The sequence below is a fragment of the Tauraco erythrolophus genome, chromosome 27, assembly GCF_009769465.1.
Source record: "Tauraco erythrolophus isolate bTauEry1 chromosome 27, bTauEry1.pri, whole genome shotgun sequence".
NCBI lineage: Eukaryota > Metazoa > Chordata > Aves > Musophagiformes > Musophagidae > Tauraco > Tauraco erythrolophus.
Window position 1 is genome coordinate 3,240,439 of NC_141491.1, and position 126,737 is coordinate 3,367,175.

Here is a 126,737-nt window from a genome sequence, read left to right on the forward strand (position 1 = left end):
AGGCTGAGGCTGGGGAGGGGGCTGGGGCTCAGCAAAGCGGCGCTGGAAGCTCAGTTGGGAGAAGGGGATGCCCACCCTGTGGAAACTCAATCAACCTGGGAGAGCCTCGCTGCCATGCCCCACCACCGTGCAGGGAGCTGGGCTCAGACCCAGTGCAGCCCCCTCCCCCGGGGTCCGACCACCCTCCCGGGTAACCCACAGAGAGGTCCCGGACAAGCTGGAGGAGCTGGCTTGCCAAGCCCAGCCCCCCACTGCTCCCCCCCACTCCCTGGACCGCAGCCCTCTCGCCGGAGGGCTCAGAGGCCACACGAGGTCTGGGCTCAGATCAGCTGCCACCCAGCATCTTTCCCCACTGCCCAAATGCACCCTGGTGCTGCCTGGGTGCCAGCCGACCCCCTGGTCTTGTCACCCTTGGAGGGGGAAAAGCCCAGCCCAGGTGGTTGGTAGCCCCAGACCAAACTCAGCTTCACAAGAACAAGTAACAGGGTTTGGGTTTTTCAAAGAGAGAGAAGCAGCAACTGCAGCCCATAAAGGTACAAATCCAACCTGGCTTTTTTTGTGTTTTAGTCCTGAGAATTCCCACTGCTTCTAATTGGAAGATGAGGGTGGACTTTGCCTCTTACATGCCTCTGAGATTAACTTCTGGAAAAAGCATGGAGGGATTTATTTGGGGATCAACAGAAGCTATTTGGGAAAAACAGGTGAGGTGTGATAGGAGATGCTGGATCTTGGCACTGCTGCACTGTCTGTCTCTAACCAAATCCCTCCGCTCTCCGGGGCCTCACGTCTCTGCTGCGCAGAAAGGGGATGTTTCCTTCCAGCTGCAGCCTGCAGAGGTCAAGCACGCTGGGTACCATGGGTACCCATCCCCTGGGACTGCACCCTGCAGCTCTGGGAGCTCTGACGCTGCTTTGGCTGCTTCTGCAGCGATCCCTGGGTCTCCCGGAGACTTGTTCTCATCCGCTCGAGCCTCCAGCCCAGGGAGGTGGCAGTGACTGGCTCCCCATTGGGGCTGGACCGATGCCAGCCTAGGTGCCCCCGGATCAGCCTGTGTTTACAACATGCCAACCCGACCCCAGGTGCTGGCAGGAGGTGGCAGTGAGCCAGTCCTGCTCTGGGGGCTCTGTCGTGCTCCTGGCAAGTGTTATTGACACAAATGTGTGCGCACACACGTGTAGACACACACACGCACACGCTCTCTCCCCCCTGAATAGTGCCATTTCCTCTCAGATAAAGAGCTCCCACCGCAGCCCCCCTTTCCCTCTCCCCTCAAACTTGTGCATGTCTCACGCACCCACTTCGGAGCCCACCTTGGGCTCTGATATTATCTCACTTCCTCGATATGAATATTAGCTCTGTTGTTGATTTACGATAAAGGGATGGGCTCCAAAACACTGTACTCCGGGGAGGAGGCAGTGGTGCAATCCGGTCTGCCGTGCCCCAGCGGAGAACAAAGCCTTTTCAAGAGCGGATGCTGGTACCTGCCGCGCCGCTAACTCGACAGCCCATCTCCGCCGAAGCGCGGCTCCCGTTGGCGCTGCCCGCCTGTCCCCCCCCAACACCTGCACGGGGGAGGGTGGAGGGGACCCCGAGAGCAGCTCGGGGCTGCCCGTGCCCCACAGCGTGACAAGCACTCGAGGGGCAGAGAGCAGCTGGGTCCCCTGGGTGCCCCTGTGCGGTGGAGGAGCTGGTGTCTGGGTCAAACGCTCGGGGTACGGCGGCTGGTCAAACCTCCCTTCTGTTTCGTAGGGTTGTACACAATGCAGGTGAGGTCTGGCAGCGATCTCTCATCAGCTGGACCCGGCCCACTTCTGCCTCAGTTTACAAGGTGAAAAATGACCGCTTGAATCATCTCCTTAACTCTTGACCCACCCAACAGGGAGCAGAGGGAGGGAGAGAAGCGTCCCTGGAAAACTCAGATTTATTTACGAACCAGATTGCCTGGCAGCAGGAGAGGCACAGAGACAGCAGGTCGGTGCGCAGCACTGTTCCACTCAGCTGAGGACATCACACCACTCCATCAGCCATCACCCCCTCAGGGGACTACTCGATATTGCTCCTATTTCACAGACAAGAGGCTGAAGAATGGCAGATCCAGGAAAATTCTGAAAAGCAGCAGCCAGAATCAGGGTCGGACCCGCAGGAAAGCTCGGGCTGCTTCTGAAGCTCTGGCCCCCGCAGCAAGGCCAGCCCTTCTGCAAACCTCACCCCCTACGACTGTTCTGGCGAGACGGGTAAAACTTGGAAAAAATACTCACATGTGAGTAAAATAAACTGTCCAAACCTGAAGGTATCTCGTGGTGTTGTTTTACCACGACTAAACCCCAAATCCTGCGGTTAGATGACAGCCTGCCCCACAGAGCAGCGCGGTAAACAACAACCTCTACCTCTGCCGCAGACAAACCAGCATCGTTGCGGGAGAAGCCAAGAAAACACCATCCACCGTGACGCTGTGCTGGGTAGGAAGGCGGCCAAAGACAAGTGTAGGAAAATCGGGCATAAATATTGCAGCTCAAGGCACGGGAGGGAAGGAGACCCACGGGAACAGGGTCGTCTTTTGGGCGACAACACCTTGGGCTGAACAGCATCCCGGCTTTTTTGCGTGGGCAATCAGGGAACACCACCCTCCCCGAAGCCCAGGTTACTGCTGGCAAGAAAAGCAGCAACATGGACCAAACTTCAGCCAAGCAAGTCCAGCGCCTTGCACGAAGGGGCCTGCTGGTATGCGAGGCAGCGGCGCGGGGGGCGGGCGTTGCTGCTGCTAATGTGGCAGAGTTTCCCTGCTGAGGGCAGGCAAAATGCCCATGACTCATTTTTCCAAGAGATGTTACAAACAATAGTAATGATGCCCCTGGTGGGTATGAATGTGAAGAGGCACGACGGGGGGGCAGCCATGCTGGGCACCTTGTGTGTGGGCTGCCAACGGAGGGTACTGCCACGAACAAAACCTGCTGGAGCCAGTTCTTGGCATTGTGTGCGACGAGAGCCCTTCTGCACGCCCTTCGGGGGGGGGGAAGAAAGGCAAAATGACAGCAAACTCCTCTCCCCACGGCACCCTGTCTGCTTGTGATGGGTACCAACCCCGTCTGCAGCCAAAGAGGGGACGAGTTTTATTGCCCACGGAGAAAAACGGCAAAAACAATCCCAAACGGTTCCATCCCCATGCGGGACTGGAACAAGAACAGGCAGGGAATTTAGGGAAGCAGTTCAGTGCTCCAAGGCTGCTCTCCCCCAGCTCCTGCCTCTGCCCTCCACACAAGTTTTCCATATTCAGATGCTGCCCTAAGGGGACAGATTCTAAGCCCTTTGAGTCCTTGACCTTCCACTGCTGTCTGTTTGATACTATTATTTTTAGGCACACGATCCTTAAAACATACCAGCACTTGAAATAAGTTCCCAGACAACGTCTACTAAAGCATGAGATGGTGAGGCTTCGGGAGAAGGGAGCTCTGTGGGACCAAGGACGGTACTGGAGCACGATGGAGGGAAAGGCCATTTTCCCCTTGGACAGCCTACACAGCTATACGTCCCCTCTCCCCGTTCACATATTTTACAGCCACTCAGAGGGTCACAGGCCTGAAAAGACACTAGGTGTTCAGGGTAGCCCAAGCTCAGCAAGCAGCCATGGGCTACACAAGGTGTTCGCTCCTGAGGTGCTCCTGCCAACACTGACCCATGTCCTGCCCGAGGACGGAGTCACTGCATCCCACAAAGCCTGAGCAAAAGTGCAATGATGCTTTTCGAGAGTCAGGAAGGGCACCAACCTGCAAGAGATTTAGGTTCAAGCATATGTAAAATTGTCCTACAAATCATTGCATCCTACCAAAGAAACACAGAGAAACTGCTCCCCTCTGGAAAGGCAAACCCACTCTGCCTCCCTCCTTGGGAGGCTCTTTCACAAGCGCAGAGAATCTCATCCCGCAAAAGGACTGGGCTGGGCCAGGACAAGCAATTCCCAAGTGCAAAAGGGAAGAAATGCAGCCTTCTTCTCAGAATCCCAAAGCCACAGGCAGAGAAAAAGCGACAAATATTTACTCAAAGCACCTTCCAGTGCTGTTAAAGGTGCTAACACTTTTAAGAAAGACAAAAAAATCAAACACTGCGGAGCCCCCCCGGATGCGGGCGGGCTCTCATCTGTCTGCCACCATCAGCACAACGGTCACAAACTGCAACGCTGCATGGTAGAGAGCTGGGTCTCACCTCACTTGTGCCATCACCAGTGCAGAAGCAGGTCTCAACCGCTCGCTTTTCAAGAAAGAGCGAGCTCTGTTTCTACAAAACAGACATTTGGGTACGGTGAGACGGTGTCTAAAACCACTGCCAGCTCGATTTTTGCTTGTGACAGACACCCGAGTGCTGGTAGCGGTAAGAAAACCTCTGGCAAACGCTGCCGGAGGCACTTTGTTTCCTTGAGATGCTGAACATCCATCGCACATGGCATTTCCACCACAGTCCGACAGCCCACAGTACCAACCCAGCGCTGGGGCACTCCTAACGATGCCACCTCAAGGCATCTGCTTCAAAAGGAGCCTTTACATCCCGCTCCTCCCCGAGCCACCCTGCTCCCCTCCACCCCCGTGCTGGAGGGAAGGGAATTTGTGCGTTACGGAAAAGTACAATTTGGAAAAGCAAACACAACAGGCTTCGAGGCAGCAGAAAGCCAAGCGACGGGAGTTTCCGAAACACAGAGCGCCATTGTAAGCCTTCACTCTACCTTGCTCCTCCTCACTGCCTCTTGCTCGGCCAAAACCAGAACCTTCTACTCCTCATCCCCTTCTGGAGCAGGACGAGCCGGGGAAGGTGCTGGCGCCCAGGAGATCCAGGCACCCTGTCCGGCTTGAGAGCAGCCCCGCATCAGCCAGCCCAGTTTGCTTCCTTCCAGGTTGTTTGGGAGCCAGTAAAGCTGCCTGAGCGCTGGGGAACTCTGTGTTCCTGGAGGCTCCCGACACTTGGCTGGAGGGGCAGGGGGAGCTGGCCGGGCCCGCAGCACCCCCTCCTGTCTACCGCACTCTTTTGCAGCCAGTCTGAGTCCCAGTTCCGGCACCGCACGGATCAAGCGGCTCAGAAGTTACCTTCTTGCTGCCTGCAGCGTGGAAACGCTCAGGAAGCTGGAAGGATTCGGGGTTAAAAAAGTCAGCAAGCACTCAGATGAGTCAGTCGTGTGGTTTTTATGAGGGCAGGCAAGTGCTTCTTGGGAAGCCAGTTTCGGCAAAGCCAGAATTGTTTTTGTGCCCTGTCTGTGTGCTGGTCATGCCTAGAAGCTCTGTTCGTGGACCACAACGCTCCGCTGCCAGGCGCTCCTCGAACAATGGGGCTGTGTTTCCTCCTGGACGTTCACAGAGCCTGGACTCTCCTGCAGGCTTTCTGCAGGCTTCATGGCTTCCTGCTGGGAAGCTTCTCCTTTTCTTCTGCAGCTCCCCCACGCACACAATTACTGCCTATTTTGGTACCTTATCATGAGATGCTTCAGAGCTGATTAGCCTGGACTTCCTTCCTCCCATCGTCAACCTCCTCCAATATTGATGTTCGTTCGCGCTAATTCGATAATATCAAGGAGAAGAGGAGCTTCAGGAGGCATTACGGTGTCTCGAGGCACACAATTTGCAGTTGGCAGCAGCGCTGCTGATAAGAACGAGCTACTTCTCCTAATGTCCCACTCTTCTCCAACAGCAGCCGCCCGCCAGACACGTGCAAAGTGGGAGCAGGACGGACCCTTGCAGGCTCCCAGTCAGTTTTATCTCAGTGGCCCTGCATAAACTGGAGACCAGCAACGTGATGCAACACATCCCATTAAACAACCTCTTTTTAAGACACGCTATTAGCAAGAAGTTACAAACACTTGGAAAGAGAAATGATGAGTCTGTCTGTACCAACGAAGAGACGCGGGCAGGTTTTGGAGCACTGCACCATGAACACCCCTCACTGCAACGGAGACAACCCATTCCTGCCTTCCCTGAAAGCCTCCCTTGGTACACCAAGGATAAAACAGAAAGCAGGTGCAGGTTACCTCTGAAAATACTTCAATTTATACTTAAAATACTTAAATTTCATTGCTTACATGCTAGCTTGAGGTGACAAACTGTTACTAAACGAGGCTGGCAGGTGATTTCTGTTAACTCTGCGTTGAAAGGACCTTGCAGCTTGTGAGCACACATACAAAACGACTGACCCCGTTGGCAGGCTGCACAGCTGGAGCTGTTTCAGTCGCTGTTGTGTCATGTTGCCTCTCAAAAGCTTCTCACCACAAATATCTGCTACGATACTCCTGATGCACGGCTTCTTGGAATGGGAGAAGCATGCTGGATGATCTCCGCCAGAGGACTCCTGTATCTCTATCCTCTGAGGTGGAAATCTTCCATCTCAAATTTATTAATTTTCATGCTTAAGATGATACACAAATTCAAGTTTTGAAATCCTGAAAGCTTATTCAATGATTTCTAGTGCAGCCTGTGCATCAAGATTCATTTCTCTCCATCCAGGTCATCTTAGTCTCTGAGCTACAATTACAGCCAAAACCTTTTTTTTTTTTTTCTCCCGTTTCTTTACATCAGAAAAGCAGCAAAGGGGACTGATGGTCCCAAGTCAGTTAGGGGACTTATCTTTTGTCGACGTGATAAGCAACTCAGCTCTAATACGGAACCTTAAATAGAACAGTCAGATCCTTAAACGGATAATAATAAAAACCCAACATGATAAAAACCCAACTAATGTATCTGATATCCCAATTTAACAGTGCCATGGTTTAATCTAGAGATTCTGCCCAAGGAAGCAAGAAATTACAGAGATTTAAGCCAAACCAACTGCCCCCTCTGCTTCTTTGACCTGAAAATAAAAGTTATTTTACAAGTACGCCTACCAGTACAGTCTGTAAATGCTGGATTCCCACACCCCAGCCCCAAGTGCCTCACTTGCAAGCTCGAGGACTGTCACTCCACGAGCCCACCCTGTCCACCTTATGCAGATGTAACACCCCAGAGCACACAGATGTTTATCAGACTACACATATTCATGGTGAAAATCACTCTGAACATGTTTCTCCCCTTTCTCTGCTCACAGAAGGGCACGAGATTGAAAGTAAGCAGCTCCCGTTGACAGCTAACGTGAAAAAGGTTTATTTGCGAAACACGCTGTGCATCGTTTCAAACTACACAATAAAAAAATCACTCGCACAAAGGAACACGCAGTTTCCAACTCTGCATGCCACCCCGGTCACATACAACCTCCTGTCTACCAGCTGGTTCTGCTCCGACTGGCATTGCGTTCCCTCGGAAGCAGCGCAGCCCCTGCTCCGAGTGAAGAACAACAAACCCTAGTTAGAAACGCTCTGTAGGAGGGTGATGTTGTCCCCTTTCAGCATGATCCGACCTGCAACACAGAGAAAGGAAACGGAGGATTAAAGATCCCAGACTCTGATGATAACCTCATGTTTTCAGAAAACATTTCACGATCATAGAATCATGGAATGGTTTGGGTTGGAAGGGACCTCAAAGGTCATCCAGTTCCAACCCCCCTGCCATGGGCAGGGACACCCTCCACTACACCAGGTTGCTCAAAGCCTCATCCAAGTTGGCCTGGAACACTTCCAGGAATGGGGCAGCCACAACTTCTCTGGGAAACCTGGCCCAGTGCCTCACCACCCTCAGAGGGAAGAATTTCTTCCTTAGATCTAATCTAAAACTCCCCTCTTTCAGTTTAAAGCCATTGCCCCGTGTCCTGTCACTACACGCCCTTGTAAAAAGCCCCTCAAAACGATGACACAGCAAGTGACCACCTGTGTCAGATGTAGTTAGCAGGAGTTTGGCTGGAGCCCCCCCAGCCACCCCGGCAGTGCAGCGCCGTCCACACGTTACACACGTTTGAAGACACAAACCAGTCTCAGGCAGAGGCAGATTTGCCCCCACAGTCAACAAAAGCACCAGCTGAAGAAGCAGCAGGAACTGAGATCAGGCCAGTGTCTGCTCACGGTCCTTCAAACACAACACCCTTCACGTTTTCTGCATGTTACAGGGACGCTGTTTGGACACAACCAGGTTTCAGGCATCACTCAGGTCACACGGACACACTGACGTACCCAGCTGTTTCCTCGATTTTGTTTTGGAGTGAATCTCCTCCGCGTCATCCAGCACCAAGTTCATGTACTCGTCAAAGCCCTACAAATCAGCAACAAAAGCGGTCAGTGAGCTCAGCCCCTGGGTCTCAACTTCAGCAGCAACACTACAAACGATCACTGGCTGTGCCGATGTTGGACAATTAAGATCAATTCACTGGAGAGGCATGAAATGTTTCCACCCACCACGCCAGCTGTACTTGACAGAAAGAAATGGTTTCATGAATCTGGAAAAAAAAACCCAAATCAGAAGAATAAGAAGGGGATATCCTGCTACTCACGATGATGCAGCCTTCTATCCGCATGTTCACTTGCTCGTAGAGCCACACCTGGATCCTGGACCTCTGCAAAACCATGGAGAAGGAAAGCAGCACAGGAACATGAACCCCACAAGCCATTCTGTGTTACCCTCGCTCCCAACACCCGCCCCAGCTCTGTGGCACTCAGAGGAGCAGCTCTCACACACGCTTTCGGTTGTGTCCTCAGTTTTCATGGGATGATGCTATTTTGTAAATAATTTACGCGTGCACCGATGAACGGGGGCCTACAAGAAACCTGGAGAGGGACTTTTTCCAAGGGTGTGTAGTGACATGACAAGGGGCAATGGCTTTAAACTGAAAGAGGGGAGATTTAGATTGGATATAAGGAAGAAATTCTTCCCTCTGAGGATGATGAGGCACTGGAACAGGTTGCCCAGAGAAGCTGTGGCTGCCCCATCCCTGGAAGTGTTCAAGGCCAGGTTGGATGGGGCTTTGAGCAACCTGGTGTAGTGGAGGGTGTCCCTGCCCATGGCAGAGGGGTTGGAACTGGATGGTCTGTGAGGTCCCTTCCAACCCAAACCATTCCATGATTCTGTGATTCTACGAATGTGCTACAGCACAGAAGTTAAAAGCCACAGAACAACATCCCTGCGCACCTGACTGTGAGATCGAACAGCTGTTAAAACCCTAATTCCCTAATAATAATAGTTAAAACCCTAACTCCTTAACGTGAGAAGGAAACGCCACGCTCGGAACGAGCCGTTCTTCCCACATATCCGACCGGCAGCGAGCGCTCCAGCCCAGCCGAAACCACCTTCCAAAACGGAATCACGAACCGCGAAACGCCGGCCCGGCGCGGCGCCCCGGCCCCCCCGCGGGCACAGCCCCCCCCGCCGGTACTCACGTTCTGCAGGTAGCGGAAGATGAGGTTCTGGCGCGGAGCGTTAAGGACGCAGCACGGCACGGCGCGGGCCCGCCCGCCCCTTCCCGCCCGCCCGCGGCTCCCGGCCGAGCCCGCCCCGCCTCAGGAAGGATACGATGGGCTGCACCATCACCTTCTGCACCTTCTGGCCCTGCCCGCGGTACGCCATGGCTGCCGCCGCCACACGCTGCCGCCGCCGGAACCCGCGAAGCGCGGCGGGAGCGCGCGCAAGGAGCGATGGGATAGCGGCGGACGCGGCCGCTCTAGGCGGCTGGGCGGACCGCCGTCTCTACTGCTCCGCGCCCATCGCCGCCGCACAGAGCACGCACCGACACCGTTCCGAGGGCAGGTTTATTAAAAACAATTAACTGCTGGGCTAGCGGCGAAGGTGGAGGCCAGGCTACACGGAATACAATCGCTTAAATAGAATACAAATATAAAACGGAAGAATAAAATATTTACAGAAACACCCGCAGCCCGGCTCCGCGGGCACAGCCTGGGCCAAGGGTGGTGAAGGCTGGTGCCAGGGCAGGAGGAGGGGGAACCGACACTGGCACAAGTCTCACGGCGAGAACGTCCTTCAGCAGGATAACGGTGGGCAGCTCGGGGCTGGGGGACCTTTCCGGAGCCACAACAGCAGTTTTCTAACTTTTGGGTTCCAACCTTTCCTCCAGGAACTGAGACATCCCCGTGGATGATGGAAGCACGGGGGTGTTTTCTTCCAAAGAGAAAATATTTACAACCAACTCAAACCAACTGACTTTTCCTCTGCCAGCAGCAAACGCCTGAGGGCCCCGACAGCTTCACAAATCATAGCAGGAAGAGACTAAAATTCCTCAACAAATCAACAAAATAATTCAAAAAGATATGGGCTAGGGAAAATGATGACAGGTGGCAGGGCACACAATACACCCCAGTCCCAGCTATTTTCTGCAGGGTCACGACTTCAGATGGCACACAGACACTGGAAGCAGACCAGTCACCTCCAGTTCTGCCTCCAGTGCCCACACAGAGCTCCAGCCTCAGTGGTGCAAGGAGGACACCCCCAGGGCATGCCCAAAAAGGAGGGCATGGCTAGTCCTGCAGCAGTACCAGGTTCCAGGATCGCCAGCCCGGGCACACGCTCCCCCTCGGGTTGGTGCCAAGGATGGTGCCGCGCAGCCGGCAAGAGGTCAGACAAAGCCGACAGTGTTCCAACACAATGTGTCCCAACAGCCGCCGCTTCCTGGCAGAAGATGAGCCAGCAGCTCGGGGGAGCGATTCTTGGAACCAAGAGGCACTTAAATCAATTCTCAGTTGGCCAATTCACTGCAGACTACAAGGGGAATCCTGACTGCCCCCCCCTGAATCCTACTCACATCAGGAAAAAGCACCAACACCCCCCCCCCCCCCCTCAAGCTTTGGTACAGTTCAACAAAACAGGAAGGGGGTGTTCCAGCTGTGCTGCAGAGCTCCTGCTTTTCATACTGGTTTTGTGTCGTCCCTAATAACTCAACGTAAGGCTGGACGGACTGACCCCCACCACCACCCTTGGCAGCACGTTTGGTCCAAAATACTAGAGAGTAAGTGCTCTGCTCCCTCCCACCCTGACATTTGCATTAAGTTACCCTAAAAGATGAAAGTCAAAACGGCAGCATACATAAATAAAACTCAAGAGTTGACATAGTAACTCCAAGCTTTAGATATAAACTGTCCAAGAAATCAGAATATCAAAGCTTTGAAACACACTGAACATTGAGTTTTTCCAAGGGGGAAGGAAGAAGCTTTAAGTTTAAGCCTTCGGAGCATCACGGAATCAGCAGATCCGTTCACAGCCACCACAGTTTGCAGATGGGCACGTCTCTGTCCCAAAATAAACAAGTGCTTTGTCCTCTTAACGCCGAAAGTAGCCAACGATGTTACAGAACGGGTGCACAGGACCTTGACTCTGACCAGCAGGGAAATTTAGGAACAACCAAGGAAAACTGAGTGCAGATACTGCCAATTTCCATCAGTTCAACTGTGCTTTAAGACTCATTGCAAAGCCTCAACTAGAAAAAGGATCACTTCCAGGTATCCAACAAAATATAGAGTTTGTATTTTTTCTGTGGTTTTTTTTTTTTTTTCTTCTTTTCTTTTTTAAACTTTAAGACCATGCAGTTCAGCTGTCAATCATTTCAGAAAGTTCCAGGAGGAGATCATCCTCATCCTTCCCTGGGTCCAGGTCAATTTCTGCTTCCAGTTTGCCACCTGAGATTTCCCAAATAAGCTTCTCAAAGTCATCTTCTACAGACAAGGGTGCTTTCCCAGCCCCTGTGGAGCTCAACCGGCGCGTCTTTACTGCTACTTGTGAAGAAGCTGAAGTTGAGCTTGAGACCTCTGACTGTGCCACAGAGTCTGCCTGGCTTCCAACATGCAGTTCAGGACTTGGAAGAACAAGAAAAAGAGCAAATCAGTGTATGACATTCCTTAACCAGAGAGATGTTTTCTGCAAACCAGTTCTTAAAACTGTCGTTAATCTCTCCTACTCCTCAACCTTCACAGGGATTGTTATTCAGTTAACCTGGGGCTACTTTTAGACGCCAGCGTATCAGCAGGTATATTTTTTCAGTTTGGGGATTTATCCATGAAGACAGAGCATGTGCGGTCTGGCAAAGACAATTCCATTTTTGTAGCCAGAGACACTGTGTTACCTTTACCAATTTGACTGTAAAAAAGGTTAAGTCTTCAACCTCTGCAGGCGTTCAGAAAACCCAAGAATGCCCTGAAATGCTGTACCAACTTGCAGCATTTTAAGGAAACAATCTAAATAAGCATTCCTGCTAGCTGCTAGGAAATTATTTCAGATGAATTGCTCATTTGTTGGATTTTGGCATTAATTATCCCAAAACCTTTAATTTTTCCACATGTGAAAAAACCCTTATGTTTCACATGAAAGACACACTGATCAAGAAAAAGAGTAAGTTGTGGTTGTACCTGGTTTTGGGTTTTTCTCTCCCAGATATGGACACCAGGTTGTCCTCTGGCAAAGCAGGAACAACAGCCTAGGAAGAAGACAGACAATTTTTATGATACACAGGTAAAAAAAACTTCTAAGTAGATTCTTCCTTTGCTGCTTCTCCTCTGGCATTACTGAGCCTTAACCAAAACATAGAACCAGGGCACTCCTGTTCATATTCCCTTCTTCCAAGTTGACTAACATGTCTGCCTTGTGTCTTTTTTAAGACCACAGCATTAGTGGACAAAATCCTTCACACCACAGAGAAGTCACAGCAGAGCATTACGTAAATGTTGCCATTCATCTAATAAAAAGCAGAAAAAGGTACCACAACCATCCTGTAGACCACTTCTGCATTTAAAAGGGAACGTAGACCTAGAGAACATTTCAGTTTTCTCTCTTTTCTCCAAGAGGAGGGTAAAGCTTGGGCATAAACTCTACTAGGAACCCACTATTGCATCAGCCACCGTCCTTACCACAGCTGCTTTTTTAGCTGAAGGCTCCTTCGTGTCACCACCAGCAGCACTCAATGGTTTCACAGCCGCCACAGCGGAGGGATGGCTCTCAGCTGCCTTACGTTTCAGTGTCTGCTTTGTGGGGGAGGTGGTTTTCCCATCCAAAGGCTTCAGGCACACCTTGGATTTGGCTAGAGTGAACAGAAGACAGAACTGAATTACACTGCCATTTCCCAGATTCTCAGCAGTATTTTCCACATAGTAAACTCCTGTTTGCCAACAAGCCATAAAAAGGAGCAAAGAAGTTAGGAGCCAGAGTTACAATGCGAAAATTGCCATCTTCTTTCTTTCAAAACACGACCTAAAGCAACTCAAACTTACAGTCAACACTCACTTTTAGCTTTCCGTTCCAGAAGCTGAGCTGCCTGTTTCCCTGGTGATAGAGCAGCATCTTTCCCTGGGCTTTCAACCCCATCCTCCCGAGGTTTCACCAATATCCTCTTCGCAAGTTGACAGGCTGACCCTGAAACCACACTGGATTCCGGGCTCCCTGATGCTGGAGTTTTATCCTTGATTGCTTTTTCAATGGGAGATGGCACAGCAGCTGCTTCCTTCTGAAGCTTCTCTTCTTGGCGTTGTTTCAGCTGCCGCTTCTCTCTCATTATCTCTTCAAGGCTCTTCACTTGAACTTTAGAATTAGTTGCACTGTGATCAGAGGGCTAGGAAGAAACAAAAGAGGACTAATAAGACAAAAATCTCCACTAGAGATTTCATGAAGAAAATCTGAGTGGCAATCCCTCCGAAATAGCTCCATGTGGAACAGAGCATGTTAATGCCATTCAGATCCGATGTTTTTTCCATAAAGTGTTGCCTGTAACAAAATCCATGTTTTGCTATGGAAATACTGTTTCAAAAGCCTGCAATTCCCAAGCTTCAATAGAGCAGGAGCTCTAGCTGTAATCTATTCCCAGCTCCCCAATACAGCATTCACTGACAGACTGACTTCCTCTAACACAGAGCTTCAGCCTTTTCCATTAAAATACTTACCTCGGGATCTTAAGGTATCATTCAAGCCTGACAGATAAAGTCGCTGAGAACAAAAACACTCACTCCACATTAACCCCACAGATTTTTATCTGGCACTAATAGGGTCTCTTATTCATTGCCAGGTATAATCAGATTAATTCAAAACGTGAGGATTACAACGGTGTACAGAACTGCTATTGAAAGTGACACAACTTACAACTTCACTGCAGCACTTACCAAATGCAGAAAGGCAGAAGCATGCTCAGACTTGGAGCATGCAGCGAGTTAGCATAACAAAATCTATCAGAAATTGTATGAACTCACCTCTGCAGATGCAGAGACAGCTTTGGGAGAAGTCTTGCTCAATTCCACTATCTTCTTTTCTTCTCTTCCAGGTGCTTTAAAACAAGAAAAAAAAATCATTTTTTCAACAGCAGAAATAAAAAAAAAGCTGGCTACCTGTTTCCTTGGTGTGTTCATTTCTTCATGTCTAATAATGAGACAGAGGGAACTGCTACAGTAAGCAATCCATGCAGCACTCAAGCTCTTTCCCTCAATCACACTATCTCTCTTTTTACATGCTTATATAATCTTAACAATGAGATCTTTAATGCTCTGTCATTTTTGACAAAACTTGGCCCTCACATTAAGAAGCTGACACACGCTTTGCAAACACAGACACATCAATAATTAGTAAATTAAACAATACATATGCCAAAGGGGAAGGTAAACTTGGACTTGGCACAGGGAAGATACCATATCACAAAGAGATGGCAGAAAAAAGAAGAGAGAGAGAGAAATTAACCTACAAAGCTCCTCAATGAATGACTTTTCCAGTAGGAAATGCAGAAAACTATCCTGCAATTCATGGAAAAGAATACGGTTGCATATTCTGGCACTTCCTTGCCTTTTGACTTTTGCCTTGACCTTAAACTCTTTTATCCTCTAACCTACGTAGAAGGAGAAAGCAAAGTGAATCCTGAGCAAACTGGATTTGCTTGATAGGGGAAGCACTTCACCACAGCAGGTACCAAACCAGCATATTACCTATTAGCTTTGTGATCCGTAACAACCTCCTCCCTGGTGGGGCAGGTTCAGGTTGTGCTGGTGGTGCTGGCACATTTTCTCCACTCTGCTGCATCCGCAGAGCTTTCTCCTGCTTGATTTCTTCCAAGGTTTTAATATGCACTTCTCCTGCTGGCTTGGCTTTACTTGTCAGCTCTGCCAGCTGCACTTTGCTGGGCACAGATGGAGCAAGTATGCTTTGCTTCTTGGGCTCACTCTCAACTTTTGTCTTGGTAGGAAACTCTTCTGGTTTTTGCTTCTCTTCGTCCAATCGCTTATGGTTTTTTTCAGCCAGGGCTCCTGAGAAAGTTTTGATGCGAACTGGAGGTGAAGGTCTTGCACCGGAGCTGGGATCTTCTGTTTTACAACGTCCTTCAGTCTGGGGTTTTGCTTGAGGTTCTCCTCGTCTCTGAGTAGCTCTCTCAAGACGAATTTCCTCCAGTGTTTTCACATGGATCTCCCCTGTTGGCTTAGCAGCCTTCTCTGCCGTCATCAAAAAAAGGGAAGCACCAACATTTAAAGAGTCCAACAATGTTTAAAGTCTCCAAAATTTGTCACAGTACTAAGGAAAACTAAGTCTCAGTGTTCCCAAGAACACATCTTAGGACAGTATCATTCTACATAACATTCTCCTCCTCCTCCTTTAAGCCACTCGTATTTTGAAAACCAGTGCTACCCAGAGAGAGACGGGACGAAAAAAAAAAACAGTCTGTTTAATTTTGTTACTTTCTCAGACTGTGTCTCTCTGTTAGTGTCTCAAACTCCTGCTCCTGGCAGTAGTTCTAGTCCACTTGTGCATAAGCAGATTGCAGCTTCTGATGGTTCTCAGCAGGAGCATGAAATCTTGACGAGGCACAAGTGGAAAACACAGAAACACATAAAGCCACATCTCTGACAGCAGCTATGAGGGCAGCTTCAGCATTTGAGCAAGGGGAATCAGGTAGGTTTTTTAAATTAACTTTTAGGGCTGTATGGAAGTTCATGAGGGAAAAAAAAAAAAAGGAAGGCATACCTAAGGTCCAGTTATTACCTGTCTCTGTACTGGTCTGTTCAGAGGACAATCCCAGCCTCTCCTTCAGAGACTTGGGGACTTGGACTACAAGACAGAACAGAAAAAAGTTAGGGAGACTGCATAAATCTCAATTTTGTGTTGACATTTCAAAATGAGACAAAGATCACTCCACTGGAATTCCAAGTTACCTTGAGCCCTCAACCAACATGCAAAAAAGAACCATTAGAAGAAAGGACAAACAGAAAACCTAACAGAGAATCTGTGCATGGAATCCAGGTGTCCGTTTAGAAGCTGTACCTCTCTTTGGTGCTTTGTCAGCATTCTCCAGAACCTCCATCTTCTTCCCTAGCCTTTCAGTAAGGCTGCGCTTTAGTGGAACGACACTTTTACCAGCTGGTTTCAGAAAGAGAGAAAACAAGAAATACTTTAAGAACATTTCTCTGGAGAAGGATTTTAGAAGTCAGCCACAAAACTTCAGTTCTTCCAGATGTTTTCTTATATTTGCCTTTCAGTTACTAACAAAATTTGCCATTTCTGCAGTCAACACAGATTTCTGCCCAAATGTATTTTCCTCCCGCACACAGCAAAAATACCCTTAAATATAGTGATGTTTAAATGAGGGGACCCAAACAACAGCTCACAGAAAGCTCTTACCTGTGGATGCTTTTCGTTTTCCCAGTCTCTCAGCAAGATTCAGTTGAATCACAGGCTCCTCCCCTAAACCAAAGATCATCTCTTTAGTGCACAGAAACCAGTAGCCAGTAAAAGCACTGTCCTTCTAGCCCATGTCCCCCAAAAAAGTCACTCTTTTGGTAGTCAAACCACATAAAAAAAAAAACCAAGTAGAAGTAGTTCTACACAGGGTTTTTTTTCCTTTAAAAGGCAACTTCAGGAAGATGAAAGTCAAATTAAGCAGAGCTGAGAGTCTGTAGAATGGTGATAATGTATCATTAGCTGTGACTTAATGTCAGGCTGATGAAAACCAGTTCTTGATCTTTTATTGCAATACAACAAACTGAGCACCTACAAATGCCAAATCATTCCGATACAACCAGGAACTCTAAGCATAAAAGCATGGTTTTAATTGGAAAAGGCAGCACCAGACTTAACATGTCTGAATTTTGGGTTTAGGAGCCATGAAAGGGGAACAGTAGTATTCACTATTACCTTGCTTTGTAGACAGAGTCACAGTTCTCACTACTGTCCGAACATTTTCCTTTTCTGGCACAGGAATAGTCCGAGACTGAAGTGGGTGAAGAGAAACTCCTGAAGGACCTTCTGATCAGAGCAAGCAAAACAAAGTATGTTTAGGAAAAAACTCAACTAAACAAAACAAAAGAATTATCATGAAGACTAAAACATTATTCATTACTGCCAAATATACCACGACCAGTGCACATACACGAGAGAAATGAGCAGTTTCCCTCCAATTTGCCCTTGGAATTCCAATCTAAAATATCAGCTGTTTGAGGTTAAGAAAACAAGTTGCATGCCAAAGTAGCTCAAGGGTCCCAGCTAAATATGGAAGTCTGTCCCTCAAGCAGCTCTCAGCTGCAATCAGAATGGTTTGGGCTGGAAGGGACCATCTAAATTCCAAGCCCCTGCCATGGGCAGGGACACCTTTCCCTAAATCAGGTTGCTCAAAGCCTTATCCAACCTGGAATTGAAGACTTTCACTCTGAACCAGATAGCACAAAAAAATTTCCTTTTTTTTGCAAGTAATTGCATTCACCAAAGCATAGCCAGCTATCCACGTAATATTTCTAAATATTTCTAATAATAAAAAAAAAAAGACAAAGGTGAGCAGAAGGCAGAAGGATAAGTAGAGTATAAAACTCACCACCTTGTTTTTTTGTTTTTTCCTTTAGTTTCTTCAATTTGATTTCTTCAAGTGTTTTTATTCCAAAATTTAAATTGTCGTCTGAAAACACAAAACGGTTCATGAAACTAAGGCTTAAAGGCAGATGCTGAAGAACGCAGATCCTCAAGCTTCTTGCAGCTCAGAACTTTCCCAAAGTATTTTGAATAAGCCCTGTTGACGCTCCCCATAAGTCAAAAAAGTCATGGCACAGATGGTATTTCGGTAAGCAACTGGCACCTCTCTTCACACCCTCCTCCCACTCTTCACGGTAAAACCTAGAGTTTTAAGCATTTTAATCCATCTACACGACATTAGAGTCCTACATCATCAGACATGGCTTTCCACAATGTCTGAAAGGACACATTTGCAGGCATTTAAACTCCACTCTGTGGTTTTATTTGGTTCTTACAAAAGTAAAAAGAAGGAGTTTATCTGTCTGACCTAAGGCACACATGACACTATCAGGCAGGAATGAGCTCATGGAATTAACTGACTCCATCTAGCTACCCTGTGTTCTACTCTATTTTAAAATATAATAGGTTTTGAGTTAATTGTCAAATTCTCCTTCCAATTCACCCCACTACAGCTGTTATAATACCTTGCTTTGTATTAGCACTGGATTTCCTAGTCGAAATTATCCGCAATCCATTATGGGCTTCTGTAGTTGGTTGCTGGGCAGGTGTTTTAGTTTCGTCTCCTTCTTCAGAAAGCTGGTCTGAAAGGCAAAAATAAACCTATTCAGTTGCTCAGTAGGGATTAGACAAGATGTTTCATGTTTCTGGAGCTCATACAATTACATTTCAGTCCATGGCTCACACTGTGTTCGTACTCTTAACTACAAACATAAACAATTGTTTATAGAAGTATTTTTTTTAAACAGCTATATTGACAAACTCATAAAAGGGCTATACTGGGAAACAACTATTCAGCACTCCAGACTCTCACCTGTAGCTTTAACCACTACACAATTCAGGTATTCTGTGACTTATACATTCACTTACAGTAGAAATGCCTTCAATAAGTAAAGAATGCTCACCATCATCATCTTCATCATCATCTGCAGCATTGATTACAACTGGAGGATGTGTAGGACTTGGGACATTTTCAGAGTTTTCCACTTTCATCACCCCCCTCAGCTGTGGAGAGGGATTTGACTGAACAGAAAGTTTGTTTTGCTGCAGTGACATCTGAGCCAATTTCACATCGTCTTCTGCAGACTCAGGTGGACTTGGAAGCGTAGCTAGAGGAAGAGGAGGATCATCTGTAATTTGGTCATTTAAAACTTTGACCCCAGTGTTGTACATGGTAGATAACCCACCTGGCTACTGAACTTAGAGCTTCCTACTCCCCACCTTTGGTTACACTACAAACAACATTCACAAATTTCCCCGCCCTACCACCCAGAAAGGATTAAATGAGGGGAAAGCAACCTGAAAGGTAAAGATCACACAAAGCACAGAGAAGCTGAGCATGAAAGAAAAAAATTCAATACCAGAACTACCAGTATTGAAACGATTCTGTTTAGCTGAGAGTCTGTGACTGCGGATTTCTCCCTGTGCTCATAAATGAGCAGTTACTTGATGTCTTCGACAGTTTTGTACCCACTTGTAAGTAATATCCAAAACTAATTATTTAATATTTAAAAAGGACCTAAGAAACTCACTTTTGCTCGGCGGTAAGAAGAGTCCATCAACGTAACGTCCTTTCGTGTGATGAAAAGCACAGTTGGATTTTTGACAGCCTACTGGTTGATTCTCCCAGTAGCAAGGAATCTCGCTGCGTTTTTTCTGGCGACAGAAATGAAAGAAATGAAAGCTCATGGTAACACTCGCCTCAGGTTTGCACAGAAACACAGTTTCACACCATGCCAGAGACAGGGCTATTGCAGCACAGTGCTGAAACATCATTTCAAAGGTTGATTTATTACTGAAAGTATTTCAGGGCATATACACAGAGTTTGCATAAGCTGTAACAACTACACATCATTTAGCTTTCCTATCATTCAGTTGGAGAAGACAGGCACTCTCACAGATCAAAACCAAATAAAACGTGCCAAATACTGGGATTATTCAGAGGGAAAAGCGTCTTAACTTGGCTAGGTTAAATCTATCTGAATCTATCTTAGTTCCTCCCCATCGTTTTCTCCCCACCCTGTACCACCCCAGGAGGCCAGAACAACGTTATCTGAAGAAATCCAGGACAGAAGAGACCCAACAGACCATTATCAAGCCTAGCCCTCAGGAGGCTCGTGCAGGCTGTTTACTATCACCTTGCTCCAGCACAGTTAAGAAGGCTGATCAACATGGTTCCTTTTACCTCATAAGAAAATAATGTCAGCACCTAACACAAAAATTTCTTGCTGAGATATACCTAAGAAACTGATTTTTCTTCCCCCAACTTCCTCCCGCTCCCCTCCTAGTAACAAAAACCAGTCTCATTTCAAAGCAAGTACGTCTATTGCGTGGAAGCACACGCAGTCCACCCACAGGAATGAAAAACGTGTTCAGAGATTTAGTTTGAGGACACATCTTTAGGCAAACACTCACATCGATTTCCATGTGTCTGAATCTGCAGATGTTCCTGAAACAGCGACCCTCCTGCCAGAGCGTGCAGACTGTTTCGTTCCCCAGAGCAGCTTCACAGTGGCGAAAGGAACAGCTGTCTCCCTGTAGCCAAAAGGACATCAACAAAAAGGAAAATAAAACAGTACAGCCTAAAAAACGTCCGAGCTAGGAGAAATGGAAGCACAATCTAACTGCTTATTTAAGTTACCAGAAATCTGTATGTCTCCTCCCACTCTTCCCTCTCCTCTCAAAAGCTAAAAAGGGAAAAAAAAGGCAAAAGAAACCCAAACATACCTTGTTACACGTGGAATAGAAATAGAAGTAGCAGTCATCTCCTTGGTTAGACATAATGAACAAATTCCTAGAACAAGCTCAGGTTCTAAGGGCTCGATCAGCAGGGACTTCCTCCACTCTTGGCAAGAGCTGGCTTCACTCTTTCTTGGACTGAAAGTCTTCTACTGGCTTGATCAGTGAAATCTTCTTTTTAAAAGTAACCCTAAAGAAAGGCATCAATAAGTGAAATAATTAAGTAATAAGCATTTTTACAGCCACTTTCTGTTAACTAAATTAGTCTCTTGAGGGGGGGAAATGTTTTGAAATCAACTGGTTGCAAAAACAATCCCAATACTAAGTGAAACTTCTGTAAAACTGCACAGGTTTTGTCAACAAATGCTCTCTTCTGTGCCTTCAGTAACAGCCGTGTGCCTTGGAGCACAGAAGAAACTACAGCATGTTGCTGCAAGCCCAACCATAGAGCCACTTCTTAAAACACTGGTTGTACACGTGAGTTATCAGTCAACAATTAATCCCAGGTATTAATAACTTCTATAGGATACAACAGACACATTAAACATTATTTTCCAATCACTGAGAGTCCTCAAGTTCACATACCTGGGCAACTTCAGCAAAGATATCGATCTTCAAAGACTTCCAGTTAACTTCTCCTGTAGGCCGAACCAACACTGAATCCGTGAATTAATAATAAAGGGGTAGGAAGAATTTTCCTCCTCACATTGCCAAGGGAACCTCTCATCCACAATTCAAATACAGGATGTGCTTTTAAACATCTTACAACTAATGGAGGAAGCAAGTCCGTTTGGATACTGTCAGACTGGAGACAGCCAGGGTTAATTAGCTCTTCAAAAAAAAACAAAAAAAAAAACAAAAAAAAGGAAAAAACAACAAAAAACCCAGTGCATTTAAAGATGAACTTGTGATTCAAAGTGGCTGCAAAAATGAGGATCCATCTTCCACAGCCGGACAAATTTAATTTTTTTTTTTTTTTTTTTAATTTAAAATTCAGTAAGTTGCAATTTCTGGTCTTCAAGATTTCTTCACCTATTAAGAAAACACAAAAATCTTCCCCCATCTTTATTACCTGTACAGCAAAAACACACTTATGCGTATAAAAACACAAATATGTATATACATACACATATGTGCTCATACACACACCAAGAGTGAGTGATAAAGTCAGCAGGAGCAACAGTAAAAATTAAGAATTTTGGGCTATTTGCCACACAAGACTGCATAAAAAGTATCTCATTTTGAGGGAACTGGCAAAAACGAAAGATCTACATAATATTTTGGGGAATATGCCTTCAAGGTTGATGCTTTGGAGCATGAGGGATTTTGGGGCCAACACACAAATCTGCACCCATATGAACATGCACAGGGGATAAACATCCCTACACACACGCGTGTGCACTGTGTGTGTTGCAGATGTGCCCGAGACCAACTTCCAGCCCTGATCAGACCTGGGCTGCAGTCCACAGATAGCAGGAGGACAGCAGATCGAGGTGCAGCAAGCTTGGAGGGGCAGGGAAACGCTCACTTGGCAAGTGGCATGGCTGCATGAGACCAAGAATTTGGAATTATTTTGATTTTAGGACTTTTTTTTTTTTTTTTTTTTACATCAGAGCAAACGCTAAGTTTTCCATCACATGCTGCTCTCTAATCCATATATCCATCATTATCCATTGCTGCAAGATCACAGAAGGTTTGAAAAGATGGCTTAGGTCCAATTTAACAGCTGATGATTTTTTGGTGCCACCAGAGCTGAATCTGATTTTATTCAGCCACAAACAGTTTGGTTGGTTTTTTTGTTTGTTTGTTGTTTTTTTTTTTTTTTTTTTAATGTGAAGTCAGATACTTTGATTCTTAATTTATAAAGACACCAAATGCCATAAAACCTGCAACCAGACCAGATAAAGTTCAAATTAAAAGTGATTCTGACCCCTTTCATTAAAAGGCTGCACGTTTCTGTGCAAAGTATTTCTGACTTTTTTGTACAAAAATAAATGAAATAGTTCTTATAAATTAATAATAAAAGGTTGGAACCTTTTACTCACACAAACACTAGTGAATTTTCCAGGATATTTTAATTTGGCAGGGAATTTTCCCAAATCTAAAACAAAGAGAGGAAAAGTTGGGTTCTCGTGTTAGTTACTGTTTTTCCAACTGCTTGACAAAGGGAACAAAACCAGTAAAGTGCAAGGTTTTCCTCCCTCTCCAGTACCAACATGACTCCTCACTTTTGACCTTTAGCACCTTCCAAACAGCCTGCGTGTCACCCAGATTCCCCAGCACCTACTTCTAAAAGCTACTGGTGCTCCTTCACGTGGAAGTTTGACAAGAACCATTTTTCCAAACGTGTCACTAACACTCTTGACAGTTAAATTTAATTTAAACACGATTGCTTCAGTTTGCACAAGCCAACGCTTGAACGGGTGGCAATTATGGACCACTGCTTCGCTGAGCAGAGGCATCAAATACAAACCAGGAGGAATTAATGGTCTAGGAGGTGACACTGCTCCCTAGGAAGTGAGAGAAATCCCTATAATGCAATATTACTATATCCACCACCACGGGGAAGAAAAGAAATCAGATTTAGCTCTTTTGAATGCCCCAGCAGCTCAGCATTTTGCTTGTTGCCTTCCACATTCCCTAGCAGACTTCAAGAGCAGTTTGGAATTTGAATGGATCTTGTTTAAGGAATGGGAAAAAAAAAAAAAGCAAAACTTTGGAAAAAAAACCCACAAAAACTCCTGAAAAAAAAAAATCAAAATTCTAAACTCCACAAAAGTCTTTTCATTTTAAAAAAGGTTAACTCAAAAACTGTTTTGTTTTTTTTTTTTTTCAAACTGGTATCAGTTAAGATGGCAATCTGAGTGCTAAGCAGAAATCAACTGAACTAACCCCTGAAAGTCTGAATAAAAATGAGTAACTCTGGTGCACTCAGCAGATCTCTAATGGAAGTTTAAAACCAATTTTAAACACTTCTTTTTTCTCCAGAACTTTAGCTTGGTTTTTGCACTAGGATATTTTAAATTAATTTTGTTAAAAAAGAAAAAGAAAAAATAATTACAGATGCAGTAGCTAGAGATCAGGATAAATATGCCAACAAGTGCCATGAACTTTTCCCCTGCTAGAGGAAGATAAATAGTGCAATGAAAGTCTGTCTAGTTTGTTTTACAAGCTAATCTTTCCTGGTACTGAAGAACCAGTCCTAGTCCCTGGTCTAACTCTCCACCTTCCTGGCCCGCCTTTGTCCGGAATCAAAGAGCAAGAGAGGAAGAAAATTATTTCTGCATTTCAACAAATACATAAAGTCAGTATTACTGCATCTGCCTATAGGTACTTGTTGGTTATAAACCACAAAGTATTTCGCTTGGACAGGCTCTCTTGCTGGCCTACTCTGTGCCTTTTGTTTCTTACAAAGACACGATGCACACATAAACCGGATGCACAGACCACCTCTTGCCAACACATCTCGTTTTCTGTACTAAAACCTAAAGCTCAGTTCTCCAAAGCTGAAGCAGAAGAGTTTTAATTTCTACTCTTTAGATCTCAGCTGATTCTAGCTGTTAAATACTGTCTAAACACAGACTGGGGGCATGTTCTCAGATGGGTAAATCACTCCAGACCCTCTTGGAGCAAAGACTGGAAGGCTGCCAGCCAAGCAGGCACAGGTTAAAGCAGATGATCATCTCAGCTTCCTCCACCACTGAGCTGGGGTCACCTTTCATCGTGATGAAGCAGCTGATCATCTCAGCTTCCTCTACCACTGAGTTGGGGTCACCTTTCATCATGATCTGAGAGCCAAAGCTGGGAGTTACTACAACCATGAGGCACAGCTGCCCCTGGCTGGCTGGAGCAACCCCATTTGAAGATGAGCCACTTCAGGGACCTGAATGAGGACATCCTGCCTTAAGACATGGATGAGGCAAATCCATTTGTTCCTGAAGGGGCCGACTGGCCTGGTGCTTCCGTAACTGTCAAAGAATAACCCTGAACTGGAGCACTCATCAGATCAGACACTGCTTCAGTAAAGAATTATTTGTCTTTAGCTTGACACATCAAGACTCAGGAGAAGGAATTCTTCAAAGCAACCTTTAAAGCAGGGATCTAGTGAAGTGGCCAAGACAAAGCATTCAGATCGAGCACACCACTCTGTAGGAAATCAGTTTCAAGCCTAAGATATTTCACCCATCTCCAAGCCCAAGAGTGACACTGGAAGTCTTTCCACACGCTCTGCAAAGCCAGAAGGAGGTGAGCGATGATAGCACCTAAGAACTGCAATTCCTCACTGGCATCCACCTGCAGGCCAAGGATCTTCCACCCATCAGACATTGGGACCACTGGAATGAGCTGAGAAGAGCCCCATTCTCCCTCCCAGGAGGATGCCACTCCACCTCCTGCTGTTCAAAAGCCATTTTAGCAGATATAAATTAGAGAGAGGTGCAGTGAGTAGCTATTTCCTGTTTTGAGTGATCCTGTGGAAGACCGTTTGAATGCTGAAGCTCCTGAAGAATTTGATGGGCCTCAGCAGAACGAGCAAGCAAATCTCCTAAGCACCTGCTAACCTGTTCCCAGTGCTCCTCTTCTCAAACTCCTGACTCATTAACTTCAAAATACACGTAAAATTTGGCAGCTGGCAGCACCAGCAGCACTGTCAGAAGCTGGAAAGCCAAGGGTGAGGGGATTAAGAGAAAGCCACGCATTCATTTGGTGACTTGGTTCTGGTAGGACACTTCCCACTGCAGAAGTTTTAGCAAAACCAGTGGGAGGGAACTGCCCGTTTTCCAAAAGGAGACTTCTAAAGATATCCAGTGGGTCATCGCTGCCAAGTAGTCCGTGGTTGGCTCAGGGTCCAGGTACCAACAGTGAAATCCCGATTTCTGTGTTGTGCTTTCTCCAGAGCCACAAAAAACGTTTCTTCTCCAAGGCTGTACAGACACACGTTATAGCTGGCTGTCTAGCACCACAATCTGTATGAACTTCTAAACGAGGCAGTTGAGAGTCACCGAGTCCCATAGTTAAGATTAATGTCCTTTCTTCTAACAAGCACATGCTCAGTAGGCAAAGATGGAATGGGAACACCCATACCTGGAGATGTTAAAGGCTATCTGCTGAAAAGAAATAGCTCAATACATCACCTTCACGGGGCAAAAATTCACGTGGAACAGTAGAAAAATCCAGAAACGTTGCAAGGAGTGTACCGGGTGTACTGAGGGTCAACTGAGAAGTTCCAGACAACAGACGTGTTTGTCTTAATTTCTGACATCAAAAGGCTTTTGTTGGTATTGCTGTCATCTCCCTCTTACCTTCTCCAGATGCTCCAGGATCTACAGCTGCAAAGGCTGCTCCAGTACACCCAAGGTCTACAGCAAACCTCTGACAGCTTTTACCCAGGCACACCTGCAGTCCACTCCTTCTTCTCTTCCAGCTGAAAAGCCAGGCTGCTGGCTCTGCCACACCGTCACTGCCAACACGAGAACTGGGAACACGTCACATTCCCATTGCTAAAACTGCAGTCCGGGAAGACGGCTGCCACAGGGACATCCACCCTCCCTTACAGCCGAGATCCCTGGCTACTAGCCACAGCCCAACGCACACAATGCTCTGCTGGGTGGTGTCACCAAACAGTCAGTGCCCCCTAGATGAGTACCTGGCTTGCCACGGCTGATTTCTTGGTTTGCTTGTTCTGGCTGTGGCACACCAGGTGAACCACAGATCCAAAGTTCCATACAATGGAAGTCTTTGCTCTTCTTCCAGGGAAGGGTGCAAGCTTTAACATCCCGCATCCAATAAGGAAGTTCTCTCCATCCTGCTCGGCGGCAACAGGCACGACTGCAGCACACACAGGTGTAGCAGCACCCGCAGGTCCCAAATCCTTAACAAATTTTTAAATAGCACCTATTTTTAATGCAGTGGCTTTCCCTTAATGCGTAACCCCTTCTTTCCTATGTTTTGAGTTGGTGGCTCTCCTGTATCGTTCTATCTACCAGCTTTTCCTCCTCAGTGTCCAAATGGGCATCAGGAATCAATTCCAAACGAAGGCGACTGCTAAAGCTGCTACATCTACTCCTGGGTGAGACAGGCATACTTAAATAAAAGACACTAATTCTTTTCCTATTTCTGAAATCAACGCCGAGGCCTGGCAGCATTTACTATGATGATTCATCTTCCTCAATTAAATGTTTCATTAAATCTCAAAAAAAAGTCAATTTCCCCTGGAAGCAGCCATTTGGAAGGGTGCCATTTTAGGTGAGAAGTGACAGCAAGAGGAAGTTTTCCCTAGACTAGCTTTCCTCCTGAAACACCTGTCCATCCAGCAACAAATTCAGGCTATCTATTCAGTCTGATCAGTTTAACGTGTGTTCAATTCAGTGACGTGCCACGTTCTGATATAATTTCAGAATTCCCTATGCCCAAGAGATCTCCTTTTTTACAATCAAATAACAGAGTGTTTTATTTCCAAACTACAGCTCAGAGCTCAATCTCCGAGTGCAGCGTGCACTCCAAAGCACCAGCTCTGAGAACAATCTGCAGGCTCCACATACTGATCCCTGCAACAGTAAAAAAAAAAATAAAATCGCTTTTTCATTCTCATTATAAACACCAACGTAAGAAAACAGAAACTCCTTCGATCCAGTTCTTCGGAAACAAAAACAAACGCCACCCAATCGGGTTGTTTTAAACAACCTCAAGGAGAAACGAAGATGACAACCGGGTGCATCCAGAGTTAGTCAGATCCTGCAGGCAGCTCCTTCGGGGAGCGGAGGAGCAATCTGGCAGGTGACTACATCACAGCACGTCCCCTACACGCATTGCTACGACAGGAAAGCATAAGGTTTTACCCGAAAATAACGCGCACTGACACGGCACCTCGCTGGGATCTTCAACCGGCCCAGCCGGACCTCTCCAGAACCCGCCCGGGACCGCCGGGACACGGGATGGAACGCCGAACCCCTACAGAAGGGCTACCGGCCGGGGGAAGGGCAGGGGCAGGAAACGGCGGAGCTGCGGCCCGGTAACCGGCGGAAGAGGGGACCTGGGCCCACTGCGGGCAGCGGGGACGCCGCTCCCCCTCCCTAAAGCCCCGGGGAGCAGAGGCCGGAGAACACCTCACCCCCACCGCCGTCCCCGGGGCCCCGGCAGCCTCCCCGCTCCCATCCAAGCGGCTACGGACACCCCGGGGCGAAGGGCTCGGGGCCGCGGCCTGGGCCGCCCGCCCCGCCGGGGACGCGGCCTGCTTCCCCCGAGGGCAGCGGGGGGGACCCGGGCCTGGCAAGAGGCCATCCCCCCGCCCCTGCGGTCTCCGAACGGCTCTAGTTACCGGCGAGCAGGGACTTTACCGAACCCCACGGGATCGTCGCTGCCGCCGCCGTAACACCTCGATCCGCCGGGACCGCAGCTCGAGCCGTCTCCGTCCCCGCTGCCAGCCTCAAAGATGGCGCCTAACATACGGGCAACTTCAGCTCGCCCGCTGCCAACATGGCGGGCGGAACGGCTTCACCAGCGCCCACTTCCGCCCGTTGGTAAACGGCGGGGGCGGGGCTCCGTGCGGGCGCGGCGGGCGGGCGGCACCGCCCACCGGGGCGAGGAAAATGGGGCGGGCGGGGCCCGAAAACAAAGCGGGCGGGCGGGTTTTCTGCCCTTCCGTCCTCGGAGGCGTCCCGCCGGCGCCAGTAACCCCAGTCAAGGTCTGTCACTGGGGGCACGCGGGGGTGTTCCCCTCCGCCCCCTCTGCGGTCCATCCGCCGGCAGACGGTGCCTGGGGCAGCCCCGCTCCTGCAGAGGGGGTTGTGATTTGTTTGTTTCTCTGCATCCAGCCTGGACTATGTTTGAAAATAAGCCGCAATTGTGGCTGTTCTGTTTAATTAAGAACTGGAGGACGCTGTTGGCACAGACGCCTCCCTAAGAAAGCAGGAAAGAAGGCAACGCTGCACAGTAAAGCTTCTGCACCCTGTTCTATCGCTTGGCATCCTCCGAGGGTCGCCCAGCTGAGAAGTTTTAGATGGAACTTTCTCACCGACATCCTGCCCAGCTCAGTCGTCTCATCGTGGCTTGGCCCTGCTGTGATTAGAGACACAAGCGACTGCCTCTCCACAGAAGCCAGGGAGTTAAACAGCTCCGGCACAATCAACCTGCTCGGGAATGGGAGTATTTCAGAGGCCAGCTGCTTTTATCTCCCGTTGTCCTTCTCGTCTGGGCAAAGTGCCTCTATGGAGGCAAAATAGTCTCCGTACAGAGGCAGAACACAGCTCAAAGTCCTCCAGAAACGGAGATCACAGCCTCCACCATGCATCACCTTAGAGGCACTGCGGACACGGCATCGGGGACACGAGAGGATCTTTGCTCAAGGGCAGTTTGACATACAGCCCAGGAGCACTGGTTTGGGTGGCATTTGACAGCCAGTTCTGGCCTTTGCTTGGAAATGGAAGAAGCCATGCTTGAGACAAAGCGCTGGGTGCCAGCAGCCAGCCCCTGCCTCTCGGTAGCGAGCTTACAGGGAGAGAAAACCCACGCTGGCTAAGAGGGGGCTTTTGAGCCCCATCCCTCTTTCCACCCCGCAGGCCCCCCTTCCGCGCTCCGGCTTGCTCCAACGGGAAGCCCAGCCTTTCATCCAGTGCTAGGAGAGGATGCAGGATCGATTTCACAAGCTGGTGGACACACTGAGGACATCACAGTTACATGTGGGCACATTTTATTCTCTGGATGCACTCGCGCATTGTTTCTGCTCAACAGCCAAAGCTTTATTGATTCAAAACCATGACCCTTTTCCCCCACCCCCAGCACACTTTATTTTTTTTTTTGCTATGTACCCCCTTTCTCACCCCTCAACCACTCATCCGCTTCCACTTTGAGTATTATCTCTGCTTGGAGTCTGTTTTCTCAGAAGAAGCCAACTGACAATCCATTCAAAATTTTTTTCTCCCAAGAACCATATAAATTACATGCAAAACATTGTACATAGAGATTAATATCAAAATGCAATACAGATCAGGTGCACTTTAAGCTGGACTCTAGGATATGGCAAACACACCAGGGTACATATTGCTTTGAAACCACCATTTTTTTTTTTTAATGTCATGCATACCACATAATATTCAGTCTTTTGTTTTGTATTTTTCTGTTTTTATACAAAAATACCAGTGCTTATTATACTTAGTTACTGGAAAAGAAAAACTCAGATCTGCGTGCCCTCTTCAAAAGAAAGTTTTGTTGTGAGAGCATTGGATAAATATATATACACACACAAATGTTGATTTAATACTGTATATATATATATTTATTTAAGGGGAGGAAATAAACTAAAGGCAGTTTTAGCCATGGGCTTTGCTGAATGAAAACTGTATTTTTTGTTGAGCAGGAGGATATCAGAGGCGGGACAGCCAGCGATCAGCCAGTCTTGGTGGCAGGGAACAGCCTTGGCAGAGAGATGCTGGAGAAGAAAGCCAGGTGCCCAGAAACACACTGGCGTTGCCCCACAGCCTCGCTGTTTGGGGCAGGACCAGGAGAGCAGCACCCCCACGTCGCCGTGCCTCGCCGGGGAGAGCTGGGTTTGCAGGAGGGCGTTTTACAGGTTGCATGCTCCACGGGTTGATGAACTTGTAGGGGAGCTGGACCCAGCGGTGAGGAGCGATGGCAGGCAGGTACATGTGTCCTTCCCTCGAGAGGTACAAAAGCCTGCAGGGACTCTTCTTGGAGGTGCTTGGTCCCTGCAGTCATAGAGGGCAACAGATGGTGGCAATGGCATCTCGGAGATGTCCTCCCTGGATGTGAGATGGGGCTTTTCCATTCACCCCAACGTTGCATCACCCCGAGAAGCATTTCTAAAGGGGCTGAGCACTACAGGACATCTACTTCTTGGCTGAGGAAAGCCAAAGGCTGCCCATGCTAAAATTTGGTTTAGTTTTTTTCCTTCTTGAGATTGTTTCAAAATTTTCCTCAAAGCTTATTGCACAAAACCTTTGAAAATTAAGTATTACCCCTGTGCAAATCAAAGGAAACCTTATCACATAATGCAAATATGCCTAAAAATGCCTGTTCAGCAATGCACACAGGACGTGGTGTAATGTCTTTGGTACCAATCTGCCAATTTATTTAACAGAAAACCACCACCAGAGACCCTACTGTTATTAAGAACTGGATGCAAAATTATGTTCAGAGTGTTTTAATAACAAAGCATTCCAAGGCAAGTTAACACATATCACAGGGTATGACTTCAGTTCCTGTCTGGTATGGCACTCTCCCCCGTGCACACTCGTGGCAGTTCAAACAAAGCAAAAAAAATTAAAAAATATATATATCTCCCCCTCTTTCAAGGCATGTTGCAGAGAGTCCCCAGAAGTTCATGCTGCCGACCATGCCTTTCAGCGTAGAGCACCAATCTCCCCCAACTCTTTTGTAATGTCCTCAATAACTTAACCCAATAAGTCATCTGCTGCCAGTATATCACTGAAACTAAATAGAAAAAAAAAAATACGTATGCACAATAAACATTTATACTTTAAGCAACCAGCCATACCGACATAATTTATATAAAAAAACCCCATTTGTGTCATCCAACTAACACCTAGTATAAAGATGGCTGCTCAGAGAAAAGGAAGCTGACTGGCATCCGACCGCCGACACGCTGAATTCATCACCTGTCGCTTTGACCTGCCGTCACGCGCCGTTGCAGACGCGGGACTCCAGATTTATTTTATTATTTTTTTTTCTTTAAACAAAATACATATGGCTGACGTAAAAATATCAGTTTCTGATCTAAAGAAAACTATATTTTTTTTTTGCATAATATTTATATATAATTATTTCTCCCCCTCCTAATATGGAAACTAGAACAACGAAAATACAGCCGCTAAGGAACAACCAGACCCTTGTGGCAACCTGCTGGTCACAGATTTCTGGGAGTGACTTTGAGAGCCTCCAAAGTTGGCTTTTTGTTGGTTTAAGTCTTTGTTTTTTATTTTTTTTTTTTAAACAGGTCTGAGGTAATAAAAAAAATATCAAAACAAAACAAAACAATATTAGTGTGTGTCCCCCCCAAAGTATTTAATAAATATTTACGTAAGGTTGTAAGAACACCATATTTTCATCCTTTTTTTTTTCTTTTTTTTTTTTTGCAAGTATTTAAAATAGAAAAAGTGATCTTTTAAGCAATGTCACCTTTAGCACAGAACCAAACCCCACAACCACTCCTTTTGTCTTTCCTGTCACCACTTGTGCACAATCCAAGACAGCACCCCCCCCCTCCCACCCCCCGGTCCTGCCCAAGGTGTTTTTTTCAGCTCGAGTGAAGAAGGAACGGGGAGGGCAGCGATGGGTTTGTCTGCGCGGGCAGGGGGCTTGACACTGAACTTGCAATTGAGATGGGCAGTGGTGGCAATTTCTTCTTGCTGTTGGCAGTGTACGGAGCCCAGCCTGCACCCCCTTGGCCAGCACCGAGGCAGGAGACCTGGGAGAAGGACCTTTCCTGGGGCAGGAACGGGGTGAGCTCGTCCTTCCCTGCTCCCACCCCGAGGAAGGGACGAGTCGGTGCTGGGCTGGAAAGGGAACAAAGACACTTGGTTTGCGTTGTCGATTAAGGAACACTTATTTCTTGGCAAAGAACTGGGCCCTCGCGTGGCAGGCGGTGCTGCAGGCAGTGCTCGGAGAAGGCACGGGAGATTCTGCTGTGCGTTCTTAAAGGAAAGAAAAGAAGAAACCAGCCAGCCCACTGGGGTAGTTTGATGGGGAGGGTGGGGGGTGTTCTGGTGGCTGGAGAGGGGATTTGCTCCCTGTGCCGCCAGATCGGACTCCCATCCCCCTCGGGGGAGTTGAGCCAAATCGGCGCCTCTGCCAATTGCCCTGTTTAAGTTGGGACAAGGGGATGGGAAAAGGAGGGCTCTGCCCTCGCTCCCTGGCCGGCGCCACGTGCTCAAGATGGCGGCGGCAGAGCCGCTTGGGGAACTTGGGGAGAACCCCGTTCCCAGGGTGCCCGCTGGGCACCCACCCTCTCGCTAAAACCTCTCTGCTTCCAGGGATGGAGGCTGGCAAAGACGATGGTGGTGTATAGCCAGTTACAACCAGGTTCTCTCTGCTTCCAACCAAGCCCAACGGGATGAAGGAGAGAAGGCAGCAGAGCTTCCTCCAGCCCTCCCTGCCTGGAGCCAGTGACCAGGGGTGCACCAGCAAGAGCCCATGAGGAAGAAACTAAGTCCAAGCAAATCAAACTCCTGCCTCCCGCTCTGTCCCATGGCTTCACAAGAGGGTCAGTTCAGAGCAAACCTGCCCAGGACACTTGGGGCCTCTGCTCCAAAAAAACAGGACTCTCACCACAGGGTTACAAGAGACCGAGGTGAGGCAGGACGCAGGGTGAAGAGATGACCTTCAAAAAAAGCAGCAAGTGAGGCAAAGCCTCCATGCAGCACCTTCTCTGGAAGACCTGCAGCCAACCAACCTGCCACTTCTGCGAGGAAGTGCCTCTGCTGGCATATCAGCTACAGAGGTGCAATGGAAATCGAGCGTCCTCCCACGGGCCATAGAGCCTCCCCTCTCTTCCACCAGCTAAAGAGACAACCTGACTCATCCCTTCCATGATCCAGGAGTTGACCCACTGTACTGTCAATAACTCAATGCTTGTTCTCCGTTCAGCCTGCTAACGCTTCGGCAGCGACGTGCAGAGCCGGTGGGCATGGCTGGAGCATTCTCGGGAGTTCCTCAGCAGTTAACCGCAGCTCGTACTCCAAGGCTGAAGGATTACTGAGTCCAACAGTACAGACAAGCCAGAAAGGGCAAAAGTCCTTCTGCTCCTGATGGCAGGAGCCGTTCAACCTCTGCAAGGCTCTGGCCTAAAGTTTCACAGCTCTTCAAGAGCAGAAAAGATGCATCCCTTAAGACTCTCCAGGAAGGAGCCCCGTTTCTCAAAACCATGGGGTTCTTCTTCACCACCCTTCCACTGCCAGTTTACCTCTTCCTTGCTTTGTAGAAAAATCAGAATCTTTTACATCCAGCAAGGTTACAGCCAAGTCACTTTTGTTCCTTGTCTACCAATTACTGCTTTAGAAACAGAGAGAAAAAAGTGTGTGCACACACAGAGGAGGAACTGTAAAGGCTAGGTACCATTTTTCAAGGTGGAAGACTGGTTTACATCCCTGTATCTATCAATCGGCGAGTAAACACCTTCCCCCTGGCTGGGCTGTGGTTTTTTTTTTGTTTATTTTTAAATTTTCGCACTAGAGTGCTAACTCCCCCACTGTGAAGTTACTGGGGGCAAATCCCACAAGCAAAGAACAAGCCTCAACGTTAGAAGAAAAACCCTAAAAACCACAAGTGGAAAAAAAAAATAAAATAAAGTCACAAGTGCACCCCAGCCCTCGGGCTGAGAGCGTGCATGTAAGACTACGACAATTTGAACTTTCTTTGAACATGCATTTTTCAAAGTGAAAACCCCCTACAGACGCATGGAGCCCAACTCTCGGAGAGGAAATAACCTGGCTGCTTCACTTGGGCGAGTACCACTGAAAATTAGGGATGGAGATGCACAATTTTGGCTTAGCCTCTCTCCCAACACCCAGCATCGTGGTACTCTGGTGCCCACTGCTAAATAATGGTAAAAAAACCCAACAAAAAACCCCAAAAACAAAACACCAAAATGATATATGTATGAGCAGTTTGACACGAAGTGACCGCAGTGTGTGATCAGTTACTGGTGCCAATATCACACAGGGCGAGGGACGAAGGTGGAGGAGGAGGGGGGGTTCAAAGTTCTAAGGTCAAACTGATGTCTCCAAGCTGTGTAAGGGGCTTTCGGGCTCCGGGATGGTGCCCTCAGCTTGGTCGCTGTCCACTGCATTGTTATTTCTGTTGAGGGATGTAGGTCCACCCAGGCTACCCCCACCTCGCTTTGTGAGTCCGTCAGTCTCGGAGTCGTCTTCAGCGCCGTCAAGGAATGGTGTTCGAGGCTCGTCTTCCTCCAGGATGAACTCTGGGTGAGTCATGAAGTTATGGATGGAGCTTCTGGATTCTGGTTTCTCGAGGCCTTCGTACAAGGAGCTACGGAACGCATTCACCACTTTGATCTGCCGGGAGGTGAGGAGCATGGGGAATAAATAAAAGAGGGGTTAGTAGCTGCTACGAGAGCCCAGAGCTCCCAGGAGAAAGTAAAAATTAAATAAAGACACAATAAAACAAAAAGCACAACAACAACAACAGTCACCACCACTGAACAGACAGCTAAGTCGAAATGAGAGATCTATGGTGAACTAGGAGGGCCAACATGGATCAGACTCAGGCACTAGGTGTGTGATGGGGAATCAACCGACTATGGGGCGACTTCAGAAGCTGCAAGAAAAGACACAAAAAACCTCAAAAAAACAGATCACTTCGAATGAATGGAAGCCAAAATGCATTAGTTGTCATTACGTGTGCGCACGCGTCTCTGTGTGTATAAACGAGGACAAAAAAGTGGAACTACAACTCAGAGAAGATGTGGGTTAGACAAACAGTGGGTTCGCTTCAAGACAAAAAAACCTCTACTGTGGGAGCGATGTGTGCGTGTGTTCTATTTCATTTTTAGATCTCTAGAAAGGAATGGGCTTTAAAAAGGTGTCGCAAACTTTTCAAGCCCATGTGAAGCAGTAGGTCCAAGCGGATGCCATGACCAGTAAAACTGGACCCAGTTCAACATGCAAGAAGGAAGCCAGATCTGCACAAGTTTCCTCACGTGGCTGCCACCAGGATCACAGGGTGGAGCTCTGGATCCTTCCCTACCCCGACATGCTGAATAAGACCCAGTGGTTTTCGAAGGCAGCTAATTCTTTTGGATGCTCTGCACGCCAAACGGTCACAAACTTTGCTAGGAAGCCTGGCCACACACCTCTCCTGCGAAACCCACAGGCTCCCAGCACTGCCAAAAGCCAGGCTCGACGTGTTATAAGCAGGAGATCCAGAGCCTGCTTTGGACAACCAGGGCAGGGCTCTGCAACCTCCATTGCACTGGAAGGGAGAGGTCTGGAAACAAGCCTGGATGGTGGCTAGCAGTGGATTCACTGCTCCCTCCGGTTCCTCTGGAAATCCAGCCTTGAACCTTTCCAGCTCTCGCCCTCCCTTGCAGCCAAGTCACAGTCGTTTGGTCAGATGGGTGACAAGTGTCAGATACAGCGAAGGAAGGGGCAGGAGGCGGCAGCACCACGGGGCCGCAGCAGACATCTCCACCCCGGCGCTGCCGTCACGCTCGCCCCGGCAGCGACGTGCAGCCGCTGGCACGCGTGAGACAACCAGCACGTGCACCTCGGCCGTGGCAGAGCTCTCCAGCTCTTGTGGGTGACTCAGGGCTAGAATCACTCGAAAGATGTCAAAAAGGCATAAACTGAAGGAGAGCGATGCAATATGTGGGCTTTTGAAGCAAAGCCAACAAACCGAGCAGCTGAAGGTCTCCCAAGCCTCAGAGGACCTGGTGAAATCACACACGTGGCTTTCCCTTTTACTGCAAAGTTGGGAGCTACCCACCACACCGTGCCCTCCGCAGCACCCCTCGGGTTGCTCTGCTGTGTCTTACACTGATGCTCTCTCCTCACTGACTCTTCCAGGCCAGAGCCAGCACGTTGCCTCTCTTCGGAGGTCCCCCCATCCTGCTGCAGCAGGTCACACCAGCACCCTCCAGACTCGTGGCATCCTCCCAGTCACTCAGGAACTGGGCTGTCTCCTCCCTTTATAAAGGATGAAGCTTCTGACAAAAGTTGTCAGCAGAGACCAAGCATCTTGCACAAGCTCTCGTGCATTTTATGGAAGCAATAGAAGTCTTTGCTCTGTTCAGTTCATCTGGGACCAGATCTACTCAACTCCTCCTCTCCCAAGGAAATGCCTCCAGACCACTCTAAGACATTGTTCAGCAACACTGGGCACAACAGGGGAGTTGGTAACACCTCCCTGTAGCAGTGCCAGTCATCCTGCTCTACCTCCTGCCCTGTGGAAGCAGCACTGCTACTCACCAGCCACCTCCACCTGTTCCCAGTACCTGAGGAACCCACTCCCCACCCACATCCCCTGCCTGCTCTCACGGTGTCACTGTGGGCTAAAGCTGGGGTGCAAAAGGGAGGAGAGCCCCAGATCCCACAAAAGGGGTGCTCCTCCGCAGTGTCCTTCTGCTACACCCTGGAGAGCCACCCCACCACTCAGCCACCAACCGAGGGAGCTGCTGGAGGGAGGATGATTCAGATGCATCCCCTTGCAAGCTGATGAGACAAAGATACATGTGTGTTCTGCCACTTCTTCGTGAACGGGCTGCAGATCTGGTGGGTGAACAGAGACGACACTCCTCTTCTGGTGAGATGAGCTGGGTTAAACTGTCCACCTCAGTCTGGTACACGGGCAGGTGAGGAGAGAAGTCACCAACCAGCTCAGCCAGCGAGAGCCTCCTATGGATCTTTGGTCTCAGCACAACAGCACCCACAAAACCAGACTCAAAGAGAAGTCTCGTGCCTGGAACCCCAGAGATTTTACCTGCAAGATGTTCCAGGGTTCCCCTCTTGTGAGGGATGCCCTTCTGAATCTGCTCTCCATCTGGCTCAGAAAGATGGTGCTGCACCACATGGGGTAGCAACGTGGGCATCCCCTGGCACAGGCTCAGCAGATCCTGGCTAGAAATAAACGAGCCAGCTCGTGCACGCACACATGGACCGGCACACACACAAGCTGGATGACGGACACTCATGAGGAGATGAGTGTGGGCCAGGTACTCCCCCCCATGACGCTGGAGCACCAGCTGGCCTGCAAAAATGGAAGTTTACGTAGCTGAGAACAGAAATTCAGAGCTGTGTTTGCTGCACTAACGACCACAGTAAGATCCTGGATAAATTCAGTTTGGTGTGAATGCACAGGACAAGGGAGACCACCAAGCAGGCCACTGTCCTAGGTTACAATGTAGGATGTGCCCAAAAGTATGTCTTCTATCACCATCTTCACGAAGCTGTTGAAACCAGGTGGGCAGTGTTTTTCCTTGCCTCCTCCTTCCAGACTATCTTCTGTTAACGGGCCCATCAATGCCTTGTCCCGTGACGGGCAGAACAACATCAGCCCCACTGCGAGATGCTCCAGGCAGGAGCGGCGGCGGTCGGGTGGGCTCTCGGGCAGTCACCGGGGGGGACGGGCACTTCTCGCTGCGTGTGGACGAGGTGGCACAGAGCAGCCGCTTGCGGCTCGCTGTGTGCCCTCCTCCCAGACCGGGGAGGCCCGGGTCCAGCGTTGACACTGCAGAGGAGCAGGTTTTTTCCTTCTCTGCCGGACCTTCCGAGGATACCTACGCCTTTCTGCAGGATCGCTGCTTCAGCGGAGCCACGTCTGCCGTTCCAGGAGGATGGCAGCCACCCTTTTGATCAGACTGCTGCTGACACCCTGACCAGCAAGGGGTCAGGTCGTAGTCTGACTCTGTCAGTGAGTTTTATTTTTGTGTACTATTGCATTTGTTGTTTTTTTTTTCCTTCTTGTTAATTTTCCTAGTAAAGAACTGTTATTCTTTGCCTGAGAGCCCCTTAATTTCAAAATTCTAGTAATTCAGAGGGAGGGGTGTTTACATTTTCCATTTCAAGGGAGGCTCCTGCCTTCCTTAGCAGACCCCTTTCTTTTCAAACCAAGACAGCCACCTTCTACCAACATTGATCATCTGTCACATCGTCAACATCTCGAGAACAGCAACTGCAAGCACTGACAAAAGCCCTGACCCCTAAAACGCAGTGTGCAAAACCAACTAAACCAAGTACAACCAACCCGAACAAGCTAACGAGAGCCTAGGTGACTGCCAAAGCAACTAGGTGGTCAGTCTAGTACAAGCTCAGAGGTAGAAGTAGCTTCACAGAAGCCCTCCCTGCCCCACCACCTCAAGCAGTGGTGAGTGCAGACCCTATCTACCACATCACTGCCTTCAGCTCCACCAGTAAACTTCTGCTGCAGCTTTCCTCAGATTTTCTCACTTTGATTTAACCATCTCTGTCAACTACTGCTGTGAAATTAATTCAGCTGTTCCCTTGTCAAAGGAATGTAACAGCAAGGACAAGTGTTTTGAATGAGCCAGGCAGTGCAAACACAAATGAGCTGCTCCCCAACCAGGCTGAAAGCCCACCTCCCTCCCTGCCCACGGTCAGGCTCAGCCCTCCTCTCCACCTGAAACCTTCACAACGTGCATAACCTCCAAGCTTGGAATTTCTTCTCATTTCACACCATCACTGCAGCACCACAACATGCTGGGCAAACCCCATTGCTCACATGGCGATGGAAATTACACCTTCTGCACAAAGCCAGCATCAGCTTCTCCACTGACCCCTGGTTTGCTCTGCCCAGTTCCCTCAAACCAGGGCAAAACCCCCATGGGAGACCAGCTCAGCTCTGCAAACCACATCCTGAGGGTCATTATTGAGACCTCCCTCTGCTCCATCACCCCAACAGGGCACACGGCAGGCAGGGCTGCCGAGGTCCAGCCCCGGAGAACTCATCCCACAGAAGTGCAGAGGAAGACAGAGGGCCACCATTAATCTGTATGGAGGGAAGTGGAGCTTTGAGAGAGACGGAAGGGAAGCGGCAGAGGGAAATAGAGAGAAGTCTAGGCAGGAAACAGAGGGAAGACTTTGCGACCTGTGTTAGCGTCTGGTCAAGTTGTTTGCTGCCTGGAAGGGCACAAGCTATTCAAGTTATCTATTCCCTTGCTGCAAATTGGGGAGAATATTAATCCACAGACTGAAAAAAACCCCTGTGTTTTGGTCTTGTCCACCCAAGCCCACTACTCTGAGACCCCTCTAAGCAGGTTTTCTTCTGATTAGAAAGTCTTGGTGATGCACAGATGCAGTCGGGAACAGAAGGCAGCTGCGCTGCTTCAGAAACACTGGGATTAAGCAAAATAAACTTCAAGCATCAGAGTCAGCTAAATAGAGAGAAAACAAAATTATCAGAAATTCTCTCTTCTCTCCCACAGTACGTAAACAGTGGAGACTGAAAGCTATTCAAAAAGTCACCAAGGGTATTTCTTTAATAAGAGGAGAACACAGAAAATGACTGTGCAATAAAAAAGCCAATTATCCAGGAAAGATACACTACCTACTCATAGTCTGGCACAGCCCTGCAGAGAGAATTCACACTCACGTGCTCGCAAGCCTGAATACGCAGCTCACGAGGAACACGGAGAGGGGCACTGCACCAGAGAGGGTTTTTCTTTGGTCTGGAAGCCCCCAGCTAGATCCAGGATCCAGCTTTGCCACTGATGTTCAGCAGGGCCGTGTTCTCCACCTCCGTTTGAGTGCAGAGTCGCGTGTCTCTGCGCACACCGAGAACCAGCATGTGCAGAACAAGCTGGGCACTGACGACCTGCTGCAACGGGGCTCTGGCTAGGACAGGGGACCAGCAGAGCCCTGTGCTGTCCCCACAGAGCTCCACGGCAGCAAAGGGCATGTTTACGTGCGTGGGCTGGCTCAGCTGGCATGCATGTCCACTGGTGGGACAGGGGAGGCTGCTTGCTTACTGGCCAGCTCCGAAACAGGGGGCTGACCTGCAGGTGAGTGGCTCCAAGCAGCTCCGATGCATCACCACCAACCAGCTGAGCCACGGCAACCAGCTGCTCTCACACACTGGCCAAGCTCCCAGCCAGGGCAGGAGCAAACACCCCTCTCCCACGCCTGCAAGAGGCAGAGAGCGTAGGGGCAGCCCGTTACTGCGGCTCAGCCGACCCCAGTAACACACTAACTGGTGTGGGAAGGTCCAAGCAGCCGCTCTGCCTCCAAACAGATCTACAGCTTCAGTAAAGCAACACCTCTGCCCATGCCGGCCCTTCTGGGGCATCCTGGGGCTGGGCAGAGCTGCATCGGAAAGAAACGGCAGCTTTTGGGCACAGCGTGTCCTTCTCACAGCAATGCTTGTAATCGCTCATGAACACACAGTTCTTTTCACAAGAACCACCAATTTTTGCACCCCTCAGGAGGGGGTGGGCTCATACATCAGTCCTGCAAAGGAGGAGAAGAGGTAAAAATGGAGGAAGCAACAAGGAATGGGGGGGAAGGACCAGAAAGTATCATAGACTTGTTAAAGATGCAATAGCATAAAACCTATTTTTTTTTTTTTTACTATGCTCTCCCGCCCCATCCTGCATTTGGGATGTCAGTGTGCGAGTCAAGGTTTAGAGGGAGAGAGAACAGGCTGGGTTAGGTTGGTGCAGGTGCTCTCTGTGGTTATTAGAAATCATGCATTGTAATAGACTATCACTCACTGCCCGCAGGAGGAGATGCAGCAGCAGCAGCAACAGCAGAAGTGGTGGGAGTGGAATTGACGGAGGAAAGAGCTACATGGGTTGGGCTAGAAACATTTTTTACATCGTGGTGCTGGCTCACGATGGAAGGCTGTCTCCTGAGGGCTCCCTGCAAAGAGGAGGCGCCGGTCTGGAATGTGTAAACTACGTCCATCTGCAAAGAACCAGAGAGTGAGATAGCATCGCCCCGGCCAGAGACAGGGAGAGGGGTCGGGGACGGAGGGGAGCAGGGAGGTTGGGCAGACACACACGGACAGGAAGGAAGGAGAACGGAGAGGTGGGGAGGAGGGAGGAGAGAGCCCCCCCAGCCCACGCTCCCGTAAACCCACACTGGGTTCGGCTGGTGTTTCTGGGAGCAGAGGAGAAGTCGACTCCAGCCTCTGCCCTGCGCTCACAGGCACAAGAGGGGCAGGGTTTATCCCACCACCGAGAAAGAGATTGTGGTGGGAGGGAGCGACAGAGGAAACACCTTGGGTTATCTCAGCAATCTGCAGGGGGAGCAGAGAAAGAGAGAGGGTGGGCAGAGGTGCGAGCTGGCAGCCGGTGGTCCAGAAAACGGCACTGGGAAAGAGTTTCTGGTTCCTCAGCTGCACGGGATGTACAACGGAGTGGCTGAATCCTGGGACACACCATGTGCCCGCAGCTCCCATGGCAGCCAGCCGTGCTGGAAGACGTCTCAGCCTCTCTCCCAGGCTCATGGCTCTGCACAGGGCTCAGAAGCAGAGCTGGCTGGGCAGCAGGGATGCAGGAAGGAAGCACCCTGGGTGGTAGTCCACAGTTCCTCTGTGGATGCACACCGAGGCCAGTGGAGCCAAGGGGCAGCCGGGTGCTGCTGTGGCTTCCCTGGCACTGCACAGCTGGACTGTCCCCAGCCCCGTGCCAGTCAGCCCACTGGCAGAGCACCCAGCCCTGCGCCACCCTGGCTTGGCTTGCCCACATGGCATCTCGGGAGGGGACACCTCCTTCAGACCTGTGTGCAGCTCTGGTTTACCCTGGAGGTATTTCACACACTGCAGTTTGATGTCCCTCCACGGAGGGATCCTCTTTTCCCCAGTGCACCAGGCTGGCCCGCGGGGAAGAGCCCTGTGCTCCCGCTTAAGACACGCTGGCTCAGGACAGAAGCCCCAAGACGCTCAGGTTGGACCTGCCGCCAGCTCTGCTCGCCACGCAGGGCACCGCAGCCAGGGAAGGAGGCACTAGAGAGGCTCCGGGACATCCCAGTGTCCAGGAGTGTTTTTTGTGTTGCAAGAGCTCCTTTCAGCCCAGGTCTGAACCACGGCTGCAGGGAGAGAGATCTCTGAGCTCTGGGCTCAGCCCCAGTGGCATGCCTGGCCACCAGTACTGCAGCCGTTCATACCTACCAGCACACCTGGACCACTTCTGAAACAGCCCAGTGCTCCCAGCACATCTTTCATGGGGATGAGCCAGCCTGAGCCAGCAGCTCAGCCCCCGGCAGCATCAGAAGAGCCCGGCCACCGCTCACAACAGGCAAGGATCAGGGCTGAACCTCACCTTGAAACCCTCAAGGCAACATCCGACAGAGAAGGGAAGTTAACATGGCACAACACAGCTGCTGTGCTCACTCCAGTCCCCATGTCTGGACCATTTGGATTATCTCCGTTTGTCAGAGGGCCAGAAGAGGAATGAACGTCTTCCTGAATGTCAGGGGCCATAGGAGACCTACAGCTTTCCTCCACGGGACAGCTCTGCCCAGGCCTCAAGAAAAGATGAGGGGCACAAACCTTGCTGCAGGGAGCTCTCCCTGCCCTGCCCAGACAGCAGTCCAGGGGAAAAAAAAAACCACCCTTCCAGGAAAAAACGAGTCAGGGAGAAACAGCTGATGTAAAAACCATATTAAGAGATAGATTCTATCCTCAGCTTCCGTGCTGCGGGGCCAAGAGCTCCAGGCAAGGAGCCTGGAGAGCTGGCAGGGGGGGTGGCAAGAGTCTTTGGCCAATGGGCCATCGAGAAGGACAGAGCAGCAGAGGAGCGAGACCAGAGAGGGTCTCGCACAGGCAGATCCCTCCTGGGCACATTTCCCACTGGGAGCAGCAGCGACCAAGAGCAGCTTCAACGCTCACCTGCTGCAACTCGGTAAGAGCCCAGGTGATTTTGTGACCCCCCTCGCAGCTTCCGACCCTGCTCTACTGCATGAGAAGCCCATCAGCAGCACATCCAGCCTCCCTCGAGCTGCAGGATGCTGTGCTCTGTGTCACAACAGACCGGTGCCTCCCCCTGCCCCGAAAGCCAGGCTGTCCTGGTTCCCCAACCGGAGCAGACCCAGAAAGGCACAGGCGGTGGGAGAATTCTAGCCCAGGAGGTGATGGCATCCTCCGAGCGGCAGCCGTCACCTCTTTCCAGACAGAGCCCCTGGAGAGAAAGAACGAGAAAGAGAGAGAGAGAAGGAAGAGCCTCACAGTACCCTCTGCCCCACAGTACCTGTGTCTGTATCCTGTTGAGACCCCTGAACCACAGGATCTGCCCGCGCCGCAGCTCCATTTCAGCGTGGTCAATCTCATCCACATCTTCAGGCAGCTCCTCCTCTGGGATCTCCTCCTTGGTGATGCCATGCCCAGCTTCTTTCAGGAACTTCAGGTGGCTGGTTGGGACAGTGCAGATCAGCTGGGGAGAGGCAGGGAGAGAGCAGGTCCTTAGCCTGCAGGCTACAGCAGCACCGAGCCCACCACCAGCCTTGACCAAGGGAGAGCATTCCTGCAGTGAGCTGGCAGGGATTCAGCTGGGAGATGCCAGGACACAGCCGAGACATGCCACTGCTGGATGTGTCCCTCTGCAAGCAGCATGGGAATGAGGAGTAGATTAGCAACCTCTTCCTCTCACTGCTGGCGTGGTACTGGGATGGAGCAGCACCCCCTTCCAAAGCTGCCTTGAATAAATACTGGGGAGAAGAAGGGCAGTGGGAAGGGGAAGGCAGGCTGGGCTGCGGGCACACCGTGGCATGGAGGCACGTGGTATGTTTTTTCAGACTGGCTCTTACCTGGCCCCAGAGAAGCTCTCCCACTCCAATAAAAATACACCAGAACCACTGGCTCAGAGTGAGCCCAGAGCAGCTGAACGGCTTCCCACCAAACTCCACAATGATGATCTACAGCACAGAAGAGAACAAGTCATACAAGGGGCGCTCCAAGGGCTGTGCCGCACAGCCACGCATGAAAAGGTCACCTACAGCCACGCATCCTTCCCCGCTTCCCTGGGATCACAAGAGGAGCAAGGACCTCACATGTAGGCTAGTAACTTTACAGGATACCAGAGACATGCTGGTTGGCCACCCCTGGCACCTCCCAACACACTCTAGACCCCAATATTCTGGTTTTGTGTCAATAAGAAGCTGCTGGAGAAGAATAAGGGAACAGAACAGAGACGTGGGCAGTGACTGCAGCAGACACAGGTCCTGCCTGCAGCATGGTCCCCTCCTAACCCCACCTGTCCCCTTATTCCCACGCTGTCCCCACAGCCTCACCTGAGCTGCAAATGTCCCCAGCACCACCGTGCAGAAGATAGGGTTGCGGTAGATGGACTCGAAGACGTTCCTCTCCCCATGGATCTTGCGCGCGTTGATCTCATTGAACAACTGCATCATGACAAAGGTGTTGAAGACGATGGTGTAGTGCTCAGTGGGTGGGGAGTGGAGCGGGGCATTCCGGCCACTGTCGATGTCAAAAAACTTCTCCCCTGAGCAGACAAGGGATTTTGGGGAAGGGATGGGGAAGGGCAGAGAAGAGAGGAGAATATGAGATCCTGCTCCTTACTTCTGCTCTGCACTGGTAGAGGTGGAATTAAGATCCTAAGCTCCTGCTGAGGATCCTTTGACCCTGCTGGGATCTCCCATTCTAGCCCCACTGAACCCTTATTTCCTTAAAAATGCTGAGAACCTGCTGCTCTGGCTAAAACGATCTCCGCACCCAGTGAGGTCTTGAGCAGACCCACATCCTTGGCATCAACCCTCTCTCTTAACACCCCTCCGCTTCCCATCTGTTATTAAATAACTCCATCCTGGCCAACGCGAGGGCTCCGAGTGACAGCTGAGAACAAGGGTCCCCAACACCGGTGAAACAAGGCGGCTCACAAGGCAGCGCTGGCACTCTGCCCCTTTCCTTTTCCCCCACCGTTTCTTGGGGCCTCAAAGCTCACCCGCAAAAAGCAGCGTGAAAATGATCGTTAGCTGGTACACCGCGTGCCCCAGGATGTTCTTCATCATGGTGCGGGAGATGAGCGGCTTGTTGCGGCCGTACGGCTTGCGCAGCAGCAGCGACTCCGACGGGGGCTCCGTGGCCAGGGCTAAGGAGGCGAAGGTGTCCATGATCAGGTTCACCCACAGCATCTGGACAGCCTTCAGCGGAGAGTCCTGCAGCGAAAGTGGGGGAGAACACGTCACACCACCAAAACCACCCTCTCTCTTCACCGCCTGTCTTGCAGGAGCCCCCACTCTCCTCCTGCCCAGCCCAGCAGCCCCGTACCTGCGTGATGCAGGCACCCGTGAAGGCCACGATGACGGCCACGACGTTAACGGTTAGCTGGAACTGCAAGAACTTGGAGATGCTGTCGTAGACGTTGCGTCCCCACATCACCGCCTTGACGATGCTGGTGAAATTATCATCCGTCAGGATGATGTCCGAAGCCTCCTTTGCCACATCCGTGCCTGCGATGCCCTTGAGGGCCAGGAAGAAAGCGATGCAGTGAGTCACAGAGCAAGCTCCATGCTTGCCATCCACCTGGCTCCGCTTCTTCCCAGAAAAAGCCCCAAGAGAAAAACCCGCCAGAGCCAGAGGAGCTGGAGTCAGTCCTGCGTTTGACAGCGAGCCCTGCTGCGGCTGCACCAACGCACCCGAGAGCACGGAGGCTCCAAAGCAGCGAAGCCTTCGAGGACAGACCCCAAGCTTTTCAGCGTGTCGCTGTGCGAGCCCCAAGCAGGGACCGCAGCCCAAAGCTGGAAAAGAGCTCATAAGCATGGCTTCCTCCTTAGGCCAGGGAACACTGGCATCCCTGGGCATCTCTGCTGCAAGAGAGGGTTGGGACCCCCAAATGAGAGGGAGAGTTCAGCAGCCCAAAGCCCCGGCGCCTTCCTGGTGTCTTCTGCCCCATCCGAGGTAGGCGGCAGCCCCGCAGCAAGCAGGGCTGCCCACAGCCTCCCCAAATCCCTGCAGCCTCTCCGCAGGACGGTTTGCCGTGCAGGAGGAGCTGGGCTCGCTGCGTTTCTCACCGCCGGCACGCTGAGGCGCTCGCTTTGCGGTAATTAAATGCACTGAAGCGATGCCCGTAACCAGCCGGCTCCCTGGTGCCGTCCTGGAGAAGCTCTGAGACTGGCAAGACTCTCTCAGACGGGAACCCCCGGCTGTTGCAGGGCATGAGCTCTGGAGCAAGCTGGACAGACCAGCCCAGGGGACCCACATGCCGTTTGATTCCTGCTCTCCGGAGAGCCGACGTGCTCAGCCCCAAAGCCTGGTGCCTGGCCAGGGTCCAATCCTGCACACGGGGCACAGAGCCCCACTGTACGGTACTCCAAGAGAAGACAGGCCCCCTTCTGCCGTTTGTCCTAAAGGCTCCAGAATTGCACTTGGATATTCAAAACCTTTGTAAAAATCCCTGCTCCCCAAAAATTTCCCATTTGCTCAAAGCTCCCTGTGTGAGCTCCTAAGGCTCCTGCTCACCTGCCTAAACTCAAACAACTCACAGGAAACCTGTTAAAACTGACAGGTTTATTTCCTTGCTTCTTGCAGGCAGGGCAAAGAAAAGCAGGAAATCAGGAGATCAGAATTCTACACCGTAAATAAACTCCCCAAGTCAGCATCAGCACCACGCTCGGAGCCTGGGCTGCCCGTTACGAGCCGGGGTGAAGCACTGCAGGGATAAACCAAGTCACGCCAAGTTACTGGGTTCCCATGGCTCTCCTGGAGCCCACAGCTCAGAAACTGGGGCCATGCAGGTCCCTGCTCTGGGTGCTCTGCAAGCACCATGTCACCTTCAGCAGGACACGGTCCCTCCAGGTGGGAGAGAGCCCAGCCCTAAGCCAGGCTCTCTGGGGATTGCTTCCATTCCTCTTTTCCTAACAATCCAATGAAGTTCATGAAAATTAAATCAAACCTCCAAAGAAAGTTTCTTTTTTTCTTTTTAAGCCATCTTGTAGATTTGGAAAAGAGTTTCACCGGTCCAGAAATAATTCAGTGATGAGAATAACCACGTGTGCCATTAGTTTCTCACCCCTGAGAGCGAAGGCCACCCCCAGGAAAACCCCCCCACCCATCCATACCATGGCAAACCCAACGTCGGCTTTCTTCAGAGCTGGGCCATCGTTGGTCCCGTCCCCAGTCACGGCCACCACCTGCCTCTGGTCACCAACAGTGCTGTCGATAATTCCTGCAACGGAGACAAGCAGTTCAGAGAAAATAAGTCCCAAGGGCAGGCTCCCAGCATGGATTTTGCTGCAAAAGCAGCCAGGCAGAGCAGGATGAGACACTTTGGTGGGAGGCAGCAGGTGGGGAGCTGGCAGACGCTCACCTTTCACGAGCGTGTGCTTGTCTGTCGGGGAGGAGCGGGCCAGCACACGCAGCTTGGGCCAGATCTTATCCAGCTGCTCCTGTTCTACCTGCAGGACAAAGCCCATGTGTGAAAGGGAAAAGACTCCCCCAGAAACCTCCTGCCCCACCTCAGAGCTCAAGGTCCCAGCTAGCAGTGGGACCAGCTGCGTTTATCCAAGGAGAGGAGGAAAACCCAGCAGGACCCAGTGCTTTATGCTGCTGGGGCTGTGGGAGAGGCCACCCACACCCACTGCAGAGCGGGACCTGGTGCTACTCTCCCACCTCTCCCTTCTCGTTGCGGATGAGCCGATTGAACTCCTTCCCCTCCAGGCACAAGAAGTCCTCCCCTGGCAGCAGGATACCGCACTTGGTGGCGATGGCGCGGGCGGTGTTGATGTTGTCCCCTGTCACCATCCGGACGGTGATCCCAGCACGCTGGCACTTCAGGATGGCATCGGGCACCTGAGGGATGGGGACAGAGTTGGCAGCGGGACAGGCAGGGCAGGGTAGAGCTCTCGGATTCAGCACTGGGTATCCTGGGAGCCAGGCAGCTCCTCTCCAATGCTCCCTAAAAGGATGCAGAAAGAGGCCCAGTGGGGTCAGGGACCAGCAGCCCACCGGCATCCACCCACAGCTCAGCTCAGTGCTCACACTGGGGATGAGATGCTGAACCAAAAACTGCCCCCACCCAGCAGCAGCTCAGCTGTTCATCCCTGGGGCGCAGGGAGAAGCCACCGGAGAGGATGCCGGCCCCTGCTCGCTGCCACGGCCAACTGCTCCTGCACCACAGCCTCCTGCCCTCGCCGCGGCTCCGGCCGGACTCGTGAGCGTGTCCGGAGCAGCTCCTCCGGCACAGACAGCGTGAGATCTTCCAGCCCCTGCCCCAAGGGGAAGGCAACCTCACTGCTTCCTCCCCGTCACGCCACGGTGCCGGCGGCCAAGGCACGGCCTGGTGATCCATCAAAACAGGAGCATTTCATCCACCCCACCGCTCCGGCAGCACGTCGCTGCACTAATGGGTTTATCTATTACGGAGCGGTGGGGGAAGAGGATATTAGTGAGAAATTAGCAAATTGAATCAGCGGCCTCCAGAGCCGGTGCAGACGGGGCATCTGTAATGCAATTCCTAGACCCAGATACTTGAACATCTAATCAGGAAAGATGCAAGCAGGGCAGGAGCACAGGGGCAAGCTCCAAAATGTAATCAGGAGGCAGGTATCGGAGGGCTTATTGTGTTAGCCCAGCTGTCCGCCCGTCACCCCCGCGGCGAGGGAGGAACCAGCTAGATCAGCCCTGCCCCTCTCCAACACCCTCTGCCACCCCTACGTGGCATCTCCATGCACTTTTCAACTGCACGTGGAACCAGTCTGGCTTGTGCACAGACTGGTAGCAGCTAGGGGGGAAGTCTGGGTAGAAACCCCCTGCCAGTGGGTCTTTTTGTCCAGGTATGGGAGAGAAATGCTGGCAGCAGGGAGCTGCTAAGCATGGAGCACTTCAGGGATCGATGCAGAGCAGATGCTTGTGCTTTCATAAGGCACAACCACGAACCGGTCCTCAGCAGCAGGGAAAGGGGTTCCCGGCCCAGGAACACCGCTGAGGTGGAGGATGGCCAGAGCAGAGCTGGGGTTCGGTACCTCTGGCCTCACAGGGTCCTCTATCCCAACGACAGCGATGCAGGTCAGGTCAGACAGGATCTCATTCTCGCTGTCCCAGTCCGGCTCGGCATCAGCGGGGAAGTCACGGAAGGCCAGACAGATGGTCCGCAGTCCGTGGCAGGCCATGGGCTCTATCACCTTCTTCACCATCTCATCCCGGTCCTTCACCTTGAACACCCGAGGGTCTCCGTTCTTGTCCAGGATCTTGGTGCACCTAACATGGGACAGGAATGGAGGGTGAGGGAGATGGGCGCTGGCACCAGCTGCCGGCTCAACAATCCACTCCTCACCACCCAGCTTCCCCATCTGCAAAACAGGGCCACCCCTCTCACCCACAGCTCCCTACAGCTTTACCAAAGCTGCTCTCAGAGAGTTAAAACACTTTACATGGCACCACCTCCCCATAGTCACCTCCCCGCTCCGCAGCACTGGGCACCCTTCACCCCACAGCCCCACAAAACACCTCCGCGGTGCAGGGAGAGCCGAAAGCCCACGGGACGGGGAGAGGACCGGCGTAGCGAGGGGGGACGGTTACTTGCGGAGGATGATCTCGGAGGCTCCCTTGCTGTACATGCGGAAGCCGCCGTTGCCGTTCTTCAGCACCGTGCTCATGGACTTGCGCACCGAGTTGAAGGTGTAGACCTTGTAGAGCTTCTCCTCTGGCACCTCGTTCCGCACAGCCTGGTAATCCTGCTTCAGGTCCAGCACGAAACCCAGCAGGGCGCACTCGGTCTTGTTCCCTACTTGCCGGGGTAGCCCTCCTTCCTTCTCGGGTGGCTGAAAAGGAAAGGAAAAGTGATGCCAAACCTGGGTATGGCAGGATGGGAGCTGCAGGGATGGCCAGTGATGGGAGGCCAGAGGACACAAGGCTGTGGTTCTCCAGCTCACCAGGATCTTGGACGTGTAGGCTGAGTTGATGGCGACACCGTTGACTATGAGGTCCAAGATCTTGGGCAGGATGGCTTCAGGGTCGGGGATCTGGCGGTAGTGCGTGTCCCCCACGTAGGCTTGCACCACGGTCATGCGGTTCATGGTGAGCGTGCCCGTCTTGTCCGAGCAGATGGCGGTGGCATTGCCCATGGTCTCACACGCATCCAAGTGTCTCACGAGGTTGTTGTCCTTCATCATTTTCTGCAACAGGCACCACGACCAGGAAGGTCAAAGTCAAAAGCCTGGATTTCCCCATCATGCCCCCAAGTGACCCTGCTGCGTCATGGTCTCACCTTCACGGAGTAGGCCAGGGAGATGGTGACTGCCAGCGGGAGCCCTTCAGGCACAGCCACCACCAACACGGTGACACCGATGATGAAGAACTTGACGAAGTACTGGATGTAAATGGGGGTGCATTCCGCCAGCCAGGGCCGTCCCTGCACTCCAAACGTGTCGATCACGAAGTAGAGCACCAAAATGATGACCGTGATGGCCGACATGATCAACCCTGGAGGAAGAGACAGAGCAGCAGGTGAGGGGACGCAGAGAAAGGGGACAGCCCCTTCTCCCCATGCTACTTCCAGCAAGGGCTCTGGGATGAAGAAGGACATGGAGCTACTGGAACGAGTCCAGAGGAGGGCCACGAAGATGATCCGAGGGCTGGAGCACCTCTGCTATGAAGACAGGCTGAGAGAGTTGGGGCTGTTCAGCCTGGAGAAGAGAAGGCTCCAGGGTGATCTTATAGCAGCTTTCCAGTACCTAAAGGGGGCCTACAGGAAAGCTGGAGAGGGACTTTTTACAAGGGCGTGTAGTGATAGGACAAGGGGCAAGGGATTTAAACTGAAAGAGGGGAGATTTAGATTGGATATAAGGAAGAAATTTTTTACATTGAAGGTGGTGAGGCAGCGGAACAGGTTGCCCAGAGAACTTGTGGCTGCCCCATCCCTGGAAGCGTTCAAGGCCAGGTTGGATGAGGCTTTGGGCAACCTGGTGTAGTGGAGGATTTCTCTGCCCATGGCAGGGAGGTTGGAACTAGATGATCTTTGAGGTCCCTTCCAACCCTAACCATTCTGTGATTCTATGATGGCTCATGCTGGGCCACCACCACTCACCCGCCTTCCCGATCTGGACTGCCAGGCGCGTGAGCTTCCCTTGCAGCACAGACTTCTCCTTCTTGGGCACCTTCACCTTCTTCTTCTCCTTCTCCTCATTTTCCACCCCTTCCTGGCTCTTCAGGGGTTGGATCTCTAAGGCCACACCATCCTGAGTTTTAGCTACAGCCCAGGGCAAAATAAGACACCACGTGTGAACAGGAGAGAGACCAGGAAACCCCGTAGGACACCACTGAGAAAGATGGTGGTGGGAGAGAGAGAAAACCCAGAACAAGAACCATTCCCGACGACACACGCATCTGAGCACATGGCAACCTCGTGTCCTGGGGCCCTGCCACCTCTCTACGGGGCAGTTTTCTGCAGTCTACCCCACGGACAAAGGATCCTCAGAGCTGACACTGGTGATGTGACCCCTGCACCGGTCACACCTCTACGGCAGCGCTGCAAGAAACCCTCCAGTCAAGCTTTGGGGTGGAGGTAGGTCTCTTCTAGGCTGCTTTACACCCTACAGCAGATGGGGAGCACTTTGGGCTGACCCCAGAGAGACTCTGATCCCCCCATGAGCATTCCCACTCCCTCCCGGTGCCGCCTCTGCAATGCCCTGGGGGCGGCTCAGCAGAAATCATTGCCAGGGGAGCGACTGAGGGGGTGAGATGAAGGGGGACGGTTAGAAATTTGGATGAAGTTTGAAGAGGAGTGAACCAGCTCCGTGAATCCCAGCCCTGAGCCATCCACCACCATTTTAGGACCCAAGACAGCCAGGCTTTCAGCTGCTATAAGTGGTCTGGAGGTCTGCACCGGGGAGACCCAGGTCAGCTGGAAGTTTTGGGGAGGGGTGGGAAGAGGGTGGGATCCCCCCTGAGAGGTTCCTCCTCAGCCATCGGGGCTGGAGGAGCAGCAGTGGCCCCACGGCTGCCCCAGGACCTGTCCCCTCCCGGCTGCCGCTGCTCCATGGCTTGAGACACCCCGGAGCTCACGGCTGCTCCACACCGGACACCTCCACGGTTACGACAGACCCGACACGGACAAAACAAGCACCCGGACACAGTCTGACGGGAAGGAGGGAAACTCAAACTGCTGAGAAGAGAGAGAAAGAGAGAGAGAGGTGGAGAGAGAGGTGCAGAAATGGGCTTCCTCCACAGCCTGCAAAGAACAGTGTGAGAAACACTGGCGAGGAGACGCTCACGGAGTCGAGGCCATGGGAGGAGAGGGTGCAACCGTCGCGTTGGCCTGGCCCCGGGGGACATTGCAGCCCAGGAAGAGCAGGAGGGGACTGGCATCTCTGCCCTAGCCGTGCCCAACACAAACCATGCAAAGGTTCGGCTTCTGGCAGGCACAAGGGCTTCAGAGCCACCAGGTCACGGCTGCGGCTCGTCTCAACATGGAGGAGGTCTGCCCGGAGAAGAGGATGCTCTGCCGATGGTCCAGGCTGCTGAAGAGCCCTGTCCTCCCTGCACGAAGGCTTTGCCCCACACAGGGGCAAGGTGGGCACGGGGGAAGCCGGCCAACCCCATCCCAGCTACGCACAGCCCCATGGTGCAGTGCCAGAGGGCACCGCGATGCCATGCCAGGGCCACCAGCAGTGGGACCGTTGCACCCTCTCCCAGGACAACAAGGCGAGAGTCCCGCCGGAGCAGCAAAGAGCACAGACTGATGAGAAGAAGGAAGGAAGGAAGGAAGGAGGAATGCTCAGTAGTTAGTGTGGTGCTGGTTCAAAGGATGGAGAGGCTGGTTACCTTTGTTGCGATTTTCGGGGGCTCCGGTTTTTTTACCTGTTCAAAGACAGAAAGGGTGGAGGGCTGAGCACACGGTCCCACGTTCACCGTCCAGCTGGCAGGACAGCCTGGGGCTGGCCCTGCTCCAAGGGGCCGTGCACCGCTCCGGCAGTGCCCACGTGCAGGGCTCAGCGCCCCGCAGTCACCATCCAGACACCGCGTGCCTCAGTCTGCTGCTTGCGGCGCCGGAGCTCCCTGTGTCCCCAGACACCCTGTCCCTGAGCCTTCAGACTTCCCCACCTGCAAAGCACCCGCTACAACCCCTGTGGGTGCTTCCAAGGGTGCCAGTGGTGTCTCAGACCCTTAGGGAGAAGATACCCCAGGCAGAGCTCTACCTCCATGCAGCACACATGGAGCACCAGTGCTCCCTGCCTCCTGCTACCAGCAGGCACAAGCAGACCCGCCCGAGGCACAGACTTGCCCCCCCGCCATGGGCAGCACTATCCCCATAGCAGGGGACTCTGCCCCCCACGTCAGTGGTGGGCAGGGTCTGCACATGGGGGTCCCCAAACTGCCTCCACAACACGGGGAGCACGGGGCTGCTGCGACCTAAACCAGCCTTGTGCAATAAGGGGTTTATACACCTCCCCTCCATCGCTCCCCAGCACTGCGGCGGGGAACGAGCCGATGAAGCCCCCTGCCCCACTCTGCTCCCGTATCGAGGGCTGCAAGGCGCAGAGCTGGGTTTGCCGTGGGGCTGAGTGACAGAGCTGGAAGGCTGGGGAAACACTGAGCACCGTGCCTGGAGAGCTGCTGCTCAGCTCCAACAGCAGTGCCAGGCCCACGTCTGCCCCCAGACTCCCACCTCCAAGCTGGCAGCTAAACCCCAAGAGCCCCACAGCCGCTGAACCCCAGCGATGGGAGCCAGCTGCCCGCCCCAGGCAAGCGGAGCTGGAGAAACCCAGCACACATACGGCCCAGAGCCGAAACGGCTGCCAGGAGAAGCCCGGCGAGCCTCTCCCCGCCTGGCATCGCCTCCCAGGAAGGGCTCCCCAGCACATGGACACCGGTGCAGCCAGCTGTGCCAGCCGGCAGCTCCCTCCTGCCAGCTCCTCGCACCTCGTGGCTGCTCCCGCTGAGCCCAGAGCTGCTGAACAGGGGTGTGGGGACACGGAGGAGAGCAGGAGCTTCCCAAGCCTGGCTTGTACCAATTCTGGCTTTAAAGCTGGTATCAGAGCTGGCACAGAGCAGCGGAACAAGCAGTGAGATGTGAGCCGAGGCAGGAAAGCATTCGAGTCTCAGCATGATGAGGAACGCCTCAGCCTGCCTGGCTGCTCTCCTGCCCTCCACCCCCAGCACACAGCCCTCCTCTCCCTCTCGCCATCCCCTGCGCCTTGCCTCCGTCCCTGGGGAGCTCAGGGGGTGCCAGCAGAGATCTTCAGCAAAGTCCTCAAGGTTCTGGATGGGCTACAAACAGCCTGTGGACAACCAGGACTCACCTTCCCACCACAGGGCGGGCAACGAGCACCGTGCCACGGCACCACGGGGCATCGTTATCAGCCACTTTTCCCTCTGAGCCTCGACCTCCCACCCTGCAACTCCAGACTGCAGTCGGCTGGAGAAGAAAAAGTTGGAGCTGTGTCCGAAAGAGCTGGTGAGCAGAGGTCTGGGTGCACAGGGGGACTTTCCTCAGGCAGCACGATGCCCACGCGGCGGGCGAAGGGGTAGCAGGGAGGGATCCTCCTCCTCGCCACCTTGAGAGCTCACCGTACCTGCCTGGCTCACAGGCACTAACACACAACTGCGTCCCACCGATGTGGGCATAGCTTGTTGCACACCGGTGGATGCTTCCCAGGAAAGGGAGAGAAAGGCAAAAGGAGGGAAAAGGCAGGATCAGTGGATCTCCTTACCTTTCTTCACCTTCTTTTCCTCGTCTCCTTCTCCTGCACCCAAGAGAGTGAAGATGATTCCTGTCTGGGAGTTGATACCCACAGCAGTCACCACCATCCTGCCGGAGCCCTCCATCACGTGGGTACCTGGCACAGCAGAAAGACCACGGTGAGACAGGACAGGGGCACACAGTTCCCACTTCATCCCCAACGCCGAGACACCAGACCTGGGAGCAGCCATCTCTTCACCACGACACAAACCGACCATGCGAGAGCTGCCCGGGACCCTCACCTGACAGCAGCATGGGGTCTTTATCCAGTGATTTCTTGACTTGGTCTGACTCCCCGGTCAGAGAGCTCTCATCTATTTTCAGGTCATTGCCCTGGATCAGGATCCCGTCTGCTGGCAAGAGATCACCTGGGAGAGGAGCAAAGTGGGGGTCAGCCCTGGCCTGGGCAGTCACAGCTCATCCCTGCCTGCTCCATCCCAGGAGGAAGCTGTATGTGTCAGCAAGAGGACTCAAAACTCAGTCTCAGACCATATCAAGAGGGAGGAGAAGCAACAGATGGGTATTAAAAATTACATCAAACAGCTCCAAAATCTCCACTGCTGTACAAAACATCCTTTTTAAAGGCCTTTTGCTCAATCAGACAGTGCTTCCCCCATCTGGTTTTACTGAATCGACACCACTTCCTTCCCAAAACCTCCCAAGACATCCAAACCATGACACGATCCCATCATCCACCCACTGAGGCAGAAAAAAAGCCATATGTGAAAATCAACACCGTGTTGGACCAACCTGCTTCCTGATGGGAGTTGGATGGGATGAGCATACCCCCCATAAACAAGGAGCGGCACCTACTGTAGCCCAATGGCTACCTCTCCTTGCTAAGGAGATGCTCCCCAACAGGGACATGGTTGTGAAAATGAACCATTTTTCAGACCAGGAGGTCGCTAAAGCCCCCAAAGCTGTGTGCAGAGCTCCCAGCTCCGGGCGGGCAGGCAGCAAGGCGAGCGGAGCTCCAGCACCTGCACGGGAGCATCTCCCATTGCTCCCAGCCACAGCACACTGCAAAATAGAGCAACTGGAAGAGCCAACACTTCCCCTCAAGGCAAAAGGGCTGGCAAAGCAGCGAGGAGGAACCACCAGACCCCTGCCACCCCCACCTCCACTCACCGTACTTGATCTGCGCGATGTCTCCCACCACAATCTCGGCCACCGGGATCTGGATCACCTGTCCCTTGCGGATGACCGTGAACTTCTGCTCCTGCTCGATGCGGCTCTGGAGACCCCGGAATTGCTTTTCCTTGCTCCAGTCGTTGAAGGCGGTCACCAGCACCACGATGATCACCGAGAACAAGATAGCGGCCCCCTCAATCCAGCCGGCCTGCGACTCACCCTCGTCCTCCACGCCGCCCGTCGACTGGCCGCACACTGTGGTCGGACGGAGAAAACCCGTTTGCACAACGAGACACCCACTTTCCCCCCAGTAACACCCACAGAGCAGAGCCTGGAAGACAATCATTCCTCCCTCCTCCTCCCCGAGCTGGTCCGAGGGCCTCCCCTGCTCTCAGGAGAGGGTTTTTACATCCCTGAAGGCATTTGAGTTTTTTTATTTTCTTCTTCTTTTTTTTTCACTTTTCATTTTTGGCAGAGGTTGAGCTGAGAGAGCCGGGGTGGGAGCTGGGACAAGTGGCTTCTATTTCCAGTTGCAGCACCCAGCCCTCCCTCCACTGCGTGACCCTCGAGTGAGTCACCGTCTCCCTGCATCTCGGGATCCCTGTCCCTGCTCAGCTCCTCCAATACAGAGATCCAGAGCTGAGGAGGGGCCACTCACCCAACGCACATGGGGTGTCACAGCTGGTCAGGGAGAGGTACCAGGGGACAGCCAGCCTCGTCCCTCCATGCCTCAAACCAAAAGAGAAGCCCCATGGGACTTGGGAAGCCACCAGACCAGGCAGATCCCTTGGTCTTTGAGCATCTTTTGGAGGAGCAGCAAGAAGCAGCTCTGAGCTATGGCGTGGTGACAACTGTGCGCAGGCACGTCCATCAGTGCAGGTCCCTGGACATGGATGGGACCGTGCCAAGGACAGGGAGAAGCCACCACCTAAAGTGTGAACAGAAGTAGCTCCCAGCTCCATCTGCACCAGCATGGAGAGACTCATGGGGTGACTTTCTATAGATAGCACCTATCCCAAAGCCACGTGGCTGGGCACAGCAGCTCACACGGGTCCCCCACCGCACTGCGGGGACCCCGGGGACTCACGCTCATTGTCACCACCCGGGGGGTGGTAGAAGGACAGGCCCAGGGAGATTATGGCTGCGATTTCCAAGATGATCAGCGTGACGTCCTGGAGCGCCTCCCACACTAACTGCAGGAACGTCTTGGCCTTTTTGGGAGGAATGAAGTTCTGGCCGAAGACCTGCCGCCTCTTCTCCAGGTCGGTCGGGTTCCCAGACAGGCCTGGAGAGGGGAGAGATGGAGATGAGGGCAAAGCCCACCACCAGCACTGGTGGGGCCCCCACAAGGAGAAGCTCCACGGCTGCACGAGGTGTGGGCACGGGGGTGCCAAGGCAGGGCTTTGCTCCCATCACCCGTGGGGCAGGGGACATCCAAGCAGTGGGGCAGGACGCTGCCAGAGCCACGGGCAGGAGAGCGCGCAGGGGCCAGGGCGAGCACACCGAGCTGCCTCTCCCCGGTGCCGCAGCCTCGCGAAGCGCCCGAGTGCCAGTTAATGCCAGTTGGCACTGGCCGGCTTGTTTACATGCTGCATCAAATTAGCCATAAATCTGGCACTGCGAGCGGCGCTCGGAGCTGTCGGAGCCACCTGATCCCTCTTCTCCTGCCAGCTCAGAGGAGCAGCCGCCGCGGAGAGCGACTCGGCGCAGCGGGAACGTCTCCGAGCTCGGCCGAGCCCCACGGACATGCCGCGGCCGCAGAGGCTGGGGCAGCGCGGCCGAGCCAGCTCCTGCGGGGAGCCACGGGGCTGCTCCCGTGGAAAAGGGGTGGTGGGAGCCAGGAAAGGAGCAGGACGGTCCTCAACTGGCTGCATGCAGCAACCTCGGAGAGGGGGGTGCAAAAAAAGGGGGGAGCCCGAAGCCCTGCAGCAGGGGCCTGTGAGCACAGCAGCATTCCCAGCCCTCCCATCGGGGCAGGGGCCACCAATGGGAGATGGCAACTTGCCCCACTGCCTCCCCGGTCATCCCCTGCGTTAAAGCCATTAAAAAGCTGGGGGGGTGGAAGGGGAGAGCAGCAGCCCCTGCCCAGCACCACCCTAGCTGAGCCCCCTGCTCTCCACCTTAAGATGTCCTGTGGGGCTGCTGCCAGCTCCCGAGATGCACCGGGCAGGCGGCCGTAACGCCCAGCCCTGGCCACCTCCTGGTGCCTGGAGCAGCCTGGCAGCGATGCCCTCCCAGGGGGAGGGAACAGGACCGAGCCCCCCCACTCAGGGGACACCTCCCCACCAGCTCTGTTGCATCCCAGCTGGGAGGAAGCAGCAGGATGAATCCCATTCCCACCCCAGACCCCCCTTTCTGCTGCGACTACACCCCGCGGCTGCAGGGAGGGGACGCGCTGGCAGAGCAGCCCGGGTGTGACGGGGCAGCAGGATCCTGGGATCTCCCGGCCTTCCCCGAGCCCAACCCATGCAGGAACGCTTCCCACCCAACATCTCCGGCGGGACGGATGGAAAATATGGCTAACTGCCGCGGCTTGACTCACGCCGGGGCCAGGCAGGCACGGCGCACGCCGCGGGCAGGCGTGCCAGGCGCACACGCGTGCCCGCACGAGGATGCGGGATGCTGCCACGGGGCGCAGGAGGTCACACACGTGGCTCCTCCAAAGCCCGTGTCCCACCCAGGGGCGAGCCCCCAGAGCTGCCCCCCACCCTCCTGGGGCAATTGGGGCAGGAGGGAGCTTCCGATTTAATCTGTGCTGACACGGGGAAGATTGCAAAGAGCAGAACCCGTGGGCATGTACCCCGGGCATGCATTGTGGGGCCAGGCAGCAAATCCCTCCCGGCTGGGGCTGGCACAGGGTCTAGGGGGGGCGATAGGTGGGGGAATGGGTTCGAAATTTTGGCTGGGGGCCACAAGTGACAGCAGGAGAACAAAAGCCCTGTGCAGCCACCGGTCCCTGATTTAGAGGGGTGGCACAGCCAGCCTGGGAAAGCTGCTTTTGGGGAGCGAAGCCCTCACACGAAAGAACCCCGGAGCGGGCTCCTTGCCCCGGCTTGGAAAGGAGGCGGCAGCCCCAGGAGCCGCTACCGCCAGCGGGTGAGTCAGGGCCGTGTTTGCTGACACCCATCACCCAAGGGAGACCGGGAAGGGAGACGCTCTCAGCGGTGACTCACGGAAACCGCCTGTGCTTCGCCGCCACCACCGCCACCGCCCCGCTCCCCTTCCCACCCTGCCCGACCCGCCTCGGCGGCGGGGCTGGTGGGGGAGGTGGAAAGCCAGCGTCCAGCAAACCACCCCATCACCAAGGCTTTTACAGTGGGGCAGGAGGTCTGAGGGACTTCCCAGGAAGGCTCTGCGGTGCCAGTTGTCTCCTCCCGTGACACCCAGGGCAAGCACAGGGCCATGTGCTCCCTGCCCACGTGGGGCAGGAGCTGCATGCCATCCCAGTGGGATAACGAGCGAGCAGAGGGATAACGAGCACGGGGCCCGGCACAGACACCTGCACGGGGCTGCCTATTGCAACGTGGAGCTGGGACACGCACCCGGTGCCCGTGCACACAGCAGTGTCCATCTCGTGCCCACAGGTCCAGCAAAGCTCCCGGGCATTGGGCGGGCAGTGCCAGCTTGGGAAGGGTTTGCAGGCAGAGGTGGGGCTCAGGGTCAAGCCGGAGCCAGCCCCAGCTCTCCACAAAGGGTTTCCCAGAGGGGAACAGCCCCACAGCACACGTGCCAAGATGCAGCCAGCATTCCCCTCATTGCACACCTTTCACTGAACCCCGGCTGGGATATCCCACCTGAGAACACAGCCTGCGCTGCCCTGCGCTCTCCGGGGCAAGCAGCCGCCTGGGGACCCCACTCCCCGTTTCCCAGGCTTGGTCCATGGACACATCAACACAGAGGACAGGCTCCAGGCTTGTAGCTTCCCGACATGCCAGGGTTTCCCTCGTCATGCCATGCGTTGGGATCTCGGGTAGGTGCCCGTGGAGAGGTAGCCCTGGCACAACAGGAGCTGAACGCCCTGCGCTGATGGGATCAGATGGAGGTGCCGCGGGCTGCCTTGGCCTTTTGCTCTTCTTAAAAACCCCAACTTGTAGGAAATAACCTTTTCTTTGCTCTCAGTGCTCAATAGGATGGGGCTTGGGACAGGCAAAGCAGCTCACCTCCAGAGCAGGAGGGCGAGGTGAGGCAGGGACACGCTGGGGCACGGGACAGCGCTTGGGACCGAAGGGCAGCCCTTGGCCTCACCCTCAGCAACAGGGTAAGGCAGAGCCTTACCCTCCCCTCCCCTCCCACCCCCAGTTTGGCAGGGCCAAGCGCATTGTTTTGTGACCTGGACTTGGTATTTCCACCGGGACTCCCCCCCTTCTCTAATGACATCCCGATATTGTCTCCCCTTCCCGGTCCCACTCACAGCTGGGAAACACGCTAATCCCCGGCTTACGGCACTAATAATAACCCGCAAGTTTTCAGAGCTGAGGCGCAGCCACGTCCCCCATCCCACACAGCCAGCACGGGGCCGCATCCTGCCAGCGCCGTTCCCAGCCCCAGGTAAAGCCCGGTGCCATAAGCAGGGGGCTTCTCCCCCTGCACCCCTTTTAATGCCAAGGAAGGGGTCCATTGCCATGCAAAGGCACGTGCAGCCACCCCATGCTGGGAGCCCTAGCACCTACTCGTCAATACGGGGATGCCCAATAGGTCAGCCTGGACCACGGGGACAAGAGGTGACATCCTTCCACCGAAGCCTCCCAAAAGTGACCTGGCACCCACAGCTGAGCATCACTGCCACCTCTCAAACCCGCGATGCTCAGAAGCACCAAACCAGGTCTGACACTCCCAGGGCCGCTCACGGAGCCACGCCGATCGGGAGCAGACCCGTATGCGTCTCCCCATCCCCAGCACCGATCCCCTTTGGGGTCATGCTGCCCTGACACCCCACAAATGAGCTCTGCGCAGCCCAGCCACCTCCCTGGGCACGCTCCAACCTTTACGCTCCCCTTCGCCTGCGCCACAGGCAGCCCGGCCGTCAGCACCATGAATCATTAAACTGGGAAAAACGGTGCCAACCTGTGGGGCAACAGCTGGGCTGTGGAGAGAAGCCCCCTCCACACCCTCTTATGCCCCGTCAGCTCCTCACCCCTGCCCGCATCCCGCCTCCGCTCCAGCCTCCCAGGGGATGCAGGGCTCCTGGCTATGCTTTGGGTGAACCCCCATGGAAGATGCCTCTCTTTTCCTTGCTTCCCACCCCCTCACCACCACCTTCTCTACCTTAAATGATCATTTGATTGAGATGCACGGAGCCATCTCCCACAAGGATTGTGATGGATGCAACGGGACCACGCTTTGAGCTCAGCCATCACCCTCCAGCCCAGACCCTGCACAGCTCCAGCCGGACCCAAGCGGGTGGTCCCACCTCGCAGACCACAGGACGGTCGCTTACCTTCAACTGGCGACGTCTTCAACCTCTTGCAGACATTCTGCACGCCACCGTAAGAGTCATTGAGCCGGGCAACCGCCTCGGCACTCCTCAGCTCCATGAGGTTCCTGAGCTCCACCATGGAGCAACCAAAGTCCCCCTCATGATTGCCTTCAGCAACCGAGTTCCCAGGGTGGTGGTCGGCCACGTTGTTCGTCATCTTGCCGGTGCAGTGGCGGTGACGCCGGCTCGCGGCTCCTGCGGCGCCTTCCCTCGAGGGTCCGGCGGGGGGATGCTCGGTGTGGCCCCTTCCCTGGGGGCTGCCCGGGTAAAGCGGGTACCTCTACCCGAGCCCAACTTCTCCGGATAAAGGTGTAAACAGGATGTGCATGTTACCGCGGAGGCGACCTTAGCAACGACCAGCGTGCATCTCCCGCAGAAGGAGGAGGGCTCCCTGGATACCACAGCAACTGGAGCTGCAAAAACAAGGATGGGAAACAAAAATATCAGCGTTAGGAGCCCTGCTAATCAACGCCCCACGGGATGGGCGAGCAGGGGCAGTGGCACCCCAGAATGGGTTTGCTCACCCAGCCCCAGGGATGAGCATGGGTTTGAACCAAAAAAACCTGGATGAGCCGAAGTTGACCTTGCAGGGAGCTCAGACAGACTCGGCACGGTGTTTCGCAGGCGCTCGGCCATACCGCGGGGAAAACCGGCAGCAGCAGCTCCGGCAGCGCGCGGGGCCGGGCAGGAAGGGCACCCAGGTGGTTCTTCGCTCAGTCCCCAGCTGCCCAGCCCAGAAAAATGCTCCCATTCACTTTGGTTTAAAAATACAACTCAGCAGTGGAAAACAGCTGCTTCCTCCGCAGGCTGCCGTCCCGGGGCGGGAGCACCGGCTCGCCGCGCTGCCAACGGGTACGCGGGAGCATCCCCCTGAGGTAGCCCGCACCGACGGAAAGGGGCTCGCAGCACCCAGCGGACTTTTAATCAGTGGAGAGACTTGGCAGGAACTGGAGAAGCTACTAAAACCCGCGTGTTTCTCTAAAACGAAGAGGCTTTTGCATTAATGACCCTTTCAGGCTGTGTCTTGGGAAGTCCCACGTGCTCCACTCACAAGCTCTTGCACCGTCCCCTCGAAGGCACCAAGTGGGCGCTCAGCCCCGGATCTCAAAGCCCCAAACAGCCGGGTTACACCCCAGCCCTGCCACCGAGGGCAGGCGAGCCCCAAAACCACTTCAACCAGCACGACCTGAGCGCTGCGGCCAGACAGGGACTACAAACACCCCAGCTCCCTCCTTCCCCAGGAGTTTGGGCACTGGGATGCCCTGCAGGCACCCCGGGCAGAGAGGACATGTGCTGGGGACAGCTGGGGACATGGAGGGAGCCGGCGGTGCAGCACGGGTGGGAGGAGGAAAGGGCTTTCTTTTGCTGAAGGTGCTCCCTGGCTCTGCTCCCGAGCTCAGCCGCCAGCAGCAACACTCCCAGACACCGCTCCGGAGGCAAAGAGCCTACAAGAGAGGCTCTTTATGGAGAGAAAATAAAGCCTTTCCTAGAGCAACATAACAAAAGGAGAACGGCCGCTAAGGCAATATCAGCACCGAGACAGACGTCCAGAGGTGGCAAAGCAAGTGGCCAGAGAAGACCAGATGAGAACGGGAAGAAGGAGGGAAAACATCCATCACTGCATCCCGGGATGCACCAGCCCTTGCAAACTCAACAGATGGGCACCAGTCCATCATGGGGTTGTCCCAGCACCGCCCCACAGCAAACCGCCCCAATTCCAGCCCCGGTCACATCAGCTTTGCAACCCTTGGGGCAGCAAGATCCTGAAAAAGCAAACCCCTCCCAGCACACCCAACCCAGGGCCTGGCCCCTGCAAGCAGCTCCCCTCCCCACCAGCAACACCCAGGGCAGCTCTCGGCATTATCAGGAGGCAACAGGCACCAACCGAATGCCAGCGATGCCACTGCCACGGGTGGGTCGCGTCCACCAGCCACGGGCAGCAAAGGGATGAGGAGCACAGGGACGTGCTCCCCCTCCAGCACTGAGGCTCCTGCGGCACTCAGACTTGCACCCTGAGGACAGAGCGTTGCTGCTGCCCCAGAAAGCAGAGATCACCAGCACCAGCTGGGCCACCTTGCCCATGCCCAGCCCGGTCACTCCACGGCTCCTTGGGGAGCTGAGCTCATCTATCATTTATAGGCAGGAAAGCTGCCGGCAGCGGGCAGTGGGAGACGGCAGGTCCAATTAAGCAGACTCCTGCTGATTAACAGAGGAAAAAAAAAAAAAGATAACTCTCCCACCTCAGCACACTAATTTTTTCCTCTTTCATAGCAACTAACATCTTCTGAGGAAAGCTCAGAGGTTAAGAGAAAGACAGTTAATTAATAGTGTAACGGCCTTGTCCGTAATTACCCCAGAAGGAGCTCACAGGAGCACCGATCATCATCGCCAGCCCGTGCCCAGCCCGAGGCTCCTTCCCTCCAGCAGTGCCAGCCTTGGGGACTCGATCCGCCGGTCAAGGAGAAAGGAGGGACCGTGGTGGAGGAAGGCTCCTGCTGCTGCTTTGAGCATCCTCCTCCAGCCCCAGTTTGGGGTCTGAGCACCAGCCAGCTCAGAGACCCATTCCTGCCCATCCCGCTGGCACAGGACAGGCTCCCTGGCCGGGCTGGGAAGGATCCGTCCCAGGCAAATGGAGAGCTGCACTCAGGCTTCCCGCTTTAACAAGCTCCTAATGACTCCAGCAGCATTCAGCAGGATGTCCCTAACTCCAATAACTCAGTTCCAGAGCCCCCAGGCACCAGAGAGGACGAAGAGCTCCCCGAGGTTCCCCTTGGCACACAGGGCAAGAAAACATGGCACAGGTGGGAGAGCCCAACCGGGAGCCCGACCGCCTTGCCCTGCCTGGGCACTGGCTTCACAGGACCCCCCCCAAGCTGCCAGTGGTGCTGCGTCACCTCCCAAACAGTGTCCCCGAGCAGGACAAGGGTAGCTGCAGACAAGGAGTTTGGGATGGTGGTGGGGAAGGGCACGGACCCTCTCGATCCATGGGCCGGGGTGTGAGCGGGGGGAAGGAGCGTGCACACGCTGGGAAGGAGGGAGCGGCTGGCGAGGAATGGTGAAGCCGATGCGGTGCTGCAGACGAACCTGCCCAGAATAATAAACGGCTGCATTACACCTCCGTCCTGGCTGGGGAGAGCGGCCGCAGGCCAGCGCCGGGGCCGGAGCAGCCCTCCGCGTGTGCCCACCCCGGGCAGCCGAGCAGCCGCCGGCACTTTAGGGCTGGCACAAGGAGAGGGGCCCGTTGGCTTTTAAGCCGAGGGAGAGAAGAAAGTGGGCTGCAGGACTTGCAGACCTCATGCCCGGGCATGGGCAAGGTGAGGTGGGTGCCATGAGCAGCCTGACGGGTGCACCGAGCCCAACGGCACATCCAGCCCTCTCCAGGCACGCTCTGCACTCACACCGCATGCAGCTCCAGCACAGCTCCCCTTCACACACCCGTGCTCACAGCTTCCCTCCCCAGGGATGAAAAGCTAAGCTGGAGAAAAAAAAACAAACAAAAAAACCCAAAAAAAACCCAGCTGGACATTTCACATATGACACCTTCAGCCAAGCCACGAGCGGTCTTGCTGCAGTGCTGGTGGCATGGCCCATGGCACCGGCGGCACAGCCCATGGCGCTGGCGGTGGCTGTCTGAGCAGGAACCCTCCCTGCTCAGCTCAGCACCCTCGGAGTGGACCCCGTTGAGCAGATGCGAGCATCACTCCATCCACCCTGGCAGATGGCCAGAGATGGAACAAGCCCTGACCAAACTCAGGTGGGTTTGTTTTTCTTTTTTGCCCACGAAGGAGGGGAAAATCCACACCCCAGCTCAGCTCCTTCCCACATCTCGCTCCAGCCTGGACATCTCCAACCACACAGGGCAGAAAGCACCGTGCCAAGGAAGAGCAACACCAGCCGCCACCTCCCCTGCCCAGGGCCACCAACCCTGCCGGGCCAGCCGGGCAGCTCGGCCGGGCAGGATCAGGCCCATTGAGCAAACCTCAGGCCATCTGGATCAAAGTTTATCACCTTCTCCAGCACCTGCCCTGCTGCATCGGTTCAGAGGCTGCCCGCACCCCAGCCCCACGCGCTGCCCCTCACTCAGTGTCATCCTGCCCCTTGGGCAGCACCCACCGGGGTTCATCTCCTCTCCCACTTTGGAGACGGGGTGTTGGGAACACTCGGCTGCTGGAGGTTGCCATGGCAAACTCAATGTAAAGCTGTTGGAGATGGTGTTTATGTTGCCAAGTGGGGAGAAAAAAAAACAACAAACCAAATCCCAAAATTACCCTTCTTGGCCTGGGTTTAAGATTTTTCTCTTTGGAAATTAAAAGCCGAGCTCCATCCCCTGCGGAGAGGCTGTGCCGAGCCCCTGGAGCTGCATGGACAGACACTTTCCAGACGGACGCATGGGCTCCAAAAGCCAAAGTAGCCAATTAAAGCATAAAAACGGGCCTGAAGCACCTTTCACTGCCCGCTCCCTGGGAGGTGTCCTGGGGGACACCGCTCAGCTCTCCCGGCTCTCCGTCCCGGGGCACGGACCCCACCACCGCTCAGCACCCATCGCTGAGCCACGGTCCCACATGGGAGCAATGTTCTAAGGGCAGAGGGAGACGAAAAGCTGCTGGAACAGCTACATCTGCTGAGAAAAATCACCGGGAGAGACGTGTTAAGTGCTGCCACCGGGGGAAGGTGTTTCAGGAGGGGAAGGGACCACCCCAGGCAGCAGCAGGACCAGGGACGGAGCGAGCGGAGCGAACGTGCAGGGAGATGCCAGGGAGTGCACGGGGCTCCCTGCACCGGGTGTCTGTACCCTTTGTACAACACAGCCTGCCCAGTTTCAACAGAGGCAGAAGCCTTGGGCACGCTGCCCTTGGCAGACGTGGGGGGGCACAGGGAGGGTGCGACCTCCCCGCCCCGGACTGAGCCGGGTCCATCTCCCATGGCAGAGGCAGGACCACAACCAAGATGGAGTGACATGCCCAGGGACACACGGAGCCAGAAGTGGTCCCCAGGCCACGGTGACAACAACACTTGGTGGATTTTGAGCAGCAAAACACCCTCCCCCCAAAGTCCTCCACCTCGTGGAGTCCCCACGAAGCAGGGGGGGCCAGGTAGGGATCGGGCCCCTCCCTGGCACACTCACCAAATCGAAATGTGCAGATGGCAGCACAGCTAGTTCCCAGCAACACCCATGGCAAGCCTTCCCCACATGCTTAACCCTTCCCATGCTGGGTGGCCAGGGCGTCCTGGGGAGGGCACCCACCTCCTCTGGAGAGGGACGGGTGGAAGGAGCTGAGACAGTGACTCAGAGTGACAAATGGCACACTGCTCCCGAGGGGCAAGGCTGCAGCCCGCTGGTGCATCCCAGGGAGGATTTTTCACCGTTGGGATCAAACGCTTCCCCCAGTGGTTGCAGCCAAGAGGGGAGGAGGCCCAGGATCACAGCCGTTGGAGCAGGCAGCAAAGGTCACGGTGTGGCAACCTGCACCCTCCAGGGAAGGGTGGAGGAGGTGATGGGGGATGAGGCCAGCCCGGAACACCCCAGACAGACCTCTCCAGGCATGAGCTCTGCACATAGCACCCTGCGCCAGCACCCATGCAGCACGGATGCAGGATCTGTCCCTCTTCCCCCAGTCACACCAGCATCTACCTCTCCTTGCTCCCTCCCCCAGGCCCTGGGTGCTAAGTCCAGACATGGTCTCCTGCCGGGGCTGCCCTGGGCGGGCACCCATGTTGCTCATGGGATATTACCTCCTCGCTGGCGCCTCCTGCCACCGCAGCATCCGCTTCCTTCGCGGGAGCACGCTGCCTTGGTGTGGGCTGCATGGTGCCCCAGGGGAGGGGACGGTGGCATTTCCCTTCCCAGCGGGGCCACCTCAGCGCCCGCCAGCAGGAAACCCCCAGCAACACCCACCTGACAGCTGCTGCAGCCCAGGGTGCTGCACATGGGGACAGGGAAATGCAAGAGCTGAAATTCTGAGATGGGGGAGACCTCAATGGCTGCAAAATCCTCTCATTTCCCTTGCAATGCAGTGGGGGAAGCAGCTCCCAGCCTTCATCTTGCAAGACTAGGGGGACTAAATGTGCCCCATCCCCCATCATGGCCATTGCTGCTGGAAAGGGAGCCAGGAAAACATCCAGGAAGTGCTGGGGCCTGGCACAGCCCCGGCAGAGCTGGGTGGCAGCAACACCGTGCCAGGGGAAACCAAGTCACGGTGCAGAAGTGACTTGGTTCACAGTGCAGGGCTGCAGGAACCGATGTTTTCCCTATGGGAACACCAACTCCAGCAGAAATTTGCTGCAGGGTCAGAAGGAGCTCAAGGCTTCTGCTACGCTAACCCACCGGCAGCCCCCGCGGCAGCATCCGGGAAAAGCAGCCCCTTCTCCTCCCGCATCCCCACGGTGGGGACCTGCAGCTCCGCCACGCAGTGAGTTAAAATTCCCCGAAGTCCCACGCGGTGCCGATTCCTACGCACCTCACCGTCTGCGAGCCGGGACGCCGGAGGTGACGTGAGGGCGGAGGGGACACACACATCCCCCCCCCCGCCAAAAGCACCCGGTTACCGTGTAACGCCGTCACGCGCTGGCTCGGAGTGACACGTGTTGTCGGAGGCGCGGGAAGGAGCTGGTGGCACCGAGATGTCACCGCCACCAGCCCCGGCTCCCCACCCTCCCCTGCCGCCGCCGGAGCATGAATCGCACCAGCCCACGGATGGCGGAGCCCGTAGTATTTCTCCCACACATCTCTGCCCAGGCACACGCTTCCCCGCTGACGGGAGCGGGGCGAGCACTTGCTCGGTGCCAAGCGCACAGTGACTGCCGGCACACGCACGTGCAAGGGCACAGGTCAGGGTGCACGTCCCCAACCAAGCTGTCACCCCCTCGGCTGGGTTTGCACACTCGTCCCCACGCAGCGTGCACAGCGCACGGACGCTGGCACTGGAGGGACCACAGATGGGGAAGAAACCAGAGCAGCATCCCACCCTGAGCATCCTTACACCATCGCACCATCCTCCTCCTCTCCTGCCAGGCTGCGGGGACTGAAAGGAAGGGTGGCAGCTCTGAGCCGCGCACCGGGGACTGCGGGCACAGGGAAAGCACAAGTGGAAGGCAGGCAGAGGCGACCTTCTCCGAAAGTGCATCTCCCTTTGCAGGCAACTCCATAGGGAACGCAAGAAGCTGCCATCAGCCCACTAATTCCAGCTGCCGTGGCTCCGTTTTCCCTAGTATTTTGCCTCCTGTTAACAAAGGTAGGAAAACTGTTGGGTTTTTTCTTTTTGCACGCCCAAGGCAGCAATTAGCTCTTGCGAAAGGCAGGGAAGAGGCTGGAGGCAGGGGAGCACCAGGCGCTGCAGAGGCGTGGAACAAGCGTGGATGCAGCGATCCATGACATGGCTCCCCAAAACCTGCTGCCCCGAGCCCGCTGCCAGCCCAGGGGCCAAGGCAGCCCCTGGCTCCCGCTGCCCAAGCCCTGGCATGACACATTCACGTGCAAAAGCCACCGGCGCAGCCGCCACAGCCTCTGTGCCGGGGCTCAGGAATCCGCCTGCACCCCTGAGCTTCCCTGCGCTGCAGGGGCCCAGGAATTTCAGGGAGGGGGCAGAAAGAAAGAAAAAGGAGGGAGTCTCCAGGCGAGCTGTCAAGGGGAATGTTTCCATCTAAGGCCTTGGTATTTCTCTCCCGGCGCCTGCACTAAATCACCCCAGCTCCTCTCATTATTCTTTTGTGCTTTACAAGGTAGCGCAGCCGGTGGAGGAATGCAGAAGTATGCAGAGAGCAAACCCCAGCCTCTTCTGCACCAGCAAATACCTGCAGCCCTCCAGCCTTCGGAGGGACACAGCATCCTGTCCCACCACCGGGCACCTCACCAAGGGAGCGGTGCCCGGTGCAGGGTGAGCGGGCGTGTTGCAGAGCTCCAGGGAAGCAACAGACCGAGGGGGCTGTGCTGGACCCCAGCGTGAGGCTTCGTCCACCTCTTCTCCCTCCCACTCAGCACCGGGAAACAAGTTTTTCCCTCCCCAGCCGGGAGCATCGGCACCCACTGCCGGGCAATAAGGCATCAGCTGGCACGTATGGGGCAACTCCTCACTCTAATGCTTTTTTTCCCCCCTCCCCTCCAGTTGAATCTGTTTTGTAACGCCTCAGCAGGGAGGGGTCCGAGGTAGACAGCTCCCCCCATGCTGCCCCCCACGGCCTCTCCATTCGCAGGGGTTGATCCGTCCTCCTGCACTTCAGCCCTGCCACGGATCCGGTCCTGGATCCTTAGTTCTGTTTTACAACCTGGAGCAAACAAGTGAGTCCAAAGCAAGGCAGGGAAAGGTTTGGGATTCAGCTGACTTGAAACCACAAAGCAGGACTTGATCAGAGAAACAAGGCAGCAAAACCAGGCCCGGGGCTCAGTCTCTGAAACTCCTCCTGCAGCACCACTGCCCTGGCTGGACGTCCAGCACGGTCACATCCCAGCCCTGCGCTCAGACCACATGCTCCTGGTTCACGGCATGCCTGGATGCCCGCTGGTCTGGGCACCCCACTGCAGAAGGGAGATGACCCCGATGATCTGGTCAGGATGGGTGGGCACAGCTGGGGGTCCCGTCCCCAGGCAGAGGCTCTGTCCCAGCACGGCTTTGCCCAGCATGGCACAGGGATGCTGGGACTCTCCTGGCCGGCCCCCGCGGAGCAGAAGTGCCGATGCGCAAAGCATGGCAGGCGGCTGGCGGACCGGGCACGGGCCACGAGGACAGGATTAAAACCGAGGACTTGTGCAGCACACAAGATGGTGAGAACCAAGAGCCCTGCCTGGAGGGACGGGCACTCTCTGCTCCAGAGACCTCACGAGCGGTTCCCGGGGCAGAGGCACGGCCGGAGGACACTGGCACTTTGGCAGAGCCGAGCCCGACCCAGCTCACCCACAGCCTTCATTGCCAGCCCAGCCCTGTGCCTAGCACTCAGGGGAGCAAGGAGAGAGACAGGAACGCACCAGACAGTCCTGGTGCATTCGGCCATCCCCACCGCTCCAGCGCCTGCGGATGCCCATCAGATGGGGCAGCCCACGAGCACCGGGTGCCAATGCTCTCCAGCAGGCCTGGGATTCACTTCCCTGCACATTCCTCCACCTAACACAGATGGAGAAACTGAGGCAGCAACACACCTGAGCACAGCATCAATCCTCTCCCAGCCCCTGAGCAGGGAGAAGATCTCGGCAGACCTGGCTCCCACCTTTCTACATCCTATTCAGGAAGCAAAAAAACAGCTTAGCTTAAAATAAAAGTGAAAACCAGAAAGCAAGAACTGACCTACAGCACATGAGGGAGTTTCACAAGCAAAAGAAGACCCAGAGAACGAGCGAGCTATCGGCCAGGACGCATGGGTACAGCCATGATATTTTTAGCAGTATTACACAGGGACAGGGGATTCCTACCCTGAAGATCCCCGGGGGCTTAAAATAGGTCCCGTCACTTCCTCCCAGCAGTGGCTGGGAGAAGCATCTGCTTCTTCTGGAAGACGGGAGGAGAGGTTAAGCCCTTGGGGTGCCACGGGGCACCCTGGCCAGCAATGCTGGGCAGTGCTCCGCGGCACCCCAAGACCCATGGAAGCATCTGGGTGAGTGCAGCACTAACCTTCTCACCAGAGCACCGTGATGAGCTGCTTCCTCCTGCCCCGCTTGGTGAAAAGAAAAAGCCCGTGCAAAATCCAAAATAGCAGCAATAATAGAAAAAAAACCAAACATCCCTCTCGTTCACAGTGAGGGAAACTGAGGCAGGGGAAGCAGGGCTCGTTGGACACCACGGGGAAAGACAGTGGGTTGCACCGCCTGCCCAGCAAAAAGGGGGTCCCCCAAAATGAAGATGCACCAGAGGGGAGCCCCAGCAAGTCCAGTAGCCCCCGGGAGTGGGCTGGGACAGCAGGAGGGATGACCCAATGCTCAGATCCTGACCCCTGAGGCTGGCAGCAGCCCTGAGGACACAATGAAGGGCTGGGAACAGAAACACCCCTCCTGCCACCCTCGCCACGCAGGCAAGGGGGATGAGATGGGTCCGGGGGTCCAGCACTCCCACAGCTCCCCACCGTCTCAGCTCCAAGGGCTCCCACAGAGTCACACTCCGAATCACGGACAGCGTGCTGGGCAAAGGGTTACTTCTCCGATCCCAGTTTGCAGGTATCCCTCACGCCGGCAGCAAATCCATATTTTGCCACTTAAAAGTCCAAGCAGAGAAGGGATTTTCCAGGCGAAAGGCAAGAATAAGCAACTGGGGGGGGGGGGGGGAGTTGTGAGCCCCCTCCCTGCCCCAAAGGGTTAAAAAAATAAAGCCGGCAAAATTGTGTCCGCGATAGGAAAAACACACGCGCTCCCAGGGAGAGCGCGCCGGCTGCTCGCCGTTTCCCTTCCCGACATGCCCCGCTCCTGGGAAAGTGTAGGCTGTTTTCCATATATAACTGCAAACTGTTCCATGCAGTAAGAAGTCTAATTAAAGGGAGGGAGGGAGAGCGGGAGAGACGCAGAGGACCGAGAGGCACATTTATACGAGGGAAGAAAGCCGACATCCCGGGCACCAAATTAGAGCCTTGCGGAGCAAAGCCCGTGGCAGCATCGGGAGATGAAATCCGGGCAAAGCGGCAGCTTTGCAGAAGAGGCAAATCACAGCCTGGAAAATATGTACCGATAAATAAGAGGAGAGAGCCAGATGGGCCAGGAGAGCACGGGGAGGGGCAGGAAAAGCTAACGTGAGCCAGTTGCTGGGATAAGGCAGAGTGCCACGGGAGGGGGCACGTACATCTCCGGCCCCCTGCGAGGCTCCGGGGGTCCCCACTCCTCGTCCCCCACCGCCTTGCGTGTCCTGCGGCTGGAGAACCAGTTCTTTAAGTAAATAGCAGGAATCTGCTTGAAAAATAAATACTAAAGTAAAGCTGCGCGTGCAGGGATAGGGCTGGGGTGGCGGGGGGGAGGATGCGAAATGCCAGGGAGGAGAGTGGCACGCTGGCACCGTGCAGAAGCCCAGCTGCCATGGGGAGAGGCTGCAGGCAAGGAGGGGGCACCCACCCCATGTAAGGGGTGGCCCACACAGCACCTAGCTGTCACCCCACTTAGCCAGGGCCGGTGTGCCTCTCCCACTCATCACCCTGGGGACACCCATTCCCCAGCCTGGCCAGGGCAGGAGGGTGCAGGGGGAGGCACGTTGCGCTGGATGGGAAAAACACATGGAAAACACGTGGAAAACACGCGCCCTATCTGCTCCTCAAAGCTTCCCGCAGCCCCAAGGTAACCCACAGCCAGTGAGCGCCTTCCTGGCACTACTAGGTCCTCTGCTTGCACGAGGTGTCAGTGCATTTTGAAACCGTTAACATACTTTTAATTAAAGCTTAATTAACGCACCGATATGTTTAAAAGTCGCCCTACCTGGGCTGAGCCCTCGTGGAGAACCTTGCTCAGCGCCCGGCCGTGGCACTCGCTGCCGTCACCGGCATCCTCACGGGCACCGTGTGCTCCCCTCCCAGTGGTGGCTGGGGACCGTCCCCTCAGCACCCCACAACCGGACCCGACCCGCTGCTATGCCCCTGCTGCCCCGATCCAGCAACGGAGCCCTGGTGTGCTGGGCACCGCCATTTCCGGCACCGCCGTTCCTGGCACTGTCATTCCCAGTGCTGCCCCGGCCCCACCTCCGTGCACACACACACACCCTTGTGCCTCGGGCACTCAGCACCGTCCTGACCTGCTATCCTGTTTACGCAGCGTCTCAAACCCCACGTGCTTGAGGCAACACCCCAGAGGCTCGCAGCTGCACCAGTAACCCGGAGAAACTGGGATATCCCTTTCCTCAAGTGCCAGCGTGAAGTCACTGGTGAGGCTCCCACCTCCTGCAGCCCTCCAGGTGGGATGGTGCCTTCTAGCCCCTCTGGTGCTGACCCACACCCACACCCCCACCCCAGGGAGCAATGCCCCCCACTAGCACGGAGCCAGTCCCAAAGCTCTGCAGCCTCTGCCCAGCCTCCAAGCAAGAGGAGGAAACCAGCCCCGCGTGGCACAGCCGCGCTTGGCACGGCCCCGAGGTCACCCGAGGTGACTGCCGGCCACCGGCCACTTTGTCCTGGCTGGACCCGGAGGCGCAGGAGCTGTGGGAAGCTTTAAAACAGTCCCTGCCTATGGCTGGCATTTATACAGGTGGGTATCTAAGCACCAGCTCTAATCTGGGGATAATAGCAGCTTTAGCAGCGATAGGGCAGAGATTACTGCCGCAATCCGGGTGTCAGGGGCGTTCCGTTGGCAGCCAGCAGCGCAGCAGGCAGACGGAGCAGGGCAATCCGCAGGGAGTAAAGCGAGCGGCCAGCACCCGGCTCCTGGCAGCTCCCCAGGGACACCTGAGCCCAGCGCCAGGCTGGTACCCGGGGTACAGGGGGCAGACATGCTGGCCTGTGGCTGGGGGACACGCTGCCTGCAGTGAGCCTGCTTGTCACTCAGCTGGGAAAACGCAAAACCCACCTACTGCCGGGGGTTTTGCGTGGACAGGATTCCCCCTCCTCCTGCCCCACACATCCTACCCAGGATCACTCGGCACGCTGCAATCCCCTCCGCTCCCAAGGCTCTGGCTCCTCTTCACTGCCCCTACATTTTCCCGGCTTCCCCATGGGCACTGGGGTCCTTCATCATTCTCTCCATCAGCCTTTTTTGCCTCATCCTCTGACCCCAGGCTGGGTCAGGGCAGATATATTTGCTCTCTGCATAACAAGGAAGGTGGGAATGCAAAAAGCAAGTCTCACTGCCAGGGGAGCCTGCTTGGTTCAGGGTCCCCTGGCACTGTTCGGGGTCCCCCAGCACCAGCAGGGCTTGTTCTGCCCAGGGAGCACCCTGCTCCCACACAGCCCTTGAGGGGAGGCAGCCAGCCAGGGTCCTGGGGCCAGGAGAACGAGATTCAGGGAAGCCCTCCCCTCTCTGCCCGCTTTTCTGGGTCCTCTCTTGGCAACATGCTGCCCAAAGCCATCGCCTCAAGCGGGAACGGAGCACAGTGAGGTCTCAGGGGCTGAGAAACAGCGAGGCCAGTCTGCGCAGGCAGCTGCGGCCAAGGGAGCGGAAAGAGGAAGGGAGGATCCCCTCGTTGTCCTTTCCAAAGGGAAAAGGGACAGTCCCCTGAATGGAAGCACAAGGCAACACCTCCAGCCTCCTCGCTCCAGGCTGCATCTGCCCGCGGAGAGCAGCGGACACCTGCCTGCAGCACAAGGCCCCCCTGCGCTGCAGAAGCACGAGCTGCAACGTCTTGCAAGGATTTGATGCATTTCACGTTCAACTGCAGGAGCGAGAGGATCCCCCGGCTGCTGCCCTGCAGAGAAACACCCAGATGCTGCAGGGAAGGCGAGGAGGAGGAAGGGCCATTCCTGCACCGAGCACTGGGTAAAGGCGGTGCGGGGTGCCCAAGTTGGTGCCCAGCAAAGTGAGACCAGGCACGCAGAAGATGAGCATGTCCGCAGATGGCAGGCACGGATGGGGAAGAGATGGAAAACATCGTCAAGAAAGGAAGCAATGAATGGAAAGAAACAAAAGGCAGCGGGTCAGGAGTCAGCACAACAGAACTCAGTGGTGGACATAGAACCAGAGCACGTTGCAGAAGGATTTTGGCTCCCCAGAGCCTGGCTCATGGCTGCACTCAGGGGACCAGCTGCACCCAGCCCTCAAGCATGTGCTGGGTACCAGGGCAGCCACCTCTCCATCGCCCCCGGACGAGCCTCCCCCAAAACAGGCATCTACAGAGCAACACCTCAGCACCCTGCCCCATGGCTCCAGCCTCCTCCCCAGCCTGCAAAGCAGCCACCTCCTCCGGGAGCTGCCATCGGCTGCGCTTGGCACCCAGCACCCATCGAGTAATCCAAGCTGCCCCTAGGAAGAGCAGCCCGCGGATTTAATACTCCGCAGAGCAGACAGGCGTTTGCAAGACTGGCTCCTGGGGTGCAAGCATATCCCGGGGGATGCCAAAGCAGGTAGCAGGATGAGGTTATGCTGCTGGTTTTTTTCCCCCCCCACGGCGAGGCGAGCGGGTCTTGGCTGCTTGCTTTCTCCTTCCCCCAGGAGATCTCCCACTCACTCGGGAAACACCCCCAGTGCCCTGCAGCTCTGCAGGGAGGAAGTGCTGCCCAAACACAGTCAGCTGGTTTGGGACCTTCCCTTTGCTTTTGAACAGTCCATTTGGGGTCAGACTTAAGAGCAATTCGTCACTTAGGAAATAACACCACTTCAGGTCTCCTCCCTCAAGTAAACCTCAAAAGACATCGTTTAGGCAAGCTTAATTCGGACAACTAAAAATAGCCAGCACTAGTCACACTGGAAAACGCAGGCTGTGGAGCTTCACACTTTCGTAGCTTGAGCCAGGACACGGGAGATTCTGGCTACGGGAAGGGTCCCCCTGGCTCCGCCAACACGCCCCCAGGTGATAAGCACAACCCTGCTCCCATGGGAGAATGGGGTGGGCACAGTGGGACCCACTGGGCACCCATCCCTGGGGCCACCAGCACCCTGCACAGCTGCTCCGATGAAAGTTTTGGGTCCCCACACTTTCCCCAAGCAGGATGCGGTGACTCACAGCCACGTCTGCACCAAGACACCCAGGAAAGATCCGCCGCCCTTTCAGCTTTTCCACAGCCAAGTTTCTGGTCCTGGCTCCCTGCGGCTGATTCGCCCCCTGCTTCCCTCGGCGTCCCCCGGCAAAGGCAGTCGGGCCTCTCTGCCAGCTCTGCCCGCACACGGGATAAATCCCCTGCACTGAGTAATGCGTAGAGGCGGGTGGTTGTTACAGCTTTCCTCCTTTTCTGTAGCAGCGGGGCTGTCTCAAGCCACACGACCCTCTCCAAGCACAATTCCAGCCTTGCAGCCCATCCCACCAGCAGCTCGGTCTCCTCTACCACCAGCCTGGCGTTACCGGCATCACCAAACCGCCTCTGGCAGAGCCACGACTCCAGCCTGCCCTCGCTTCCCTGCAATCCCCCTCCTTGCACCAACCTCTCCCTGTTCCAGAGGCAGGAATAATATTTAACTCAGGTTCACGCTGGAGCACAAGCTGCCTCCCAGCCTGGGTCACCCCCAGGCTGTCTCCATCACAGAGGCCATGCCGGATCCACACTCCCGGCGCAGCCACGTGCCCACGGCAGAGCGCAGCGCCGGCAGAAAGCCGCTCGGGAGCGGGCGGCGCTGGGCTGGGAACCCCAGGGAAGCTGAGCACCGCGCGCTGCCGGCTGCCAGCTGCAGCGATATGTCACGGCACAGTTTCGTACGCAGCCGGCGCTGAGGCGGCTCTCCCGGCACACGGCACCGGCGGGCAGGCTGTACAGGTGCCACGCTGATCCGGGAGCTTCAGGCAGCAAATGAGATGCTCTGCCCTGAATTTCAGGGCCAGCAGCTCACACCTGGAGCCGTCCTGCTGCCCCCGGGTACCGCCCCACTCAGCCCCAAGAGCCAGCGATAAGGTGGGGGCTTCAGCCCCTGCAGAAAGGAGCTGAGACGCGAAGATGCTGGAGGACTGAGCCATCTCCTCGCTCGTCCTCGTGTCCCTTCACTGCCTGCAGCGGCAGGTACCAGTAAGAGAACGGTTTTCCCACCACATCTGTATAACCTGAGATCCGCCCAGAGCAGCTGAGCACTTGAGCAACCCGGGGTTACTTTTAAATAGCTGGTGAGAAGGTGGGAAGAGGGATGAAGAGCTGGAGCGCCACTATGCCGTGCCACTAAGCCTCTGGGAGAGCTGGAGCAGAGAGAGACGCAGCATCAACATTTCCGAGCGGGAACAAAGGGCAAGAAGAGAAAAGCCAAGGGCACGGCATGGGGCTGGCCGGGGCAATCGGCACCTCCTGGGCAAGCGAGGGGTGGAGAAGGGACAGTAAAGCTCTCACTGCTGCAGCAGGGTCCTTAATTAGCATCTTGGGAAACCAGGCTGAAAATCAGACACCTTCTGTCCGAAATCTGAGCCCAGACCTGAAAATCTGATCACCGGATTCGATGCTCAAAGAGCAAAGGTCACGCCAAGTCCCAGGCAGGCCCTGCGACCACGGTGCAGGGCTGAGCTCCCCCGTGGTCCCCCACAGTCCCCTCCAGCTTCACCCCCTGCCCACCCCGGCCCCCCCCAGCAGGAGCAGAGGCAGCACCGCGAGGGCCAGAGGCTTATTTTTAGCCTGGGGAAGGCAGGAGCCATGAGCAGCCCTCCAGGCTCTCGCCCTTGGCACAGGGCACGCTGCTTTCACTGCTGCAGCGAGTGCCTCGGGCCTCAGCCCGCCCTGCTACAGCCCCCGGCTGGCATCACCGACCAGCCCAATCCCTCCCCGGCATGTATCCTTCCTCTGCCCAGGGAGGAGGATGCTGGGATCAGTCCAAGAGCCGGCGGCTGCTGTGGCCCCGCGGCAGAAGGATCCAGCTTATTTACGGCTCCGTAACGGACCGCGGCGAGTTAGGCAGGGCTGACCTTTCCGTGCCGGAGACAAAGAGGAGATGTCAGCAGCGGTGGAGGAGACGCAGGATCAGCAGCACAGAGCACTCCCCTGCCAGCCGGGACAGAGCAGGAGGTCCAGACCCACGCAGGGGGCTCGGGAGCGGGGAGCCAGCCAGGGCCGCGGGAAGCGAAGCGCGCTGGGATCCCAGCCTGGGAAAAGGAGGGATCGGATTCCTCCCTCCCCGTCCCCGCCAGACAAACTCTTCCGGGTAGGGACTCCTACGCCGTGTGCTCTGCCCGGGCACACCAGCTGCTCCGTGCAGACCCCGGCTGCTTTAGCAGGGGGAAAATACAGATACTGCATAAAATAAAAAAAAAATAAAAAAAGGGGGTATGGAGACTTGCCCCAGGCACCCGCAGCAGCGCTCGGCTCCTTTGGCTGTCGGCGCCTCGGCTCAGCCCAGCTGCCGACTCATCTCTGCCATGGAAGCGTAGAAGCAAAAGTTTCCCCGTCAGCACAAAACACGGACAACCGGCCAAACCTTCCACTTGGCTTCTGCCACCCTGGCGAGGAGCCCCCACACCGGGGACCCGCCGTGTCCCAGCTCGGGTGCCTGCGATGGGCAGGGGGTGCACGGGACTGCCCCACGTTAGGGGACTGCGTGTCCCCACCATGGACTCTCGTGCTGCAGGGAGGGACGGGCTTGCAGACACGAGGAGCTCTGCTGAGCCAGCCCTTGGCGCTGCCCGACAGGATGATCCTTCCCATGCCCCTTCCCTTGCTCTGGAGCAAACTAGGCACAGGGTTTTGGCAGAGGACTGCAGGCAGGGCCGATGTCCCAGCTGCATGGTGACCCCCTCCCCATCCCAGCGCCTCCTGGTCCATATGGCATTTAGGACCGGATGGCACGATGCAGACAAACAGTTGTCCCAGGGAGCCAGCCCAGGAGCACTTGGCATCCCACCTCACGCCCACACCATGGTCCCCACATCCCTCTCCATCTGCCAGGACAAAAATGGCCTGTCCACGCTTGTGAGAACAGGGCCAGCCCCCTGCTTTGCCACCAAGGTGGTGTGGGGGGAGGGATGCTCCTGGCCAGGACCCCACGGCCCCAATCCCCGAGGGCACGTCGCTGTGCATCGGCTTCCCGCGTTTAAGTCCAAGACCCCTCCCAGAAGCTCACAAAGACAAGAGGACACTGAACTCATCTGTTACTCACAGAGAGCTCTCCCAGGATCTAAGTTGCTTAATTAGTGCTTTAAAAGAGTCACCATCCAGGTGGGTGACACACCAGCGGGTTGTCATGTGCTCTGCACGTCTTAAGCGTTTGCTTTCTTCCTTTCTCTATCCAGGGTTAGCTTGCCTTTTTTTTTTTTCCCTTTCCTTTTTCTAATGAACAAATAGAGGGGCAGGTTTTATAAGTCCATGGAAACTCTATTATCCCTCTGCATTAAAGCCAAAAGCAACTAATTAAAACATCAAAGTCAGATGTTTCATTAGTTTGGCCTCAGAAAGCGCTGGCAGGAGGTGGCAGGGAACGTGGCTCCCATGGCCAGCTGAACCGAGGGACCCCAAGGCTGGACCTGCACCCCAAAACATGATCCCAGTCCCAATGTCACTGGGAAACCCAGCAAGGAGCTCTGGGCTGGCCACCACTGGGTGCTGTCACCCACCTGTCCCTCTCCTCCAGCCGGTCACTGCTCATAGCAGGAGGCCTTTGGATACACTGATTTTGAGAAGGAGGAGGCTGGGGAGAGGTGCACCACGCTCTCTCCATCAAAGCTGCTTCCCCCAGGAGCATCACCAGCACCATGAGACGGGTCCTTATTCCCTCCCGGGCACAGCACAGGAGCGAGAGGGATGGGTTCCAATTCCCAGATCACCCAAACCAATTTATTTCCTCCTCTACACACTGGATTTCCACCTATATGATAGAAATGACATCGCTGCCTCCATCCATCCCGACCAGGAGGGCTCCAGGCAGCCAACAGGCATCGGCCAGCATTGCTCATCCTGCCTGGATCCGCTCCCAGAAGTCCTCAGCAAGACAGAGGAGTTGGGGAACACCAAGGAGGTGGCATCTTTTTCGTGCTGCAGTGGCCACCTCCCCACCTAAGGATCTGCATCCCATTGCCATGGTCACACCGAGCACCGCCGTGTCCCTCCTCATGCTCCCACTGCCCAAGCCTGATCCCTGCCGCAGCGAGCACACGTCTGGCACAGTGGCACCCGGAGCAGAGCGGGGTTCCCACCCCACTGCTCGCCGGGGAGTTTAACCCAGATTTTCCTCCAGCTCCCAGAAAGCAGCGGTGATTTGCTAACGCGACGCAGCCTTCCTGGGCAGGGAGGGGCCCCGGGCAAGGAGGAAGCTGGAGCAGCAGCCAGCCCTTCCCCGGGCCCTGCCGTGGGGAGCCGCGGATATGGGGAGCAGCAGCAAACGGGCATCGGCAGCGAGTCCCTGCGGCAGAGCTGCTGCTCAGCGCCGGGCTCCTCGCGTGCCCCAGACCCCGCGGGTTCCTTCCAGCGCTGCCGCAACAGGCATGTGCGGCCACTGCGGGCAAACCCCGCTCGTGGCCTTGCACAGGGGGAAAAAATAAGAAAAAGGAAAAAAAAAACCCAAACAATGAAGAGAGGAGGAGGAAGCGTGCAGGGAACCCACAGCCTCTGCGAGGTGCGGGCAGGGAAGGAGCAGGCTTATCTTCCCGGGGAAGGCCTTGGGGAAGAGGGGGAACTCCAGGCACAGCTCCACCCCGGTGCTTTCTACTGCAAAACAGCAGCGGAGAGGAGCAGGAGTCCCTCCCTGCTCTTACTCACCCTGCCCAAGGACCTGTGCCACCCGACGGCTCACCCTGCCCTGCGTGGGGCTGTCCCAGGGGGCTCCTCGGGCACAAGGCTCGGTGACGCTCCAGCCGGCAGCGGCACACGCCGATGACCAGAGATCCCCCACGCACAGAACGCTGCGAGAGTCAGACCCACTGCACGCGAGCCGGCGCAGGGAATTCCCTCCGTCACCATCTCAACCAAGAAAAAACAAAAACCACAACCACCACCCAACAACACCCTCTTTGCCCTCTTAAGCCTCTACCTGCAGCACTCGCACCACCTCCCCAGTGCCAGCCAGCTCTGCTCCTCCAGGGAAGGAGCCCAGGCTTTGCAGAGGTCCCCGCACGTCGCCTTGCACAGAGGGCAGCACCCACAGCCCCACTGCTGGCGAGGGTGGGACAGGGATGGAGTCTGCACCCCGAGGGGCTGGGCTCTGGAGGTGCAGGGAAGTGGGAGGTATGGGCAAGCTCTGCCTCGCTGCCCTGGGCGCTTCCCGGGTCCGCTTGCACCATACCACTGTCCTGGCATGGGCACCTCCTCCACCACGCCGGTGCAGCACCCGCCTTGGCGTGGGGTAGAAAACCCACATATCTGAGTCAACTGCTCCAAACAAGCTTTGGGGAATCAAAGGGCACGGAGCTTTTGGGAGGCCTCCAAGACCACCCAGCTCCCTCCATTGGGCCTGGGAGAGCCCTCCGCTACCCGGCGGGCACCTGCAGCCACCCCTGACCCCAGCACCCACCCCACACCATCCCGAGGGGACAGGTGGGTTTTCCTGGGGAGGGTGACCCGAGGGGGCCAGCCCACGGGACACCGAGCTGGGAAGGGAACCCCACGCCACTGCGGGGTGGGGCTGGCGGAGCGCGGGGGCGTCAGCTTCTCGAGCTCATGATTAAATAATTTAGGTGCGTTTCAGTGCTCACGGAAGCGAAAGATTGAGGGCACTGTCTGGAGCCAGGCAGAGCGCAGGCAGCCGGTGCAGACCTGCCTGCCGGTGCGGCCAACACCAAAAGCATCGTGCCTGTTTGGGGTGGGGGCACAGAACAGTGCCCCCAGCCCCAGGAGAGCTCTGGACACCCCACAGGGAGCTCCGAGCACTCACCGCCACCCCAGCTAGCTGCCCCTGGGTCCCAGCCCGGCTGCCCATCCACGGGCAGAAACAGGCTGCACTGGTTTGAGATTGGCAATCCAAACCCCCGGCCAACCCCAGGTCTCCAGAGATAAGAGCACAATAACCTATTGTCCCTCCTCCACTCCCCTCCACCTCCAGATCTCGGCTTGCCTCCGGCCAAGCAGGGTTGGGGGGGGGGGGACCACCCAGCCCTACACCCCACTCGGACCCCACAAGGGGCACGACCCCGGCCCCTGCCCACCGGGCCAGGCCGGGCAGCAGGAGCAGATGCTCGAAGGCTGCAGGCACAGGGCGCAGGCAGGGCTGGGATGCAGGCAGGGCGCTGGAGGCGGAAGAGGCTCCTGCCTGCTGGCCATGTGGGCCGGAGCCTCCTGCTTTTCTTTATTTCTCTTTTTTTTTTTTTTTTTTCCTCCCCAATCCTCCTGTTTTCTGCTGTGGATTCGATCAGCTGGATTGGTGCAGGCAGGAGAGGGACGTGCCTGGCCGTGGCGTGGGCAAACACCAGGCAGCCTCCCCCCCCCCTCCCCGCGGTGCCACGGCTCTGCCATCCCACCCTCCATCCCGCCCCTGTGTCCAGCTCCGGCCCCACGCACACCCTGCCCGGGTTACCCCACTCCAGACGCACCTCGCCCGACTCCGCGCAGGAAGCAGCACCCCTCCTGCCCCACGGATGGGGAAAGCCACCCACGCAGCACCTTCCCCGCTCTGTCCTTGGGCTGCTGCAAGACGCCCCCCCCCCCCCCCGCATGCCTGCGCTGCCTCTGCCCTTCCCTCCGGCACCAGTGCCAAGCTGCAGCGTGGCCTGGGATGGATGGAGGCATCAGGCAGACGGAGCCCGACCCACGGTGGTCGCATCCTGTCCCCCACCTCCCCTGCAATGCCACAACACGCTGCCCTCCAATAACACGCGCGACCGAGAGCCCCACGCCCCCCCGCCCAACTCAAGGGCAAAGCAACAAGTTGCACGATACGACCGGAGCGGTTTCCCACCCACCCCCAGATGCCGCGGAGGGGGCTGCACGTCTCGCAGACCCCCCACGCACAAAAACAAAGCGGAGGGACCGTGGGTATCCCACCATCCCACCCACCTCCAGTGACCCACCCGCCTCCGGGGTGCAGCGAGACCGGACAGCCCCGGGGTGGGGGGGACGCCACGCCAAGCACATCCCCTCCCCAATCCCACCTGCTGCACCTGGGTGCTGCACTGGGAGTGCACTGGGAGTGGGGGGATGGGGGTGAAAGCACCGCTCCCACCGCAGCAGCCGCCGCGGGTGGGGCGGTGGGAGCGGTGCTTCCACCCCCCTCCCCCCCATGTGCTCAACACCAAAAAAACAAGCCCCAAGAAGCACCATACAGGACCCCCCCACCCCACTCCCGTGTCCTTTCCCCCCGCCTCCCCACGCACTCACCGGCTCAGCCCCCACGACGCCCGGCTGACAGCGGAGCCCCCGCCGTTGGCCATGGGATGGGGGGGGAAAGAAGGCGGCGGAGGAGCGGTCCCGGAGCTAGCGGGAGAAAATGCTTGTCATGGCAACCCGTGCCGTGCCGAGCCGTGCGGAGCCGAGCCGGGAAGGGCCCGTCCCAGCCCGCCGGGGGAGGGGCTCTCTTAAGGTGGCGGCCCGCCCCGTCGGCTGCTTAAGGGGGACGGGAGGCAGCGGGCGGGGTCGTAACACCCTCCCCGGGCAGAACGGTTCATGCACCCCCGGGCAGTGTGGGAACCCCCCTGGGTAGCACCGTGCATACACCCCCGAGCAGTACGGGGACCCCCCGGGTGCATGCACCCCACGATGGGTACCACCCCACGGCACTGCAGCATGGGACCCCCCCCTTCCCCGTGGCACTGCAATGCGTGCCCCCCTGGGCAGTGTGGGTACCTCCCCATGGCAGTGACAGGTGTGCACCCCCAAGCAGTGGGGACCCCCCCCAGGGCAGTGTGGGTACCCCAAGAAGTGAGGGTATCCTCACACACAAAGCCCTCCCTGCTCCGGGCGTGGGGAAGGCAGATCTCCAGAGCACCATGAACGGTGGCAAAATTGGGGTTCCTCCTGGGCGCTGTAGTTTTGGGGTTCTTCATGGGCACTATGGTTGATCACCCAGGGCTGGCATGTGCCCAGCCCTGCGAACCATGGGGCACAGTCCTCTGACGTCCCCTGGGAGCAACTGACCCCTTGCGTGATAGCATCTTTTGGGAGGGGTACACGCACTCTGTGAACTGCAGAGGGTTGAGCATCAATAAATGCCGCTTCACCTGGGCGGATCCGTCCCTCAACCTTTTATTTCAAAAGCGAGAAGGAGAAAAACCTTCATGGAAGTGGTCGAGCTGAAAGCGCGGCGTGGCACCGGTGCAGCAATGCTGGGTGTAGGCAACCTTAAACCAGCGTTAATCCTCCCCTTAGCCCCACGTTCGGGCACGCAACCCAGTTCAAGTTAAACCAGTGGAACATCTGTGCACGCACAAGCCCTAATTAGTGCTTGTAACGTTTTTTTTCCCCCCTTGAGGGCCTGCACCTCAATAATTTTGCATTCCTGAGCAGTCCCAGGGCAACGTGGTGCTGGAGGAGGCAGGTTACACTGGGAGAGCCATGTCCTGCTGTGGAGCCCCCAGCAAATGCTTTGGGCCCTTTGCCGGGGGAATTCCTCCCAGGGCTCGCTGAGTCGCTATCCAAAACGGGATAGCTCCCAGGGAATGGACCTGCCCACTCAGGCGAGCTGGTGGTGGTGCAGTTTTGGTGCACCATGGGCAGATTTGGCGCACGGCAGTTATTTGAAGTCAATGGAATGACTTCAGAGCTGCTGGTGTTGGAGATAATAAAGTCTCTGCATCTTTTCAGTAGTTTGCAGCACAGAAGGCATCAACCTGCTCCTGTACTTTGCAGCAGAGAGGAGGAAAGGAGCTTGGGCTGGTAACTCCCCGCTCATCTTCAGTGGGGGGAGTCCTCTGGCATTTTCCTGGGGAGTTATATGGGTTTATTCCTTCTTAACATAAAAGACTCCAGAGCTGGAGACTTTCACAACAAGAGCAAACCTTGTATCTCAAATCGATTGGCTCCTCAGCTTGCCCACTGCAGAAAGTGGGAATAAACACATGGCTTTTAGCTGGTGCCCAGCTCCCTCTCTGCTACAAGAAAAAGCAGACTCTGCTGACCACATTGGGTCTAGGTGACTGCCCGACAGCTTGGAAAATAGACGGCGGTGCAGCCGGCAGACAGTGCTTCCAGTGGGCTGGGATGCAAAACTGCTATTGAGACATAATAGCCTTTTAAAACAGGTTTTCTGAGCTTGGAAGGAATCTCTGACCATCTGGATTTGGACTCCTGAAAGGAAATCAGCCTTCCTGCCTCGGGGAACCTGTTGTTAACAGGGCAATTTGCGCTCTCAGAAATGCTGAGAATTTGCAGCCTCCTTGGGCTTCGGCTGAAATGGAGAAAGGCAGATTTTACAGCTCGGGCACTTGCCGTTGAAGGAACTAGCCAAAATCCGTTTGAAAAACGTGCTTCCCATCCAGTGGCAGCCTGCAATTACAGAGCTGGTACTTAGCAGCTCCTGCCTGGTGTGTTTCCATTTACAGCGAGAGCAACCATAAACACCGAGGCTGAAAGCCCCTTCCATTTTACATTTAAGGAAAAGCACATGGAGGAAAAGTCCAAAGCCTGGCTGGAACGGGAGCAGGACCACGGCCTCTGAGCACGCAGCCGGACCCTGCTCGCTCCAACATGTCCCCGCACACTGCAGAGCAAGGGAAAGGTTCCTTCATGGAGAGTTTTGGGACTGTACAGGCTGATATCTGTGTGCATCCAGGCTTCCCAGGATCGTGCCCCTGGTGCTTGCTGGTGCCACCCCCTCCTGCTCCATGCCAGTTGTCACAGGCCACCCGCTCTCCTGCTGTTGGGAGACGCAGGGCTTTGCCATCCCTGGAGAGGTGACAGGGATGTCCCCATGGCGCTCTGCTGTGGGGGCAGATGATGCTCTGCTCTCCTGCACCCAGAAAAGGAAGGAGATGGGAGCCAGCCTTGAGCCAGCAAAGCTCCTCGCTTGTCTCCGACGCAGCCAGCCTCGAGCTGCGGGAAGGGACCTCCCAGGATTAGCCAGGGCTCCGGCTGCGGCAGCCACGGGGGTGGCAGCGGGGACAGGCTGCTTCTCGTTTGGCTCTTGGCAGGCGCTCACAGGCGAGCTCCGAGGGAGATGCTGGATCCTACTGGCAAGTCTCTGCGGGGCTGCTCCGCTGCTTTGTGCTTGTGCCTGTGGCCTCCTCGTTCGCCTTGGATGATGGCTGGAGATTCAGCTGTTCCCTTTTGTTTGCCCAGACCCAGCTCCGGCCACGTGCGCGGGGCCAGCTCCGCACTGGGCACACGTGGCTGCGGGGACTCCATCAGCTTTCGCAGCCGGGATGCCGCCCGGAGAGGTCCCACTCCGAGCTCCAGCCGTGGGAGGGATGCACGGAGCGGTGCTCCTCGCTGCTCTTCCCTCTTTGCCAACACTTTGCACTCGACGCCTGTTGTGCGCGGGCTGGGCTGTGCCAGGAGAGGAGCCGGAGCCTCATCCCAGCCCAGGAGGCATCTTTCAGCTGCTTTGGAAAAGCAGCAAAGACTCCTACAGTGACCAGCAGCATCGGAGCCCACCATCAGGGACCTAAACCCTGTGGGGAGCCCCGCTGTGATGGGAACCTCAGCTGTTATTCGTATTTTGGGACCTTTTTTCTTTTCCAAATGTTTTTCTGCTGGGTGCTCTGCAGGCAAAGCCGACGGCAGTCCCTGGCCTGAGCAGTGCCTGGCCTAAAAGAGACCAGCAGCAACATAAAATAAATAACCCCAAAATAGAAAAGATCAGTCCACCAGGTTCTTCTGTAAAAATCAGGCTTAACTGATAATTTCCCTTTAAAACCAGTATGAAACTTGGTAATAATTTGCCTTTAATGTCTCCTAGGCTGGGAACTTGTAGGTGGAGTTTTAGCCCAAAATGAATTGAATCAGCCAAGTTCTATCAGCCAAGTTACAAACCCATCAAAACCCGAGGCCAGATCCTGATCTCATCCCCGTGGGTATAAATCCAGCATCGCTCCGCTGGAATCGACGGGGAAGATTTTTGTCATGGTGCCGGAGAGCAGAGAGCAGGATTGGACCCCCAGGGTTTCTAATGGAAACACTGACTGACTCTTAAGCACAAGGCAGAGTCGGGCGTCTGTAAAATCTCTCTCCATTCAGGGGCTAAATATAGGGAGAGAGAGTGCCAGCAATTCCGACTTTCGGTGCTCAGGGATAAATAAACCTCCGATTGCTGCCACGGGAGAAACTTTGTTGGAAATGCCAGGGGCTGACGGGAGTCCTGCTGCTGCGAGGTCCCTTCCTGTGGGGCAGGGCAGGGAGGACCGCAGGGGCTGGTGGAGATGCTCCCAGGTGATGCCCACAGCCATGCAGGGTTGGTGCAAAAGGAGTTCAAGGATTTTTTTTCCTGCCTTTTCTTCCCCTTTTTCTCTCTCTGCTCTACTCTAAGCGCTGCTGGGCTTCAGCATCCACAGATACCTGTTTGCAAGGCTCAGATTCATGGTTGGAGAATGGAGAGCAGCCTGGGTGCTGCTGGTGGGAAGGGTCCCGTCATGGCCACACCAATTCTCCTCTCTGCCTTCTCCCTGCTTTGCCTCACTTGCTTCTGAGCTTTCTCCTTGCTCCGAAGCAGCTCCCCAGAAAAATCCCACAGCCATGGGATTGCTAATCAACTTCTCCTAGCCCGTTTCTGCATTCAGTTACCCTAACAGCCCTATTAATTTCTAATTAAGCAGCTACTTCCTTGAGGGAGGGGGGCTGGAAATAAAAAGGCAAATAGAAGAGGAGGGATTTGGGCCCAGTTTTGCTTTATGAATGTAATTAGGAGGCAAAATTGTTCACTCACCTAAGGAATTCGTCACCGAAGCGCCTGTGAGCTGACAGACACGCTGTTTTCCCTGGGAGCCCTGTGACTGACGGCACTTTTCCTTTCCCCACCCCTACACATTCCCTTTTGGAGCTGGAGCCACGACAGGCTTTAAATCTATTAGTACCTGTTATTAAACCCCTAATATTTGTAGCAGCTGAGGAAAAGCCTCTGAGCTGCTTCTTCCCAAGCACCGTGGGCAGGGCGAGGGGGAACGCCGTGTCGCAGGGATGCGATGAAGCCTCTCCGGGGCTGCTGGCACGGTGGGGCTCCTTCCTTCTCCATGGAGCACCCCATCAGGGCACCCATGGTTAGGGCAATGCAAATACACCCTCCTTGAGATCTGGGGGACCCCACGGGACCTCTGGAGGGAATCGGAGGGAAATAGCCAGATCCTCAGCTCCATCTCAAAATGAACATTTTTCCCTCCAGTTCTGACCTCGTTTCATTCCTCACATCAAGGAGGAACCTTGTACTCGGTGTTTGCATCACGGTTAACACCTCCAGGACCTTAGTGGGACTGAGGAAAGTCCCTGCTGCCAGGAGTGACAACGTGGTGGGTAGTGCTGAAAGCGGGGAAGAGAGAAGTGACAGCGCGGGAGAGCCGCTCTCTCCCGTCACTCGCAAGCTGTCAATCCCGGAGCCGGCGAGGCGGAGGAGCACCCGGGCTCCCGAGTCCTACTTTGGTGCCTTTCTTCCAGAAATAGGGGAAAAAGGCAGGCTGGTGCCAGAGGTCTCTTCCCCGAGGCTGGAGATGCTGTCGGTCCCAGCCCGAGCGCTGCGGTACCCGGCGCGGTGATGCTGCAGAGCCCACACGGGGCCAGGACACAGCAGGGATGGGGACACTGCTGCAAAGGCTGGGCTAACTCCAGCAGAGCCTTTCTGGGGGGCATTTGTGCCCTCTCGCTGCCCCTCCGTAACGCCACAGGGTCAGGAGCAGCCCTCCAAAAGGAAGGTGCTTCTCTCCAGCCTGGCTCATCCTGCTGCTTCCAAAAACCTGCTTTTGGAGCTCAAAGCACTGGTGAAAGCCCAGGAAGAGCAGCCACAGGCCACTGTGCAGATTGAGCTGGCACGTGGAGCCCAGGCAGGGTTGGCATTGCCCCAGTGGATGCCCACCTTCTCTGCTCCCACACCCTTCGCTGCACGCAGTCAGGCTCCAGCGTACTATCACCCAAAAGTCTAAGCCTCCCCTCACCCTACATTAAAAGCTGCTCATTGGGTCTCTGGGCAACATAATTTAGGGGCATCGGTGGCATTTCGCTGGTGTCAATGCCATGGCGAGCTCAGCCCCTGCAAACACCCACCCTGAGCGGGGAGGAAGGCAGCAAAAGCGGGTTGAAAAAGTCAAAGATGAAAAGGTGACCTCTTCCCGAAACGGAGAAAGAGGGAGAAGAGAAAACCATAAACACTGCCAACTGCGTCCACAGGAAAACAAAAAGAAGCGACGACTTTATTTGAATAATAACCATCAATAATACATTGCTAAGAAGCTGCAGATGACTGCAATTAAAAAAAGCATTGCATTCCCTGAGCAAAATCTAAATTATTCCTCACAGCTTCTCCGCTCACTGAGTTATATTAAAATGAAGCGGTTCCTGGTGCGGCATGGCTCAGCAGAGCTGGGGAGCCCGGGTGGAAGGCATAAAAGAAGAAAAAAAGGCGAGGAGAAAGAAGAAGAGCCCTAATGTAGGGGGTTATAAATATTTTACAGCCGAGGAGGAGTGGGGAGCCACGGATATAGATGCAATTGCGGGCGTCCGTGGTGGGAGGGAGGAATTAATCACATAAATGGACGAGAAACTTTTCTCAAGGAGCACATGCCCACACCCACAGCCAAAACGGCTCGGGGGGTTCCCAGGTGCTGGGGACGGGCAGTTTCGGGTTTGCTCCAGAGGGTACAAATGTGACTTGGTGATGATGACCGGCTTACCGGTGCCGTGGGCAGCGAGATGGGTCCGGGACGGGCACCGTCAATTCAATGGGAAACACAGAGTGCAAATATTTACTGGGAAAACCCCAAGAAACCCCGCAGAAGGAGCTGGAAATGCTCCCAGCTGTCATGTTTTCCAGCCCGAGTGCCAAGCCAGGTCCTGCCTCCGTGGCCCCGGGACAGCGTGAACAGCCCCGTGCACGGGCTCTCTGCTGCGGATGTTGGTCCGGGGGCTTGGGCACAACCCGCCCCATGCCAGGGCTGCAGCCCACACTTCTCCCAGCTTCTCCGGCGGGCAGGATCCCAGTGCAGGAGGGACCGTGGCTGCGGCTGCAGCCCGGGAGCGGGGTAACACCCCCGCACCTCGCACCCTGACATTCACAAAGCCGCCGCGCAGAGCAAACACCAGCTGGCAACCTCTCCTATCGTTATCCAAACACCGGCTCCGCTATCCGCAGAGGAGCAAACAGATCCAGGTGCTGGGTTTGCTGCACCTCAACCCTCCCTCACCTCCTGCCCTCCTTTGCCCTGGTGGGAAAGGAAGGGGGAACCAGCCCTCCAGTAACATCACCCTTGAGGGCTGTGATGAGACTGGGACAGCAAACCCGCTGTCTCCTTGGCACAGAGCAAACACTTGCCCAGAGGCGGCTTCGCCTCTCACCCAGGAGAGCATCGGCAGAGCTGAAGCCCTGGGAGGCCAAGGCCATTTGTGCAGCTGGAGCCATTCCCCACCCTCCACAAACTGCTCTGTCCCTGGATCTGACCGGAGCCGGCGTGGGAGACCGTGGCTTATCAGAAACTGCAGCATGTAGCAGGATTAGGGGAACCCACTTGAGGCCAAAATGTTTTCTCTTTCCCTCGCAGCTCTCAGCCAGTGCTTCCCAGCCATCCCAGGCACTTTGCATCAGTGAGGACATCCCTGTCCCCTCTGCCTCCTTCCTCTGTAGGCTCAGCCAAGGGACAACCCTGCAGACAGCGTGAGACCCTGTTCCCAGCTCCGAGCCTGATCTCCATCTGCCATGTATCTGTCTCAGCTTGGTCCTGGGTGCAACTGGAGCGCTGCTCGGGGCCACCAGCCCCAGCCCTCTCTCCTCCCGTATCCCCATCCACAGTGATTGGAAAAGCTCAATGGCACATGCTGGGAGCCTCTGCAGGTATTAAAACCCCTGCGCCTCAGAGTGCCTCTTTAAAAATTAAAGCCTCAGCGAGAAAGAAATGAGTCATGACAGGGAGAGATGAAGCTCACAGCATCTGCAAATCACTGAAGAAAGGAGAGCCAGTAGCAGGGCCGGGGCTGGCTGGAGCCGTGACCGTGTCTGATGCACCGGGCGAAAGGCTGGAGATGACATGGAAAGCAGCCAAGGCACGGGACACCTGCCGGGGCGTGCGGAGGGAGCTGGATATTTGGGCAACAACCACTGTAGAGGTGATGGCACCTTCCCTCACCCTGTCTCGTGCGTCCCCACCAAGCTGAGATTAGACCTTGTCTCCACAGCCCTGCGGACACCAAGCCCCGGCTCAGTGTCCAGGCACGCCAGACTTGGAAAGACAGATCCCTGCCTCGTTTGGAAAGGTGACGGGGGCCTCCCACCGCCTGTTGTGCAAGGCACTGCCCTGACACGTGGCACCGGCCATGGTCAGGCTCTGGGTGGGTCTTGACCAGCCTGACACTGATCTTGACCTCACCTGACACTGAGCTCCATCCCCAGGCACCTATGTGAGCGAGCAGCATGTTGGGGTGGCGCCCCAGCTGTAACATTGGGGTGCCCAAAGCCATGAGGATGCCAAAGGCTCTGCTCCCCCCAAACCGGACCCAACCTCCTGGCCACCAAGGCGTATTGGCTAAGCATGAGACCCTGCAACGCCGCTGGCCCCAGGACAGAGGGCAGGGTGCAGTGGGGTCACCTCCAATCCCGAACACCGACAGACATAACGCCGCAGTACTAATACACCGGCTGGAATGGCTCGTGCTGCAAACATGGCACAGATTTCTCTTCTGCAAGACGTGCATGTGCCTCACATCAGCGGTGACGCCAGCAACTTATTTCCCCGCTGACTGCTGAGACGGCTGATCCGCTCCTCCGCTGTGACGTGTGAACCTGCCCTTAATTTCCAGTGGCACCAATATGTTTTCTTCCTTCCTTCCTTCCCTCTTTCCTCTGTCAGTCCCAGTTTGCTCCATGTGGGACACGCCAAGCGATGTTGCACCCCCCCGGGCAATGCTGGGAGACGCAAAGGCTGGCACATCCCAGGCTCCCGAGGAGCAATTAGCTAACGGAGGCCAAGGGCTGGGCTGGCCTTGCCAGCCCGCGGTGTCCCTGGCAGCTCACAGTGAACCTGGGTCATGCATGACACATCGCATACATAAAGGATGTGTATGTATGAGTCTAGAGCAGAGCTCCCAGAAAAAAAAAAAACAGCATTCACTTTGGGGAAGAGAAGCCCGCAGGGCATGCGGGCAGGAGGGTGAGGGTGCATCCCTCCCTGTGCCCGAGCAGACAGCTGCACCCCAGCCGAGGGGATGCTGCAGCAGACAGGGCGAGGGATGGAGGCACGTGCATCTCCGCAGGACTGGGGTGCTGTGTATTTGTACTTAAGGGGTGCACGTGCCCAGGCGAGGTGTTTGGAGGCCGGGATGCTCACACGCTTGGCTGGCTGGTGCGGCACTTGCCAGGGCTGTGCTGTGTGGTCTGGCAGCCGCCGAGCTTTGTACGCATATTTGTAAATACGTTAAGCCCATGGTTTGCAGAGGAAGACGTGAGCCAAGTGCCTGCAATTGTCTGCACGGGAGCGTAACCTTTGGGGAGCGGAGCCTTTGCGCTCTTTACCGAGCTCAACAGAAATCGTTCTGCTCTGCCAAACTGGAAATTGGCTGCAGATACTATCACCCAGGCGTTGGGGCTGAAGAATAGACTCTCATTTCAGTCATTAGCTGTGGGCAAGGCCACGAGCAGATGGCGAGGAGGAAAAGGACTGATGCTGTCCCTCGGGTCTGCCACAGCAGCAGGTGTGGGCTCAGCTCTCCCCGTGCAAACCCACCGCAGGAGGAAACAAGGCGAGGGGATGTCTGCAGCAGGGAGAGGGGACAAGGATGCCTGTGTCCTGCTGAGGAGGGCCTGGGGAGGCTTGAGCCCCCCCAGCCCTGCCAGACTCATGGCCCCATCACTTATCCTTTGTCCTGGTCCCTCTCTGACTAATTCCTTCCTCCCATTCATCCTGCCCTCCTGCTTCCATCCCTGCCCACAGCCCCAGCCTTTTCCTCCCGCAGCCGACCTGCACAAGGGATTGGGAACGCTGCTTTCAACCCAAATCCTAGAGCAAACCGAAAGGCAACGGAGCAGCCACAGGACCGAGGTGACTCCAGCAGCCCAGGAGAGCGGTGTCCAGCTTTTGGACAGAGCAGATGCTGCTCGTCATTCGGTACCGGCTGACGAGGAGCTCCGCGGCGCTGGGTAACGGAGCCAGGCGATGCCGGTAGCGTCACTCAGGCAATGCCTTTAAAGGGAAAGGGCTCGGCGGCGAAGGCAGCACCATCTGCCCGCGATGACTAACCCGCTCCCTCGCACACCCTCTGCTCCGGGGCCGCGGCAGGAACCACTATCAGAAAGCAGAAGCTGGTTGCTTCCCTCTTGCTCCCCACTCAGATTTTCCAGTGACCGATCGTTCTGCAGCGCTAACGGAAACTTGCCCAGTCCCCGGCCGTTTCTTCTCCTGGGTGTTTGTTTGAGGTTGTTTGGGTTTGGTTTGGTTTTTTTTTTCCAGCTGTCTCTTAGCATCATCTGCCCTGAATTGACGGCCCTCAGAGGACAAGCATCATCTCTGCCATTGCAATATTGCCTCCGAGCAGGAGACTCGCTTGGTTTTGCTCCGAGCACGGAAGACCCGCAAGGATAAGTGCCTCATTTTCCTGCACCCAGCTCAGACATGGGTCATCGGGGGTTCCTGGTGAAGGGGAGTGGGTCCTGGGCACAGCACGACACAAACCACAGCCCACTGTAATGGCAGGGGCTCGCTCCGGCGTTACGGACACGGCTCTGCTGAGGACGGGCTCCAGAGATGCAGTGTAAGAGCAGCCAGGGAGCAGGGAGGGAGATGGATGCAGCAAGTGCCTGTTCCCTGGGTTTTGTTAGGGTGAGCCGACAGCAGCAGCATGAGCTGTGAAGGAGGAGATGGTGTCACCCGAGGGGACAGGCAGGCACCCAGCACCCCAGCCTGAAGCACTCAAACATCTGAAAGGAACAGACCTGTTACCCCCACAGGTACCAGTCGGATAACGCTATGGAAAATTCAGACACTCGAGCACATTCTGGGGAGTTGGAGAAGCAGCTGGCAAGATCCTCACAGCCAGGTGCTGGGGGAGCCTTGCTCCAGCTCCCCAGCAGAGTCCAACCCGCCCAGCCAGGCACTCTGCACACCCCCAGCCATCTTCACAACTTCACCTCCAGCAGCAAAAGGACTCTCAGCCAGGCTGGATCCAGCCAGACTCCTCAGCCAACACCACCGACATGAACCACAGCAGCATCTCCAGCTCCATGACTCGCCCTCGCGCTGAGCCCGCTTCCTCCAGTGCACTAACTCAGCCTTAATCAACTCCTCCATTATTAATTAAAAAGCCCCACAGACTGTAATCCCCAGTCCATGCTCAACTAGAGGCAACAAACAGCCAAGGAGCTCTCCTAGTGCTCGTTCCCTAAATCTGTTCCTAATTAGGAGTGGACTTACCCCTGCAATTAATTGCTGGAGTCATTCATTAAGTATCACAGATGATCCATTTGGAAAAGGAGGCAGCAGAGGGGCCAATCAGTTCATAACTAATGGAGAGAGTATCAAAACGGTGCTAAAGCCTCCGTACCCAGCCAGGGGACGGTGGAGGCTGGAGGCTGCCAGCAGAAGCACTCCTGGCTTTGGGACAAGTGGGGTTCGGGTTGGTTTTTTTTTTTTTTGCATGGCTCCAGGAGTGCCGCAGAGATGATGCTCAGGATGCTGCCAGCCCCAGGGGCTGTCGCTGCAGATCAAGGAGCTGCACCCAGCACGATGCAGAGACAGTGTCCCTGCTTACCCCAGTCCCACGTCCCTGGCTGCCCGCTCCTCGTCACCACATCCAAGCCCGGAGGGGAGCTGGGACTGAAACAAGCCTTCCAAAGCAATTACTCTGGACTCGCTGTTTTGACTCGTCTCCAGGTATCGAAGAGCCTTTGGGGGAGTGCTCTACTCAGAGACAGTGCTGGGGTGTGAGAACTCCATTTTCTCCCAGGCTTCCCACCGGACACAGGGTTTTTCCTGGTGCCGTGGGTGCTCTGCAGACCTGGGCAGTCAGCCGGGTCAGCTCCTGTAACCCGCCATCCGACAAGGACCAGGAATGTCTCCATGGTGTGGCATTGCCAGTCTCGAAGGAGACAGCAGAGTGACACAGACAGGGTGCAAGGAGAGCACAAGCCCTTTCCTAACCCCTCCTCAAACCAGGTCAAGGATTTTTCATGCCTCAGTTTCCCCAGCTCCCCACAGTCCTCCTCTCCCACACCGCAGGGTGCACAAGGCACGGGAAGCCTGTTGGCTGCAGTCACCACCAAAGGCATTGGGTGCTATAATTAACTTTAAGGGAAGTGAAAGTGTTTCTATGCCTCAGTATTTACTTTTCCCTCCTAATACAATCTGCATGGAAATAAATTAACCCCCCTACACCCAGACCCACCCTGGAAGTCACCGATTTGCAGGTGAAAAAGTCACAGGGTGGTTCCCTGGGGCCGGGAGCAGCAGCTCAAGGCTCCCAGCAGGTCAAGGCTGCAGTTGTGACTGTTTTCCAGCAGTTTTACCCTAATCAGGCTGTTTCAGTGAGGCACAAGCTCTGTGCTCCCCACCACTGCCAGGTCACCACAAGGGGCTGGAGCCCTCCGTGCCTTTGCTACCAAAGCAGCTCCAGGGTTTCTCAGATGAAGATGCTTAGCAAAAAAAAATAAAATAAATGTGTTAAGTGACAGAGGAGTTGCTGCATTCTGGGCTAATGGCTGGTGAAATTACATTAAAAAATGGAGCAAAGCAAAGCCTTGAAGGTAGACAGCTGTAAACAGCAAGAGAAACTGGGACGCAACTTCTAAGCAGGAGTAGTTGTTTGTTGCTGGTTGATGGGGAAGCTCGGGTGACTCATGCTGGGGGCAACCGAACGGTTCCAGCTCTCCTGGGGACTGGTTGGACTCCAGGCTGAGTGACCGGTGACCAGTGCCCTGGTGACAAGGACCTGGTGGCTCTTGACCCTGCTTTTAGCAGGGACAGATTTCCACAAAAGGCAGCAGCTCCAAGCCTGGCCAGCCTCACAAAATCACATTTTTCCCAGCAGCTCATCAACATCCAAATGCTTTCTGGCCACCTCAAGCCAGGACGGGGCTGAGCTGATGCCTGGGGGCAGATGGGCGCTGCAGTCTGTCACCGAGTCCTTAGGGGGGCTTCAAAGCAGGGGTACTTGCTGCTTCTGTCTGGCAGCTGATGAGGGAGCTGAGGATGGTGAGGATACCCTGGAAAAAGCTTGGGAGAGCACTCGGAGATGGAAGCAGTGTTCCCTAAACGCCTCCTTCAGCCCCAAGCCAGCACCTGGGTGGCGAGTGAGATGGATAACGAGATGCTGCCAGGAAAGCAATGAATAACAGGGACAGTTGGGCATAACACAGACAGAAGTGGGCAGACTGGTGGGTGCAGAAGGACAGACAGACAATCGCACATCCAGACAGACGGCTGCATGGGCAGAAAGGTGGCAGGTGAGGGGTCCGTTGGTGCCCTGCGGATGGGGGGGAGGGAGAGACTGGGCAGAGGCAGCGTGCAAGGTGCATGCGTCCCCGTTCTACCTCCGGAGCAGAAAGCCACCTGATGAATAATAATAACGAATTATGATAATGAATAAGCATTTAGGCTCGTCTGTGCTTTCACGCCAGGCTGGTAGGGGCTGAGGGGCCGAGGTGTGCGGCAGCCCTGCCCACCCGCTGCCATCCCTGGCCCGCTGCCCCAGCCAGCCCCGAGGCCACCAGGACATTAACCTGCTTTTCCAGCAGCGGCTGCCGGCCACGTCAGCCAGCTTTTAATTAGACCGAGCACTTCCGAGCATCCCTCACGGCCCCTTTGGGAAGATGCGGGGGCTGGCAGAGCCCGCCCCGGAGCAAAGGCAGCGCTCGGGACTCATGGCATCTCCGTGCTGGGTCTCCAGCGGAGCTCGGTGCTCTGCCTGTCACTTGTGCACCCCCAAACCTGCCCCATCCCCCTTCAGAGGGCATCATCTCAACAACTGCTGCCTTGTCGGTGCTTCTGAGCCTTCGCTGCTCCCCTGCCCCGAGCTGGGACGATGCCACGTCCTGCGGTTAGCCGTCGGAGGAGCCAAGCTGCGAGGAAATCTGGTGCGTCTCCTGAAGCCTCCGCTCCCAGAGCCCTGTGATTATGGGGATTTCTCTTTCCTTTTCTTCACTTTAGTTTGCAGCCTCTGCGGTTGCAGAGTTCTGCTCCTCCCTGGAGCAGCAGGTCACACGGAAGGAGGCAAAGACACCCATCCTGCCAAGGCACAGACCCCGGTGCAGGGCTCAGCCAACACCGTGCATCCATCCCTTGACCCCCTCTGCAAACAGGACCCCTCAGACACTCCCCAACCATCTATTTTCTGGGGCATGGGGCCACCCATGCCCAGCCCCACGCGCCTCTCAGGGGAACTTGGCAGCAGGTGCCAGCTCCTCACCAACTAATCCTGCTCCCTGCCACGGGCCAAGGGCTGACAGGAATAAACACATCCCCGAGCCTGCTCATGACATGCCTTTCCATAAGGGGAGCAAACCTGCCGGCACCACGCGCTGCTGGCGGAGGTGCCGCTGGCTCCCGGCTCACTTCCAGCCTGGTGGGTCACCAGGGCCAAGCGGGGAAGGGGCAGCAGGGGCTCCTGCAGAGCCTGACCCTGGTGCCCGCTGGACATCCCTTGCAGGGTGCTCAGGGTGGAAGCCAACCCGCAGCCCCCATCCTCCCAAACCAGCCCACCCCCTCCCAGCAGCCCATCACCTGTGGCCAGTGCAGCACCTCTGCTCAGCACCCCTGAATCCAGCAGCAGAGACTGACCTGCTGGTCACAGCAGTAGGTGAACTGAATGCAAAGATGCCCTTAAATAAATTAATTAATGAGAGTGTTAATTAGAGACGAGGAGGCTCTGGGAGAGCAGGTGGAAGGGAAAGGAGTTGGCTGAGGTGTGTAGCTCCAGCAGAAGGGCAGCCCTGTCTGGGGGACCCCCATTGCGGGGGTCACAGTGGGACACAGCGGGGCTCTGGAGGGGACTTGGTGGGGACACCGTAGGGAGTGGCTGGGACCCCCACGTGCCACAGTGAGTTCCAGGTGCCACCTCACCCATCAACAGGGATGGCCCTGAGAAGACAGCGTTCAAAGCATCACTTCCAATATTCGTCTGTTTTCCCATCCTGCCATGGAGACGCCTCCTTGTATAAACCCTGTTAAGTAGGACGGCCTTTTATATCTCCTTCTGCCATCGCTGCTGGTGGCTGTGGCAGCTCCAGGCCCCTGAGCCATCCCCACCGCCTGCCTGGCAGCCGAGGAGAAAAGTGATCAGTGTGTGTGTAGCTAGACTGCCCTTGCAGTCCCATGCCACGGCCGTGCCAGTGCTAGAAGAGGCTGCACCCAGCCCAGACACTGGCCACCAGTGCCATCTGGGTGCATCCAATACTGTGTCGGGTCCCGAAGGGCCCTGGGATGGCTTTGAGCCAGGAACAAGGGATGGAGAATTAATCGAAGTGGCTGAGTTTATGCAATGCCCTCCCTGGAGCAAGGGATGTTGTAGCAGAGCAGACAGAGGGGTGAGCATGAGGTGATGGCACCACCACACTCAGATGCCTTTTGATCCCCCCATGCTCAGCAAGGAGGGTCCCGTCACCGGGGCAGCTCCCTGCCCAGGTCAGCAGCTGCCCATGGGATCCACAGCACCCCCTAATTCATGATACTTTATGGATCCCTCTGGCCAGAGCATCTCCTCCTCACTGCCCGCTCCGTGCCTCCCCGCTGCCTTTTCTCCAGCCCTGTCAGACATCTAAAATGACAGCTTTAACAGGGGTAAATTTTTGATGAACAAGCCATTAAATATTTGTGGCCATTGCATGAGCTTTCAATTATTCAGCACAAAAGTGCAGGCAAGGTGTAGGCAGCTCTGGCAGCAGTGTCCTCAGCTGTCGGGCTCTCCCTGTGGCAGCGAAGGACACGGTGGCCACGTGGGACATGGATGCGCTGGGGATGGCTGGGGAGCCCTGGCAGAGCCAGCTGGGGACCCTCCACCCCACACTATGGGCAAAAACCTCTGGAACAAAGTCGCTTCACCAGCAAAATCATTTTTATTCACACGAAAACTCTTCCAGGGACAGAGAGACCATTCGAGCCAGGCAAAGCCTTGCTGGGATGGAGGCAATGCTGCGACATCTTGCTGCAAACTTAAATTTGCTGCCTGGTTTCCACACTCATGTGTTTTCTGCTGCTCCCTGGATTTGCTGCTTTGGCCATGGAGCTGCTCCCAGCAGCACTGCTCCGGGCTCATGGTGCGTGCTCATCCCCAAGGCTTGCTTTAGTGGGGTCTGTGGGGACACTGGGAGCTGCAATGCCCATTCCCGTGCTCCCGAGGCTGGACAAGGTGAAGATTCCCATTGCTCCCACCTGGGCAGGGGTCTGTGCTGCCACATGAGTGCGGCCGGCCAGCGTCACCCGCTGGGAGAGCACCGGGCAGGTCCCTAAGGGGAGCAGGTCGGACCACCATCGGGATGGCAGCAGCTCCGCTGGGTTCCCAGCTCATGATCAAACCCGGAGCATTGTTTGAATTAAAATCACATTTTCACAAAACACCATCGTTTCCCACAAAAGAGCGACATGGAGCTGTGAGCAGCTCGAGCCCGGGAACACCCCAGCGCCGCATTGTTGGCAGAGGCGGGGGCATCCCGCCCGGCCCTGGGCTCGCTCCAGCCGGGGTGGTTCTTGTTTCCCTGCAGAAGCTGCTGCTTGCGTCGCATTCCCGTTGTGTGCAGGAACACCACTGAAGGATATCTAACAGCTCCCGGGTCTTATCTCCCCTCCACCTGCTTCCAGCCTTGGGCAGAAGGATGTCAGCATCCATGGGGAGCACCGGGGAGGTGCAGAGCATCCCCAATCCCCCCCGGCCCTCGCTGCTCCAGCAAGTTTGGCTGCATTATTGAGGGAGCTCGTTATCACATTGGGTCTCCATCAGGGTGCTGCTCGTGAGCCATCGTTGGGGGCACCGACACCACCCAAACCTGCACCCCACCGAACTGGGGCACCCACTGTCACAGGGCTGCCCCTGCTCGGTGCTTTGCAGCCGGCTGGTCCTGGAGCGTACCTGGGGGAAGCAGCCAAGAGACATAAAATCCCTGCAGAGCCTCTGCCAGCCCGAGGAGCAGCAATTAAAACAAAATGATTAATCACAAACAGTGAGTGGCTATAAAACTTTCCAGTAATAGGAGTGAGAGTGGGATAAGCAGCTCGGGAGCTGAAGAGGCTCCCGGCTGCAGCAGGGGAGCTGTGCTGTGTTTGCAGCGGGGTTTAGGGGGTGAGGCTGCTCCTGCCAAAAGGGGGGACGGTCCCTGGTTGCTCACAAAGCACTGAATTCCCTTTTGGCTCCAGGGAGAGACGAGGCACTCGGCTGGACCATCACCCTTGGCCAGGAGACGGTGATGCTCGCTAGGCTGGTTGCTCTTTGCCACCGTGCCCATGACATTGCCATCTGCTCGTGCCAGGGCTGCCGCTGGGGCGACGGGGACGGCCAAGGGCAGGATTTGCCCAGGGTCTGGTTTCCACCAACAGCAGATGCTTGGGCAGGGCATATTTTGGATCTCCTTTCCCTGAGCATCATGTTGGCTTCATCCACCTCCAAGCTGCATCCCCATCTGTGGTCTGCTCGGAGCCCAGGGCAGCATGCAGAGCTTAACCCCAGCGCTGTGCCCGGTCATCCCCACCCGAGATGGGGGAGGCAGGGACGTGGGCAGGGGGAAAGCGCAAATGCCTAATCAGTGACAACTGGCCTTGAAGCCCTGTACAGCTGGATTGCCCGCTGCCACGGGGCAATAGAGAGCAGAATGGAGAAGCTCACCCCCACCTCGGGATGGATTCGGTTCGAATTTACTCCAGCATGTGTGTGCGTGTGTGTGTGTGCACGCGTGGGAGGGCTGGCAGCGCCGAGACCGAGCATCCCGCCGGGCTGCTCACGCCTGCGGTCAGGTATGCAAACTTTCTTCCTTTTGAAGCAAGGAAACCCAAGGACTAGCCAGGCTCTTTCATTGCCATGACAACCCTAAAACATTCATCAGAAATAATTGCTGAGAGGCCGGATCCTGATCTGGGCACACCGCTGCGGCAGGTTGCCTTCTGCCCGACTGCTCCTCTTGTCTTTGAAACCCGCATCTTCCGAGCATCGCCGTCCGGCGTGGCTGGGCTGGAAACCACAAGCAGAGGCCAAGGATGCCACCCCTGGCACCCTCCTGTCCCCAGGAGGTGCTGGGAGCTCTGGGGCAGAGCTCCTGAGGGAGAGGGATGCTCTTTCCATTTGATGCACTGGCCAACATGAGGGACATCCATTCTCCCTGAGAGCCTGCCCGCGGCAATCGAGCTGCATCGCCGTGGCAGGAAGGAGAATCCATTTCCAACACTTTATTATTCTTATTAATAATAATTTTTAAAATTGCCTTTAAAAAAAATAAAAATTGACCTTGGCGCAAAGTGTGTGCTGGGACTCGGCACAAGTTGGGGTAAATGGGATTTTTGGATTCATCTCAAGTCATTAACTCCTCCCAGCCAGTCATTAATTTCCAGGAAATGCCCTGTGACTTGGATCATTGCTGCTTAATTAATACACGCTCCCATCCCTGGGAGGCCGGGGCCAAATCCTGAAGTCATCCTGTGCAAAGCTTCCCCTTGGCTGCAGGAGCTGCTCCCCAAGCCCGTGGTGCCCGTGGTGCCAGCAAGAGCCGAGTGGATGCTGAGGGCTGTGGGTGCTGCAAGATGTGGGTGCTGTGGGATGCGAGTGCCGCGGGTGCTGGTGGGGCCAGCAGAAAATTACCCACAGACTGGAGCCAGGGACAGCATTTTGTTGTGGGTTTGTACAACACCAAGCACCACACCATGGCCAGGACAACCTCTCCGAGGCACGAGCATGACCCTGAGCAGTGCAATACATTATCCCAATAAAGCAGAGCTGTACGGGAAGCCTTCACACACGCTCGTGTTCCCTCCATCCCCAGCAAGGGATACACAGCCAACACTTGTTTCTTCCCCTCTCTCTTCAAACAGCTCTCATGCAATTAGCTTTATCCTCCTTAACTTGTCAAAAATAGAAAATGCAACACCTCCTCTTCCTCGTTCTCTCCTGCCCTGGTCTTTTATGATCCCTCTTCTTAAAAGAGAAATAAAACCCCATTAATCACAATAATGATTTTTATTTCCAAGCGTTGCGGGTGATTTATGGACCTGTTTCCCGAAGCCGCTCTCGCGTGCAGCAGAAATAGATGAAGGTGTTTAGGGGCGGGCTGGGGGTGCTGGGGGGGGAACAGGGACGGGCGGGAGGGAGATGCGGGGACACTGCAGGCAGGCGCGTGCCAGCTAGTCCCACGACAGCACGAGCTGGAAGAAAGGCTTAAAATAAAAGAGATGGTCTCATAGGAAAGGGAGGTGCTGCCCATCCAACAGTCTGAAACCAGCCCCTGGTGCCAGGCAGATGCAGGAGCATCATGGGGCAGCCCGCGCCATCCTGACCGTGCCCGCGGCACACGGTGCGGGCTGGGCAGCGTTGCCCGACCCCGCTGGCATTTGAGGTGATGGTGACAAATGAGCCTGTTAAAACCTGAGTGATGCAGGATCGCAAATCTCCTGCACAAATCTGGGTAGGAGCCGCGCAGAGCGCGCCGAGAAAGGTCGCGCTGCCTGGCGTTTCCCACCGCGGGGGTTACCGGTGGGCAGAGGCGATGCCAGGCTTAAACATCAGCGGGATTTTGGTCAGGGAGCGGTACCGGTGCGGGGCAAAATCCCACCGGCCTCATCCCATGGGTCATGTCACCACCAGTCCTCAGCCCCCCGGGCCACTGGAAGCCTTTTGAGAAGATCCTTTACAAGCCCCATTGCAGATGCCTCCAAACCCAGCCCCTTCCCAGAATCACTGGTCGCTTTGCAAATTTAGGCTGCCTGGATATTTATTTTCGCCTGCGTTTATTTGCCTGCATCTCTTTCTTTTTTTTTTTTTTTTTTCTGTTTGTCTGAAGTTATGGCTCAATTTCAGGAGTTAAAGAAAACTCAGTTTATAAATAGTTTGCTCAAAGCACCACTTTCCAGAAACGACAGAAGTAGCTCCCAGCAAGCGCCGCTTCCCCAGGGGAGGGTCGCCGCAAGGGGAGGGGGGCGGATTTTCATCTTTCCCACATCATCGCTGCAAACAACATCCAACCTTCCTGAGAAAGCTGGCGGGAGGATCCTGGGCAGCTGCTCCCCAGTGCTGGTATTGCAGCCAGCACGTTTCCCTGCTCCAAGCACGACGGAGAAGACGCGGTGGCTGGAGACAGCTCAACCAGAGCAGCACCATACCCGCTCTGCACCGGGCACATCACCCTGCTCTGAGCAGGGCAGATGCCCCCGAGCCAGTATGTGATGCTGACGCTGGGAAAGAGATGGTGAAAGGAGGAAATCCTTGGGGAATTGTCGCTGGTGGAGTGGCTCTGCCTCTCCTCCCAGCACCGTGCTCCTCCTGAGCCCGAGCTGGTCGCACGAGAGCCGGGTTGCTGCTCTTGTCACCCCTTTTAAGGTTGTCCTTGTTGTCCCCGGAGCTGCCCGTGCTGCAGGGCTGGGACCCGCTCCAGGAGGCTGGAGGAGGGCGGCTGCGTGCCCACCGCTCCAGCTGAGCGGGCGTTGACATGCCAGGCTGTCCCCAGCCAGGCTCCCTCCACACCCTTGGGCAAAGCCTCCCCTCGACCCGGCGAGACCAAATCCCCCGCAGACCCCGCAGGAGACCGAGCTGGGGCGGAGGAGCCCAGTTTGCTGCCACCCACATCCCGGGTCGGTCTCTTGCAGAGGGCAAGGAGTGATGCAGCCAAATATGAACCTTCAAAGGAGATGGTTTCTTCCAGGACAGGGGTTTTGGAAATTAGCATCTCAAGCCAGACTATCTCATCACACCATCCTGAAGCCATCCCAAAGGATTTGGCACTGGGAGGCTGGGGTCCAGCCCCGCTGCCTCTGCTGAACGTGCAGGCAGGGTCACCCAGCTCCTTAGGGACAAGCCAGCTCCTCTTACCCTGTTTTATTTCTTTTCCCCCATCGTGGACTAAAAAGCAAAAGCAGGTGCACGATTTACAAATTACTGGGAGGGGGGAGATGCGGAAAAGTCACATCATTTGGATCAGATTTTCAGGACACGAGTCATCGGGGCCGTGCGGGTTTGATGAGAAACATATAGCGTTTTGTCAAAGAAGAATTTATGTCGGCGTGACTAATGGGAGCAGTAACGAGAGTGCTCAGGGTGAATCATTCTGCAGAAGCAGGACGGAGGGCATTGCTAACGGGAGGAACCTATAGCCGAGATTTTGGGAAGAACATGTTCATTGCAAAAGCTGATTGACACTGGAGGAAACCAGGCAGATCTCAACAGCCCAGTGCTCTGCCAGCCTCTCGGCGCTATCCTGGTGTGCCAGGACACTGGGACCACTTGTACGGCCCAATTTTCCTTCTGATCCCTTTTCTCTTGCCCAGACTTACTCAATTTCTAGGGCCAGGCTGGCATTTCCCCAGGCTGAGGACTCCAGACGTATCTGGAGAGCAGCGGCAGCGATGGGCAGGACGCTGGCGTTGGGCTGTTGGAGCTGCTTTTACACAAGCTGGCGAGGTGACCTCAACTTGACTTCTTTTTTTTTTTTTGGATTCCGGTAATGGGCACGTCTGCAGCAGAAAACCACCTGCAAATTCACGGATCAAGGATAAATTCCTAAAAAACCAAGGGTTGGAACACTGAGAGCTCTTCATAGCAATGCAGGGTGCCCTGGAAAAGCCCATCCCTGGGCCACCACCTCGTCACTTTGTGGGTGCGTGGAGAACCAGTGCTGCAGGATGGGGACTGTCATCCCTGTGTGCATCCAGAGCCTTTCCCTGTGCGGACCTTGAGTCCTCAGGACCTCTGGTTCCTACAGCAATGAGAGAAATAGTGCTGCTGATAACCAGGATCGCTGCTTTCCAGGCAGCAGAGATCCCTGCCCAGGATCCTGCGGGGCCCCGAGCCCTCCCAGCACGCTTGTCTCGGGACAAGCAAAGGATGCTGCAGGGTGAGCAGGACCCAAAAGATTCTGGATCTGAAAATCTCTCCCTCCCTCTGCAAAGTTTCAGACCGCAGCTCCTCTGGCAGCTTCCCAGCCCAAAAGGCAGCACCTGATACCTGTCCCAGTCAGTGCTCCACCACAGCCCCGGCTCCCAGCATCCTGGGGCTTCACGGGGACCTTCAGCTTTTAAACCACATTTCTGGCTCTCTGGCCTCTGAAGCAAACAAGCCAGGAAACTCTCGCACACTGATGGGCAACAAAACCCCTCAAACACCCGTATTTCGAGGCACCGCCGGGACGAGAGCTGGTTCCCAGCACCCCTCGCACCACCGTCCCGCGCAGCAATGAAATACACGAATATTTGCTGCAATCTGTTTTCTATCTCCGCGTCCCTCCTGGGCTCGGCTCGCCCCTCCCGGCCCGAGGAACGCCGGCATCTGCTCCTGCTTAAAATGCACTTCTGCAAACTCGTCGGTTTGTTCCAAAAAGGAGAGAGATGGGGGGAAAGACAGCTCTTGGGTTTGCTGGCTTTTGTGTTATGTTGGTTTTTTAATTTTAATTTTTTTTTTTCAAAGGAGGGTTCGTTACTTCTCCCTCTCTCTTTCTGTTCCTGCTCAGTATGGAAAGTTTTGCTTCTGCTCACCCTTGTGACTGGAAAAAGAGCCAGTTCATCGCAGCAGAACAAGGGGGCTGTTTCTTCCTTCTTTTTTTATTCCAGAGTTCTTAGGCAAGCGTTTTTGCAGGGAGGCTGCCGGGGAAAGGCAGGAGTGAGGTCTCTGGGGAAACCCCTGGCAATGACCTGGGCTTGAAAAACCATGAGATGCAGTGGGGTGTCAGCTCGAGGGGTTTAGGGGGTGCGTGGGAGAGAGAAGAGCGTGGCAGAGGGGAACAGAACCACTGCGGAGGGGAGCAGCATCCAGTCAGCCATGGCAGAATCATCGCCCTCCCTGGCAAAACCCTGCGCTGGCGTTTGGGGCTGAGGCTGGCAGCAGGGATGCTCTGCCAGGCAGGGGCCTGGGTCAGTCCCCAGAGAGCATATCCCCACACAAAAATGCCTGGAGGCTGTTGTGGGTGTCCCTGGGTGTTGGCTTGTGCATGGCCACGCTCGTGTGCGAGGGTGACGGGAGGGCTCGGGCAGGGAAGGTGACGGGATTCACCCCGGGTCGCAGCGTGGGCTGTGCCGGAGCTGGAGCAGATGCTCCGTCTGCTGAGACCTGGGCCAGGGTTTTAACCCTGGCTCTGTGTTTCTTCCCTCGGATTTCCCAGGCTGGTTTGGGAAAGGTGACATGCTCTGGTTTTGCTGCTCCCCTCGATTCCTGCCTTGCCTCCACCCTGGGGCAGCGGGCAGTGCCAAGTGCACGCGGGCAGCACCAGCAAAGCCCGGGAAGAGGCACGCTTTGCTCCGGCACCGAACTGCTGCGCTTTCAGCATCCAACTTTGTGCTGACAGCGGGGTGCCTAGGGGGAAAGGTAGAGCCAGCACGTCCTTCCCCACCTCCCCTGAGCCTTTTGGGGCCAGGCAGGGATTTCCATCCCCAGGACATGACCACAGCCCTTCCCAGGACGGCCAGGGTTCGTGGCCAGCTTCCTGCTGCAGGCACAGATGCTCCCGCCCCAGGCGCCTGCGCCTGCGGAGTCCGACACTGTCGTGACGGCAGGAGCTGGCACGAGCGGTTACACAGGGACCCCGGGGGATGATGACACGTCTGCGTCACGGATGACAACACTGAATGGCCTCAGCATCACGGCTCAGACCCTCCTGCCACCGGAAAACACCCCAGCGGCTTCTCGAGCCTTGTCAGGCTGCCTGCCCTTCCTCTCGCTCTGCCAAGGCAGGAGGAGGGGGAAACAGGGAGAGCACTGGGACGCTTGTAAAATCCTGAGGTTCATCCATAACAGAGTCTGCCCCTTCTTCCCGCTGCATCCCAAGAGCTGAGCGCCTTTGCCCCATGCTGGGGTTTATCCTCCAACATCAGACCCCCCCTCCATGCCCCCGAGGGTGGGGATGCACCAACCCTCCTCCCCAGCTGTAGGACACCCGTCTTGCCGTGGATGCACGGAGCAAGGCAGCGCTTTTCCAGCACGGAGGCAGCCAGCCAGCCCGCCACGATTACCAAATCCGACAGCTATCGCTGGAAAGCAGCAGAAGGATGCAGCGGAGCCTGCCAGGGCTCTGCTCAATGAACCAGCCCGTCACTCCAAGCAGGATCCTTTTGTGCCCACTCCTCTTCCTTCCCCCTGCAGCCACGTTAGCACGGAAGGGATTTCCCTGCACGAGGACAGGGCGACGCTCTGCTCTCGTGCTGTGGGCTCCGCGCATCGCTGGCACGGCTCCCTGTAAGGCATTTGTTAGCACTCAAGTTGGAGCAGCAGGAGGAAGGAGGTGGCACAGGGAGCTGAAATAGCTCCTGGCTCTTCCTTCCATCCCTCCACCCTCCTCAAACCTTCCTCCCCTGGGAACTGGATATCCCGCTGCCGACCCATCACAGATGCATTTATGGGCTTGTTATAATTTCAGGTTTCTATTCGATTGCAAGGGAGGCAACAGACCCAAAGCCACTCAAGTCCATGTGGACATCAAAACCTGACCCTGGGTCAGCTACAAAGGGCCCAGCCCTGCCTGCACACCCTTGCAGTCTCAAAGTGCCACCAGGCTTGGCAAGGAGGTGATGCCACCTTCTCCGTGCCCCTGGGCTTTGCCATAAATCCCTGCACCGCTCCAGGACCCGGCCCAAACCCCTCTGAGCCTGGCTGCTGGCTTTGCCTTGAAAAAAAAGACAACCTTGAAGCACACTTGGAGCCTGAAGAAGTTTGCAAACAATCCAGCTGCATTCTCCGAATCCTTTCCAGCTCTACAGAGGCACTGAAACACTCGATTAAAGAGTTGCATGAGATCTGCGAGCAGATATCATAAAGAGAAAAGTGGGTCAGATTTTAGCTGCTCACCAACACAGCCACCATTTCGCTAAGCCAAGTTGAGCCATTAACACAACTGCCAGAGGGATCCCAACACTGTTTGGGGGTTCCCAGACCCATCTCTGCCCATTTTCCCAAACCCAAACCCCTCTTAAGCCTGGGAAAGGCAAGGAGGGGTCTGCTTTGGAAGAGTTCTTTGGGTCCAGAATCACACCAGAGATTTCTTGGGGTCCTCCTGCATCCCCATGGCTCTGGCTGCATCCCGCTGCAAATCTGGGGAGCCCTCATTCTGCCCCAGCATCCCCCTCCGCCCGGTGCAGCCCTCCACCTCCTCTATGGCAAAACTAAAATCTGGAATTAAGTTATTAATTTGATTAGGAGAGTGCAAAATCTATGGAGATGCCAGTTTATTAAACAGAATAAATCTCCCATTTGCATATTTTATTCTATTGCGCATACTGATGAAGCATCCCAACTTCCTCGGCAAGCAGAGAGCATCGCTCTCAGCTCCAGCAAAGCTCCCAAGGAAAATCACGGCAGTGCCGGTGCTCCCAGCGCGCCCTGGGCCCTCCGCACCGGAGGCTGCGTTTCCAACCTGCAATTGCGACAGCTTGGATAAGATGCAGACTCGCATGGATGGAGATGGTCCCTAACGGAGATGTCATCCCACCACTGAAGGGAATTATTACTGGACCAGTGCGACAACGAGATCTTCCAGCAGTCTGACCATCACCCAGCTGTACGGGAGAAATGCCGGCAACGGACCAGACCATCCACCAGCATCCTCTCCTTGACCGAGGCCAGTAAAAACACTGCAGAAATAGGGTAAATCAGAGAAAAACAGGACAAAACCTAGTTATTCTGCCCCAAATAGGGTCCCCTGCCAGCCCTTAGTATTTAGTGCCTGTAGATGAAACAATTTCCATACGAGGAAGGAAACGCTGGTATTAACCATCCTGCGGCGGGGTGAAAAAACCATCAGCGAAAAGAAAGGGAAAAGGACGTTGTTTGAAAATCCAGAGCCCAGGCTGGAACGAGTTAATCCCAGTCTGTCGCCGAGATCCTCCCCAGCCATTGCAGTCGGATTTCAGCCCCCTTTCAAAAGGGGATTTTGCAAGACATTTACTTACATTGCAAAATGAAAAGTAATTTGGAGCTGAGAAATGGATTATGTTCTGCCGAGAAAGTGTTCAACTGGGGTCTTTTGGCAATTTGGAAAGCTTTCCTTTTTCTTCTAAAAAACATGTTGAAACAGAAATCTGCTGAAACCTATGTTTTTCTACAAACACGCCAGGTTTCAACAAACCTTCATTTTTCAAGCAAAAACAATTTGTCTAAAAATTACCAACCGCTTCTAGAAGCCTGGGACTGGTCTTATTCCCATGGCACGTGGTTAGATATTGCCCCCAAAAATGTGCACAGCCCCCTGAGCCCCATCGCTGGAGGCATTTCCGTGGCCATGGACTCGCAGCAGGGCTTGGCTGGCAGCTTTTTGGGTGTCAGAGGTGTTTTTTTTTGCAGTCAGAGGGGACCAAGCAGCGGCTATGGGCAGGGAACATCACTCCAGCTTCTCAGGGAAGTCCCATCAGGGGCAACAGCACCCCTCCTGCAAGGAGTTCCCCCAGCCCCACAGCTGCTACTCTGCTTTGGGTTTGTTTAGTTTTCACCTGAAAAGTGTTTGGCATCATTTAATGCCCCCAGCTGCTGGGATTCTCTCATCTGTGACCGTGAAAGCTGATCAAAGTGCAGCGGAGAGCCACAGCGGCGGAGCCACAGATCGATGGGGCCGCAATTACATATTGATTTTCATCTTTTTCCTAGGCAGCGACTTTAATGCCACTGGCGTTCCCCTCCCTTCCGGCCCTTGCCACGCTCCATCTCTGCAAGAAAAATGGGTGGGATGGGTCAGAGCAGGAATTTCCCCTGCTCGATAACCTCAGTCTTTACATTTTCTTTAAGCTTTGAGGCAGGATAAGAAATTCCCCTGGCTGCGCCGAGCCCTGTCCCCTCTTCCACACCATGGACACCAGTCACACGCATTTCCAAAGACCCAATAACTAACATTGCAAAGCCAAGTTTCCAAATCAGGGCACACAAGGCGCTACAGCTGCCAGAAGCGGGGGCTCTGCCGATGCCGGGGACGGATCACCCTCGCGGGGAGGATGCTGCGGCTCCAGCTGATCGAAGCAGATCCATGGCATTACCCTATTAGCAGCCCGGCACTCTCTCTCCCCCATTTGTTACCCTAATGGGGATTATTATACTTATTATGGTCTCAGCTGCCAATGTTTATTGATTCTGACGCTGCGGCGGTTTAATCAGTGATCCAAAACATGCTATTATTGGCGCTGAAGGGTCATCAACAGAGCCACGATGATAAGGACAAAAATAAACCCCTGGCAGAAGGTGATGCTGGGTGGACGGGGAGCTCAGTGGCAGGGGGACAGCCAAGCGTCCCCAAAGCAGGGTGCTGGCGGTGACGGTGGGGTTGGCAGTGGAGCTGCGAGCGGTCGGGAGCGAGGTTTGCTCAGGAGCGAGGTGCCAAGCACGGAGCACCTGAGCAGCTGATTTTCACACCTCGCATGGGCACAGGCGCAGCCGGCCGCCTCCGAGCCGCCGCTCGCCTCTCTCCCCTCAAAGCCGGTGAGTCACCGAGAGGTTCTTATGCAATTGTGGAGGAAAAAAAACCCCAAAACTCTCTAATTGCAGAGATAATGCCACGGGAGTGACACATGCCAGCGCTGAGAGCTGTTCAATTAGAAATTACCCACAGACATATTTATAGAGCCTGACTCCGATTCGACCTCTTCCAGCACGGAGCCAAGAGCCACCGGCCCTTTCCGATGTGTCCCGTTCACCCCCCACCGCTCCAAAAATCAGCAGCCCCCTCCCCGCAGCACACACCGCATCCCTTCCGTAGAAATCCCCTGCTCTCTGCTTAAAGCAGCTCTGGGAGCAAACGCAAACCAAACATATTTAAAACGTGAAGAAAGGGAGATGCAGAAGGCGCCGGAGCCGTACGGCGCTGGCCCTTCCCGCGCTCCCACTGCTGGCGTTCGGCAGCAATACAGCGCGCGGGGCAGGCTGCATCCGGCCTCGCAGCCATCATTAATTCATGAGCGTGACCATCGATTTTTGCACGTCCTCATGCATGTTTTATCAGCGGGGCCACGTGAGCACCCGCCAGGTCCGGGCATGGCGGTGCCGGCAGTGGCGCGCGGAGCAGCCGGACGGGGAACGGCAAACCCAGCTTTGCTGCCCCGCCGACCCTCCCAGCATAATTAGCCTCTTGGCAAAGCCACCTAATGACCTGCTGGAGATGAGAAGGTCCCTCAGCTTCTCCTTCTCCATTTGCTTACCCAAGAGATGCCCCGCTGCAGCCCTGTCCCTCCATCCGAGGAGTCTTTCTGTCCCCAGGGACCAGCACATGTGTCCTCCGTTTCTTCTGCAGACCTGGGGCAGTCAGGATCCAGGCAGGAGGTTCACAGGGAAATGGAATAATTGGTGTTGGAATAGACAAAAGAGCATTTGAGATGCAGAGTGGGACCCTGACCCAAGTCACCCCCATCCCTACTCCACAGCTCTCACCGCTCCCATCCTGCCGTGGAGGACCCTGGTATCCCCAAACCCCCATGCAGGACTCTCCATCCCTGTGCTGAGCCACAGTTCAATGTGGGTGATTTCCTGGTCAGGAAGAAACTGAGGCCACAGAGGTGTGCGAGGGATCAATGTCCTCTCCCATGGCTCACCGAGTCCTTGGGAAATGCCCCTTCCATTCTGTGCCTCAGTTTCCCCTCACCTATGGAGATCTCATCCCCTCTTTGCCATGAGTGCTCAGAGCTAGGGATGAGGGGGACCAGGGCTGGCAGCTGCAGGTTTGGGTGCGTGACCAGCACATTTCAGAGCCCTTTTTGGATCCTACTCTCACTAACAAGGGAGTAAATCAAAATGATCTGTTGATAGAGCTGAAGGAAACTCCTAGGAGAGAAAAGCCCAGCCCCAGGCGGGTCCCCCCAGGGCTGCTCCACACCTCAAAGCAGCTGCTTTTCCAAACGCTTCTACCTTCTGCAGCTGAACTTGCTGTGCCATCACTGCTGCTACTTCCCCCTCCGCAGGCGGAGGCTCCCAGAGGCAATAGGTCCCTGGTCCTCATGGGAGGGACTGTCTAGCATCTCCTGGGGAGCCACTTGAGATGCAGAGCCCATCCCTGCTCTCACCGAGGTCATTTTTTTTCCCCTCTCTACTTGGCTGGCCCGTGCAGACGCTTGTCACTTGCTCCAACCGCAGCAGCCGTCTGCTCCAGGTCCCCCGGGAGGGTGAGCAGGAGCAGCCCAACTGCTTCACCTGGAGCTGATGGTCCATCCTGGTGGGAGCAGGGTGGGGATGGAACTGCCTGCTACAGCCCTGCACCAGGGGGAACCGTCCCTGGTGCCCTCCATCACCTGGGTCACACTGGGAGGGCAGAGCTGGCACGGCCACGCTGGGAAGGGGGCAAGTGCAGAGACAGCCGGAGAGCACGGAGAGGTGGAGGAGAGAGCACAGGCAATCCATTTGCGATGGGCGTCGATTCCTAATGTGCCCGGTAGCCTGCCCGGCTCTTTGGGGAAGCATTAGGAGATGATGCTTAGCAAAGCTATCCACGGCCCACTGCAGTAAAACCCTCCATTACCTCACCGCCACGGCACGGAGCCCGCGGGGACAAGGACGGCGGGCACCGTGCTGGATGTCCCCAGCAGCCAGCATCCCTCTGCCACGTGCCACCCATCCCAGGGATGGACAGGGGAAACAAACAAACAAAAAAAGTGGATGTCTCAGCCCGCTACCCAAGAGGGTGCTGTCCTCTCTGCGTGGGCAAGGACACCCTGGGACGTGACCACCCAAATCTCACCCACCCCAGTCCGCCGCCACCTCCCTGTCTGGGTGCAAATGTGTTGTGGCAGAAGCCCCCACCCAGCAGCCATGGAAAAAGGCAGTGGAAGGGCAGGCGTGGGGCTGGGCTGGGACGGCAGCGAGCCCCAAAGCCTGCGGGCGAGCGCGGCCGCGCAGGCAGGGCTGGCCCAGGGCTTCAGAGAGCCCCACGGTGCTGCACAGCGGCTGTGGATCTCAGGCAGAGAGGCGAGGGAAAGCAAAACCTCTCCATCCAGTGAAAGCATCAGGGGAGCAACAGGCAGGTAGAAATAATTACTCAAACTGGAATTGGGGGTAATTACGTTCTGCGTTCCCGCAATTTGCCCGGTGGGGAAGCCTTTTCACAACCCCCTGATAAAGCAGATTTATCATCGGCTGAACACCAGGTCCTTTCCCTGTAATCTTCAAACTCAAACATATATTTCGCTGATCATAAATTAGCAATACTTGCACTCGCTCTCTCAAAGCTGTTTCTCTCTTCCCCCTCTCCAGGTTTTCCGCATCCCACAGAAACGGAAGATCCAGGCTCCGGCTGGTTATTTTAAAAGACGGCGATCAATCAGGCACGCCGAGCTCAGCTCTCCTCCTCCCGCCCCGGGTCCGTGGCACACCAACACGCCGCCTGCTGCCACACCAAGCTCTTCCTTAGGGGTGCAGCACCCCTAATCCAACGTGTGGCCACCCAATTCATGCTTGAAAGAGTTTGGCTTCAGGTCAGTTAAAAAAATAAATAAATCTATAGCCGGGAGTGGGGAAGCCCTGAGCTGGGGAATGAACCCTCAGCTGGGGAGATCCAGCAGGACACTGGTCCTTGTCCCAGCAGCCCTGGAAAAGCCCGGCTTGCAGCATGGAATAGCCATACTTATCGGCCTTTTTCTCCATTTCATCATTTCCCCCCAGTCAGACGGTTGGACGTGCTCAGCCGGTGGATGGGAGATGGTGCAGGGACAGAGTCACCTTGGAAATGACGCTGGAGAAACTCTTCCCTCTGCAGCAATGGGCCAGGGGAGGATCCAGGTGCCCCGAGGCTGGCAGCAGCGCTGGGGTGGAAATGCCCCATTTTGGGGAGACACCAGGCAACTTTCACCCCTCCCAGGAGCAGCAAGAACACTGTCACTCCTGGCTGGGGACATCAGCTCACATGCCACCAGCTTGAGCATCCTCCAGCCCAGCCACATCTCACTGGGCGAGATGCTTCCAGCACAGATTTCCCCTCTCCTCAGCTCCATCGCCCCCAGCCTCCCTGCAGCCCCCACCCAAACCCAGGACCCTCTGAGCTCTTCCCTCCACAGGAATTGGGTTAAGCTGGGGGAGATGAAGATGACGATGACAACGACCCCCCTCCCAGAGGACACGTGCCTCCCGTCGCGGAGCCTTTCCCAGGCATCAGGGCTCCTGTTGACAAGACCCAACACAACGTTGCTAATAATAACTGTATCGTGGTCGCATCTCCCACCCTGGAGCATCTCATGGCAAGGAGTCCCGGAGCCACTTGCTCCGGAGCAGGGTGGAGGAGGAGAGCTGGGAAAGCCCTGGGGTGCTGCGGGCACCCCCCAGCCTTTAGGAGACCCACCCTGCAGAGAGGGGGCTGATTTTCCACAGATTATTTTTATGCTGAACATTCACAGTTCGAGGGAGGGGGATGTGAAGAGGGAAAGAATGTCTTTTCTTCTTTCTCTTCCTTTCGCTGTGTTTTTCCTCCTCCTTTTCCAGTGGTGAAGTGGAAAACGGGGAGAGGAAAAGCCCAAACAGGTTTTTTTTTTGGTTTCCTCCCTCCTCTGTTTCCATTGTTGAGTTTCCCTGAAGGGGCCCGGCCAGCTGTCTGCACCCTAGTGATAATTCATGAACAGCGCTTTCATCTCCAGAGCCCTTGCAGTTCCCATCTAATGAATTCCAGCACTGGGATCCTTTGGAAAAAAAAAATAAAAATGGACAGATCTGGAAACTGAGCAGGGACACAACTCTCCCCGGGTGGCCGCTGGCAATTACTCCGTTAATGTCAGGGATGTGCAACCTCTCAGACACTAAGACACCGATCAGGATTTCTCCAGATGAGATGCTGGATAAATATAAGCAGGAAAATGAGTTTCTGGTCGGTGTGGGGGAGCCCGGTCCCAGGCCAGCTGCCCGGGCTGGGGACTGGGAGCGGGACACATGGAACCCAGGCAAAGTCCTGCCGCGCTGCCGGGCGGTGGGAGCTCGCCGAGGGCTCCGGCCGTGAGCCGCGCAAACAGCCGCCCTGAAGGCTCGCACGCGGAGCACAAATCGGTGCCTCGAGCCAACAGCCAGTTAAGTGCTATAAATAAAGCTGTTATCATCCGCGCCGCGCTCGCTGAGCGAGCTGGGCCACAGCTCTTCCTCCCCAGCAGCGTTTAAGGGTGATTTCTAGCCTGGAGGAGGCCGGGAGCTTGTCGGCATCCACCCTTCAGTGGCCTTTTTCCATCCCGCCATTGATTTTGCACTTGGCCAATAAATCCACTGGTTGCCTGCCCCGGGCGTGGGTGGAGGACAGATATGACCAGTGTCCAAAACATGGTGACATGTATTTTCTGTGGTCTCCTCCCAGCTTGCCTGGGTCCCAGGATAGACACAGTGACTCCGTCCTCCTCCTCCTGCTGCTCCGATTCCCGTCTCAGGTCCCTAACCCCAGCCACCACGGCTCTGCTCCCAACCCTGCAGTAAGGTGTCTGTGCCACCCTGGCTGGGAAGCTGCAAAAGGACAGAAAAGGATGGCTCTGTCCCTGGGTGGTGGCCAAGGGACGTGGCACAGGGAGCTCCTGGTCATGCTGGTGGGGAGGAGAGCAGAGAATAAACCTGGGTGAGGAGGGGGAGCAGGAGGAGGGGTGGGCATGGGGATGGGAGAGGAGCTCCTTTCCCACTGAGGGACCTGCAGGAGGAAGCCTGAGCAGAAGAGGCCAGAGGCAGTGCACGGGCAGGCGTAGCAGCACGCCGCATCCCTGCGAGGATGCCACACGCTGTTCCAGCTCCTCCTAAATCAACCCGAGGGAAGAAGCGCGGTCATGTCACGCTCCCCAGGAGATGCAGAGGCAGAGGAGGGAGAAGGCTGCTGCTCTCCAGGGCTTGAAGACTCTCCCGTCTGTGTTTTGGTGCTGTTTAATGATGCATGGCCGGGGCTGGGACGAGAGCGTGGGGGGATTGGGCAGGATGGAGGAGGAGGGGGGCCCATATGGAGATGCTTCTCCCAGAGAGTGGCAAGATGCTGAGCTGGCGTGAGATCGGGAGCTCACCGAGACGTTGGCTGTTGGAGCCAAGCAATCAATATGTGAAAATCCAGCCCAGGCGAGGAAGGTGACCTTGAGCGGCAGAGACGGAGGGAGGAGAGCTGCATGAATTACACACGGAGCCGCGCTCCGGGTGAGGGAGGAGGGATGGAGGGGAAGGAGAGGGACAGGCAGGACGTGAGCCCTCTGCCCAGCTGCTGCAGAGCCTGCCGGGTGCCCAGGGAGAGGATGAGGGGAGGGAGGTTAGTGCCCGGAGTTAGTCTGCTCCTGTCCATTGCTGCACACCCTGTATTGAGGGGGATGCAGCTCCTTGCATGTACAAAACAGTCTGGGAGCATCCACTTGATTCATCCATCCCCTTCGACTGGCACTGCCCCCATCCCACGTCATTTGACCATCTCCAGCAACAGGGCTGCCACCGTTTCCCATCGGAGACGACTTTGAAGCCCCACAGCTCCTGCTGTTACTCAGCAAACGTTCCCGAGATCAGAGCGATGCTTTGCCTTTGCACAGCTCCAGCTCACGGCTTCCGACACGGGCCCTGCTCTAATCCATCTCTCCGGCTGCTTCCCCCCCTCCCCTGCTGCTGCCTGGCCCCGTGTGCCCACAGTGGGTCTGTTCCACTGCTGGGCCCGGTACCTGCGCCAGCAGAAGCCACACGTGTATCTCGGCAGAGACGGACAGTCCCTTCCGTGCACAGAGGCTGTGCAGTCCTGGAAAGCCTCTGCTACAGACATGGCTTTAAACCGCAGGCGGGTCCCCGAGGGCAGGCGGTGACCCTGTCCTCTGGGAGCAGTCAAAGCCGAAGCATCAGCTGGGTAGAGCTGCAGGCATCAGGGGATGGAGAGGAGCCAGGAACTCCCGGTGACCCAGCCACAGCCTGAGGGACATGGGGCAGCAGGGTGACAGAGGGGGTAGCTGGGTCATAGACACGCTGCTGGGCTGGGCTCAACTGGGACAAGAATATCCCACTGGCAGGAAGGCTGACCAGAGCCCCTCCAACACCCACTGCCACCTCCAGCCCCAGGGAAGGCTCCGGGGCAGGATTCATCCAGCCCCATTGGGGTGCCTGGGGTCAGCCGACCCCCATGGAGGGGCTGGGGCACTTCAGCAGGGTGGGAGAGGGCTGCGGTGCCAGCGGCAGAAGGGGGTTGCTGTTCCCTGCACCATATGGCAAAGACGGGTACCGGTTTTTCTTGGCAGCCACATTAATAACCGCAGCAGCAGAAGAGCGGGGCTGAGCCCCCAGCACCCCCCTCCCAAAGACAGCCCCAGCCCCCTCCGGGGAAGACAAAGACCTGCTGCCCCATCCCCTCTCCTCCTCCCCAGGGGTGCGAAGGGACCCAAGAACTGCACAAGACCAGACAGCACTGCTGAGTCTCAGCTCTCCCCCAGCAAAGCCCCCCACCCCAGATCACCTCACTGCTCTTAGAAAAGTTTGGTTTCTGCAAAGTCAGCAGCCCCTCTACCCCCAAATGCATCCCTCCACCTACCTCGCTCTTCTCCCACCGGAGCAAACCCTTCTCCCCTCCGCAGCTCCTTTCAATCCCTCCTCTGCCAACAGCCACCACCTGGGCGATGCCCCAGCTGCGTGAGGATGCCAGTGGGATGCTGAATCCACCCCAGGAGGGAGATGAACAGCAGAGAGTGAGTTTGCAGTCCCAAGTTCAGGTCAGGCGTTTCCAACCACTCTGCCTTGCCATCTAGTGGGACACAGGCGAAGGACCGGGGCTCGCCGGTGGGAAAAGTTGGCCAACTCCATCCCGCTGGAGCCGAGCCTGGCTCACAGCGATGGTTCATCCCACGGAAGCAGATGAGATCACCGGGGGTAAAGGACAGTGCGAAGGTGTCAGAAGGATGGATGGGGAAGGAGGAGAGATGGGGGATCGACAGAAGGGGGACAGATAGATGGATACAGCTGTTTTGCAGATGACACAACAGCAGCGCTAATAAATCCTGGCGTTTTAGACCTAGCCTGAAAGGAAAGGCTGGAATGGCTCCAAATTCCCATTTACGGAGGGCCCTGGCTTTTGGGTGAACATAATCCATATCTAAGTCGGGTTTTGCATGGAAAAGAAAGGCCAGGGGAGGGAGGTGGTGCACACACACACATACTCTGTGCCACCGGCTGCCGGCGCGCTTGTGCAGGTGCCGTGCCAAGGAGGCAGGCTCGCGGGCACCAGCGCCCAGCAGTGTTTGCAGCATGTCCATGGAGGAGAAGCTGGATCTTCTTGCGAGGTTTTCTCCAGCCGCCTTAGTTTGCCTCCCTGGGCCTGGAGGATGTGGGCTGAGCTCAGTGGTTTCAGTTTAGGATTTTGGATTCTCCAGGGATGTGTCATCCCTGTCACGGTACGCGTGTTTGTTACATGTGTATAAAAATATAGAGGATGAATACATTATATTTAAAATATCTCACCACTGGGCAGCTCTTCTCAGGTGTTGAAAGCTGGGATGATACAAGATGTTTTAACTCCCTCTGAGTGACTCTTTCCTGCTGAACCCAGAGCTGTTTGGCTCGAAGGCTCCGGTGCTGCTCCAGCCTTCCTCTGCAACTGAAGCAGAACCAAACCCTCCCTCTGGGCAGAGCTCACGATGGAGATCTGGGGCCACTTGGTGCCAGGACAGGTCCCAGTGGGGGTCCCAGTGAGGGTCAGGGTCCCTGCAGGGCAGGGGCAATGGGGCTGCAGCAGGTCTGGGGTGAGGTGATGGAGGACTCCAGTTGCCCTGTGCTGAGGTTTCCTATTCCATCGGCTTTGGAGCACACAGGGACAGCCCAACTGTGGCCACAGCTCACACCTGAGCGTGCAACACTCCTCTGGGGCCACACAGACCCACCTGATGGACCTGGGGACAGCCTGATCACGCAGGTCAAACCTGATGTGGCCAAAGCATCATTTCCCTGAAGCGATGCAGCTCCCAGTCCCTGGCCAGGAAACCCTGAAAGCAGACACAGAGAGGTCTTCCCAAGGCCCTGGGAGAGAATTGAGGAAGAATTTGGAACAGGGAAGTCCTTGTCTTTGCAAACCAGTGTGGTTCACAAAGCAAGTGCTGGGCTGGGGCTGGGTGAGGGCTTTCCACTGCTCTTGCTGCTGAGCACAAGATACTGAATGTGTTTTTAAAGTCTTGATTTTATTAGAGCTGCCCATCTACTGCTCCGTTTGCCCCAGAACTGAGTTCACCCTTACACGGAAGCTCAGCTCACACCAGGGCTAAATGCATCTGCCTTAAACCCATGTTTTCCATGGGGCAGCAGGGTCCGAGGGGGTCTGGGATGGGGGCACAGTCGGTCTGGGAACGCTCGCCCTTATTTCCTGGCGTTGTGGCCGTGGGGCTCAGAAGAAGTGGCCCGTGGGCAGGCGGGGCAGGCAGAAATAGGCGTTGGGGAAGAGGCTGAGGTTGATGGGGTTGCCATCGAGGCGGATGTCCTCCAGCGCCCTGCGGATCTGGCTGTGGTCTTGGCTGTCGCAGAACGTGTCCTCGTGCATGGTCTGGATGTTGTTGTTCTGGTCAGGGAGGCAAAGGGCAAATCAGATTCAAAGAAGGAAGAGGAGGAAGAGGTGGTGGGCTCTGCTAGACTCAGGTACAGACAAGCCTGGGTCCGGGCTCAGCTCACCTGGAGGTGCAGGGAGCGCAGGCTCTGGGGCAGGGGTGCCGGGATATAGTCCAGCTGGTTATCGGACAGATGGAGAAACTGCAGCTGCTTCAGATCCTGTGGGAAGAACGTAGAGATGAACCTCTCCGCTCCCAGTCCCGCTCCAGCCCTCTGCACTGTCCTTGTTACCCCTTGGCATAGCAGATTTGGGCTAAAACCAGCCTGGATTGATCCACTGGGCTGGCAGCCCCAGCACCCACCCGGAAAGCTTCAGGCCGGAGGCCAGTGCTGGGGATCCTGTTGAGACGGGCATCCAGCCGGACGATGCTGCGGGGCAGCTCGGGCAGCGCCGTCAGCCGGTTCTCGGGCAGGATGAGCTCCTGCAGGCTGGGGAGCAGGCGGAAAGCGTCCGCGTCCGCCCAGGAGATGGAATTGCTGCTCAGGTCTATTCGCTTCAGCTTCTCTGGTGGGAAGAGGAAGGACGGGATGAAGAGGGACCCACACAAAACTGCTTATTCCCCCTCACCTCGTGCCCCATTGCAGGGCCTGGCCCTTCCCTTGCCTCGACGTACTCAGCCCCGTGAAATCGCTGGCCCGGATCGCGCCGATGCGGTTGAAGCGGGCGTAGAGGTAGGTGGTCTCCGGCGGCAGCAGTGGGATGTGCTCCAGGTCGGAGTCGTCACAGTAGACGGAGGTGCCGATGCACAGGCAGAGCAGGCAGCTGGGCAGAGCTGGGGGTGCAGAGGCAGCCTGTGGCGTGGCATGGCATGGCGTGGCATGGCATGGCATGGCATGGCATGGCATGGCATGGCATGGCATGGCATGGCATGGCATGGCACGGCACAGCTCCCCATCCGCCCCCGGAGCACCTCGGTGTGCAGAGAGATAGGAGGACATGCCCACCCCTGCCCACACTCTGGGCACACAAAGTCTTTAGCACCCAGAGCTGTTATAGCCCCAGCACCTTCATCATCCCAGGGCACCTCGTCAAGGGAAGGGCCAGAAACTCCCAGGCAAATTAACTGCTAACAAATGAAGCTGCTCAGGGCCAAATACCTCCGGTGGGAGAGGGGGAGATGTAAGACTGCCAAACACAGCAGCGTTACACCCAGGGCTCACTTGGCCCCTTGTTTTTATCCACAGATGGCAACAGAACAAAAGAAAACAGTTTTGGATCCAGCAAAACATCTGTCTCAGCTGCGTGAGGGTCCTGGCAAGGAGGGCAGGGGAGGCAGGAGGGGGTAAAGCTGTATTCCCCCCCCGTGCTCCCACTCCTCTCCCCCAGTGCTCGCGAGGCTCAGCATCCATTAGTGGGAGAGTTCAAAGCAACAAGGCAACAATTTCCCTTTGCCTCCTACTTAATTTGTCCCAGTCCAGAGTGACAGAAAATGAATAAAGATATTTATCCCTCGCTACAGGATTTTAATTGTCACTAATCTAATTGCTACTCTGTCCGCCTGTCGCAATGCCTCTGCTCATTAAAATGTTGCTGCTTTGCCGGAGCTCTTGTTTCCCAGAAACGTCTCGCTGCAGCCCTCCTGCCTGCTGTGTGATAAGAAGCACCCCCAGCACCCCGGGCAGAGCAAATAACCGCTGCTGTCTGCTCGCAGCAAAAGGATTTGCTCCCCTTTCTCCAGAGCACCAGCCTTGCCACCCCCAGGACGTGTGGCTGCATCCCATGGGAACAAAACCCCGCAAGCTGCACCTCTGTGCTGCGCCCAGGGGTCTGCACTCACCCTGCGCTGGGACGGGTGGTGGGTGGATGGGGCCGGTGGTGGTCGGAGGCTGCAGCTTTGGGGTTTCAGCCGTGGTGCCCAGGTTTGGGAGAGCCACGGGGTCCTTGGGGCGAGGAGCCAGGGTGCCAACCTCGATCTGCAGACAAAGCCCGGGTGTGAGGGCTGGGGCGGCTGAGAAAGCCCTCCCACTCCTCTCCAGGGCAGGAGAGGAGTCAAGGGCACCGGGAAGGTCTCATTGGAAAGGCAGCTCCTCCTTGGAGAGCCCTCCCAGCTCAGAGTTTTGGGAACCCCCCTCCCTGTTTGCCCAGAGGGATGCAGGAAGCCTCATGTCTCGGCTTCCTCCCATCGCGTCCTCCTCACCTTCGGAGCGAGGTCACCGTAGTCGTAGAGCTCCTCATAGTTGCTCAGGTCAAGGATGTCACCGTAGTTGTCCAACGTCAGGTCATAGTTGTCCAGGTCCAGGTTTTCGTAGAGCGCAAGATCAGCCTTTGGCTTCTCCACCTTCCTCCTCTCCTCCTTGGCTGGGACAGTCCACGCTGTCCCCAGACACAGGCTGGCGATGCCCAGCCAGGCCAGGGTCCGCATCCTGCACCCGGCTGGGGTCAGCGCTCCGACGGGGCCAGTGATGTGGGTTGGGATGAAGCTGGGTGCCCTGAAACGGTTGCAAAGCAGTGAAAGCAGAGAGGGACGGGAAGGCAGGGCTGCAGCCAGCCCCGCTCTGCAGCCGCCGTGGGGACTGCGGCCACCGCGGGGGACAAACGTCCTCCGCCCCCAGCAACATCACACAGCCCCGTTTCTTTTCAGCCCATTTCACGCTCGGCTGGCTGGCTGTGCAGGAGAGGCCCCGCGGCCGTGCCGGGCTGCCCTCGCTTCCCAGTTTTCCCAGCCCCAAGGAGGCAATGAGGGGGTCGAGGGGTGATGAGGGGGTGAGGGTCCTGCTCTGGTCCCTCGAGGTGGTGGGTGAAGCTGGTTGCTGGCCCAGTGAACCCAGCAGCCAAGCAGAAGTGACCCCAAGAGTCCCAGCACTCTGCTGCTCTCCCCTTCGGTCACCGCTGCTCCTACACCCGTGTCCGAAGCCCTGAGCTGCTGTTTCTCAGCTTCCAAAATCCTGGGCAAGACACTGCTGGGGGGACTGGAGGCCACGGGGTCCCTGTGACTCGGCCCTGAGCACAGGGGCTGCCTGTGTGGGGACACCCCTGGCCCTGCAGCCCGGGCAGGGTGCACCTGGCAGCCCCGCACCCAAACCCTCCGGGGTCCGTTCCCAAAGGGAGCTCACTCCCACCTGAAGCTGGCCCCTGCGCAGGGGTCCCCAGCACCCACCGTGCACCCTGAGCTGCAGCATCACCCACCCCCCCGGGCTGCACACCCACACGTGTGCCCACGGCAGAGCCGGACCCGGCACCCAGCAGCCTCCCACGCGTCTCTGCCAAACCAACTGCAAAAGCAACGCCCCAGCCCAGCGTTTTCACACCTCGGACTGAGGATGCTGCTCCCTAATTTCTGCTCGTTTCCCACAGAACGAACCTTTACAAGTGCAGTCAGCCCCCGCACGCCTCGCCAGCCCCCGACCCCCCCGACCCCACTGCTCACCCCAGCCCAGCGGGGCTCTGCCCGCCGCTGCAGGAGCAGAAAGCAGATGGCATGGACGTACCCCCTTTCCTCTCCCTCCTGGTGTGGGAGAGCCCCGCTCCGCTCCCACGGGCTGGTGGGCTGGCCGGGGCAGGGCTGCCCGGCTTTTAATGCGGGGAGAGGAGTGGGTGGGGGCTGCACAGAGGGGCCTGGCACGGCTGCTGCCGGGGGGTGAGAGGCAGGATGCGGCCAATCGAGCCGGCAGCCCCCCCACCCCAGGACCTTATATTATGGGACGGGACGGGATGGGAAGTGTGCTGTGCTCCCTGCCCCAGTGTCCCCATGGGCAATGGGGACACACAGCCCGGGACATAGCCAGCTCCATCCCTGCCCCAACCAGCCCAGGTCCTGCCAAACCAGAGAGTGATTTCCAGCTGCGGCCATCCCCAGGGATGCAGGAACGGCAAAGCACCGGGAGCAGCCCCCCCCTTTGCTGATCTGGGCTTCAACTGGGTGGGACCTCCAGGCACAGTGAGCATCCCAGCCCTGGGGAGGGTGTGGGGGGACCTGCTGCTCTCCGGGGTTTGGGGGGTCTGCACAGGCCCACCCCAGCAGCCAGATGGCTTCCGATATTCAGCTCGTCCCCCCTCTTGTCTCCCGTGGGGCTCAGCGCTGCTCGCCCCTCTGCACACCGTTGCTTTGAAAACACTGGGGTGGTTTGGGGAGGGGGAGCTGGTGTGGATGCGGGGGGGGGGAAGCACTGCTCCCCTCGCTGGGGTAGGATAGGAGACATCCCCCATCTCCCCCTCTGTGCACCCACGTCCTCTGGGGCGAGGGAGCTGCTTGATACCCCCTGTGTAGGGCTCAGCTCAGAGGGGGATATGGCCCTCCTTCATCCTCTGGAGAGAGGGGAATGTCATTGCCAGGGATGTGTCCTGTGGGGCTGGGACATCCCAGGACAGGCAGGGTGTGCACGGCAGCCCCCTGGGCTCCTTGCAGCGCCGGGCAGCCTCGTGCACACACAGCCACCCACTGCTGCAAAAATGTTCTTCTCTCTCGCAGGCAGATCGCAGCCCCCGCGCTCACCCACCCCAGACGTCGCACCCATCTGCTGCTGCTCGCTGGGCAGGCGGGGACGCCCTGGCAGCCCCCCACCTGCCGGCACGGGCCTTGCCCACACACCCGCAGCCCCCTCACCCCCAGCTCCTGGCATCCCCCCTGCCAGGGCAGCACCAGCCCCTCTCTGCGTGGAGCAGAGCAAAGGGCCGCCACTAATCTTCGTTAAGCCCCTCATTAGGCAGCTCAGCAGCCACGGTGATGGAGGTGATGTGGCAGCTGGGGGGGCATTACAGCTGACCCGGTGCCTCTGCTCCTTGGAGGGGCTGCAGGCACTTGGCCAAGGTCGACTGCTGGGTCCCCCCACCCTGGGGAGTGAGGGCTTTAGTCCAGCATGGCTAGAGGGGACTCAGCCTTTGGATGGCACCTTCTGCTCCAGCTTGGCTGGAGTTTAGGGGTCAGCTCCTGCCCAGCAGCCCAGCATGGGGGAGACTGCTGCAAAGCAAAAGCCTGGGCTGGCGAGGGTCCCCAGGGCAGCGGGGTCCCCAGGGCAGTGGGACAGCTCCTGCCCAGCAGCCCCACTCGGCCCTCGCTAACGAGGGAATTCCAGCCTTCCCTGTGATCCCACGACGCACAAGGCGAGGGCGCAGGTCCCAGCGTGGCACAGTGACTGTTTGCAGAGAAGAAACGAGCCCCCCCTGCTACTGCGGTGCTGAGCTCCCCCGGGAGACAGGGCTGACTTGCCCGGGGGGGCAGCGAGCGACCGTACACCCGGGGGTGCTGGATTCACACCCCGACTACAAAACGTGGAGATTTGATTCTCCCCAGCACAAAAGCATAAGGGGAGCTCCCTGCCAGAGCCTGCCCCGCACACACCTCCCGCCAGCGTGCACGCTCCCGCGCGCAGCCCCACGCCGCAGCCCCTGCGTTGGCACCCGCGCCCACGGCCGCCCTCCCGCGCCGCTCGTGATTCACGTGGGGAGAGCAGCAGCGAGAGGAGAGCTTTGAAGCTGCAGCGATGGGCAGAAGGAGTCGCTGCCTACACCCGTTCTGCTCGTGCGAAAACACGCGTGCGCCCCACAAAACCGTGGCCCTCAGCATGGATCTGGGCTCGTTGCCGTGGGTGGGAGAGATGCTTCCCGCCCGGGCTGCCCCTGTGCGTGCCCTGAAGCTCCTCTGTGCTGCTCCCCCCGGGGACAAACTCACCCTGGGGACATTTGTCCGGCTTCTCTGAGAGCATGAAGGTGACATTGGGGCAGCTCAGCTCCATCCCACACTCCCTGCCCCAACACACAGCGCACGCAGCCATCGGCTTGTCCCAGCCGGCTTGCAGGGATGATAACACCCATCAGCTGCGCAGCCGTGGCTCTGGGAGCTGTAGCCAAGGCTGGGCTCTCTTAATTAGCGGAGGTGCTCGTTAAGATAGGCACATGCTCCATAAGCCTGCCCCCCACCACTCTGCAGGGGTACCTGCTGTTTGGGTGCTGGTGCTGCTTGGGAGTCCAACCCAGCATCGGTTCAAGGGTAGGACACGCCACAAACAACCCCCCAGCCCACCAGCTTCCTGCTGCAGGGGCCCCCAGGGTCTCCCGAGCTCCAACAGTTGGGAAGTTTGGCCCCAACTGGAGGAAATCTGGTCCCGAAGGCAGTGGCAGCTCCCGCACGGTGAGGAAGATGAGGCTGGATCAGAGGGAGGCAGGTCCGACCACGGCGCTGGGTCCCTTGTGAATCATTTTATTTTCACTGCTGCAGAGAGTAGGAGTGAAAATACCATTAAGTTGAAATCAGTCGAGAACTACATATGTCTCTAGATATATCTGTACAGTCTACCAGTATATATACACATTATATATAAATATATACATAGGGTCTCCGGGTTTAAGGTTGAAACCTGTCAAACCCAATAAAGCCCACTGGAGGAAGATTTGGAGAAGAGACTTTTACCATGAGAAAACAAGCCTGAATTAGCACAGGGGTTTAATGAACCTTTGAGCACTGGGAAGGGAGGAGCATCCAGCTCACAGGGGCGCTGGGATGTCCCCAGGCTGTGGGGAACATTCCTGTCCCATTCCCAGGGAGCAGGACACGGTGCCCGTCCGTGCCCATCTTGGAGAAGGGTCAGTTTTGGTGGCTGAACATAAAGGAAGTAACAGCTGGTTTCTTTGGTTTATTGCTTTAATGCTTATTTCCATTGGCTTCCCCCCACACCCCCCCTAACGCTCAGCCTCAAATCTAAATCCTGAGAATCAGGAAGAAAAAAAGGGAAAACCCCCCCCTAAACCCGGACACCCTATATATGCAGGTACAGCTATCAAAGAGGGAAGCAATACATGTGAAAACGGGGAGAAGGAGGAATAAAAAAAAGCTTTTTCAAAAGAGTAATTCTTCCCTTTTCTTTTTCTTTCTGTTTTTCTACAAAAAAAAAAAAAAATATCAAAATCAAAACCAGTCATGTGTGTTTGGTTCAAGAAAGCAACAGAGAGGAAAACTTCCAGAAGATGGGAGTCGAGGCAGGAGGGCAGAGGGACCTCGAGAGCAGAGCAGAGATTTCACGGATCAACCCAGCCCTGGCAGAGCCCAGGTTTACACCCACGTCAGCATCTGGCCCTGGTGTCTAAATACGATGGCAAATGTCCAGCTGGCATCGCTGCAAAGCAGCGGGTTCTGCTCTGCCCCCGGGGGGGGGGGGTCCCATGCCCAGGGCAGGTCGCCAGCATCGGGGTCCCACAGGCTTTGGGTCCTGCCCGCGTCGGGGCGGGCAGGGTTTGGCTGGAGGCAGCAGAATGCAGCCGAGGCGCTGAGCCCTGCATCTCCGCAGCACCGGGGGTGGGAGGATGCAGGATGACGGGGGGGGGGGGGGGGCTGCGGCACCGCGGACTGACGCTGCTGGGGGGAACCCGGCAGGGATGAAAACCGGGGAGGGGGCTGCA

General features: G+C 55.7%; 4 protein-coding genes across 8 annotated transcripts; all 4 read right to left on the reverse strand.

Annotated features, from left to right (window-relative positions):
* Positions 1 to 7,105: 7,105 nt before the first annotated feature.
* Positions 7,106 to 9,477, reverse strand: SNRPE (small nuclear ribonucleoprotein polypeptide E). Its single transcript, XM_086627309.1, has 5 exons — positions 9,405 to 9,477; positions 9,272 to 9,298; positions 8,389 to 8,451; positions 8,072 to 8,150; positions 7,106 to 7,365 (listed from the first exon to the last, which is right to left on the reverse strand). The coding sequence occupies exons 1-5, from the start codon at positions 9,456 to 9,458 to the stop codon at positions 7,310 to 7,312; spliced, it is 279 nt and encodes a 92-aa protein (XP_086483435.1). The 5' UTR covers positions 9,459 to 9,477; the 3' UTR covers positions 7,106 to 7,309.
* A 1,469-nt stretch (positions 9,478 to 10,946) lies between these two features.
* Positions 10,947 to 27,590, reverse strand: ZC3H11A (zinc finger CCCH-type containing 11A). 4 transcript variants are annotated; one of them, XM_086627480.1, is made up of 17 exons: positions 21,141 to 27,590; positions 20,544 to 20,745; positions 20,232 to 20,351; positions 19,349 to 19,472; positions 18,722 to 18,925; positions 18,284 to 18,400; positions 17,668 to 17,745; positions 16,992 to 17,099; positions 16,479 to 16,541; positions 16,122 to 16,217; positions 15,843 to 15,908; positions 14,795 to 15,295; positions 14,072 to 14,145; positions 13,116 to 13,440; positions 12,743 to 12,912; positions 12,245 to 12,312; positions 10,947 to 11,694 (listed from the first exon to the last, which is right to left on the reverse strand). In XM_086627480.1, the coding sequence occupies exons 2-17, from the start codon at positions 20,595 to 20,597 to the stop codon at positions 11,430 to 11,432; spliced, it is 2,433 nt and encodes an 810-aa protein (XP_086483606.1). In that variant the 5' UTR covers positions 20,598 to 20,745; positions 21,141 to 27,590; the 3' UTR covers positions 10,947 to 11,429. The 4 variants fall into 4 exon arrangements, with proteins under 4 accessions (XP_086483606.1, XP_009989232.2, XP_086483605.1 ...); XM_009990930.2 differs by having other exon boundaries at positions 16,992 to 17,102; XM_086627479.1 differs by having other exon boundaries at positions 17,665 to 17,745.
* A 6,372-nt stretch (positions 27,591 to 33,962) lies between these two features.
* On the reverse strand, positions 33,963 to 61,454 carry ATP2B4 (ATPase plasma membrane Ca2+ transporting 4). 2 transcript variants are annotated; one of them, XM_086627318.1, is made up of 21 exons: positions 61,259 to 61,454; positions 56,909 to 57,106; positions 55,819 to 56,076; positions 54,933 to 55,058; positions 54,662 to 54,787; positions 52,773 to 52,808; positions 51,037 to 51,198; positions 50,218 to 50,432; positions 49,883 to 50,125; positions 49,530 to 49,771; positions 48,974 to 49,208; positions 47,622 to 47,801; positions 47,320 to 47,407; positions 47,072 to 47,178; positions 45,282 to 45,473; positions 44,956 to 45,169; positions 44,285 to 44,496; positions 43,802 to 43,909; positions 43,246 to 43,428; positions 40,871 to 40,960; positions 33,963 to 34,600 (listed from the first exon to the last, which is right to left on the reverse strand). In XM_086627318.1, the coding sequence occupies exons 1-21, from the start codon at positions 61,452 to 61,454 to the stop codon at positions 34,295 to 34,297; spliced, it is 3,717 nt and encodes a 1,238-aa protein (XP_086483444.1). In that variant the 3' UTR covers positions 33,963 to 34,294. The 2 variants fall into 2 exon arrangements, with proteins under 2 accessions (XP_086483444.1, XP_086483445.1); XM_086627319.1 differs by lacking the exon at positions 40,871 to 40,960.
* A 57,732-nt stretch (positions 61,455 to 119,186) lies between these two features.
* On the reverse strand, positions 119,187 to 121,782 carry OPTC (opticin). Its single transcript, XM_009980306.2, has 6 exons — positions 121,543 to 121,782; positions 121,183 to 121,318; positions 120,019 to 120,177; positions 119,707 to 119,909; positions 119,468 to 119,563; positions 119,187 to 119,357 (listed from the first exon to the last, which is right to left on the reverse strand). The coding sequence occupies exons 1-6, from the start codon at positions 121,765 to 121,767 to the stop codon at positions 119,187 to 119,189; spliced, it is 990 nt and encodes a 329-aa protein (XP_009978608.2). The 5' UTR covers positions 121,768 to 121,782.
* Positions 121,783 to 126,737: the final 4,955 nt, after the last annotated feature.

Bases quoted from the DNA above. Each gene is read 5' to 3' on its own strand.
- SNRPE (XM_086627309.1), bottom strand. From the start codon at position 9,458: ATGGCGTACCGCGGGCAGGGCCAGAAGGTGCAGAAGGTGATGGTGCAG. The intron at 9,299-9,404 runs GTATCCTTCCTG...GCTCCGCGCCAG, and splicing joins AGGTGATGGTGCAGCCCATC to AACCTCATCTTCCGCTACCT. The intron at 8,151-8,388 runs GTGAGTAGCAGG...GCTGATTTGTAG, and splicing joins GGATAGAAGGCTGCATCATC to GGCTTTGACGAGTACATGAA.
- ZC3H11A (XM_086627477.1), bottom strand. From the start codon at position 20,597: ATGTCTAACCAAGGAGATGACTGCTACTTCTATTTCTATTCCACGTGT. The intron at 15,909-16,121 runs GTACAGCTTCTA...TCTGTCTTGTAG, and splicing joins TGACAAAGCACCAAAGAGAG to TCCAAGTCCCCAAGTCTCTG. The intron at 11,695-12,244 runs GTACAACCACAA...TGTTCTTCCAAG, and splicing joins AGAGAAAAACCCAAAACCAG to TCCTGAACTGCATGTTGGAA.
- ATP2B4 (XM_086627318.1), bottom strand. From the start codon at position 61,454: ATGACGAACAACGTGGCCGACCACCACCCTGGGAACTCGGTTGCTGAA. The intron at 47,408-47,621 runs GTGGGAGAGTAG...TTTGTCCTGCAG, and splicing joins TCCGCAACGAGAAGGGAGAG to GTAGAACAGGAGCAGCTGGA. The intron at 34,601-40,870 runs GTAAAAAATGTT...ACCTCCCGGCAG, and splicing joins TCGTGAGCCAGCACCACGAT to ATCAAAGTGGTGAATGCGTT.
- OPTC (XM_009980306.2), bottom strand. From the start codon at position 121,767: ATGCGGACCCTGGCCTGGCTGGGCATCGCCAGCCTGTGTCTGGGGACA. The intron at 120,178-121,182 runs GTGAGTGCAGAC...CTGCACCCCCAG, and splicing joins ACCACCCGTCCCAGCGCAGG to CTCTGCCCAGCTGCCTGCTC. The intron at 119,564-119,706 runs GTGGGTGCTGGG...TTCTTCCCACAG, and splicing joins TCCGGCCTGAAGCTTTCCGG to GATCTGAAGCAGCTGCAGTT.